Source organism: Cherax quadricarinatus, chromosome 9, assembly GCF_038502225.1.
Source record: "Cherax quadricarinatus isolate ZL_2023a chromosome 9, ASM3850222v1, whole genome shotgun sequence".
Lineage (NCBI taxonomy): Eukaryota > Metazoa > Arthropoda > Malacostraca > Decapoda > Parastacidae > Cherax > Cherax quadricarinatus.
The window spans coordinates 43,861,256-44,005,434 of record NC_091300.1 but is presented as its reverse complement, the minus strand read 5'-3'; the positions used below and the strand labels follow the sequence as shown (position 1 = coordinate 44,005,434).

The 144,179-nt window shown below is 42.4% G+C and overlaps 1 protein-coding gene across 1 annotated transcript; it reads right to left on the bottom strand.

Annotated features, from left to right (window-relative positions):
• Window positions 1-45,432: 45,432 nt before the first annotated feature.
• On the bottom strand, window positions 45,433-101,740 carry LOC128686063 (juvenile hormone esterase-like). The gene is made up of 12 exons (XM_053772708.2): window positions 101,485-101,740; window positions 101,157-101,327; window positions 95,604-95,748; window positions 93,987-94,172; window positions 86,209-86,402; window positions 81,112-81,262; window positions 74,155-74,336; window positions 61,282-61,435; window positions 60,995-61,154; window positions 60,520-60,631; window positions 46,835-46,944; window positions 45,433-45,574 (listed from the first exon to the last, which is right to left on the bottom strand). The coding sequence occupies exons 1-11, from the start codon at window positions 101,698-101,700 to the stop codon at window positions 46,855-46,857; spliced, it is 1,761 nt and encodes a 586-aa protein (XP_053628683.2). The 5' UTR covers window positions 101,701-101,740; the 3' UTR covers window positions 45,433-45,574; window positions 46,835-46,854.
• Between the last annotated feature and the right edge of the window lie 42,439 nt (window positions 101,741-144,179).

The following is a 144,179-nucleotide window of genomic DNA, read 5'->3' as shown; positions in this document are numbered from 1 at the left end:
GTCATGTTGATTGGAATTTCTTGACTGGGAATTTAGAATCATACGACTTCTTAGAAGTATTTCAGGATTGTTTTTTGAAGCAGTTTGTGACAGAACCTACAAGGGGAAATAACCTGCTTGACTTAGTTATGGCAAACAATGAATCCCTTGTTAATAATTTAGAAATTTCAGAGGAACTGGGTGCTAGCGACCACAAATCAATTACATTTAGCATTGAATGGAAGTACGATAGTAGCGATAACTCAGTAACAGTCCCAGATTTTCGCTTAGGAGATTACGATGGGCTTAGAGAACACTTATCATCTGTTGACTGGGGTAACGAAGAGAGCTATCAATATGACAGTTTTCTGAACACTATACATGCTGCTCAAAGAGCGTTTATCCCATATAAAGAAATTAGATCAAATAGAAATGACCCAAAATGGATGAATAATAGGCTCAAATATCTACTAGGGCATAAGAAAGGAATTTATAGGCGTATCAAAAGAGGTGAGGGTCATCTTATGAATCAGTATATTGACATTAAGAGGGACATTAAAAAGGGGATAAGAAAAGCTAAAAGGGACTATGAAATTAAAGTTGCTAGGGATTCTAAAACTAACCCAAAAAGTTTTTTCCAGGTCTATAGAACAAAAGTTAGAGATAAGATAGGTCCCCTTAAAAATAACTATGGGCACCTTACTGACAAAGAGAATGAAATGTGCTTGATTTTAAATAATTATTTTCTCTCAGTTTTTACACAGGAAGACACTAACAATATTCCAGTAATTATTTTTTACAGTGGGCTAGAAGAAGATAAATTATGTAACATCACAGTCACTAGTGAGATGGTTGTGAAGCAGATAGACAGACTGAAGCAAAATAAGTCACCGGGTCCTGATGAGGTTTTTTCAAGGGTTCTTAAGGAATGCAAAATGGAACTCTGAACCATTAACTAATATTTTTAATTTATCTCTTCAAACAGGTGTAGCGTCTGATATGTGGAAGATGGCTAAAGTAATTCCTATTTTTAAAACAGGGGACAAGTCGTTACCGTCAAATTACCGCCCAATAAGCCTGACCTCAATTGTAGGCAAATTACTAGTCAATTATAGCTCAAATTATAAGAAGCCATCTCGATAAGCATAGCTTGATTAATGATACTCAGCATGGATTCACAAGAGGCCGGTCTTGTCTAACTAATTTATTAACTTTCTTCAGTAAAGCTTTTGAGGCTGTTGACCACAATAAAGAATTTGATATTATTTACTTAGATTTTAGTAAGGCTTTTGATAGAGTTCCGCACCATAGACTGTTAAAGAAAGTGGCAGCTCATGGCATTGGGGGAAAAGTGCTCTCGTGGATCGAGTCATGGCTCACTGACAGGAAGCAGAGAGTGTCCATAAATGGGGTTAAATCCTAGTGGGGATCTGTAACAAGTGGCGTTCCACAGGGATCAGTCTTGGGCCCGTTGTTGTTTATAATATATATCAATGATCTTGATGAGGGAATTACTAGTGATATGAGCAAATTCGCCGATGACACAAAGATAGGATAATTGATTCAAACGTAGATGTTATGGAACTTCAGGAGGATTTAAACAAACTCTATTCTTGGTCATAAAAGTGGCAGATGCAGTTCAATGTAGATAAATGCAAGGTTCTGAAGCTTGAGAGTGCCCATAACCCTAGTACTTATAAGTTAAATGATGTAGAACTTAGCCATACAGATTGCGAAAAGGACTTGGGGGTTATGGTGAGCAGCAACTTTAAACCAAGACAGCAATACCTAAGCATACGTAATAAGGCAAATAGATTACTGGGATTTATATCAAGAAGTGTAAGCAACAGAAGTCCAGAGGTCATACTGCAGCTTTGTACATCATTAGTAAGGCCTCACCTAGATTATGCAGCTCAGTTCTGGTCTCCGTATTACAAAATGGACATAAATTCGTTAGAAAACATTCAGCGTAGGATGACTAAATTAATACATAGCATTAGAAATCTTCCTTATGAAGAAAGACTGAAGACTCTTAAGTTACATTCACTTGTTAGACGAAGAATGAGGGGAGACCTGATCGAAGTGTATAAGTGGAAGATAGGTATTAATAAAGGGGATATTAATAAGGTCTTGAGGATGTCTCTCCAAGAGAGAACCCGCAGTAATGGATTTAAATTAGATAAGTTTAGATTTAGAAAGGACATAGGAAAGTATTGGTTTGGAAATAGGGTAGTTGATGAGTGGAACAGTCTACCTAGTTGGGTTACTGAGGCTGGGACTTTGGGAAGTTTCAAATCTAGGTTGGATAAGTACATGAGTGGGAGGGGTTGGATTTGAGTGGGACTTTCACATCAGAGCTTATTTCTTGGGTGGCATTGAAAATTGGGTTGGGCAAATGTTTTGTTAGTGGGATGAATTGTAAAGGACCTGCCTAGTATGGGCCAGCAGGCCTGCTGCAGTGTTCCTCCTTTCTTATGTTCTTATGTTCTTATTGGAGAAATTCATGCACCAACATGTTAGGGATACAACCAGAAAGAGGGGAGAGGATGTTGTGGGAACACTGGATCTCATACACAAAAGACCCTTTGGTGCTAGTGATCATGATGTCCTGAGTTTTGAATGCTTTTTAGAGTTAACAGTGGAGAATGCAGCAGCATGAGGCAGAAGAGAGAAGCCAAACTTCAAGTAAGGGGACCACATAGGCATGAGAAGTTTCCTGCATGAAGTGCAGTGGGAAAGGGAACTAGAGGAAAAGACAGTAAATGAAATTATGGAACCAGTAACCACTAAGTGCAGGGAGGCAGAGGAGTTCATACCAAGGGTAACAGATAAATGGTAAAACTAGAGTGAACCTATGGTTTAACTGGAGATGTAAAGAGGACAAAGCCAAGTATGGTAGAGCATAGATAATGTATAGAAGGCAAAAGACTCAAGAAAACAAGGAGCTGAGCAGAAGAACCAGAAACGAATATGCTGGGATAAAGAGGGAGGCCCAGAGGCAGTACGAGAACGACATAGCATCAAAAAGCCAAATCTCAACCAAAGATGTTATACAGTCACATTAGGAGAAAAACAACAGCCGAGGACCAGGTAATCAGGCTGAGGAAAGAAGGAGGGGAGCTAACAAAGAGTGACTAGGACGTATGTGATGAACTTAACACAAGATTTAGAAAAGTATTCACAATAGAGACAGAAATGCTTTCTGAGAACCATGGATGCAGGTGCACCAGCAGGTGTTGGACACAATACACATAACCAAGGAGGAGGTGAAGAAGCTGCTAGGTAAACTAGATACCTCAAAGGCAGTGGGTCCAGATAACATTTCTCCATGAATCCTGAGAGAAGGAGCAGAGGAACTGTGTGTGCCGCTATCAGCATCTTCAGTAAATCTATCGAAACTGGGCAATTGCCTGAGGCGTGCAAGACAGCAGCTGTAGTTCCAAGTTTTAAGAAAGGAGACAGGCAACATTAAACTACAGACCAGTATCACTGACTTGTATAGTATGTAAAGTCATGGAAAAGATGATCAGAAGTGGTGGAGCACATTGAAAGGATTGGGCTCATACATGGCAATCAGTACAGCTTCAGAGATGGGAAATCCTGTATAACAAATCTACTTGAGTTCTACGATAAGGTAACAGAAGTAAGAAAGGAGAGAGGGATGGGTAGATTGTATCTTTGTGGACTGCAAGAAGGCTTTTGACACAGTACCACAAATGGGACTGGTACAAAAATAGAGGAGCAGGCAGGAATAGTAGGGGCGGTACTGCAATGAATCAGGGAATACCTGACAGGAAGGAAACGAGTGATGGTACGGGATGAAGTGTCAGACTGGGCGCATGTGTCGAGTGGGGTTCCACGAGGGTCAGTCCTAGGTCCGGTGGTGTTTCATGTATACGTGAATGCCGTGATGGAAGGAATAGATTCAGAAGTTTCGCTGATGATGTGAAACTGATGAGAATACAAGCGGGCGAGGATCAATTAAGATTACAAGGGGATCTGGACAGACTACAAGTCTAGTCCAGCAAATGGCTCCTGGAGTTTAACCCCCAGTAAGTGCAATGTCATGAAGATTAGGGAAGGACAAAGAATACCGCAGACGGAGTACAGGTTAGGGGATCAACGCTGCAAACATCACTTAGAGAATAGGATCTTGGGGTAAGCATTATAACGAACATATTCCCTGAGGCACATATCAGTCAAATAACTGCTGCAGCATATGGGCTCTTGGCAAACCTGAGAATAGCATTTCGACATCTGAGTAACGAATCATTCACTAAATTGTACACCGTGTACGTCAGGCCCATACTGGAGTATGCAGCACCAGAATGGAACCCACACCAAATTGAAGAAAGTGCAAAAGTTTGCTACCAGATTAGTCCCGGAACTGAAGGGTATGTCTAACGAGAAGAGATTAAGGGAACTCAACCTGATGACACTAGAGGATAGGAGGGATAGTGGGGACATGATAATGACGTATAAAATACAGAGAGGAATTAACAAGGTGGACAGGGCTCGAATGTTTCAGAGATTGGATACAGGAATAAAGGGCCACAGCTGGAAGTTGAAAACCCAGAGTCATTGGGATGTTAGGAAGTATTTCTTTAGCCTTAGAGTTGTCAGGAAGTGGAATAATCTGGAGAGTGAAGTAGTGGAGGCAAATTCCATATATAGCCTTAAGAAGAGGTATAATAAAGGTTATGGAGCAGGGAGAGTGTGACTTAGTATCGACCAGTGAAGAGGCGGGGCCAGGAGCTATGAATCGAACCCTGCAACCACATATAGGTGAGTACACACATACTGACATGACCCTAATGGTGGATTTCAACACTGTGTATGAATTATATTATGCCTTATGTAAAATAACAGGGAAACACAATTAGCTTTAATTCTCACTGTGTAACTGTTATACAGAACAGAGTAGAACACTGCAAATGTATCCAATTTTGCTAACTAAAATAAGAACGTAGACACATTTACACCCCTCAAACACACACCCCTCAAACACACACACACACACACACACACACACACACACACACACACACACACACACACACACACACATACATACATACATACACACACACACACATACATACACACACACACACACACACACACACACACACACACACACACACACACACACATACACACCTTCCCTCTACTACCTTCCCTCTATCTCTACCTCCCTCTACTACCTTCCCTCTCTCTCTACCTCCCTCTACTACCTTCCCTCTCTCTCTACCTCCCTCTACTACCTTCCCTCTCTCTCTACCTCCCTCTACTACCTTCCCTCTCTCTCTACCTACACATACACACTGGGGCCAGGAGCTGTGACTCGACCCCTGCAACCACAAATAGGTGAGTACACATACACACACACACACACACACACACACACACACACACACACACACACACACACACACACACACACACACACACACACACATACACACACACACATATACACACACACACACACACACACACACACACACACACACACACACACACACACACACACACACACACACAAACACACAGGTTTGTGATACAAGGCAAACCTTGTATAACAAACCTCCTGGAGTTTTATGACAAGGTAACAGAAGTAAGACACGAGAGAGAGGGGTGGGTTGATTGCGTTTTCCTAGACTGCAGGAAGGCCTTTGACACAGTTCCCCACAAGAGATTAGTGCAAAAGCTGGAGGATCAGGCGCATATAACAGGGAGGGCACTGCAGTGGATCAGGGAATACCTGACAGGGAGGCAGCAACGAGTCATGGTACGTGAAGAGGTATCACAGTGGGCGCCTGTGGCGGGCGGGGTCCCATAGGGGTCAGTTCTAGGACCAGTGCTATTTTTGATATATGCGAACGACATGATGGAAGGAATAGACTCTGAAGTGTCCCTATTCGCAGATGATGTGAAGTTGATGAGAAGAATTAAATCGGATGAGAATGAGGCAGGACTGCAAAGAGACCTGAACAGGCTGGACATGTGGTCCAGAAACTGGCTTCTCGAAATCAATCCTGCCAAATGCAAAGTCATGAAGATTGGGGAGGGGCAAAGAAGACCGCAGACAGTATAGGCTAGGTGGACAAAGACTACAGACCTCACTCAGGGAGAAATACCTTGGGGTGACCATAACACCGACCACGTCACCGGTGGCACACATCAACCAAATAACTGCTGCAGCATACAGGCGCCTGGCAAACCTGAGAATAGCGTTCCGATACCTAAATAAGGAATCGTTCAAGACACTGTACACTGTGTATGTTAGGCCCATACTGGAGTATGCAGCACCAGTCTGGAACCCACACCTGGTCAAGCACGTCAATAAGCTAGAGAAAGTAGAAAGGTTTGCAACAAGGCTAGTCCCAGAGCTCAGGGGAATGTCGTACGAGGAAAGGTTGAGGGAAATCGGACTGACGACACTGGAGGACAGAAGGATCATGGGAGACATGATAACGACATACAAGATACTGCGGGGAATAGATAAGGTGGACAGAGATAGGATGTTCCAGAGAGGGGACACAGGAACAAGGGGTCACAACTGGAAGCTGAAGACTCAGACGAGTCACAGAGACGTTAGGAAGTATTTCTTCAGTCACACAGTCGTCAGGAAGTGGAATAGCCTAGCAAGTGAAGTAGTGGAGGCAGGAACCATACATAGTTTTAAGAAGAGGTATGATAAAGCTCAGGAAGCAGAGAGAGAGAGGACCTAGTAGCAATCAGTGAAGAGGCGGGGCCAGGAGCTGAGTCTCGACCCCTGCAACCACAAATAGGTGAGTACAATTAGGTGAGTACACACACAGACACAGACACACAGACACACAGATACAGACACAAAGACACACACACACAGACACACACACACACACACACACTTTATCTAGGACTGAAATAATGAAACGTTGCATTCTGTTTATATGAAAATTTAAAAAAAAATCGTTTCCATACTTAAAAATATACTTACCAGTTTGTTCTGTTTTATATAAATTATCTGGCTTGTCAGTTGTCATGACTGTCAGTCTCGTTTATCACTACAAATAATGACACATTATCAGCTCAATTATTAATTAATTTTATACATAACTGAATGCTTGTTGCATATAAGTTTTCTTGAAAAATTATAAAGATATAAAAGTTTTACTTGAATTAACCTTAGACATTTATTTTTCACGTTTTCGTTTTTTGTTTTTAATACCTATCAAAATTTATTTCCTATAGGAATGAAAAACACTTAATATTTATCTGCAAGTCTCAAAAATGCATGCAGGTTCCCTGCTCTGATTGAACAATTACAGAATAAAAATAAAAAATAAATTTTACCTTCTGAAGTGAGAGGATTTCTCAACAGTTCACTAGTCGCAGCAGTTTTGTTGATGTTTTTATTCGAGTCAAGACTCAAGACTCCTACTAACCTCCAAGTTAACTTTGTAGGTCAGTAGAGTCTTCATTAGTGGATACGGAGAGTTGGGTTGGGGGGGGAGGGTGCTTGATTGACTAGGGTACTTTCAGGGTTGGTTTTGACGTTGGTATTAACTGGTAAGTGGGTTAAAAAAGTGAAAAAAAAATTATTAAATTAGCATGTTTTAGCAGTTGTTAGGCTGGTCCTGATGGTTGCAATGGGAATTTCTTCGTTCTGTTGGTTAGCCTGGGAACATACTAAAGTTGGTTTTATCAGCGTAATTGACCTAAAAATGGGGGGGGGTCACAGAGGCTTCACCCCCTCCCCACCTTTCCCCCCCCCCTCCCCCCCTGAAATATGCCTGGTTTAACTAATTCGTCAACAACTACTGAGGCAGCCCAATGTGCTTAAGAATGGTCTTCTAGACGAGAAATAGAGAAAACGACGATTTTAGTGGAGTGACGATGTATTCATAATGGAGAGTAAATTTAGCATAGCAAAAGTCTGGGGACGTTAATAATGGAGAGGAAAATTTGTTTTAGTAATTGGAATGCCTAAGGTTTTTTTTTGCGACTCTGATTTGGAAAAGGAAATTGTTGAATTTAGTTTAAAATTAGCTGAAGGTCCAAATTCTGGACTATTAACAGGTTGGCTTTTGGTGATTTTGTTGATTTTGTTGTATTTAGTAATTGAAATAAGCCGAAAATAGGCCCCAAAAAGAGTGTCTTTCGCCATATTACCTCAGCAGTTAATCCTCCAAGAAACGTAGACCTCTGCTAGCCTTCAATTTTACCTTAATAAATAGCCACTTATGCCGAAATCACAGCTGCAAGGTGACATAACTCATAATCACATCTGCAAGGTGAGATAACTCATAATCACATCTGCAAGGTGAGGTAACTCATAATCACAGCTGCCAGGTGAGATAACTCATAATCACAGCTGCAAGGTGAGATAACTCATAATCACATCTGCAAGGTGAGATAACTCATAATCACATCTGCAAGGTGAGATAACTCATAATCACATCTGCAAGGTGAGATAACTCATAATCACATCTGCAAGGTGAGATAACTCATAATCACATCTGCAAGGTGAGATAACTCATAATCACATCTGCAAGGTGAGATAACTCATAATCACAGCTGCCAGGTGACATAACTCATAATCACAGCTGCAAGGTGAGATAATTCATAATCACAGCTGCAAGGTGACATAGCTCATAATCACAGCTGCAAGGTGAGATAACTCATAATCACAGCTGCAAGGTGAGATAACTCATAAATCACAGCTGCAAGGTGAGATAACTCATAAATCACAGCTGCAAGGTGAGATAACTCATAATCACAGCTGCAAGGTGAGATAACTCATAATCACAGCTGCAAGGTGACATAACTCATAATCACATCTGCAAGGCGACATAACTCATAAATCACAGCTGCAAGGTGAGATAACTCATAAATCACAGCTGCAAGGTGAGATAACTCATAAATCACAGCTGCAAGGTGAGATAACTCATAAATCACAGCTGCAAGGTGAGATAACTCATAAATCACAGCTGCAAGGTGAGATAACTCATAAATCACAGCTGCAAGGTGAGATAACTCATAATCACAGCTGCAAGGTGAGATAACTCATAATCACAGCTGCAAGGTGACATAACTCATAATCACATCTGCAAGGCGACATAACTCATAAATCACAGCTGCAAGGTGAGATAACTCATAAATCACAGCTGCAAGGTGAGATAACTCATAAATCACAGCTGCAAGGTGAGATAACTCATAATCACAGCTGCAAGGTGAGATAACTCATAATCACAGCTGCAAGGTGAGATAACTCATAATCACAGCTGCAAGGTGAGATAACTCATAATCACAGCTGCAAGGTGAAATGACTCATACATCACAGCTGCAAGGTGAGATAACTCATACATCACAGCTGCAAGGTGAGATAACTCATACATCACAGCTGCAAGGTGAGATAGCTCATAATCACAGCTGGAAGGTGAGATAACTCATAATCACATCTGCAAGGTGAGATAACTCATAATCACATCTGCAAGGTGAGATAACTCATAATCACATCTGCAAGGTGAGATAACTCATAATCACATCTGCAAGGTGAGATAACTCATAATCACAGCTGCAAGGTGAGATAACTCATAATCACAACTGCCAGGTGAGATAGCTCATAATCACAGCTGCAAGGTGAGATAACTCATAATCACATCTGCAAGGTGAGATAACTCATAATCACAGCTGCAAGGTGAGATAACTCATAATCACATCTGCCAGGTGAGATAACTCATAATCACAGCTGCCAGGTGAGATAGCTCATAATCACAGCTGCAAGGTGAGATAACTCATAATCACAGCTGCAAGGTGAGATAACTCATAATCACAGCTGCAAGGTGAGATAACTTATAATCACAGCTGCAAGGTGACATAGCTCATAATCACATCTGCAAGGCGACATAACTCATAAATCACAGCTGCAAGGTGAGATAACTCATAAATCACAGCTGCAAGGTGAGATAACTCATAATCACAGCTGCAAGGTGAGATAACTCATAATCACAGCTGCAAGGTGACATAACTCATAATCACATCTGCAAGGCGACATAACTCATAAATCACAGCTGCAAGGTGAGATAACTCATAAATCACAGCTGCAAGGTGAGATAACTCATAAATCACAGCTGCAAGGTGAGATAACTCATAAATCACAGCTGCAAGGTGAGATAACTCATAAATCACAGCTGCAAGGTGAGATAACTCATAATCACAGCTGCAAGGTGAGATAACTCATAATCACAGCTGCAAGGTGAGATAACTCATAATCACAGCTGCAAGGTGAGATAACTCATAATCACAGCTGCAAGGTGAGATAACTCATAATCACAGCTGCAAGGTGAGATAACTCATAATCACAGCTGCAAGGTGAGATAACTCATAATCACAGCTGCCAGGTGAGATAACTCATAATCACAGCTGCAAGGTGAGATAACTCATAATCACAGCTGCAAGGTGAGATAACTCATAATCACAGCTGCAAGGTGAGATAACTCATAATCACAGCTGCAAGGTGATTGGTAACTATGAAGAATGTTGTTGTCGTTATGATATTTAACTACTTGACAGTACACCGCCCTCTCTGGAATTTTGGATATTTCACTGAGTATACTAAGAGGCCTATAGTTGCTGACATCACACCTACTATTTATCTTGAAGATAGGAGTAACTCTGGCCTCCTTGAACCCCTCTGGTACGGTATTAGTGATGGACAAATTTATTATGTGAGCAATGGGGATTGGCAATTCAGAGGCACCATCTTTTAGGAACTTAGGCGGGATGCTATCTGAGCCGGTGCTCTTAGTTGGGTTAACCTGCTTAGTTCTTTCTGCACAGTCATGAGATACTCTTGCTAGCTGACAACTGTTTAGTGTTACCCCATTATTGGCACAGCGTGTTTTAAACTTATCAGAGTCTGTGTTAAAGGTATTTGATGCAGCCGATAGTTTACTTACTAGTTGATGCGAAAGATGTGTAGTAGGAATTAAAACAATTTGCTACTTTAGTTGTTACGTGGCATACCTCCTCATTGATATTTAGTACTATGTTAGACCTATCTACTGATTTATGGCTATACCCCAACTGTTTTAGTTGTTGCCAGAACTTTCTAGGGTTATGCTTGTTCTCTTCGATTTTGAGCAATAGTGCCTTATCTTTGCTCCTGCACTCTGTTCCTCACCCTTTGGAATTCATTTAGCGCTGCAATATCCTGTTTACTTTAAATCTTTTCATTTTTAGCACCTGATCTCTGAATTTCATATTATCTAATATCTCAGTAGTAATCCAGGGTTCAGTTCTTCTTTTAATCCTAATCTCTAACTCGTGCAAAAATTATCAAGGATGATAGTGAACATTGTTTTGAATTTTTCCCAGGCATCTTTTACGTCCGTGCAACTTGTTATCACTGTTGTGGAAAATTACATTCACTTGTTAGATGAAGAATGAGGGAAGACCTGATCGAAGTGTATAAGTGGAAGATAGGTATTAATAAAGGGGATATTAATAAGGTCTTGAGGATGTCTCTCCAAGAGAGAACTCGCAGTAATGGATTTAAATTAGATAAGTTTAGATTTAGAAAGGACATAGGAAAGTATTGGTTTGGAAATAGGGTAGTTGATGAGTGGAACAGTCTACCTAGTTGGGTTATTGAGGCTGGGACTTTGGGTAGTTTCAAATTTAGGTTGGATAAGTACATGAGTGGGAGGGGTTGGATTTGAGTGGGACTTTCACATCAGAGCTTATTTCTTGGGTGGCATTGAAGATTGCGTTGGGCAAATGTTTTGTTAGTTGGATGAATTGTAAAGGACCTGCCTAGTATGGGCCAACAGGCCTCCTGCAGTGTTCCTCCTTTCTTATGTTCTTATGAATGTATCATTATATACATAACAGTAAATGAACAAAGATAATTATTATTTATCAGTTAGACAAGTAGGATTGAACATTAAAATGGTATAAAATACCGACAGGTTGTTAGGTAAGACACATATGCAACAGTTAGGTATCTTTATTATGAAACGTTTCGCCTACACAGTAGGCTTCTTCAGTCAAGTACAGAAAAGTTGATAGAAGCAGAAGATACTTGAAGACGATGTAATCAGTCCATCACCCTTAAAGTTTTGAGGTGGTCAGTCCCTCAGTCTGGAGAAGAGCATTGTTCCATAGTATGAAACAATATGGAGATGAAGTGACAGGATGGAGCTTTTTATAGCGCCAAGAGGTGAGACGTAGGCCACTAGGAGAGGTAAGAACTCAGATGCTGAGAGGTCAGGTCCCTCTCAAATCCAGCCGCTCTCACTAGTGGAAGTTGTCGAAGTTGATTGCAGGTCTGTACCAAGATACCCTTGTGTTGCAGTGTCTGACAGATTGAACATTAAAATGGTATAAAATACCGACAGGTTGTTAGGTAAGACACATATGCAACAGTTAGGTATCTTTATTATGAAACGTTTCGCCTACACAGTAGGCTTCTTCAGTCAAGTACAGAAAAGTTGATAGAAGCAGAAGATACTTGAAGACGATGTAATCAGTCCATCACCCTTAAAGTTTTGAGGTGGTCAGTCCCTCAGTCTGGAGAAGAGCATTGTTCCATAGTATGAAACAATATGGAGATGAAGTGACAGGATGGAGCTTTTTATAGCGCCAAGAGGTGAGACGTAGGCCACTAGGAGAGGTAAGAACTCAGATGCTGAGAGGTCAGGTCCCTCTCAAATCCAGCCGCTCTCACTAGTGGAAGTTGTCGAAGTTGATTGCAGGTCTGTACCAAGATACCCTTGTGTTGCAGTGTCTGACAGATTGAACATTAAAATGGTATAAAATACCGACAGGTTGTTAGGTAAGACACATATGCAACAGTTATGTATCTCACCACTAGTGAGAGCGGCTGGATTTGAGAGGGACCTGACCTCTCAGCATCTGAGTTCTTACCTCTCCTAGTGGCCTACGTCTCACCTCTTGGCGCTATAAAAAGCTCCATCCTGTCACTTCATCTCCATATTGTTTCATACTATGGAACAATGCTCTTCTCCAGACTGAGGGACTGACCACCTCAAAACTTTAAGGGTGATGGACTGATTACATCGTCTTCAAGTATCTTCTGCTTCTATCAACTTTTCTGTACTTGACTGAAGAAGCCTACTGTGTAGGCGAAACGTTTCATAATAAAGATACCTAACTGTTGCATATGTGTCTTACCTAACATAGACAAGTAGGAATTTGGGACACCTAGGTCGCAAAAATGTCCCCCCTTCGATACCTACCAATGTCATATCCACAAGTTGCTCTAGACCTATTAATTGCAATTGAAATATATTTCACCAGGAATTCTGGTAAATATATAAATTTGTGGACTGTATATTAAATTTAAAAAAGGATTATATATATATATATATATATATATATATATATATATATATATATATATATATATATATATATACACATTTACATAACAGAAGGAGAATATCTTAAAATCACTCACCAATTTGACTGGAGATTAATGTGTCATGTACAGGACCCCCCCTTTTTCCTACATTTATGAAAAATTTACTGGCCAGAATTTAAACATAAATTAGTCAGCTTATCTGAGGTTCCTGGAGTTGTCCTGTCCTGTCGCCTGATACTCAAGTTATGCAGGAATGCACATCCAACAATTTCGGCTCCTATTTGAGAGGTGTCAGCCCAATTTTACCTCTAGAGCACGAAAATTCTTCCCAATATTCACTAACAGTTGATACTGTCTCGTTCAAACATGGCGAGTGTCCCATGCGCATGCGCAGAGCCTCCCTGTCGGCTCCATTCTCTTCTTTTAAAAATACACTTTTAATCAAGTTTATTTACACAACATAATATTGGGAAATTATTTTCCACAACTGTCAAATCACAATTGTGTAGCCTATTTATCAGTGTTTCTTTACTGTGTTTTCTAGTTGATCTCATTTTATTGTCCTGTGTAAGCCTATCCGTTCCCTAGCAATTTTCCTGGTGTAGTAAATGATGAAATGATCACTAAGGCCTGTGGTAATGACACCTGACTGACTAATGTTCTCAGAGTGGTTACAATGTTGTCAATTAGAGTGGCTGAGCACTGTGTGATCCGGTTTGATTTATTAATTAGTTCAGTGTAACTATTTAAACCTAGAATTTGCTTATATTTAAGGGAATGTATAAATGGAAAACGGGAATAAATAAAGGGGATGTAAATAACGTGCTGAAAATTTTCGGCCAAGACAGGACTCGCAGCTATGGCTTCAAGTTGGAAAAATTCAGGTTCAGGAAGGATATAGGAAAGCACGGTTTTGGTAATAGAGTTGTGGATGAGTGGAACAAACTCCCGAGTACAGTTATAGAAGCTAAAATGTTGTGTAATTTTAAAAATAGGTTATATAAATACATGAGTGGGTGTGGGTGAGTGTGAGTTGGACCTGACTAGCCTGTGCTACTAGGTCTGATGCCGTGCTCCTTCCTTAAGTGGAAGTGACCTAACTAGGTGGGTCATTGGGCTTATCCGGGGGGGGAACATGGACCTGCTTCGCATGGGTCAGTAGGCCTGTTGCAGTGTTCCTTCTTTCTTATGTTCTTATAACACTGCAACACTCATATAGACTAAATTAGAACTGTGCACATTTATTCTACTATCTATTGTAAACAACTTACATTAGCCTTAGTGCAATTACAAGTGATAGTCTGGTGCTACTTTATTTTATAATTTTGTTAGTTTATTTCTAGTTAATATCTTAGTTCATTCTAGCTTAATACATAGTCAACACCAAATTCATTGTTTATTAGTTACTACACTCTATTTGACCAACATACATTAGCCATAAACTTGTCCAAACATCCCCCTATTACAGATATAAGTACTAGAACTCAACACACTATACATGATATAAGGAATTACCATTGAACCTAAATGATGAATGATCACATCGACCCGGTTCTAAACCTATATAATCTAACTCCTAACCAAAATTTATTGGAAACTGCCTCTATTACACAGCATCACAAGACAGCACTGTCCCAAATACTACTAAAAGTCTAGCAGTTCTTGACTACAACATCAGGTCCTTAAGCAAACACTGATGACCTCCTGTTACTCTTGATTCCCTAAAAACCAGGCTTAAGCAGGACACAATAGATATCTACTCACTGCCAGGATACAGAGCAATCCACAACTGCAGATCATACCAAGTTGGGGGTGGCATTGCAATCTATTACTCTAATGAAATACAGTGGTCCCTCGTTGTTCGTAATTAATCCGTTCCTTGAGCCGTTACTATAAACGAAATTTACGATTTACGAATCAATTTTCCCCATAAGAAATAATGTAAATACAATTAATCCGTTCCTGAAACCCAGAAGTATTAAAACAAAAAAATTTTTAACATGAAATATAGATGTAGTACATAAACAATACAATGGGAAATGATGAATGAAACATTAACAGCATAACACTTACCTTTATTGGAGATTCTTCTTAGTGTATGTTAGACTGGAGGAGGAGAGAGAGTGGATTGTTTATAGTTTGGAAGGGGAATCCCCTTCCATCAACACCTCAGGTACCATTTGCTTTTCTGGGGTTGCTTCTCTTCTCTGTTTCTTAATGCCACTAGGACCACCTTGAGAGTCACTGAGTTCTGTCTCACAAAATAACTGTGGAGAGAGCTCTGTTTCTGGCGTCTCTTTAACACTTCCCTAAAATGGGCCAAGACTTTGTCACTGTACATGTTGCCAACCTGGCTTGCAACAACCTTTTTAGGGTGATGTTTCTCCATAAAGCTTTCCATCTTACCCCACATAGTAAAAATCTCTTTAATTTCTGAAGAAGGCACCTTCTTCCATCTCTCTTCTCCCTCCTCTGCAGCAAGATTCTGAGCTGCGATGTGTTGCTCTTCCTGCTGAAGCTCTTGCAGTTCCTCAGTGGTGAGCTCTTCATTGTGGTCTTCCACCAATTCTTCCACATCCTCCAAACTCATATCCAACCCCATGGAACTCCCCAGTGCCACAATTGATTTTACAACAGACATAGGCTCATTAGGGTCAGTCCCAAATTCTTCAAAATCCCTCTTGTCGACACAATCTGGCCACAATTTTCTCCAGGCAGAGTTCAAAGTCCTGGTAGTCACTCCCTCCCAAGCCATACCTATAAGGGTTATGCAGTGGAGGATGCTGAAGTGTTCTCTCCAAAATTCCCTTAGAGTCAAGTGAGTGTCTGTGGTCACAGTCAAGCACCTGTGAAACATTGCTTTTGTGTAGAGTTTTTTAAAGTTTGCAATAACCTGCTGGTCCATGGGTTGGAAGAGAGGAGTGGTATTCGGGGGCAAGAACTTTACTGTGATGAACCCAAACTCATCGAAAATTAGGTCATCCAAGTTTGGAGGATGAGCAGGTGCATTGTCCATTACTAGCAGGCACTTGAGATCCAATTTCTTTTCCAGGAGATACTCCTTCACACTAGGGCCAAACACTTCATTGAACCACTCGACGAAAATTTCCCTTGTGATCCATGCCTTACTATTAGATTTCCAAAACACACACAATTTACTCTTCATAACATTGTTTTTCCTGAACACTCTGGGATTTTCAGAATGGTACACTAGTAATGGCTTCACTTTGAAATCCCCACTAGCATTAGCACAGAACATTAGCGTCAGCCTGTCTTTCATAGGCTTGTGTCCTGGCATTGCCTTTTCCTCTTGTGTAATGAAGGTCCTCTTTGGCATTTTCTTCCAAAAGAAGCCTGTTTCGTCACAATTGAACACTTGTTCAGGTTTCAGTCCTTCAGCCTCTATGTACTCCTGAAATTCATGCACATATTTTTCAGCCGCCTTGTGGTCTGAACTGGCAGCCTCACCATGCCTTACCACACTGTGTATGCCAGCCTTGGCTGGCCTTAAATTCACTCACTTCACCACTATTTGCAGGCAATTTCTTTACCAAATCTTCATGCAACTGCCTAGCCTTTTCACAAATAAACCAATAATAACTTCTCAACCTCTTCCAGTACTGGTGATCTCATTTTTGTCAGCATAGTTACTCCCTTTGCAACAACAGCATCCTTTATTTCATTTTTCTTGGCCACTATGGAACATAAGGTTGTGTAGGGTTTCTTATACATCCTGGACAGTTCGGCCACACTTGTACCACTTTCATATTGTTCAATGATGGTTTTCTTAAATTCAATCGTATTTCTCACCTTCTTTACCACAGGCTTGGCACTAGGAGCTTTCTTTGGAGCCATGGTAGCTTATTTAGTACTTGCAAGCACTAAAATGAATGGAATATTATGAGATATTTCGCTGGAGCATGTGAGGGGACCTTCGCTCACTGGTAAACAATGCCAGACTGGTTGCCGCGTTGGCTCACGCCGTGGGTACGCGTCCCGGACGAACTACGACTCGCGAGTCAACCTATGAAAAGCAAGTCCATGTTTATACGAAAATACCCCTATGATTGGCGAATTTTACGATTGCCGGGAACTACGAAAAGCGGGAGACCACTGTATCTTGTTTTAACACCACTTGCTATAATGATGGATATGGAGAATATATTTTTGCTGATTTTGCTGTAAAAAACCTTAAGACTCTTATAACAATCGGTGCCATTTATTGGATGCCTCATACAACCATCCCAAAATTCAGTGAGGAATTAAAGACAATAATAAACAACCAAATGAACAAGCACCACCTTCTCTTAGCTGGAGACTTCAACATCAACTTTGGCCTACCAGATGATCAGCCTGTAACTAATTTAACTAACAATGTGAACAACACACTTCTCATACCAACAATAACTAAACCAACCAGGCTGACTGAGACAAGTGCAACCATAATTGACCATATATGGACCAATGTACTAGCCTCCGTTAAATCAGGGATAATCACAGACAGCACTACTGACCACTACCCCACCTTCCTCTTAACAAACATTTAGTAAATCATAACTGGAATACAACAAAGTTTCATTTAGACTCCATGACGAGGCCTCAATAAGTAACTTCACAGCAGAGCTAGAGACGGTTGGCTGGCTTACAGAATTCTCCAAGGCCAATAGTATCGACGATTGGAGAGACATATTTGTTAATAAATTACTTAGACTATACAACAAACATTGTCCTATAAAAACGAAACAGATCGTGAATAAACGGCTAGGTTGCATATGGCTAACTAACAGCGTACTAAGATTCATTGATATGAAAAGCAATATAGACATGGCTTAATACACAAAGATATTAAATATTATTCATCACTTCTCACCAGATTAATAAAAGCCAAACAATTGTACTACTCCAGCAGATTCACTGAAACAAGAGGAGATGTGAAAAAGAGACCTGGAAAACACTCAGATTCTGGGCACCCACAAACTGAAAAATACTAGCCTTTTGATACAGTTAATAAGATTTGTAGATGAATGGTTCAGAGAACCGACATGTTGATAAATTAGACACATGTTCAACTCTTGGGTATCTTTATTGAGGAAACGTTTCGCCACACAGTGGCTTCATCAGTCCATACGTAGGAGAAAACTTGAAGAACAGGAGGAGAATGAGGTAATCAGTCCCTCAACCTTGAGTCGATGTGTTCAGTCCATCAATCTTGAATAGAATATTCAATAGGTATTCTATTCAAGATTGATGGACTGAACACATCGACTCAAGGTTGAGGGACTGATTACCTCATTCTCCTCCTGTTCTTCAAGTTTTCTCCTACGTATGGACTGATGAAGCCACTGTGTGGCGAAACGTTTCCTCAATAAAGATACCCAAGAGTTGCACATGTGTCTAATTTATCAGTTAATAAGATAAATGACTTCATCTCAACCATAGGATCAAATCTCTCTAGTAAAATCCCAGGTACCAACGCCCGAGCAAGTGATTACTTAGACTTGAATTTCCCAAACTCCTCCTAACTTGCACCTACTGAGCCCACTAAAGTCACCACGATTATCAAGTCACTTACAAATAAATCAGGGAATCTGTCTCAAGTCCCACCATTATTGTATAAGTGAGCGGCCCATGTCCTTTCGCATGCTATTTCATTACTTTTTAACAAGTCACTAGAAACTAGCACTTTCCCGACACTACTCAAGGCAGCAAGGGTTACACCAATACACAAAGGTGGTGACCCCCACAGATGTAAACAACTGTAGGCCAATATCAAACTTACCGTTGCTATCCAAAATCTTCGAGAAACTCGTGCACAAGAGATTATATTCGTTTATTACAGCAAAAAGCATACTCAACCCATGCCAGTTTCGCTTCAGAAAAAAAAAAAGCACAAAGGATGTAATTGTAAAAATGGTAGATCTGCTTTACTCAGCACTGAAAAATAGGAATATCCATTAGGACTTTTTATTGACCTAGAGAAAGCTTTCGACACAATAGATCATGGCATCCTACTCCACAAACTTGACCATTATGGAATAAGAGGCCATGCACTCGCATATTTAAAATCCTACCTTACTAACAGGTACGTCACCATTAAAGATACAACCTCGTCAACACGACCACTTGATACTGGAGTGCCGCAGGGAAGTGTCCTTGGTCCCCTGCTCTTCCTCTTATACATCAGTGATCTTCCCAACGTATCACAACACCTGAAACCCATTCTCTTTGCTGACGACACGACTTATGTCATCTCCTACCCAAATCTTGCCACACTCAACACCATTATTAACGAGGAGCTAATAAAAGTATTTACTTGGATGACAGCCAATAAACTTACACTTAACACTGATAAAACCGTCTATATTATGTTTGGTAACAGAGCAGGTGTTGCACAACTAAACATTAAGATCGACAACACTCTTATTGCCAAACATAATGAGGGCAAATTCCTGGGCCTACACCTCGACAGCAACCTGAAATTCAGCGCCCATATCCAACACATAACAAAAAAAAAAATATCCAAAATGGTTGGGATCCCCTCCAAGATACGTTACTACGTGCTACAATCAGCCCTTCTCACATTATATTATTCACTCTATCCCTGCCTCACCTATGCTATTTGTGCTGTATAGTCCTTGTGGCTTAGCGCTTCTTTTTTATTATAATAATAATAATCACCTATGCTATTTGTGCCTGGGGATTAGCAGCAACACATCTAAAGCCAATAATAACCCAACAAAAAGCCAGGGTACGAATAATCTTGCAACCCAATCCCAAGCAACAACACCCCGCCCCCCACACTTCAAAGATTTAAACTTACTGTACAGAACAGTCACACTTACTACTGTGCAATCTATATTTACAGAACTGTAAAATCCAATATTAACCCTGAACTAAAACACTTTCTTGATAGTGACAGGACCCACAGGCATAACACCAGGCACAAAAATCTCTATGACATTTCCCCATGTCCGGCTAAACCTATACAAAGATTCAATGTACATAAAAGGACCTAAAATCTGGAACACCCTGACAACCCCACCGTCAGCTGATTACATGAAAAACAATCACAGATGTTCTCGATATCTGTGATTCACTCTAATTTACACTTACACTCACCCAAATGACTGTAAACAAAAAATACATAATACAACTATTACATAATGACTCTTAAACTAGTCATAAGTTTTCCTGAGATACTCCAATATAGGAGCTTCGATAGAAACTATGTATCATGCCAAGACAAAACCATTCTCGTTGCTAATTTTACAAACTGTAATGCAGTTACCTAGTCTTAATATCAATATAGAGTTTGAATTATTATTAGTCTGCCCGAAATGCCTAGTCATAATAGTGGCCCTCTCTGTAATTAGTATTTTATAATATGTAAACCCCACTTTGTAATCTTTATAGAGAATAAACTTTTGATTTGATTTTATTATATATGTAGAAAGCCGCTTGTTATGCTCTCAGAGCAGTCCAGCCAAATTAGGTCAGTTTTGGCCCAGGATGCGACCCACACCAGTCGACTAACTCCCAGTTCCCCGTGTAAAGAAACACTCCCAATGTTTCTACCCTCGCTGGAAATTGAACCCAGACCCTCGCCGTGTGAAGCGAGAGCTTTAGCCATCAAGTCACTGGGAATCCCCATTGGACGTTGGTCATAGCCCACTTCCACTTAAGTCATGACATAAGCCAATACCCAAGTCATAACTTAAGTCCTGACTGAAGTCTCGATTTATGACTTAAGTCATTCAAATTCAATTCAAATTCAAATTCAAAGTTTATTCTCTATAAAGATTACAATGTTGAATTTACAGAATTTGGTTGTTGTGTGGTTTACATGTAGTTAAATAATGATTACAGAGTGTACCACTAGAACGCCTAGCATGGCTAGGCACTTCGGGCAGACTTAGTTTAATTCTTTATTTTAAAATATTACAAATTATGAGGTAAGTTGGTATTATAGCTAAGTGACTAAATACTAGTTTGTGAGTTTAGCAATGTGAATGCTTTTGTTTTGGCACAGTACATAGTTTCAGTATTGGAGTATCATAGGATTCATTATTTTAAGATTGAGATTAATATTTCTGTTTATGGTCAAATGGGTGAGTGAGTGTAAGTGTGAACCACCAGGTGGTATTCGTGTAGTTAGTTGATGGGGTTTATCAGGGAGATAAGATGTTTTCTAATGGTAGTTTTGAAGGTGATGAATGTGTCTGCAGTTCTAGAGTTCTCAGGTAGGGTGTTCCAGATTTTAGGGCCTTTGACATACATTGAATTTTTGTAAAGGTTTAGTCGGACATGGGGAATATCGTAGAGATGTTTGTGTCTGGTGTTATGCCTGTGGGTTCTGTCACAACTATCAAGAAAGCGTTTTAGGTCAAGGTTGATATTGGAGTTTAAGGTCCTGTAGATGTAGATTGCACAGTAGTAAGTGTGGATGTACTGAACAGGGAGTAAGTTTAGATCTATGAAGAGTGGGGGGGGGGGGGTGTTGCCAGGGATGGGATTTAGTGATTATTCTTACTGCAGCTTTTTGTTGGGTTATTATTGGCTTTAGGTGTGTTGCTGCAGTTGATCCCCAAGCACAAATAGCATAGGTGAGGTATGGATAAATGAGTGGTATAGTGTGAGAAGGGCATTTTGCGGCACGTAGTATCGTATCTTGGAGAGGATCCCAACTGTTTTGGATACTTTTTTGGTTATGTGTTGGATATGGGTGCTGAAATTCAGGTTGTTGTCAAGGTATAGGCCTAGGAATTTGCCCTCATTATGCCTGGTAATTAGAGTGTTGTCGATCTTAATGTTAATTTGTGCATCTCCTGCTCTGCTACCAAACATAATATAGTAGGTTTTGTCAGTGTTAAGAGTAAGTTTATTGGCTGTCATCCAAGTCGATATTTTGATCAGCTCCTCGTTAACAATGGTGTTGAGGGTGGCAAGATTAGGGTGAGAGATGACATAAGTCGTGTCGTCAGCAAAGAGAATGGGTTTCAGGTGTTGGGATACGTTTGGAAGATCATTGATGTATATGAGGAAGAGCAGGGGACCAAGGACACTTCCCTGTGGAACTCCAGTATCAAGTGGCCGTGTTGTTGATGCTGTGTCTTTAATGGTAACATACTGATACCTATTAGTAAGGTAAGATTTGAAATAAGCAAGCGCATGGCCTCTTATACCGTAATGGTCAAGTTTGTGGAGTAGGATGTCGTGGTCTACTGTGTCAAAAGCTTTTCTTAGGTCAATAAAAATTCCTAGTGGATATTCCTTATTTTCCAATGCTGTGTAAAGCAGATCTAGCACTTTTATGATTGCATCATTAGTGCTTTTATTTTTCCTAAATCCAAATTGGCAGGGGTTGAGTATGTTTTGTGCTGTTATAAATGAATATAGTCTCCTGTGCACAAGTTTCTCAAAGATTTTGGATAGCAATGGTAAGTTTGATATTGGCCTATAGTTGTTTAAGTCTGTAGGGTCACCACCTTTATGTATTGGTGTAACCCTTGCCATCTTGAGTAGTTTCGGGAAGGTGCTAGTTTCTAGTGACTTGTTAAAAAGTAATGAAATAGCATGCAAAAGGATATGGGCCGCTCCCTTGTACAGTAATGGTGGGACATTAGACAGATTCCCTGAGTTGTTTTTAAGTGACTTTATAATCTCGGTGACTTCCGAGGGCTCAGTTGGTGCAAGATAGAAGGAATTTGGGAAATTCCCATCTAGGTAGTCCCTGGCATGGACATTAGTATGTGGGATTTTATTGGCAAGATTAGATCCTATGGCTGAGAAGAAGTCGTTTATTTTGTTAGCTGTGTCAGTGGGATGTAGTGGTGTTTCATTAGGTTTAGTTAGGACAATATTCTTGTTTTTTTTCAGTTTGTGGGTCCCTAGAATCTGAGAGAGTGTTTTCCAGGTCTTTTTTATATCTCCTCTAGTGTCTATGAATCTACTGGAGTAGTATAGTTGTTTGGCTTTCTTTATTACTTTGGTGAGAGCTGATGAATAGTGTTTAAGAATATCTTTGTGTATTAAGCCCTGTCTATATTGCTTTGCATATTGGTGTTTCTTGTCAATGGATTTCAGAATGGTGCTGGTTAGCCATGGGCAACCAAGCCGTTTGTTTGTGATCTGTTTCGTTTTTATAGGACAATGTTTGTTGTATAGTCTAAGTAATTTGTTAAGAAAAATGTCTGTCCAGTCATCAATACCATTGGCCTTGGAGAATTCTGTAGGCCAGTCAACAATCTCTAGGTCAGTTGTGAACTTCCTTATTGAGGCCTCGTCATGGAGTCTAAATGAGACTTTGTTGTATTCAAGTGGTGGTTTATTAATGTTTGTCAGGAGGAAGGTAGGGTAGTGGTCTGTAGTGCTATCTGTGATTATCCCTGATTTAAGGGGGGCTAGTATATTGGTCCATATCTGGTCTATTATGGTTGCACTTGTCTCAGTGACCCTGGTTGGTTTAGTTATAGTTGGTATGAGAAGTGTGTTGTTCATATTGTTGATGAAATCAGTTACAGGCTGATCATCTAGTAAGCCAAGGTTGATGTTGAAGTCTCCAGCTAAGAGAAGGTGGTGCTTATTCATTTGTCTGTTTGTTATTAGTGACTTTAATTTCTCACTGAAATTTGGGATGTTTGTGTGAGGTATCCGGTAAATGGCACCGATTGTTATAGGTGTCTTAAGGTTTTTTACAGCAAAAATGTATTCCCCATATTCATCACTAAAGCAAGTGGTGCTAATACAAGATAATTGGTTAGAGTAATAGATTACAATACCACCCCCAACTTGGTTTGGTCTGCAGTTGTGAATTGCTGTGTATCCTGGTAGAGGGTAGATATCTATTGTGTCCTGCTTAAGCCAGGTCTCAGTAAGAGAAGGGTGTCTTTAGTGATTCAAGGAGTGCCAGGAGGTCATCATAGTGTTTGCTTAAGGATCTGATGTTGTAGTTAAGTACTGATAGACTTTTAGCATTGTTTAGGATAGTGCTGGCTTGTGATGCTGTGTAATAAAGGCAGTTACTTTCCAATAGGTTTTGATTGTGTGTCAGATTATGGAGGTTTAGATCAGGGTCAACGTGATCAATCATCTTCTAGGTTTAAATTATGGTTATTTATATCCTGAGTTATGTGTTGAGTTCTAGTACTGATATCTGTAGTGGTGGGAAGCTTGGATAAGTATATAGCTAGAGTATTTTGGTCATATAGAGTATAGTCACTACTACACATAATGAAGTTGATGTTGTCTGTGTTGTGCTGGAATGAACTAAAGTACAACTAGGTATAAACTAGTAATATAAAAATACAAATTTAAAATAGAACAAGACTCTCACTTGTAATTGCACTAAGGTCTAATATAATGACTTTTGTGGAGTCTATGTTTTGAGCTAGAATGATCTATAGTACAACTAGATTTAATCTAATAATATAAAAATACAAATTAAAAATAGCACCAGTCTCTCACTAGTAATTGCAATATGGTCTAATATAATGAATTTGGTATTGACTATAGTACAACTGAGTTTAATCTAATAATATAAAAAAGGCACAAGACTCTCAATTGTAATTGCACTAAGGTGTTATATAAGTTGTTTACAAGAATTAGAGTATAACTAGATTTAAATTGACAAGATAAAATATACAAGTTAAGGTAGCAAAAGAATAAAAAAAGTAGAAAAAAAAAAGATATATGAGGTAGTTGGTACTAGTTAGCAAAAGATAGTTAAGGGCCTTGAACAATAATATAATTGAAATATACACTAATTGCACACAAATCCCCATAAATGAAAAAAAATGGAGGGCTATTGTCAACATGTAATCCAGACCTTGCAAAATAATTCACTGTTCAATGTATTCTTCCGGCCCGGGCCTTTTCCAAGTGGTGGCCCGGCCTTGGCTCCCTGTCCTGGGAGTGACTGAGTCCAAAGTCTCCCATGGGGGGAGGCACTAGTACCCCCTCATCGTTGGGATCAACTGTCCCCAGGCCTAGCCACATTCCCCGCCCTCACGGGGCTCGTAGGGAGAAGTTAGGCCTCTCTGGTCTGCCATCCCCGCCCCAAAGAGGCTAATGGGAATGACAGTCCTGTGAACTGAAAGCTCTGGCTCAGGTACCTACCCTACCCTGGTGTCCATGTTATTTATTCATTTATCTTTTTTTTTGTGTGTGTGTGCGCGTGTGCGTGTGCGTGTACATGTGTGTGTGTGTGTACTCACCTATTTGTACTCACCTATTTGTGGTTGCAGGGGTCGAGTCCTAGCTCCTGGCCCCGCCTCTTCACCGGTTGCTACTGGGCCCTCTCTCTCCCCGCTCCATGAGCTTTATCAAACCTCGTCTTAAAACTGTGTATGGTTCCTGCCTCCACTACATCATTTTCTAGGCTATTCCACTGCCTGACAACTCTGTGACTGAAGAAATACTTCCTAATATCTCTCTGACTCATTTGTGTCTTCAACTTCCAATTGTGGCCTCTTGTTTCTGTGTCCCCTCCCTGGAACATCCTGTCTTTGTCCACCTTGTCTATTCCACGCAGTATTTTATATGTCGTTATCATGTCTCCCCTGACCCTCCTGTCCTCCAGTGTCGTCAGGCCGATTTCCCTTAATCTTTCTTCATAGGACATTCCCCTTAGCTCTGGAACTAACCTTGTCGCAAACCTTTGTACTTTCTCTAGTTTCTTGACGTGCTTTATCAAGTGCGGGTTCCAAACAGGTGCTGCATACTCCAGTATGGGCCTGACATACACGGTGTACAGTGTCTTGAACGATTCCTTACTAAGGTATCGAAATGCTGTTCTCAGGTTTGCCAGGTGCCCATATGCTGCAGCAGTTATCTGATTGATGTGTGCTTCCGGAGACATGCTCGGTGTTATACTCACCCCAAGATCTTTCTCCTTGAGTGAGGTTTGCAGTCTTTGGCCACCTAGCCTATACTCTGTCTGTGGTCTTCTGTGCCCTTCCCCTATCTTCATGACTTTGCATTTGGCAAAGTGTGTGTGTGTATGAAAATTAAGACTGATTCATTAATAATAGTTCAATTAAAGTGAATAGCTATTATTTTTTTCGAGATATCGCAGGTTTTACATTAAAGCGTATTATCTGGGTATAAATTTACAATTTTCTTTTTTGAGATGAAGTGACGGTATCTATGAGAGGAGTGTTTTGTAGAGTTATCCCTGACATTTCAGTAGACTTTCTCAGTTCTCTTCGTTATAATATGGTCCAGAAAGCATGGAATATTTAAGTACACTCCAGTACTTCGCCTCACCACGGGGGATCTACATAAGATAAGATAAGATAAGATTTCGTTCGGATTTTTAACCCCGGAGGGTTAGCCACCCAGGATAACCCAAGAAAGTCAGTGCGTCATCGAGGACTGTCTAACTTATTTCCATTGGGGTCCTTAATCTTGTCCCCCAGGATGCGACCCACACCAGTCGACTAACACCCAGGTACCTATTTGCTGCTAGGTGAACAGGACAATAGGTGTAAGGAAACGTGTCGGAATTTCCACCCGCCGGGAATCGAACCCGGGCCCTCCGTTCTTTTTTTTTTTAACATAAGAACATAAGAACATAAGAAAGGAGGAACACTGCAGCAGGCCTGTTGGCCCATACTAGGCAGGTCCTTTACTTTGGTAATCTGCATTACGTTTAAATGTTACTTACGGTTTATTATTATTATTGTTATTATTATTATTACAACCAAAACTAAGCTCTAAATCCACAAGATTCACACAGTGCTGCAGGGTAGCGAGGGTGAAGGGGAATGTCAGAGGCAGAGTAAGGGCGGTGAGGAGTACTGACGAGAACATAAGAACATAAGAAAGGAGGAACACTGCAGCAGGCCTGTTGGCCCATACTAGGCAGGTCCTTTACAATTCATCCCACTAACAAACATTTGACCAACCCAATTTTCAATGCTACCCAAGAAATAAGCTCTGATGTGCAAGTCCCACTCAAATCCAACCCCTCCCACTCATGTACTTATCCAACCTAAATTTGAAACTACCCAAAGTCCTAGCCTCAATAACCCAACTAGGTAGACTGTTCCACTCATCAACTACCCTATTTCCAAACCAATACTTTCCTATGTCCTTTCTAAATCTAAACTTATCTAATTTAAATCCATTACTGCGGGTTCTCTCTTGGAGAGATATCCTCAAGACCTTGTTAATATCCCCTTTATTAATACCTATCTTCCACTTATACACTTCGATCAGGTCTCCCCTCATTCTTCGTCTAACAAGTGAATGTAACTTAAGCGTCTTCAATCTTTCTTCATAAGGAAGATTTCTAATGCTATGTATTAATTTAGTCATCCTACGCTGAATGTTTTCTAACGAATTTATGTCCATTCTGTAATATGGAGACCAGAATTGAGCTGCATAATCTAGGTGAGGCCTTACTAATGATGTATAAAGCTGCAGTATGACCTCTGGACTTCTGTTGCTTACACTTCTTGATATAAATCCCAGTAATCTATTTGCCTTATTACGTACGCTTAGGCATTGCTGTCTTGGTTTAAGGTTGCTGCTTACCATAACCCCCAAGTCCTTTTCGCAATCTGTATGGCTAAGTTCTACATTATTTAACTTATAAGTGCTATGGTTATGGACACTTCCGAGCTTCAGACCCTTGCATTTATCTACATTGAACTGCATCTGCCACTTTTCTGACCAAGAGTAGAGTTTGTCTAAATCCTCCTGAAGTTCCCTAACATCTACGTTTGAATCAATTATCCTACCTATCTTCGTGTCATCGGCGAATTTGCTCATATCACTAGTAATTCCTTCATCAAGATCATTGATATATATTATAAACAACAACGGGCCCAAGACTGATCCCTGTGGAACGCCACTTGTTACTGATCCCCACTCGGATTTAACCCCATTTATGGACACTCTCTGCTTCCTGTCTGTGAGCCATGATTCGATCCACGAGAGCACTCTTCCCCCAATGCCATGAGCTGCTACTTTCTTCAACAGTCTTTGGTGTGGAACTCTCTCAAATGCCTTACTAAAATCTAAGTAAATAATATCAAATTCTTTATCGTGGTCAACAGCCTCAAAAGCTTTACTGAAAAAAGCTAATAAATTAGTTAGACAAGACCGGCCTCTTGTGAATCCATGCTGAGTATCATTAATCAAGCTATGCTTATCGAGATGGCTTCTTATAATTTGAGCTATAATTGACTCTAGTAATTTGCCTACAATTGAGGTCAGGCTTATTGGGCGGTAATTTGACGGTAACGACTTGTCCCCTGTTTTAAAAATAGGAATTACATTAGCCATCTTCCACATATCAGACACTACACCTGTTTGAAGAGATAAATTAAAAATATTAGTTAATGGTTCACAGACTTCCATTTTGCATTCCTTTAGAACCCTTGAAAAAACCTCATCAGGACCCGGTGACTTATTTTGCTTCAGTCGGTCTATCTGCTTCACAACCATTTCACTAGTGACTATGATGTTACATAATTTATCTTCTTCTGGCCCACTATAAAAATTAATTACCGGAACACTACTAGTGTCTTCCTGTGTAAAAACCGAGAGAAAATAATTATTTAAAATCGAGCACATTTCATTCTCTTTGTCAGTAAGATGCCCATAGTTATTTTTAAGGGGACCTATCTTATCTCTGACTTTTGTTCTATATACCTGGAAAAAACTTTTTGGGTTAGTTTTAGAATCCCTAGCAACTTTAATTTCATAGTCCCTTTTAGCTTTTCTTATCCCCTTTTTAATGTCCCTCTTAATGTCAATATACTGATTCATAAGATGACCCTCGCCTCTTTTGATACGCCTATAAATTCCTTTCTTATGCCCTAGTAGATATTTCAGCCTATTATTCATCCATTTTGGGTCATTTCTATTTGATCTAATTTCTTTATAAGGGATAAATGTTCTTTGAGCAGCATGTATTGTGTTCAGAAAACTGTCATATTGATAGCTCTCTTCGTTACCCCAGTCAACAGATGATAAGTGTTCTCTAAGCCCATCGTAATCTGCTAAGCGAAAATCTGGGACTGTTACTGAGTTATCCCTACTATCATACTTCCATTCAATTCTAAATGTAATTGATTTGTGGTCGCTAGCACCCAGTTCTTCTGAAACTTCTAAATTATTAACAAGGGATTCATTGTTTGCCAGAACTAAGTCAAGCAGGTTATTACCCCTTGTAGGTTCTGTCACAAACTGCTTCAGAAAACAATCCTGAACTACTTCTAAGAAGTCGTATGATTCTAAATTCCCAGTCAAGAAATTCCAATCAATATGACTAAAGTTAAAGTCTCCTAGAATTACTACATTATCGTGCCTTGTGGCCCTAACAATTTCCTCCCATAGTAGTCTTCCCTGGTCCCTATCTAAATTTGGGGGACGGTATATCACACCTAAAGTTAATTTTTCATGCCCCTCTGAAAATTCTATCCAAACAGACTCTGTATGTGTTACTTCAGACTTAATACCCGTTTTAATGCAACAGTTCAAGCGATCTCGGACATACAATGCCACCCCACCCCCCTTCCCGATACTTCTATCTACTTGGAACAATTTGAAACCCTGAATGTGACATTCTGCAGGCATGTCCCGACTTTTTGAATTAAACCACGTCTCAGTTAAGGCAAATACATCTATGTTACCTGCACTAGCAACTAGTCTCAACTCGTCCATCTTATTCCTAGCACTGCGACTATTTGTGTAATATATACTTAAGGACCCTCCTTTCTCTTTATCATTCCTGCTCCTTTCTGTTATTCCACTAAACCTATTACTGTCCTTGTCAATTAGTGCCACTGGCCTTCCGATATCCACCTCATTTTGCCTATTACTAGTTCTCCTAGTACTCATATTACTACCCCGAGACTTCACAGTTTTCCCGCAGAAACCCATACCACTAACTATTCCTAGTTTAAAGACCTAACAGCTCCCTCCACTGCGTTGGCCAGTGCTCCCACCCCACACCTAGACAAGTGAACCCCATCCCTGGCATACATGTCATTTCTGCCATAGAAGAGGTCCCAGTTGTCAATGAATGTTACCGCATTTTCCTTACAGTATTTGTCCAGCCAGCAATTGACACCAATTGCTCTGGACAACCATTCATTTCCAACTCCTCTCCTTGGCAAAATGCCACATATGACAGGTTTCCCACCCTTCTTCCTAATTATCTCTATTGCTGACCTATACCTGCTAATCAGGTCCTCACTCCTACGTCTGCCAACATCGTTGCCTCCAGCACTGAGACAGATAATAGGATTGCTCCCATTACCTCTCATGATGTCATCCAGACGGCTAACAATATCCTTCATCCCAGCCCCAGGAAAACACACTCTCTGCCTCCTACTCCTATCCTTCAAACAGAATGCCCTATCCATGTACCTAATCTGACTATCCCCAACAACAACAATGTTTTTACCTTCCTTGGCGTCGTCCGTAGTGATGCTCCGAGTAGTCGACTCAAATTCGCCAGGTAGCATTACACCACTTGTAGAATTCGTCATGACGTTCTCGATGGTCTTCGTTGGGGTTTCTAGGGATGTCTCACTCACGTCTGCCAATGCTTCCTTGGTGCTCGTTGTGGCATTCCCAGTAGAACACTCACATTCGTCAGGTAGCACCGAGAATGAGTTGGAAGTTTCCACGGCAGTCTTCTGGTTTCTCGTTGTTTCTGCCTCTCCAACCGTTTTCTTAATCTTCAGCTTGGTTCCATGTTGCCCGACCACTGACCAAGCTCCCCTCTTAACCTGGGGACTCACAACAGGAGGATTACTACGAATCCTCTTGTTCTCCTCCGTTAATCGCCGTATCTCCAGTTTAGCAACTCTGAGTTCTTCTCTCAGCTGCTGGCAAAGCTGCTCAAGAGAGGGCATCCTGGTTCAGATTCACAGAGAGCACACAAACAGGTCTTCACAGAGCTAAGTATAATCAGAGTCTGTCTAATAAAGCTGCCATTAGCAAAAAGTCAGATAGGGAGTCTGTATCAAAGGTGGGGTTGTCAGCGAGGAGGTCACCGTTTTTGTTATTTTTGCAAAACGTTTAATTATGGAATAATGAAAATTCTAAAAATGGCTTAAATATACGTCAATTTTAGCACTCCTACCGAGCAGTATTTCTCAACACGGCAACTGACTCAACAGTGAATTTATTTAGATACATATACATAACTAAAGTTATTATACATAGTTTAACATGTGAGAAAATTACCTAGGATGATCCAAAAAAGTCAAGATGACCTATTTCCTCTGGGGGTCCATATAATATCTTTTTATTTAAAGCCTAGCAGTAAGTTACAGTATTATAAGCTTAAAGCAGTGATGCAACTCATCTGTGTGAATCTGCACTCTCTAGAAAGGCGTAGAATTAGGGGGGATATGACTGAGGTGTATAAATGGAAAACAGGAATAAATAAAGGGGATGTAAATAGCGTGCTGAAAATATCCAGCCAAGACAGGACTCGCAGCAATGGTTTCAAGTTGGAAAAGTTCAGATTCAGGAAGGATATAGGAAAGCACTGGTTTGGTAATAGAGTTGTGGATGAGTGGAACAAACTCCCGAGTACCGTCATAGAAGCTAAGACGTTGTGCAGCTTTAAAAATAGGTTGGATAAATACATGAGTAGGTGTGGATGGGTGTGAGTTGGACCTGACTAGTTTGTGCTACCAGGTCTGGTACCGTGCTCCTTCGTTAAATGGTGGTGACCTGACTAGGTGGTCATTGTTCTAGGCCGGAGGGGTGGCATGGACCTGCTTCGCATGGGTCAGTAGGCCTGTTGCAGTGTTCCTTCTTTCTTATGTTCTTATTTACAATAAAGAGACAGTGTGACTTTGCCCTTTTCAAGGTGTAATGACAGTTTGTTGTCTACTAACCATTTGCTGTGGGACTCTAGTTCTAATGATAGTACATGAGCTATATCTTGTGGGTCTTAACCTGAGTCTAGCTGGCATTGTCTACTGCATATACTTGACACTGACGGGCATGTCATATGAAATAAAAATAATAAAGGCCCAGAATACTACCTTGGGGAACTCCAAATGCTATCGGCAGGGATTCTGATTCTGTGTTGTTGATCTTGATAATTTGTTCCTTGCTACTCAGGTAGAACTTAAACCAGTCTACAGAGCCTATGCTGATAATTGTAGTTTTTTACAAAATATGTTATGGTTAACCTTATCAAATGCATTTTGCAAGTCTAAGATCACCATACCTATGAGATTCCCTAACGATATTTGGAGTCTCAGATTAATTAGGAAAGTGCTGGCCGAATAAGATCTCCTGAAACCTGATTGATGATTAAGGATAATGTTTTTATCATTAAGTTACTTTACTTGACAATACATCGCATTCTCTAGCCCTTTGACTGTTTTGGTCGTATATGTAAGTCTTACGAGCCAGTGTTTTTTGACGAATTTATACTCAAAAATTCTAGCGGCTTCAAATCAAGCAGGAGAAAGCTGGTAGGCCCACATGTGAGAGAATGGGTCTGTGTGGTCAGTGTGTGCAGTATAAAAAAAATCCTGCAGCACACATTACATAATGAGGAAAAAAAAAACTCCGACCGTGTTTTTGAATTCAAACACCGAATTTGAGATGTATTTTCGTATAGTATTTATGTTTGTATTCTCGTTTTCTTGGTCTCGTTTGACAGAATGGAAGACATATTACAGAAATACAGATAATTTTGATTGGTTTCACTATGGAAAATACCTTGAAATTGAGCTCAAATTAGCAGAAATGTTCGATTTTTGCCGATGTTCAAGATGTCCAATTCTAATACGCAGTCACGAATGGGTTGACATTATTTATACAATTATTACAATAATACAGTAGTCTGCATAACGGTAAATCATCTATTTTTTGTGAATAAAAATTCAAAATAGAAAACGAGAGTAATATAAGAGGGGCCTGAAGGATACAGATACAGAGGAAGGAACGTACAGTTCATTCTACACCAGAGCACTGCTTACTCACGATGCATTACTCTAACAGAGTAAAGATCAAACCAGCGAGTGGCACAACCAATGAGTCGTCCAAACTAGCACTTGCAGCTGTCGTTAGCGGCAGGCTGCAAGTCAAATGTAATGCGATTTTATCGCTCAAAGAGGCCTTTGTTGTCGTCTGTACAGACGACACAGAGGCTGAGAAACTACTTACCACCACTGCTACTACCACTCTACGAGACCAGGGATTTCTTGTCTTGACTTCCCCAGCACTGAGGGCCAGGAGAACTGTGTTCCTCAAGCGACTCGACAACCTTATCACTGTACAGGCCACTGAAGAAATCAAGTCATCTATCGAAGCAAAGAACCCTTGGGCCAAGGTGGACTTCATTACTAAAATACCCAATGCTTCATCCATGCTGAAGGTCACCTTCAGTGACGTCAACATGGCAGCCAGAGCTCTCGCTGAGGGCCTGGCTATTCACTACTTCCACATCAACCCAGCCTTCATCGAAGCAGAGAAATTCCAACATATCTCACAGTGCTATAATTGTTACTCATACTTACACACCACAAATGATTGTCCTACCAAGGACAAGAAGTTCTGCTCCAACTGTGGCCGTGAGGGTCATGACTTCAAGAATTGCACTACTGCTTCACCACCTAAATGCTTGAACTGCAAGAATGACCACCATACTCTTGCTGCCAGGTGCCCTACCAGAAGAGACATACTCAAGAAACAACAACAACAACAAAAGAAACCCAACCCACAAGCAACCACATATTCTGCTATCGCCAAGCTTCAAGCAGACACTACCAAGATACTACATGCCACGCAAGCTGCTCCCACCACTTCCCTGCCAGCACCTACTGCCGACTCCACCAAGATTCTTTGTTGCATTATGTATGCTCATGTACAGAATGCAGCTGAGCCTGGTTCCTTCAACACCACCATCAATGAACTTTTCAAACTAAATAATATGCCTGGCCTCACATTCCCTGCATCACCACCTTCTACTGAGATCCTAAAATCTACTGCAAATATTACCAGCATCACCGCTGCTCCACCGCTGTCACAACCTCCACTAGACACAGAGATGGACCAATCAGAGACCTCTGAGACGTCGGCAAAACCCACCAATGAGAGTCCACTACCGCTTTCATCCACTGCTAGAGCAACTGACCAGTCGGAAATCTCGCCTTCACCAGTTCAGCCACCAGCCAAGAAAGCAAAAACACAAGACACTGCGGATGCACCTCACGGTGCCACTGTCACTGACACTGCTGCACCACAACGGGTCCGATATCTGAAGGGCGTATACTTCTACACAACCAAGGAGTATAAGAACACAATGCTGTCTTCAGAAATCCATCATCACCTCCAGGACGGAACAGTCAAGTATACCTACGACCAAACTGCTACATACACCACTGAAGACATGACCAGACTACTCACTGCCAACACCCAACACCTTGTGGAAGTCAAGTACACCTCAAAGAGGAAATTCAGGATGCTTCAGAATAGGGACCTTGAAGACGGTACCCTCGTCTAGCACGACTATCCATGACCATTCACCCAGCACTTTGCTGTCCGCTAAAGCTGGGGTGTGGCTCCAATCAACCCTGTAACTGCTGCCTCTGCGCAAGATAGAAGAAGACGACATCCTCCAACCGGAGGGCCAAGAAAGAAGAAAGATGATTATCGTCACCCCCCACCCGGGTGGCCACTGCCGGGTCACCATCTGGAGAAGACCTGGGCCAGAAGGACCTGCGAATCAACATGAATGAAAATGAACACCAACACACGACACTCCACACAGGAGAGCACAGCGCTAGCACGATCGACACCATGCATTGCCCTTCTAGGGCATGGTTGGTGCCAGAGCCCGAGTTTGTACCTTACAAGATGAGGGGGGTACTTGTGCCTCCTCCCATGGGAGACTTAGGTCTCAGACACTCCCTAGACAGGGAGCCAGTGCCGGGCCACCACTTGGAAGGGCCCGGGCCGGGAAAATACCGGCGAATCTTTAACAACAACAACAATACAGATACAGAGGTTCCAGCCCAGCCACCGTGGAGAGAAGACGTCGTCGTTCCCGCTCTTAAGCTGAGCAACTCTGAACACTGTTGCTCGAGAATTTACTTGGGTTATCCTGAGTAGTTCTCCACCAGAGCTGAGAGGAGACTTGCTTGCAGTCACTTCGAGCCCCATCCCATCAAGAGGGTAAGGCGGTGACTTGCTTGCTTGTTCACCCCTCTCATCCCCATCCTCCCCCCACCCATACATCAACACTGGCCCACACACTACATACATTGCTATCCTTCTGACTGTCCTATCTTCTTATTTTTCGGCAACTTCGCTTTGGCGAGTTAACACAAGGCATTTTGACCATCTGGTAGCCCGTGTGGTTTTTTAAAATCCAGCCGATCTTTGCCTTGGGCCCTTTCCCCTCACTACTCGAGGGTAGGCTATCTTAGGAGCTGACCTTCATAAGTCAGCTGAAATAGGATGTTAGGCTAACATTAAGGAAAGATACCTTTTTGTTAAGCAACTCCTCTGCCAGATGCTCCTTCCTAGGCATCATGGCGAGGATTCGTGTAAGATTACGCATTGATGGAAATCAAATGTCCATGAAAGACATTCTCAATTGTATTTGCTCTAACTCAACTGTTGCTCCAGTGGATGTTTTTAAAACCCACGCTGGAGCAGTACTTCTCCTCTCTTCGGAAGAAGAGTTACTTCAACTCCTAAAGCATGATGTCTTGGATAAACTGAGGACTTCTGGTGTTATCCCAATTGCACCTGACAGCTATCAAGCTCAGAGGACTGTGTTTGTGGCCAGAATCAACAGTTTTATGAAACACAGCACTGTTAATGAAATTGTTGATAACATTAATGCCGAGAATTCTGACCTTAGGGCTGTAGAAGCACACAAATTCTCGAATCACAACAACAATAAGGTAACTTTAAAATTAATACTGGAGACACCTGAGGAGGCCAAACTTGTGTGTCAAAATGGCTTCAAATGTTTCAGTACCAGATGCACATCTGACCAAATTTCTATGGAACGTTTTGTCAGTGTGACACAATGTTTCAAGTGTTATGCCTTTGGTCATAACAACAACAAATGCAGTACACAAGGGCAAATTTGTAGCATTTGCTCTGGCCAACATTCCTATCGTGATTGTACCAATAAAAATTCACCTAAATGTGTCCTCTGTAATGGAAAACATCATGCTGTTTCTGCTATTTGTCCAGAAAGAAAAAAGGAAATGCAGAAAATTCTTGACGCCAAGAAACTATCCACTTCTAAGAAGACCACTCCCCAGGCACCGCCAACCATGTCCCAAACTTCCTTCCCAGCTCTGCCTGGATCAAGTGGGACTCCTCAGGTCTCTACCAATGGTTCCAATGTTTGGAATTCTGCCCCTCTTGGAGCGCCCCAATCTAACCCTCACTTACAACAGACACAACAACAAGGTTCAGTCGCATCTCATGTGTCTCAGGTATCCACAGACGGGGATATAACGAGAGCACAACTAATGTACTTGGTGGCCAAAGACACAGCAGGTGGTGATATTCAACTCTGCTCTCGTGTTTTAAATGATCTGTTAATGGCTAATGGGATTACTCCCATCATTATCCCTGAAAATGTGAAGGCCATTATGACCCAGCCTTCTCATAACAAGAAGTATGTACCATACTCTACACCTAAAAAGAAGCCTAAGTCATCCCTGGCCCAGGGATCGTCCTCCTCGCAAACTCAGGTTGTCAACTCCTCTCAACCCGATAAGTCAACACCAGAACATAACAATGCCCCAGAAAGTGGTGCCTACTCTCTCGCTATTGTAGCTGAACCTGTTGAACAGGAACTTTCCCAAGGTAACTCACCTTGCCTATCTAATATTCACTTGGAGCCTACACAGTCTCCCATTAACTCTCACGAGCCTCTGCTTCCTGAAACTGAGAATAGCATACCTCAGTTTTATGATGATGACTCTAACGACTCTAACGATTCTAACGACTCTAACGATTCTAATGAGTCTGTTAATATTACTGCCTCTAGTGAAGATGATGGCATTTTTAATACACAAGCATCCACGCAAAAGTTCTCTCCTCCCCTTGACGAGTCCAGCAGGAATAGTGTAGATACAACACATGACATTACTTGCAGGCGTTCAGAACGCAGTGTACGATCGAAGAATAAGAAATAATGGGGATTACAATCTTCCAACTTAATGTTAAACATTTCTTTAATAACCGTTACCTTCTTGAGGTTGAACTACATAACTATAATCCCGATGTTATACTTTTGAACGAGACAGCTGCAAGAGTTGATCAACATATTAAATTACGTGGATACTGTACTGTTGAAAAATCGAGAGGACCGTTTAGTGGTGTAGCCATCTTGGTTAAATTAGGATATACATTTAAAAATATTCATGTGGATGAAGATAACATTCTTGCAATAGAACTAACAACGTCGCATGGAAAACTAGTAATAGGAACTGGATATTTTCCCCCGAGACAGCCATATATAGAGTCAATTCCTCTACATAGGATATTAAGCAGAAATATTCCAACAATACTAGCTGGAGATTTTAATGCTCATCACCCTGCCCTCTTTAACTGTGGAGCTGGTATTCCACTGGGTGACTTAAAAGGAAAACAACTCTTTAATATCATGACAGCTAGAAACTTGTCATTTCAAGGCCCATTCTTCAAATCGTACATCGGACCTCATCCAGGAACACCAGATATTGTACTGACAAACAGAGACTGTGACATCTTTCACTGTCGTATATCTCCTGGTGGAAATGTAGGATCTGACCATATCCCTGTTATAATACAACTACAAACTTCTCCATTTAGAATACCTGTAACTCCTAAACCCAATCTTAACACCCTAGGATTTGACCCCTTCAGGGCATATCTGGGTGAAGATGAAATTGTGTCTTTGGAAAATCTACCTTCCAGTGCAATTGATGATGCAATCAGGTCCCTGCACAATCGAATAATTGAAGCTACCAATGCAACTTGCCAATTAGCTTCCACAAAGATATACCAACAATACAAACCTACTAGAGAAATTAGAGACACTTTAAGAAATTATCAAGCAGAATGTCGAAGGCATCTTCAAACGCGACAACCACCAGCAGCTACACTGCACCGATTAAGGCATGAATTAATTAACATGATTAGTCAACACAAACGAGACATATGGAAATTTCTAGTTCTTCAAGCTAATCAATATAAACGTGAACCAGCAAAATTTTGGAGTAAGATCCGACAACTTTTAGGGGCAAAGCACAAGGCTCCTAACTACCTAGTTCATACCTTCACTGATGAGGATGATGAAGATGTTGAAATTAAACTTGACGATCCACAGGACCAGGCTAATTTGATGGGTGATGTATGGGAGAAAATTCTCTCTCACAATAACAGTCGTCAATTTAATAATAATCATTATCAGTTAGTAAATGAATGGAGAGATGAGAACTTTGATGATCTACAACCACTACCTACCATCGATACTTCAACTCTTGAAGATACACACCCGCTTACTAGACCTATTACATTACTAGAGATAAGTCAGGTTATTGGAAGAATGAGAAATAGAGCCCCTGGCCTCTCTGGAATAACAATGAAACAAATAAAGTACCTACCTAGAAATTGCAAACAGTCCTTGGTAAATATCTTTAATGCCATCTTGGCCTCAGGACATTTTCCAGTTGTTTTTAAGACTGCTAGAATGATCTTTCTTGCTAAGCCCAATAAAGATATCCACCAACCTGGGAACTATAGACCTATATCTTTACTTGAAGTCACTGGAAAAGTTCTTGAGAAAGTCATTTCCAACAGATTGAATTACTATATGGAGTTTAATCACTTGTTTACTGAAAAACAATTTGGCTTTAGAACACATAGAGGTACCAATCATGCAATAAATGTTATTTTTGACACTGTAGCAAGTCTAAAACAGCAGGGCAATCTTGCCTTAATTGCCACCAGAGATGTTCATAAAGCTTTTGATAGCTTATGGCATGATGGCCTTATATACAAACTCATTGACCTACCAGACCATAACTGGACTTTTCTCAGAGTAATTTATAATTTCTTAACTCAAAGAAAAATCATTCCCACCTTTCATGGCAAGTCGACAGAACCTTTTATACCGACGGCTGGTGTCCCACAAGGTTCTTGTCTCAGTCCACTTCTGTTTAACATTTATGTGAATGACCTTCCTCAACCAGAGTTTAATGACACAATTGTGACACAGTTTGCAGATGATGTTATTCATGTCGTCTCATCAACTCCAGTAACAGGAAAATACAAGTATGAGAGAGTCATAGAAAAAATGAATATTGAACTTCGTCGAACATCTAATTGGGAGAAGAAATGGAGAATTACGACTAATCCTGACAAGGTCCTTGTTAGCACGATAGGATGTTTTGCATCAACCATTGAAGATAAAGGGGGTATCTCCATCAGAGGTACACCTGTAGCCATTAGAAACCCTAACAAGATCTTGGGATATGAAATAGACAGGCTGCTCCACTCAACATCTCATGTAACTAAAAAGATCAACACAGCCAAAGCCGGTCTTAGCAAACTCTTTCGATTCAATCAAGCCCCTCAACATGTCAAAAAACATCTGTATAAAATGATAATAAGACCTATACTTGAATACCCTTGTGTCCCAATGTCATTAACAACAAAGACCAACATGCTACGGTTACAAAGGGTCCAGAATAGAGCTCTTCGATTTATTACCAATACCAGGAGGAGAGACAGAGTTAAAATGGCAGATTTACACACACAACAAGATATCACTGCCATAAATGTACGCCTTGACACCCTAAAAAAGAAACAACTTTATACAATGCAAGAACTATACATGCCAGATAGAGAACATCCTATACAAGTGATAAATACCACCGATTACACCATCAATACTCCACCTCACAGGACTCAAAGAATGACTCTCCCACAGAGGGTTCGTCGTTTTATTCATAAAGATGATTACCCTCGACCCATGATTTTGAGCAACTTACCTGACGAACAAGATTGGATACTACCAGAACCCTTCTATTTATACTGAAAAAATCATCGCCCCCAATTAGGGAGACATCTTAAATAACTTTCTAATGTAAAATTATGCTATTGACTATTGTTGGACACCACCATTAAGAAGCTATTGTCACGAGCTCATAAACTGGCCAGAAAATATTGCCTTTCCTGTCGTATAAATATCCGTTGTGCAATCGCGAGAAAAAAAAAAAAAAAAAAAAAAAAAAAAAAAAAAAAAAAATTGCAACTTGTATAATTACAACCAATTCAGAGTCATGTACTTATATACCTATTATATTTATGTGACTCTGATGGGTTAGTATTATACCTCTTAAAAAATAATCTTATCAATTCAAATACACTTTTTAAATTACACCAAAGTGGTTGGGCCACTTACCTTTTATATCCTACCTCTCCCCCCCCCCCTCCAACCCTCTTCCAATATTTCCATCCTTACCCATCCTTCTTCCTTCCCCATCTTACCAAAGCTCTGGTCATTAGAAGCGAAGGGCCTGAAGACGTGGTTGATGAACAGAGAAAATTTTATTTTAGTGCCTGGAATGTTTGCATTGTTCATTCTGGACCCTGTTTTGAAATTGGCATATATTTTTTATTTGCGTGAAATTGGTCAAATTGCCAATTTCTGACCACTTTACTGGGTAGTTGAAATCAGTAAATGGACGGTTTCTTATACTCAATCGATAGAACAAATGGAGTTCTAAAGACAGCTATGAGTTTGGTAGACTGGAATAATGGAATTGGCCGAAAATAGGGCTCAAAGTGGGCGAAATCGCCGATGCGTAAACATCGACGAGATCGCTGACTTCGCGAGAGCGTAATTCCGTAAGTTTTCCATCAAATTTCGTACGTTTGGTGTCATTAACATAAGGAAAAGATTATCATTTCATAAGATTTTTTTTTTTTTTTAATTTTGCGACACAGAGACACTAGGATTTGGGGTCGCGAAATTCAAAGGGCTAGACATCACACTGATTATACTAACATGCCTATAGTTGTTGACGTCAGATCTGCTGTTTTTCTTGAAGACAAGAGTAACTCTGTCCTAGTTGAACCCCATAGTGACGGTATTAGTGGCTATGGATATTTTATTAAGTGCGAAATGGGAACTGGTAATTCAGGGATACCATCTTTCAGTATGTGGCTGGGATGTTATCTGACCCGTTGCTCTTAGTTTCATACTTACTGGAGTCTATGATAAAGGTATTCAATGCTAGTGGGAGATTAGATAATAATGTTGATACAACGGTTGTGTAGTATGAATTGAAACAATTTACCACTTTAGTTATTTTATGGCATACCTTTTTATCGATATTTAGTACTGTTAGATTTAAGGTGTCCAGTAGCTCGATTGTTAGCACATCAGCTCACACACTGAGGTCCGGGGGTCAATCACCAGTACGGCTGGAAACCATTAGGACGTGTTTCCATAAGACACCTGCTGCCCCTGTTCACTCATCAGTCAAATGAGTTCCTGGGTGTTAGTCGACTGGTGAGGGTTTCATCCTGGGACAAAATTGACCTAATTTGCCCGAAACGCACAGCATAACAAGCAGCTTTCTATATAACAGTAGTGTATCATTGATGTCAGCTAGGCCTATATACCTTGTACATGTACCTGTAGAAATATATTATTACCTACGGGTTTATGACTGTAACCCAGCGCTTTTTAGTTGTTGCCAGAGCTTTCTGATTGTTCTTGGTATTCTTCGATTTTTGAGCAATAGTGTCTTGCTTTAGCTCCTTTTATAAGCCACTGCGTTCTCTTCTTTACCCTTTGAAATTCATTTAACACTGGAACATCCTGTCTGTTTGCCCTAAATATTTTTAGCAACTGATCACTTAATATTTATCTTCAGCATTCAATTTATATTGTTCTCCACTTACGTCCTCTTAGTCTACTAACTAGAGTACATGTTCAGAGAGCCCAGTATACCTGGAGAGGGTTTCGGGGGTCAACGCCCCCGCGGCCCGGTCTGTGACCAGGCCTCATGGGTCAGGGCCTGATCAACCAGGCTGTTACTGTTGGCCACACGCAACCCGACGTACGAACCACAGCCCGGTTGGTCAGGTACTGACTATAGGTGCCAGTTCAGCGCCTTGCTGAAGACAGCCAGGGGTCTATTGGTAATTCCCCTTATGTATGCTGGGAGGCAGTTGAACAGTCTTTGACCCCTCACACTTATTGTGTTGTCTCTTATCGTGGTAGTGGCACCTCTGCTCTTCACTGGGAAGGATGTTGCATCGTCTGTCAAGTCTTTTGCATTCACTGGGAGAGATTTTCGATTCTTTAAACAACTGCATTACTTTTTTCATTCTTCTGTACGTTTAAACTCATTTATGTTATACTGAGACGAGGATTGTGTTGTATAATGACAGACAGAAGTTGTCCTAGTGACACTCAGTGCCGGGGGGGGAACATTGGTGCCGGGGGGGGGGAACATTGGTGCCTGGCACAACTTGGCTCTTTACCTCGAGTTTACTTTATTTATTTAGAAAGTAGAATATGCATGCAATTTACTTCACACTCTAGGTCTGCCTAGCCAGACACCTGATGATGCCCAGGTCTGCCTAGCCAGACACCTGATGATGCCCAGGTCTGCCTAGCCAGACACCTGATGATGCCCAGGTCTGCCTAGCCAGACACCTGATGATGCCCAGGTCTGCCTAGCCAGACACCTGATGATGCCCAGGTCTGCCTAGCCAGACACCTGATGATGCCCAGGTCTGCCTAGCCAGACACCTGATGATGCCCAGGTCTGCCTAGCCAGACACCTGATGATGCCCAGGTCTGCCTAGCCAGACACCTGATGATGCCCAGGTCTGCCTAGCCAGACACCTGATGATGCCCAGGTCTGCCTAGCCAGACACCTGATGATGCCCAGGTCTGCCTAGCCAGACACCTGATGATGCCCAGGTCTGCCTAGCCAGACACCTGATGATGCCCAGGTCTGCCTAGCCAGACACCTGATGATGCCCAGGTCTGCCTAGCCAGACACCTGATGATGCCCAGGTCTGCCTAGCCAGACACCTGATGATGCCCAGGTCTGCCTAGCCAGACACCTGATGATGCCCAGGTCTGCCTAGCCAGACACCTGATGATGCCCAGGTCTGCCTAGCCAGACACCTGATGATGCCCAGGTCTGCCTAGCCAGACACCTGATGATGCCCAGGTCTGCCTAGCCAGACACCTGATGATGCCCAGGTCTGCCTAGCCAGACACCTGATGATGCCCAGGTCTGCCTAGCCAGACACCTGATGATGCCCAGGTCTGCCTAGCCAGACACCTGATGATGCCCAGGTCTGCCTAGCCAGACACCTGATGATGCCCAGGTCTGCCTAGCCAGACACCTGATGATGCCCAGGTCTGCCTAGCCAGACACCTGATGATGCCCAGGTCTGCCTAGCCAGACACCTGATGATGCCCAGGTCTGCCTAGCCAGACACCTGATGATGCCCAGGTCTGCCTAGCCAGACACCTGATGATGCCCAGGTCTGCCTAGCCAGACACCTGATGATGCCCAGGTCTGCCTAGCCAGACACCTGATGATGCCCAGGTCTGCCTAGCCAGACACCTGATGATGCCCAGGTCTGCCTAGCCAGACACCTGATGATGCCCAGGTCTGCCTAGCCAGACACCTGATGATGCCCAGGTCTGCCTAGCCAGACACCTGATGATGCCCAGGTCTGCCTAGCCAGACACCTGATGATGCCCAGGTCTGCCTAGCCAGACACCTGATGATGCCCAGGTCTGCCTAGCCAGACACCTGATGATGCCCAGGTCTGCCTAGCCAGACACCTGATGATGCCCAGGTCTGCCTAGCCAGACACCTGATGATGCCCAGGTCTGCCTAGCCAGACACCTGATGATGCCCAGGTCTGCCTAGCCAGACACCTGATGATGCCCAGGCCTGCCTAGCCAGACACCTGATGATGCCCAGGCCTGCCTAGCCAGACACCTGATGATGCCCAGGCCTGCCTAGCCAGACACCTGATGATGCCCAGGCCTGCCTAGCCAGACACCTGATGATGCCCAGGCCTGCCTAGCCAGACACCTGATGATGCCCAGGCCTGCCTAGCCAGACACCTGATGATGCCCAGGCCTGCCTAGCCAGACACCTGATGATGCCCAGGCCTGCCTAGCCAGACACCTGATGATGCCCAGGCCTGCCTAGCCAGACACCTGATGATGCCCAGGCCTGCCTAGCCAGACACCTGATGATGCCCAGGTCTGCCTAGCCAGACACCTGATGATGCCCAGGCCTGCCTAGCCAGACACCTGATGATGCCCAGGCCTGCCTAGCCAGACACCTGATGATGCCCAGGCCTGCCTAGCCAGACACCTGATGATGCCCAGGTCTGCCTAGCCAGACACCTGATGATGCCCAGGCCTGCCTAGCCAGACACCTGATGATGCCCAGGTCTGCCTAGCCAGACACCTGATGATGCCCAGGCCTGCCTAGCCAGACACCTGATGATGCCCAGGTCTGCCTACCCAGACACCTGATGATGCCCAGGTCTGCCTAGCCAGACACCTGATGATGCCCAGGCCTGCCTAGCCAGACACCTGATGATGCCCAGGTCTGCCTAGCCAGACACCTGATGATGCCCAGGCCTGCCTAGCCAGACACCTGATGATGCCCAGGCCTGCCTAGCCAGACACCTGATGATGCCCAGGCCTGCCTAGCCAGACACCTGATGATGCCCAGGCCTGCCTAGCCAGACACCTGATGATGCCCAGGCCTGCCTAGCCAGACACCTGATGATGCCCAGGCCTGCCTAGCCAGACACCTGATGATGCCCAGGTCTGCCTAGCCAGACACCTGATGATGCCCAGGCCTGCCTAGCCAGACACCTGATGATGCCCAGGTCTGCCTAGCCAGACACCTGATGATGCCCAGGCCTGCCTAGCCAGACACCTGATGATGCCCAGGTCTGCCTACCCAGACACCTGATGATGCCCAGGTCTGCCTAGCCAGACACCTGATGATGCCCAGGTATCTAGTGACTGCTAAGAGAACAGGAACTAAGATTTAAACAACTGTATTTATCGTACATTTAATTTTTGAAGAAATGAGAGGCTCAGTTTTCACCTGAAAAATTACCAGTGGACGAAGTTTTGTGTGGGTGTTGTCACGTCATCTGACCAGCATTATGTGGACTTGTGCTTGGGACTGTGGACTGATTTGTCTTCTGAAAGCAAAATGTATTATTGTATTTTTAGAAAAATGCTAGACAGTCACAGAAAAGAAGAAAATGACATGTAAATTACTGTAAATGTCTTCGGTTTACACTGGAATATTAATTTCAAAAACATTTTTGTAAATCGCTGCTTTTCCATCTATTTGTCGATTCTGTTAACCATTAATAAAGAGTATTTGTCCGACACAGCAACATCTTGGTACACAATTCTTCTACAAGTAACGCTGACCTAGGCATGACCTACTTCCACTAACGGGCTCATGTCTCAAGAAATCGTAATGACACGATTGCAAACAAACCATACCCCCGGCCGGGATTGAACCCGCGGTCATAGAGTCTCAAAACTCCAGCCCGTCGCGTTAGCCACTAGACCAGCTAGCCACAATAAGATTCATCCAACTAGGTATATTTCTACACCATAGGAAGGTTAGCACAGGCACCTCTGTGACCACAAATGCAAGTTTTTACAGACGAATCTCCAGCTAGCGTGGCCGTGTTGGATGAATCTTATTGTGGCTAGCTGGTCTAGTGGCTAACGCGACGGGCTGGAGTTTTGAGACTCTACGACCGCGGGTTCAATCCCGGCCGGGGGTATGGTTTGGTGGGCTCATGTCACCTGTGACGCCGCTGTTTCTAAACTGCTTCACCTCTAATGTCTTAAGTCCTCATCCTCGGGCATCCACACCTCTCAAGACTGAGACTGTCAGCCTCAAGCTTAATATTTTCTACCATCTCCGGTATTATTCTCTTTACTGGACTGACAAAGTCACTGATGTGCGAAACGTCTCTACAGTATAGATCCCCAAGTGTCTAGATACTACACATGGTTAGACATTAAATTTTATATGACCCCTTCATCCCTGTTATTCGTAAAAAGTGCTTAAACATATATGGGTGATTTAGCGCACTGCACAGAAACAGTAGAAGACCAGAAACCATAAGACACTTCATTCAAATCTGGCCGAATAACAAAGTTTTAGTCTTACAGACAATGAACGAGCAAATTATATATAGGCGTTTAAATGGGAAAGTGAGGTGAATAGTCAAATAATTTTATTTTCCAGGATAGTCAGAATCTGTTTAAATAAAAATAGTAAAACCCGCTAGTTTGTCAGTTGTTAACTGGAAAGTTATAGTAAGCAACCCATCTCACAGTAGATCTACGGTAATCCAAACTTGTTTATGGAAGACCCTGAACAAGTAACGAGAGAACTAAGAATTTAGGTGAGTTTCTTGCCTAGGTAAACTTACCCTTAGTTGTAGTCATAGTTCTACACTGCCTTGATGACGGTTGATGTCACTTTGTCTGGGAACAGGATGAAGTTCTGCAAAGTGGGCAGCGTCTTCAGGAAGTCACCAGACTGGGAAAAGATGAAAGTTATCAGAATTGTGGACCGCGTGCAACAACAATATTTACAGTAATAAAGCAAGGACAGGTGCTTAACAAATCAGGAGTTTCAGTTGCTGCACAATCCACTAGGGTATCCCCCTGTAACAACCTCTGTACCTCAACGGATATAAGAGGCCTAGAAGGTGTATCTAAAAAATACTCAAGTGTCACCTGTACGTAACACCCAGTTATAGCACCGTGAAAATTAAACATTATTTCCTCCGAAACTTATGTTGTCTATAGTTTACCATTGCTTGGGTCAACGTGAGAGCAAGAAGGGTTTTCATTACTAGTCTCTCTGCCATATCATGGAAACCATTAGACTCGTGATGAATTTGAATTTGACATGTGCAATATCTGGGTATCTTTACTTTGAAGACATTTCGCCATCCAGTGGCTTTATCAGTTAATGGATATAATCTGAAGACTGTAGAAATATATAGCGAAAACAGTGGAAGTGTAGGACATCAGTCCCTCAGCCTAGAAGCAGGTGATGAGCACCGTAGTCTTGAAGAATCTGAAGCTCAGGCAGGAAGATTAGCGCTTATATACTGGAGTCAGATGATGTGCAGCAGACGAAGGCATTCAAGGAGCATTCATATACTCCTAGAATGACGGACTGATTACATCGGCTCCCATTGTCTTCTGTATATATTTTTACAGTCTTCAGATTATGTCCACGTATTGATAAAGTCACTGGATGGCGAAAATTCTACAAAGTAAAGATTCACAGATGACTCACGAAATCGTAATAACACGAATGCAAACAAACAGCTTACTCGCCATGGATTCTAACCCCACCCGCTGTGAAGTTAATACACAGATGTTGCACATATGTATCTCATCATCTTGTCGGTATTGTATACCATTGATATCATTAGACTGATATTCGTGAAATTCTTATCCGATATACTAAAGCCATATGGAAGTGCTAGAGCATGACATTTTAAAATGTACTAGTTTATTTCGAGAGCCATTGTCTGAAACATTAGATTCAGCGTATATATTTTTTTCTCAGACAAAGATTTTAGTGTTTCACTATAAAATACACAAAAAATATAAATTTAATATTTAAATTACAAATTAAATAAGGCTTTTCACCGTCACTCAATCAGGGTAACGTATACCTGGAGAGAGTTCCGGGGGTCAACGCCCCCGCAGCCCGGTCTGTGACTAGGCCGTATGGATAAACAAAAGAAATATTTTTGTAACATTTGGGAATCTTTAATCCGGAAAAGTTTCGCCAGGCAGTGGCTTCTTCAGACCAATGAAGAAAAAGGTGGAAGATGAGTTTGAGGTAATCGGTCCCTCAATCCGGAGTCGATGTGATCAGCCTTTCAATCATGGCAAAAGTGCAGCATATTCACGGAGAAGGGGCTTATATACTGATGACAGAGGAGGTTGAGCAGTAGTAGGCGGAAAAAGACACTAGTAGAAATACAGTAGTGTGCATATTGTGACAATGATCAAATAAGACATTTACTTGGAAAGTTATTGTTCATTTGAAAAATACACGACAATGATATGGCAGATAATTGATTTAAGAGGAGATATGAGTACCCTTTTATAGGCATTTTTATACGCTTTGGCAAAGAATCAACGAAGTTCTTTGTCGTGGTACCAGGACTTAATATCAGCAATTAGCTTCTCAATAGATGAACAGTCTTGTTTCGCGATCCTGCGTTTGGTTATTGCCCATATATTCTCAGTTGGGTTGAGATCAGGAGAGTTTCCAGACCAGTTTAGGACGCTTAGCCTACTCTTTTCGAAGAATGTCAGCATTTTTCTGGAAGTATGGCATGGAGTAAGATCATGCTGGAAAATGCCATATCCATCACGAAAGTTTCTATCCACAATGGGAAGCAAATGGGTTGCCAGGATTGCCATGTATTTGCCACCGTTAATCGTTTCCTCATCAATAACAAGCCGTCCAGGACCTTTAGCAGTAAAACTACGCCAGAACATCATCTTAGGTGGGTGTGTTGGCGCTTGTTGAAAGTTGAATATGCTTGTTGAATGTGTCCATTGTCCCATGTATTTCAAAATGCACCTCATCTGAAAATACTTTAATCTGTTCATCTGTCATTCATCCCTTATGATCGAGTGCCCACTGCAGCCGTTTTTTCTTCATAGCAGCCGTTAGTAATTGTTTCTTTACTGGCTTTCTGGCAGTTCTGCCAACTTTAAGGAGCCTTTGTTGAACAACTGAAGAATCGACATTTACGCCAGGTGAAGCCAAATTTCTCTATAGATCTTTACTAGTTTCCTTAGGATCCTTCACACTATTTCTTTTGATAACCTTATTATAGAGGGGTGTTGGCTTGCGTTTTCTTTTACATCTTCCTCGACACAGCGCTCCACAGTCATCAGTGTCGTCAACTCTCTTCAGAATCCTACTAACTTGGCTTTGCTATGCTCAAATCAGCATGTTTTCTAAAAGCTACAATACTTGTACACTTCCTGGTGTAATATTCATCATAAATTTCAGCAGTAATCATGAATTGAAGAAAATCTGGCGACACCACATTCATTCACGGCACATGCTTGCAGGAACAGCCTTCAGAACAAACAGCTGTTGTAATACTGACGAGAGTTTCTGGGTAATACCACAGCTGGATGGATGCCAGAAGTCTGTAGCAAACTTATGAAAAGAACCAAAACAACATTAATTAAGCCGTCACGTGAGGTCACAGACCCTGAGCTGCTTTGGGGATAACATAAGAACATAAGAAAGGAGGAACACTGCAGGAGGCCTGCTGGCCCATACTAGGCAGGTCCTTTACAATTCATCCCACTAACAAAACATTTGCCCTACCCAATTTTCAATGCCACCCAAGAAATAAGCTCTGATGTGAAAGTCCCACTCAAATCCAACCCATCCCACTCATGTACTTATCCAACCTAGATTTGAAACTACCCAAAGTCCCAGCCTCAATAACCCAACTAGGTAGACTGTTCCACTCATCAACTACCCTATTTCCAAACCAATACTTTCCGATGTCCTTTCTAAATCTAAACTTATCTAATTTAAATCCATTACTGCGCGTTCTCTCTTGGAGAGACATCCTCAAGACCTTATTAATATCCCCTTTATTAATACCTATCTTCCACTTATACACTTCGATCAGGTCTCCTCTCATTCTTCGTCTAACAAGTGAATGTAACTTAAGAGTCTTCAATCTTTCTTCATAAGGAAGATTTCTGATGCTATGTATTAATTTAGTCATCCTACGCTGAATGTTTTCTAACGAATTTATGTCCATTTTGTAATACGGAGACCAGAACTGAGCTGCATAATCAAGGTGAGGCCTTACTAATGATGTATAAAGCTGCAGTATGACCTCTGGACTTCTGTTGCTTACACTTCTTGATATAAATCCCAGTAATCTATTTGCCTTATTACGTACGCTTAGGCATTGCTGTCTTGGTTTAAGGTTGCTGCTCACCATAACCCCCAAGTCCTTTTCGTAATCTGTATGGCTAAGTTCTACATCATTTAATTTATAAGTACTAGGGTTATGGGCACTCCCAAGCTTCAGAACCTTGCATTTATCTACATTGAACTGCATCTGCCACTTTTCTGACCAAGAATAGAGTTTGTTTAAATCCTCCTGAAGTTCCCTAACATCTACGTTTGAATCAATTATCCTACCTATCTTTGTGTCATCGGCGAATTTGCTCATATCACTAGTAATTCCCTCATCAAGATCATTGATATATATTATAAATAACAACGGGCCCAAGACTGATCCCTGTGGAACGCCACTTGTTACAGATCCCCACTCGGATTTAACCCCATTTATGGACACTCTCTGCTTCCTGTCAGTGAGCCATGACTCGATCCACGAGAGCACTTTTCCCCCAATGCCATGAGCTGCCACTTTCTTTAACAGTCTATGGTGCGGAACTCTATCAAAAGCCTTACTAAAATCTAAGTAAATAATATCAAATTCTTTATTGTGGTCAACAGCCTCAAAAGCTTTACTGAAGAAAGTTAATAAATTAGTTAGACAAGACCGGCCTCTTGTGAATCCATGCTGAGTATCATTAATCAAGCTATGCTTATCGAGATGGCTTCTTATAATCTCAGCTATAATTGACTCTAGTAATTTGCCTACAATTGAGGTCAGGCTTATTGGACGGTAATTTGACGGTAACGACTTGTCCCCTGTTTTAAAAATAGGAGTTACATTAGCCATCTTCCACATATCAAACACTACACCTGTTTGAAGAGATAAATTAAAAATATTAGTTAATGGTTCACAGAGTTCCATTTTGCATTCCTTAAGAACCCTTGAAAAAACCTCATCAGGACCCGGCGACTTATTTTGCTTCAGTCTGTCTATCTGCCTCACAACCATCTCACTAGTGACTGTGATGTTACATAATTTATCTTCTTCTAGCCCACTGTAAAAATTAATTACTGGAATATTGTTAGTGTCTTCCTGTGTAAAAACTGAGAGAAAATAATTATTTAAAATCAAGCACATTTCATTCTCATTGTCAGTAAGGTGCCCATAGTTATTTTTAAGGGGACCTATCTTATCTCTAACTTTTGTTCTATAGACCTGGAAAAAACTTTTTGGGTTAGTTTTAGAATCCCTAGCAACTTTAATTTCATAGTCCCTTTTAGCTTTTCTTATCCCCTTTTTAATGTCCCTCTTAATGTCAATATACTGATTCATAAGATGACCCTCACCTCTTTTGATACGCCTATAAATTCCTTTCTTATGCCCTAGTAGATATTTGAGCCTATTATTCATCCATTTTGGGTCATTTCTATTTGATCTAATTTCTTTATATGGGATAAACGCTCTTTGAGCAGCATGTATAGTGTTCAGAAAACTGTCATATTGATAGCTCTCTTCGTTACCCCAGTCAACAGATGATAAGTGTTCTCTAAGCCCATCGTAATCTGCTAAGCGAAAATCTGGGACTGTTACTGAGTTATCGCTACTATCGTACTTCCATTCAATGCTAAATGTAATTGACTTGTGGTCGCTAGCACCCAGTTCCTCTGAAATTTCTAAATTATTAACAAGGGATTCATTGTTTGCCATAACTAAGTCAAGCAGGTTATTTCCCCTTGTAGGTTCTGTCACAAACTGCTTCAAAAAACAATCCTGAAATACTTCTAAGAAGTCGTACGATTCTAAATTCCCAGTCAAGAAATTCCAATCAACATGACTAAAGTTAAAGTCTCCTAGAATTACTACATTATCGTGCCTTGTGGCCTTAACAATTTCCTCCCATAGTAGTTTCCCTTGGTCCCTATCTAAGTTAGGGGGACGGTATATCACTCCTAAAATCAGTTTTTCATGCCCCTCTGAAAATTCTATCCAAACAGACTCTGTATGTGTTACTTCAGACTTAATACCCGTTTTTATGCAACAGTTCAAGCGATCTCGGACATACAATGCCACCCCACCCCCCCTCCCAATACTTCTATCTTCTTGGAACAATTTAAAACCCTGAATATGACATTCCGCAGGCATGTCCCGACTTTTTGAATTAAACCACGTCTCAGTTAAGGCAAATACATCAATGTTACCTACATTAGCAACTAATCTCAACTCGTCCATCTTATTCCTAGCACTACGGCAATTAGCATAATAAACATTGAAAGACTCTCCTTTCTCTTTACCCTTCCTGCTCATTTCTATTTTCCTACTAAACCTATTACTGTCCTTATCACCCAAGGTCCCTGGCTTTTCAATATCTATCTCGTTCTTATTATTACTAGTTTCCCTAGAACTCGTAATATTACTACACTGGGACTTCACTGTTTTCCTGCCAAAACCCATACCACTAACTATTCCTAGTTTAAAGTCCTAACTGCTCCCTCCACTGCAGTTGCCAGTGCTCCCACCCCACACCTAGATAAGTGAACCCCATCCCTAGCATACATGTCATCTCTGCCATAGAAGAGGTCCCAGTTGTCAATGAATGTTACCGCATTTTCCTTACAGTATTTGTCCAGCCAGCAATTGACACCAATTGCCCTGGACAACCATTCACTTCCAACTCCCCTCCCTGGCAAAATACCACATATGAGAGGGTTCCCACCCTTACTTCTAATTATTTCTATTGCTGACCTATACCTGCTAATCAGGTCCTCACTCCTACGTCTGCCAACATCGTTGCCTCCAGCACTGAGACAGTTACAAAGCATGGCTTGCTTCTGCAGTGTTTTAAAAATTGAGGTTGGAGAGTTGAAGGAGGAGGTCTTGCTTCTCCAGGAGGAGATTAGGAGGCTGAAGGTCCACCTCAATGGGTCTGGGAGAGAGAGTGAGGTGGCTGGAGTTGTGGGGAATGAGGCTTCTAGCAGTGAGGTGCAGTCTGTCTCTCGCTGTGAGGAGGCTGTAGTTGGGGAGGTAGCAACGGCTACCAGCAGTGGTGCAGTCCAGCACCTGCTACAAGTGGCGAGTGGTTCACAGTAATGGGAGGTGCATCAGAGTAAGGAAAGTTAAGAGTGAAGATCTGAAGGTAGGAAATCGCTTCTCTGTTCTTCAGGATGAATGTACTTCAGTGGCCAGTGAAGGTAAGGGTACTACTGCCCCTGCTAATGGAGGTAAGCGCATTCTTGTGGTTGGTGACTCTCAGGTAAGATATATTGACCGTGCTTTTTGTAATAGGAATAAGAAGATGAGAGATAGAGTGTGCTTCCCTGGAGCTGGTGTTGGGGACATTGTCAACAGGCTGGATAATATCATGTCAGGTAATGGGAACAAGCCCATTATCTGTCTCAGTGCTGGTGGAAATGATATTGGGAAGGGTAGGAGAGAAGAGCTGCTAGATAAGTACAGGTCAGCTATAGATTTCATTAAGTCTAAGGGAGGGATCCCAATCATATGTAGCATCTTGCCTAGAAGGGGAGTAGGAAATGAATGGTTGTCTAGGGCAGTTGGTGTAAATTGCTGGCTAAACAGATACTGCAAGGAACTTGCAATCCCATTCATTGACAACTGGAACAACTTTTATGGCAAACATGATATGTATGCAAGGGATGGGGTACATCTCTCTGGGGCTGGGGTGGTAGCACTTGCAGACTCGATTGAGAAGGCCATTGGTGAAATGCCTATGATTTTAAACTGATGGAAGATAGAGGTATGGGTGTGTGTGGGAAACAAGCAGGTTGCAACACTTGGGTTGGAAACAGTAAATGTATAAAAGGCATTCAGCATGAAGTTATAAATAAAGACAATAGATCAGGTCAGCAAACAAAGGGGGACAGCAGAGGGCAGCAAGGGACTAGCTCCCTTAAGGTTTACTATACTTATAGCAGGAGTGTAAGAAATAAGATAGAAGAGCTAAGATTAATTGCAAGTGCAGGAAACATAGATATTATTGCTATAACAGAGACCTGGCTCAATCTGAAAGATAGAGAGATGCCCTCTGAATGTCACATACAAGGCTATAAATTATTCCACACTGACAGGGTCAACAGGAAAGGTGGTGGAGTAGCGATGTATGTCAGAGACAATTTAAATTGTTGTGTTAGACAAGATATTAAATTAGAAGCGTCAGCCACTGAATCTGTTTGGTTACAGCTTCTCGAGGGCCGAGAAAAACTAATTTTGGGTGTGATTTACAGGGCCCCAAATCTTGATAGGGAGTGCAGTAAACGTCTATGGGACGAAATTCGTAAGGCATCTACATACGAAAATGTTGTGCTAATGGGAGATTTCAACTATAGACAGATTGACTGGAGCAATTTGACAGGAAATTTAGAGTCAGGTGACTTTCTTGATACGATCCAGGATTGTTTTTTAAAACAGTTTGTGACAGAGCCAACTAGGGGAAATAACCTCCTTGACTTGGTTCTTGCCAGTAGGGAAACACTAATTAATAATCTTGAGGTTAATGATGAGCTTGGGGAAAGTGATCACAAATCACTCAGTTTTAATATATCATGGAATTCCCCTAATAATGGCAATCAAGTCTCCGTCCCTGACTTTCGCTTGGCTGATTTCATAGGACTGAAAAATTACTTAGGTGGGCTGAACTGGAATGACCTGACTAAGGGTCAGGTAGGTGGTGATGGTTGCCGATATGATGCTTTCCAGGGCATAGTTCTAGCTGCTCAGTCAAATTATGTTCCAAATAGGGAAATCAGATCAAACAAAAATGATCCTAAATGGATGAACAATAGATTAAAATATCTGATTATTCAAAAGAGAGGCATATATAGGCAAATCAAAAGAGGAGAGGGGCAATTAAGAAATCGATATATTCAGTTAAAGAGAGAAATAAAAAAGGGAATTAGAAAAGCAAAAAGAGATTATGAGGTTAAAGTTGGAAGAGAATCGAAGACTAACCCAAAAGGATTCTTTCAGGTATACAGAAGTAAGATCAGGGACAAGATAGGCCCACTCAAAAGTTCCTCGGGTCAGCTCACTGACAGTGATAAGGAAATGTGTAGAATTTTTAACACATACTTCCTCTCAGTTTTTACACAGGAGGATACCAGCGATATTCCAGTAATGATAAATTATGTAGAACAGGACGATAATAAACTGTGCACGATTAGGGTCACAAGTGACATGGTCCTTAGGCAAATAGATAAATTAAAACCTAACAGATCCCCAGGCCCTGATGAACTGTATGCAAGGGTTCTAAAGGAATGTAAAGAGGAGCTTAGCACACCTTTGGCTAATCTTTTCAACATATCACTACAAACTGGCATGGTGCCAGATAAGTGGAAAATGGCAAATGTGATAACTATTTTCAAAACAGGTGACAGGTCCTTAGCTTCGAACTATAGACCAATAAGCCTAACCTCCATAGTGGGAAAATTTATGGAATCAATAATTGCCGAGGCAGTTCGTAGCCACCTTGAAAAGCATAAATTAATCAACGAATCTCAGCATGGTTTTACAAAGGGGCGTTCCTGCCTTACGAATTTATTAACTTTTTTCACTAAGGTATTTGAGGAGGTAGATCATGGTAATGAATATGATATTGTGTATATGGACTTCAGTAAGGCTTTTGACAGGGTCCCACATCAGAGACTATTGAGGAAAATTAAAGCACATGAAATAGGAGGAGAAATTTTTTCCTGGATAGAGGCATGGTTGACAAATAGGCAGCAGAGAGTTTGCATAAATGGGGAGAAATCAGAGTGGGGAAGCGTCACGAGCGGTGTTCCACAGGGGTCGGTGTTGGGCCCCCTGCTGTTCACAATCTACATAAACGACATAGATGAGGGCATAAAGAGCGACATCGGCAAGTTTGCCGATGACACCAAAATAGGCAGTCGAATTCATTCTGACGAGGACATTCGAGCACTCCAGGAAGATTTGAATAGACTGATGCAGTGGTCGGAGAAGTGGCAGATGCAGTTTAATATAGACAAATGCAAAGTTCTAAATGTTGGACAGGACAATAACCATGCCACATAAACTAAATAATGTAGATCTTAATATTTCGGATTGCGAAAAAGATTTAGGAGTTCTGGTTAGCAGTAATCTGAAACCAAGACAACAGTGCATAAGTGTTCGCAATGAAGCTAATAGAATCCTTGGCTTCATATCAAGAAGCATAAATAATAGGAGTCCTCAGGTTGTTCTTCAACTCTATACATCCTTGGTTAGGCCTCATTTAGATTATGCTGCACAGTTTTGGTCACCGTATTACAGAATGGATATAAATTCTCTGGAAAATGTACAAAGGAGGATGACAAAGTTGATCCCATGTATCAGAAACCTTCCCTATGAGGATAGACTAAGGGCCCTGAAACTGCACTCTCTAGCAAGACGTAGAATTAGGGGGGATATGATTGAGGTGTATAAATGGAAGACAGGAATAAATAAAGGGGATGTAAATAGTGTGCTGAAAATATCTAGCCAAGACAGGACTCGCAGCAATGGTTTTAAGTTGGAAAAATTCAGATTCAGGAAGGATATAGGAAAGTACTGGTTTGGTAATAGAGTTGTGGATGAGTGGAACAAACTCCCAAGTACCGTTATAGAGGCCAGAACGTTGTGTAGCTTTAAAAATAGGTTGGATAAATACATGAGTAGATGTGGGTGGGTGTTAGACCTGATAGCTTGTGCTACCAGGTCGGTTGCCGTGTTCCTCCCTTAAGTCAATGTGACCTGACCTGACTAGGTTGGGTGCATTGGCTTAAGTCGGTAGAAGACTTGGACCTGCCTCGCATGGGCCAGTAGGCCTTCTGCAGTGTTCCTTTGTTCTTATGTTCTTATATGAGATAAGCACAAAATTTACTCCTGTCCCAATATTTTGCACACTACTTAGGTCATGTCTAAGGTTAAACAAGTTTTGAAGATATCCCTGCATGAAGCCACTGCCTGGTGAAACGTTTCCAGAATAAAGATACCTAAATGTTGAACAAGTGTCTCATTTATCAACTTGTTGGTTTTCCTAAACCATTTATCCACATCTTACCAGGCACAGAACCATCTTGGGGATCTTGATGCGGGGATTTCTTCAAAACTTGTCTAACCTATAAGCATGACTTACTTCCATAAGTGGCTTTGTCCACTGGTGACTCTGCCAACCACTGCTCAGCTTCATCCATATAAAAGCCCCATTTCAGCGAGTATGCTGTACTTTGTCAAGACTGGATTGACTGAACACATCTACTCTAGGCTGAGAGACTACCTCAAACTTCTCATCTTCCACCTTTCTCTTCATTGGTCTGAAGAGGCCACTGGCTGGCGAAACATTTCCAGTTTAAAGATACCCAAATGTTGCACAAGTATTTCATTTGTTAATCCATACGTTACCCTGACTGGGTGACAGTGAAGAGCTTTATTTAATTTGTAATTTAAATGGTAAATTAATATCTTGTGTATTTCATAGTGAAATAGTAGAATCTTTGTCTGACAAAATAATATACGCTGAAACTAATGTCTCAACAGCCCTTTCAGATGTATATATTTCCATCGTTCTTAGATCCTTCCCATGTCGGAGTTCACAACAGTTGAATGTTTAACTTGGTTTTATTTTTGGTACCTAAGGCAGCGAGGGTTGAGATACCTTTCTTTAAGCCTCACCTCGCTCGGGGCTCCACCTTAGTACTGGAATTTCGGTATTGAACCGAGCATGCTACGACAGCAGCATGGGATACTTTGCATTTTCTTGACTGAAAAGAATAATACCTAAGGTGTACTTGACAAATGGGTAAGAAGATAAGCCTAAATGGGATTAAGTCACTATTTGCTTACCTTGTGAAACTATATATTAGTTAGGTTTGACTGAAAGATCTCTGTTCCCTCAGAATCAGAAATTTAGAATATTTTTAAATATTTGTAGACTTTCCTGAAAAGTATTTTAGACGTCCTATTAAGGACCACCGTGTAATGAGAAGCAATTAGTAGACTGGAGTGACTCCCCAAATACTAATTTATGGACGATATATTATTAAATCGGTACAGACTGTCCCATGAGACAGTATAGGAGGATAAGTTAAGTAAACCTACCAGTTATGAGTGCGATACCAGTACCAATATACTTGAAATTTTATAACTCTAACAGTTATTCGGTACTAACTATACCACGCATAAAATTTATGAAATCGACTGGAAGAGACTCTCTCTCTCTCTCTCTCTCTCTCTCTCTATATATATATATATATATATATATATATATATATATATATATATATATATATATATATATATATTGTAGGTAGTAGGTTGGTAGACAGCAACCGCCCAGGGAGGTACTACCGTCCTGCCAAGTGAGTGTAAAACGTAAGTCTATAATTGTTTTACTCGATGGTAGGATTGCTGGTGTCTTTTTTTCTGCCTCATACACATGCAAGATTTCAGGTACATCTTGCTACTTCTACTTACACTTAGGTCACACTACACATACATGTACAAACATATATATACACACACCTCTGGGTTTTCTTCTATTTTCTTTCAGGTTCTTGTTCTTCTATTGTCTTTCAGGTTCTTCTCTTATCTCCATGGGGAAGTGGAACAGAATTCTTCCTCCGTAAGCCATGCGTGTTGTAAGAGGCGACTAAAATGCCTGAAGCAAGGGGCTAGTAACCTCTTCTCCTGTATATATTATTAAATGTAAAAGAAGAAACTTTTGTTTTTCCTTTTGGGCCACCCCGCCTCGGTGGGATACTGCCGGTGTGTTGAAAGATAAAGATTTATATAATATATATATATATATATATATATATATATATATATATATATATATATATATATATATATATATATATAATGTCGTGCCGAAAATGTAAAACTGGTCAATTAGCAAGAACTCATTTAAAATTAAGTCTTTCTTGGAATTTTCTTTTATACGTTTAAAGATATATTTTTTTCATTAATGTTAATGTAGAAAATTTTAATTTTGCTGCAAAAGAATCTTAGAAAACTTACCTAACCTTATTATAACAAGACCAATTTATTTTAGCTTAACCCAACTAGATATATTTTAGATTTGTTTACAATAATTTAATACTAAACAAACACAGAGAAATATATTTTTTTCGTTAGGTTCAGAATGATTTTGGCGAAATTATTGCATGCACAAATTTTCACTTGTCCTATATGGCAAGATGAGCGTTGCTATTTAAGCCAAGATGGCAAGTTCTGCCTATTCGGCACGATATATATATGTATATATATATATATATATATATATATATATATATATATATATATATATATATATATATATATATATATATATATGGTTTTTAATACTTGACGTGCTGTTGGAGTGTGAGCAAAGTAACATTTATGAAGGGATTCAGGGAAACCGGCAGGCCGGACTTGAGTCCTGGAGATGGGAAGTACAGTGCCTGCACTCTGAAGGAGGGGGGTTAATGTTGCAGTTTAAAAACTGTAGTGTAAAGCACCCTTCTGGCAAGACAGTGATGGAGTGAATGATGGTGAAAGTTTTTCTTTTTCGGGCCACCCTGCCTTGGTGGGAATCGGCCAGTGTGATAATAAAAAAAAATATATGTCGTGCCGAACAAGTAAAACTTGCGATTTTTGGCTTCATTGGCAACTCTATTTGAGCCAAAAAATAAACATGTGAAAGTGTCCAGCCATGACTTACTGAGGTAGGCTGGCTTCCCTGGGTGGCTGGATGCTGGCTAGTTAGTTAGTATCCTTTACGAAGATGAGTACATCAAATGCAGAAGAATCTTATTGGTACAACGTTTCGCCACAAATTGGCTATATCTTTTACATAAAACTGGTGAAATGTTCGCCGATAAGGATTTCACTAGTCTTACTACCCTCAGAGGAAGAACAGTATGACAGTGGAAACTGATGGAGTAATTTAGACGGTTGATGCTTCAAAACTTTCCTACTGGAGATCACCTAAAAAGGAGAGTACATGGCAGTACCTATCAATTGGACCTCACTTTAATCTCCTGTCCATTTTTATATTTATGCACACAATTATACATATAAAATGCGTACTGTTATACAAATATATGCAATTTCTATTTTGCGATTGAAAAAAGTTCTTAACAGACCGAGAAGCTGTCTCAGTAAATTTTCTTATTACAAAAATGTCTTAGGGAAACTTTATTACTTATTAACACTACCTTTTTGCGTTTGTTAGAAATCATTTTTGGCGTAGATGTGATGGCAAGATGGTGGAAGTTCTCAGAAACAGGTTCCCAGATAAATCCCAAAGAATTATCAGGTGTTGGATTCCTAGGGAAGAAAAAATTAGTTTGGTTTTAATATATAATTCTGTCAATAGTTTTTCTGGAGAGACTCGTGACTAACAGTTTAACATTTCTGTTCACCTCTCTCCAAGACAGCCCAGAGGCTGTCACCACCATCTCCAATGACCTTTGACAAGCTGATCCATTCGCCGTTAATTCTTACTTGTTTTTTCCAGGTAATCATTTGCTAACATTATCAGGGAAAAGTGCTAGGCTTGTAGGGATCAAGCAACACTTAGAAAATGGGAGGTATTTATGTTAGATCCGAGGAAGAGGAAAGTAGCTTTAATTCCTTTCATCACCAACTCGTCACCAGAATCATAGCATCATCATTCATGAGGAGATTTACCCGTAAGTAGCAAAGTTAGTCCACATGGTTGTGATGAAGTGCCTCACTCTGAGGTCAACCTCACGTTGTAAATCATAAGGGCGGCCTGGAATGCTCGGGACGGGCTGCAGGAAAGGTCCTCCTCTGAACAAGTAGTACAGGTCATCACCATGAGTCACATCTGTAAACCATACGTGAACAATTATGAACCACTAATTTTATACAATAATTCCATTTTTGTTTCGTGTATAGACACATTATATTTTCTAGCAATGTTTAAAAATAATTGATTGTTGGATAACACTCACAATGATTGCTTAGTAGCGGTACGAAGAAGTCACCTTGGGATAGTTGACCTCGATGTACAAGTTCGTAAGCAAAGACCTTTTTGGATGGGTCGTTATGGTAGTGTAGAACTTCTGTAAAATCTTGAGGAACTTGTAAATGATACTCTCCAAACATCTAGAAGCATAAGATTATAAGTGATGACAATGATTCACAGCCTAAAAATAAGGAACGAGAGTTTGTTCGTCCTCGACCATGATCAAAGCTCAAATGAGACTAATTGTCCAGAATGGATCAAAATTTATTTTACTTTTCTCTCTAAATTGTGGGATAGTTTTGATGTGTTCCGGCCACGATTTTGAGAGTAATGTCAATACTGAGAAAACTTGTTACTGTGCAAGAAAGGTATAAAATACCGACAATATGAAAGTTAAGACACATGTGCAACATCTGGATATCTTTATTGTAGACGTTTCGCCAACCAGTGGCTTTATCAATACAGATTCTAGGACATAATAGGAAGACAGTAGAACTATATACAAAAGATGAGGTAATCAGTCCCTCGGCCGAGGGACTGATTACCTCATCTTTTGTATATAGTTCTACTGTCTTCCTATTATGTCCTAGAATCTGTATTGATAAAGCCACTGGTTGGCGAAACGTCTACAATAAAGATATCCAGATGTTGCACATGTGTCTTAACTTTCAAACTTGTTACTGTTATATAATGTCATAGCAGAGACTGTGACCTCTTTCACTGTCGTATCTCTCCTGGTGGAAACGTAGGATCTGACCATATCCCTGTTATAATACAACTACAAACTTCTCCATTTAGAATACCTGTAACTCCTAAACCCAATCTTAACACCCTAGGATTTGACCCCTTCAGGGCATTTCTGGGTGACGATGAAATTGTGTCGTTGGAAAATCTACCTTCCAGTGCAATTGATGACGCGATCAGGTCCCTCCACAATCAAATAATTGAAGCTACTAATGCAACTTGCCAATTAGCTTCCACAAAGATCTATCAACAATATAAACCTACTAGGGAAATTAGAGACGCTTTAAGAAATTATCAAGCAGAATGTCGAAGGCATCTTCAAACGCGACAACCACCAGTAGCTACATTGCACAGATTGAGGCAAGAATTAATTAACATGATTAGTCATCACAAACGTGACTTATGGAAATTGCTAGTTCTCCAAGCTAATCAGTATAAACGTGTGCCAACAAAATTTTGGAGTAAGATCCGACAACTGTTAGGGCCAAAGCACAAGGCTCCTAACTACCTAATTCATACCTTCACTGATGAGGATGATGAAGATGTAGAGATTAAACTTGATGATCCACAGGACCAGGCTAATTTGATGGGTGATGTATGGGAGAAAATTATCTCCCACAATATCAGTCGTCGATTTAACAATAATCACTATCAGTTGGTAAATGAATGGAGAGATGAGAACTTAGATGATCTACAACCACTGCCTACTGGTAATTCCCCTTATGCATGAGGAGGCTGCTGAGCAATCTTGGGCCCTAGACACTTACGGTGTTTTCTCTTGGTGTACCAATGGCCCCTTTGCTTTTCATTAGGGGTACTTTGCACTGCCTGCCAAGTCTTTTACTGTCGTAGGGAGTGATTTCTGTGTGAAGACTTGGGACCATCCCTTCTAGGATTTTCCAAGTGTAGATTATGATATATCTCTCTCGCCTGCGTTCCAACGAGTATAAGTCAAGTGCTTCGAAGCGTTCCCAGTAGTTGAGGTGTTTGATAGAACTTATATGTGCCGTAAAGGTTCTCTGTACACCCTCTACATCTGCAATTTCACCTGCTTTGAACTGAGATGTTAATGTACAGCAATATTCCAGCCTAGAGTGAACAAGTGATTTGAAAGGGATCATAACTGGCTTGGCCTTTCTTGTTTTGAACATTCTCATTGTCCATCCTATTATTTTCTTTGCAGTTGTAATCGTGGCATTGTTGAGGTTCTTTAAAGTGAGATACTCAGACATTACCACTCCCAGATCCCTCACATTATTTTTCCGATGTATTGTATGATCAGAGTTTGTAGTATAGTCAGTTCTAGTTATTGTCTCCCCCAGTTTTCCATAACGGAGTAGTTGGAATTTGTCTTCATTGAACATCATATTGTTTTCCGATGCCCGTTGGAAAACTTGGTTTATATCTTCTTGGAGGTTAGCAGAGTCCTCAATAGATGACAGTCGGTGCTGTGGATTACATCTCTGTGTATGTCTGATATGAGGATGAGGAACAGGATGGGGGCGAGTACTGTGCCTTGTGGAACAGAGCTTTTTACTATGGCAGCTTCCGATTTAATTCTGTTGACCACTACTCTTTGTGTTCGATTGGTTAGAAAGTTGAAGATCCATCTTCCCACTTTGCCAGTTATTCCCTAAGCACGTATTTTGTGTGCTATTACACTTGTCAAAAGCTTTTGCAAAGTCATTGTGTATTACATTTGCATTGTTTTTCTTCCAGTGCATCTAAAACCATATCATAGTGATCCAGTAGTTGAGAGAGGCAGGTGCAACCTGATCTGAACCCATGTTGCCCCGGATTGTGCAGTTTCTGAGAATCCAAGTTGTATGCAGTCGTGCTTCTTAACACTCTTTCAAAAGATTTTTATAATGTGGGGCGTTAGAGCTATTGGTCTATAGTTCTAAGCTAATGCTTTGCTGCCACCTGTATGGAGTGGGGCTATATCCGTTGTTTTTAGTGACTGTGGAATTTCACCCATGTCTGAGCTCCTTCTCCATAGTATACATAGAGCACACACCTAGAAGATGATTGATCACGTTGACCCTGATCTAAACCTCCATAATTTGACACCCAATCAAAACCTATTGGAAAGTAACTGCCTTTATTACACAGCATCACAAGCCACCACTATCCTAAACAATGCTAAAAGTCTATCAGTACTTAACTACAACATCAGGTCCTTAAGCAAACACTATGATGACCTCCTAGCACTCCTTGAATCACTAAAGACACCCTTCTCCTGCATTATTCTTACTGAGACCTGGCTTAAGCAGGACACAATAGATATCTACCCTCTACCAGGATACACAGCAATTCACAACTGCAGAACAAACCAAGTTGGGGGTGGTATTGCAATCTATTACTCTAACCAATTATCTTGTCTTAGCACCACTTGCTTTAGTGATGAATATGGGGAATACATTTTTGCTAATTTTACTGTAAAAAATCTTAAGACGCCTATAACAATCGGTGCCATTTACCGGATACCTCACACAAACATCCCAAATTTCAGTGAGAAATTAAAGTCACTAATAACAAACAGACAAATGAATAAGCACCACCTTCTCTTAGCTGGAGACTTCAACATCAACCTTGGCTTACTAGATGATCAGCCTGTAACTGATTTCATCAACAATATGAACAACACACTTCTCATACCAACAATAACTAAACCAACCAGGCTCACTGAGACAAGTGCAACCATAATAGACCACATATGGACCAATATACTAGCCCCCATTAAATCAGGGATAATCACAGATAGCACTACAGACCACTACCCTACCTTCCTCCTGACAAACATTAGTAAACCACCACTTGAATACAACAAAGTCTCATTTAGACTCCATGACGAGGCCTCAGTAAGGAAGTTCACAGCTGACCTAGAGACTGTTGATTGGCCTACAGAATTCTCCAAGGCCAATGGTATTGATGACTGGACAGACATCTTTCTTAACAAATTACTTAGACTATACAACAAACATTGTCCTATAAAAACAAAACAGATCACAAACAAACGGCTTGGTTGCCCATGGCTAACCAGCACCATTCTGAAATCCATAGACAAGAAACACCAATATGAAAAGCAATATAGACATGGCTTAATACACAAAGATACTCTTAAACACTATTCATCAACGCTCACCAAAGCAATAAAAAAAGCCAAAAAACTATACTCCAGTAGATTCACAGACACTAGAGGAGATATAAAAAAGACCTGGAAAACACTCTCTCAGATTCTAGGGACCCACAAACTGAGAAAAACCAAGAATATTGTCCTAACTAAACCTAATGAAACACCACTACATCCCACTGACACAGCTAACAAGATAAACGACTTCTTCTCAAACATAGGATCTAAATCTCGCCAGTAAAATCCCACATACCAATGCCCATGCCGTTGACTACCTAGATGGTAATTTCCCTAATTCCTTCTATCTTGCACCAACTGAGCCCACGGAAGTCATTGGGATCATAAAGTCACTTAAAAATAACTCGGGGAATCTGTCTCATGTCCCACCATTACTGTACAAGCGAGCGGCCCATGTCCTTTCGCATGCTATTTCATTACTTTTTAACAAGTCAATAGAGACTAGCACCTTCCCGAAACTACTCAAGATGGCAAGGGTTACACCAATACATAAAGGTGGTGACCCTACAGACTTAAACAACTATAGGCCAATATCTAACTTACCATTGCTATCCAAAATCTTTGAGAAACTCGTGTACAAGAGACTGTATTCATTTATAACGGCTCAAAACATACTCAACCCCTGCCAGTTTGGATTCAGGAAAAATAAAAGCACTAATGATGCAATCATAAAAATGCTAGATCTGCTTTACACAGCATTGGAAAATAAGGAATATCCACTAGGAATTTTTATTGACCTAAGAAAAGCTTTTGACACAGTAAACCACCAAATCCTACTCCACAAACTTGACCACTACGGTATAAGAGGCCATGCGCTTGCTTATTTCAAATCTTACATTACTAATAGGTATCAGTACGTCACCATTAAAGACACAGCATCAGCAACACGGCCACTTGATACTGGAGTTCCGCAGGGAAGTGTCCTTGGTCCCCTGCTCTTCCTCATATACATCAATGACCTTCCAAACGTATCCCAACACCTGAAACCCATTCTCTTTGCTGATGACACGACTTATGTCATCTCTCACCCTAATCTTGCCACCCTCAACACCATTGTGAATGAGGAGCTGATTAAAATATCGACTTGGATGACAGCCAATAAACTTACGCTTAACACTGACAAAACTTACTATATTATGTTTGGTAGCAGAGCAGGAGATGCACAAATTAACATTAAGATTGACAACACTCTAATTACCAGAAATAATGGGGGAAAATTCCTAGGCTTATACCTTGACAACAACCTAAATTTCAGCACCCATATCCAGCATATAGCCAAAAAAGTATCCAAAACGGTTGGGATCCTCTCCAAGATACGATACTACGTGCCGCAAAATGCCCTTCTCACGCTATACCACTCACTTATTTATCCATACCTCACCTTTGCTATTTGTGCTTGGGGATCAACTGCAGCAACACACCTAAAGCCAATAATAACCCAACAAAAAGCTGCAGTAAGAATAATCACTAAATCCCATCCCTGGCAGCACACCCCCCCACTCTTCAAAGATCTAAACTTACTCCCAGTTCAGTACATCCACACTTACTACTGTGCAATCTATATCTACAGGGCCTTAAACTCTAATATCAACCTTGACCTAAAACGCTTTCTTGATAGTTGTGACAGAACCCACAGGCATAACACCAGACACAAACATCTCTACGACATTCCCCGTGTCCGACTAAACCTTTACAAAAATTCAATGTATGTCAAAGGCCCTAAAATCTGGAATACCCTACCTGAGAACTCTAGAACTGCAGACACATTCATCACCTTCAAAACTACCATTAGAAAACATCTTATCTCCCTGATACACCCCGTCAACTAACTACACGAATACCACCTGGTGGTTCACACTTACACTCGCTCACTCATTTGACCATTAACAGAAATATTAATCTCAGTCTTAAAATAATGAATCCTGTGATACTCCAATACTGAAACTATATACTGTGCCAAAACAAAAGCATTCACATTGCTAAACTCATAAACTAGTATTTAGTCACTTAGCCATAAGACCAACTTACCTCATAATTTGTAATATTTTACAATTAAGAATAAAACTAAGTATGCCCGAAATGCCTAGCCATGCTAAGCGTTCTAGTGGTACACTCTGTAATCACAATTTTACTACATGTAAACCAAACAATAACCAAATTTCTGTAAACTCAGCATTGTAATCCTTATAGAGAATAAACTTTGAATTGAATTGAATTGAATTTGAAAAGGGGTTTCTTGCAGTTCTTAATAAACACAGAGTTCCACAAGTCTAGGCCTGGGGCTGAGTGCATGGGCATGTTGTCAATGGCTTTCTCAACGTCTGTTGGAGTTAGGGTAATGTCGGAAATCTGGCATACATTGATGGAGTTTTGAGGCTCATTCATGAAAAAAAACATTTGGATTGTCTATCTTTAGACTGATTAGTGGCTAGCTAAACAGAGTCATATTGGGATTTCAGTTTCTCACTTATTTCTTTGTTATCATCTGTGTAAGTCCCATCTTGTCTGAGCAAGGGCCGATACTAAATGTGGTATTTGCCTTGTTTTTGGCATATGAAAAGAAATATTTCGAATTTCTTTCAATTTCACTAATCGCTTTTACCTCCTCCAGTCTCGCCTGGGTCCTGCAAGAATCCTTTCACTTAAGTTCGATACTTTCCACTTCCCTGGCCAGTGCTTCCTTCCGTGTATCAGATAATCTAGCGTTCTTGAAGAGCTCAGTTATTCTTCATCGTCTTCTGTAGAGGGAGCATCTTTCTCAAGTTTATTTCTTCTCTTCTTCTTTCTTAGGGGAATATGCCTTGAATATACTTCAGCTGCCAGAAAGTTGATCCTTTCAAGGCACTGGTTTGGATCCATGTTATTTAAGATACCTTCCCAACATGTTTCACTTATGATAGGACACATATGCCACAGTTAGGTATCTTTATTTCGAAACGTTTCGCCTACACAGTAGGCTTCCTCAGTCGAGTACAGAAAAGTTGATAGAAGCAGAAGAGACTTGAAGACGATGTAATCAGTCCATCACCCTTAAAGTTTTGAGGTGGTCAGTCCCTCAGTCTGGTGAAGAGCATTGTTCCGTTGTCTGAAACAATATGGAGATGAAGTGACAGGATGGAGCCTTATATAGCGCCAGGAGGTGAGACGTAGGTCACTAGTAGAAGTAAGAACGCAGATGTTGGGAGGTCAGGTCCTTCTCAAATCCAGCCGTTCTCTTCTGCTTCTATAAACTTTTCTGTACTCGACTGAGGAAGCCTACTGTGTAGGCGAAACGTTTCGAAATAAAGATACCTAACTGTGGCATATGTGTCTTACATAACAACCTGTCGGTATTTTATACCATTTTAATGTTCAATCTGTCAGACACTGCAACACAAGGGTATCTTGGTACAGACCTGCAATCAACTTCGACAACCTCTACTAGTGAGAACGGCTGGATTTGAGAGGGACCTGACCTCCCAACATCTGCGTTCTTACTTCTACTAGTGACCTACGTCTCACCTCCTGGCGCTATATAAGGCTCCATCCTGTCACTTCAACTCCATATTGTTTCAGACTAAGGAACAATGCTCTTCACCAGACTGAGGGACTGACCACCTCAAAACTTTAAGGGTGATGGACTGATTACATCGTCTTCAAGTCTCTTCTGCTTCTATCAACTTTTCTGTACTCGACTGAGGAAGCCTACTGTGTAGGCAAAACGTTTCGAAATAAAGATACCTAACTGTGGCATATGTGTCTTACCTAACAACCTGTCGGTATTTTATACCATTTTAATGTTCATGTTTCATTTAAGACATGGTTCACCTGGTCCCAGATGATATTCTTGTTGTTGAAGTTGTATTTGGTGAAGACACACTCACAGCTACGTGCACTTTGCTGATCAAGATCACTGTGCATATAAGTCTGAACTTTGATTAGATTGCGATCGGAATTAGTTGTTTTTGATATTGTTATGTCTCTTACCAAGTCCTCATTATTTGTGAAGATAAGGTCAAGTGTGTTTTCCAGTCTTGTTGGCTCCACTATGTGCTGACTAAGGGTGTGTTTATCGCAGAGATTTAGTAGCTCGTGTGTGTGACCTTTCTTCTGTGCTGCCTCTAGGGATTGTTTCTGCTATAACATTATTAGCTACATTCTTCCATTTCGCATGCCATAAGATGCCAGTAAGATGTTTGGTGATGGAGCTGGAAGGCTTTCCAGATAGTAATCAATCTTCAGTAGCTGTTTCTTGAAGTGTTGGGAGGTTGCATCTGGTGGCTTATATACAACCACCATGTCTAGGTTTTGGGTCTCGATCTTTATTGTTAGAACTTCAACTGCATCATTTATGGTGTTCAGCATCTCCGTGCAGATGAGCGACTCTTTGACATACAGGCCAACATTCCCTTGTTGCCTGTTCTTTCTGTTACATCTAAAAAGGTTGTAACCATTTATCCATATTTCTTTCTCAAAGGGATCTTATGTGTGGGTCTCTGTGAAGGCTTCAAACACCACATCTGACTCCTTTAGAAGTGCACTGATAAAATGTATTTTGTTGTTGGTGGATGGCTTAAGGCCCTGTATATTAACAAATATGAACGAGGTTGTATTTTGTGTTTGTTAGGAAAATTTTATTGGCATCAGTAGTTGTGGTTCTGGAGGGCCATGGGGGGGCCACAGGCTGTGCCTCCAGTCCAACAAGGCTCCAAGGTGGTGGACTATTTTTATTTCCTTCCATTGTCTTTTATCGTTTCTTGCCACTAAAAAATCACTTGGAGTGGGGTTGTCGTAACTACTATTGTTTGTCTTGTGAGGTCTGTACCTCCTGGTCCCTTTTAGATGGTAAGCAGGACAGCTGGTGTTGTAACACTGTTTTTGGAGGACCGACGAGTGGCACATTTGTGTGAAAGAATTTACAGGAAGGAGAACGACACACTCCTTTAGACAGGTCAAAACATTTTTTTCAGGATGCTCAAAGTTGCATGTCCCATTTGTTTTTTCCTGATATTCTATGCTTACAGAAGCCCCAAACAGAATTTGCACAATTTCGCTTTTGGTTGGATAGAATTTTTAGGTGTGTTATCAATTTGTGCAGTAACTGTACTGTAATCGTCAGTGTCCAAGCCAGGGCCACCCCCGTCTTGCTTCCAGGGAACTACTTTCCCCAGAAGAAGAAGCTCTTTCACTACATCTGTAATGTGAACCATGGTCTTGTGCGATGATGGTGGTATATTTAAGGTTTTATTGGTGACTGGTAGAGTCCCTAGCAGAGTCTGGACTGGCACTAAGGCTGGGGGCCGAGACTGAGTCAGCACTAGGGCTGGGGGCTGAGCCTGCACCAGCACCAGCACTGTGGGCAGTAGTGCTAGGACTTGGGGATGGGTCTGGGTTTGCACTATGTGGGGTGGGGGGGTTAACTGATGTTTTTCCTTCCTGTGTTTTTTCAGTGGGTGACTATATAGTTTCGAGTCATCTGTTGTGGTATTGGCATTCTGCAATTTATGGTTCACTCCTTCTGTCTCTTCCTCCCATGTTTTATATATCTTTGGTGGACTGTCCAAGAGTTCATCTTTATTTTCTTGTTTATTTTATTGTTTATTACTCTTCTTTGTACCTTTCTGATACCTGTCCATAGTTCTTTATCTATATTGCACAACCAGAAGCACCTTGCTAGTTTGATGTAATTTTTTGAGGCAATGTTTTTTCTTGCACAAGAGATGAGGCATGGAGAAGCACAGGTTGCATGTGATCCTGCATTTCCTTCCAAGGATTTGTTTACATGTCCCACAGGTATGCTGTACTGACATCCTGCCCGTATCCTACCTCACTCTGTATGCCATGAAGAAATAAACTGATTTTCACTTAACCTTTCTGCTCTTCACTGGTGACAGTAATATGCGAGATGTATTTATAGAAACCGAGGCTTGCAACATGTGGGTAGTGGGTGAATTTTGGGGGATAGGGGGTTACTACATTATTGAATTTAATTTTGTTTGTTCACTGTATAACTCTTTCCAGATTCATTCCTGACTGATTTTATTGAATTCCTCACACTGATGTTGATTGGGTTATTGTGGTATGGGGTATATGTTGTATGGTTGTATATGGTAGGCCTGTGTGGTTGCCTGGTGGCACTGCCAGAAGTATGGCTGTAACACGACACCCCAGGGTACATGGCACTTCTCACATGCGATGCCACATTTTAGTTTAAAACACTTTCATTACGTTTAATCACTATCCTTGAGTCGCTCCACTGACAATTTAGGTTCACTAGATCCTTCCACTATGTATCGGTATCCTAGTCAGATTATTATATGTGGTAACTGAAATATTTATGTGTACACTAAAACACAAGTCAACACCAGGACGAGTAGATTGTCCCACACTGCTACACTGCACTATTTTTAGTTTCTTTTTATTTTATCACTGGTATTTTTATCATTCTGCTGTCCACTGGTTATCACAAAGGATATACACCATATTTGTCCAAGATACACTTTTCACTGCATTATACTGGGATTGTTAGGTTAGGTTAGGTTAGGTTAGGTTAGGTTAGGTAAGGTTCGTCAGGAAACAGGACAAATGTTTCCTGACGCGGTTCTTAGTCAGATGATGACCCGCCTTTGGAGCTTTTGGTCATCTGACCGAGGCCTTCCGCTGGCTTACCGGTCCACCCCTTTAAAAATTATGGTCATTTATAACCAGTCTGTACTGGGATCGTTGTTTTATCACTCACACGGCCGCTAGGCCTACGCTAATTTTCCCCTTACACTTCCATTTAAATTGATTTCATGCCTATTTCTCAGTAGTGGTAGTTATTTTTTTTGTGATATTTTTTCTAGCCAGTCTACTCCCTTTACTACAGTTACCCATAATGGTAGTCCAAATTTTTCCATTTTCACTCAACAGTCATACGAGTTACTGCTTCCCTGTTTCCCACCAACACTAGGCTTAGTCTGGGTCCTTGGTACTTCCAATATTTTGTTTGATTTCCATTTAAAGAATGCATGGATCACGGCATTAATGTTTCTTTTCCAGAACTGGGACCAGCCCCTCGGGTATTTTCCATTTGGAACTTGTGATTTGTCTCTCTCCCTTTTTCCTACGTGATTTCGCCTACCTTAAAAAGGGCTGTTAGTATAAAGAAAATATTCCAATCTAGACAGCACAAGTGACAAGAATATTACTGGTGTTGGCATAGTTTTCAAAGGTGTCATCCTGCCTGTCATACAAATTGTAGTATTGTCTGCAAATTATGATAGTAACTATTGTTATTTATCCTTAATGAATATGAGTTATGGAGAGTAGTATTGTACCTTAAGAAGAGTTGTTTTTCCCTCACTGTAGCAACTCCTTATGTCACTTTTTGACACATTAAAAGTCCAGCTAAAAAAGAAGGCATCCATCTGCCCACAGGGGCGTAGACCCAGAAGATCCTCCACGTGTTCCAGACATAGTCTGAAGCTTTAATTAAGTTTGTATATTGCATCTACATTTTTTCGTCTAGTGCATTCAAGATCATGTAATAGCCCACCAATTGCAAATTTTGACAAATTTATTAAATGTAGGAGACGTCTCCCGTTTACTAGTCTCAGTTGACCTACTTCTAGTGTTTTCATTTCTCCCTACTTAAAATTTTCTCTAATATGCTTCACCATTAGCATATATTTGCTCGTACACACTCCTTACTCTTACCAGTCAGAATTTTGCAGTCATCTTTTCACAGCATTGTTATCACTTGTATTTAAAAAGATTTCTAAAATATTTTCACGCTTTCTACACAATAATACTGTCCATAAATTCGTAGTTAGGTTAGGTTATGTTAGGTTATGTTAGGTTAGGTAAGGTTAGGTTAGGTTAGGTTAGGTTAGGCTAGGTAAGAGTTGTCAGGAAACAGGACAAGTGTTTCATATGATGAAACATATGATCATCAGCCGCTGGAGATTTTGGTCCTCTGAAAGAGGCCTTCAGCTGGCTTACTGATCCACCTCTTTAAAAATTATGGTTATGATTATTACATTCTTAATAATACAAACATTTCCTCATGCAACCTTGTAGCAACATCTGTTATTGTCGTGTTACTGCTAACCAAGACTGACATTGCACCAGTCACTTTTCTTGACTCATTCTGTTAACTTCTCTTATGCTTTCATAATGTGTCTCGCACAGCCAGGTATTTCAACGTACCAATAAACGTCAGTATTTTTTTACAAAAAAAAAAAAAATCACCTGTAGCAATGTTCACATTCCTAGACAATTCAATTTAACTAAATGTAGGTTCACCTTATTCACAAAAAATTGAAATTTTTTTTAGTTACAAGATAAAAATTTTGGGGGTCTAACCTTTCCTCGTCAGATCAATTTCATTTTTAAATTATATGTTGCAGTTTTTAACTGTAGTGTAGACACACCTCTGGTAAGATAGTGATAGACTGAATTATGGTGAAAGTGTTTATCTTTTTTGGGGGGTCCCCCCCCGGTCCCCCCGGTCCCCCCCCCCCCCGGTCCCCCCGGTCCCCCCGGTCCCCCCCCCGGTCCCCCCGGTCCCCCCCCCGGTCCCCCCCCGGTCCCCCCCCGGTCCCCCCCGGTCCCCCCCTCCCGGTCCCCCCCGGTCCCCCCCTCCTGACTTGGTGGGAAACTGCTAATGTGTTATTAAAAAAAATTACCTTTTTATATACAATTAATTTTGTTCTTTTTATCTAAGGAAACTTGCAATGTGAGAATTTACCTAAAACATTTTCATTCTAATATCTTTAGTATAGAAACTTATGAAACCAAATTATTAAACTACGCTTAATCATTGGATAAACAATAGTTACTTTACAGTTTAGTTATTAAATCTTTTTATTTTTATTACTCTTAAGTTATTGAATATGTCAATAATCATTGTAGAAAAGAAATATTCTCGATATTTTAGCTGACTTTGAGACTGAAGAAGCTAACAGACACAGCAGAGAGAGAACAAGGAAGGAAAATACATACCTGAATTATCTGATCTTTCTGTGTCTCAAAACTGAAGTTCAGTCCTCCGAGATAATAGGTGTAAACTCTTTTGGTGATAGACAGAGGGTCGGAGGAACCTTCACAGCAGATCAGACTCAGAGGACCCACGTAGGAGAAATTATTTAGAAGTGACTCTTGAAGGTTCTTCTCAATATACAGAGCTGAAAATAGGAAAGAAATGGTATAAAATACAGTCACGAAGAATAAAAAGGAAATGAAATATAATCTTATAATGCTTTTGTCTTTATCCAGAGCTGAAAACAGTCGATATTAAACTACCGTAGACCGATGCTCTATTACAGGTGTAGCTGACAAGAAATTGCCAACTTAATCTTAATATACTAAGACGATATTATGAATTTTGAGACCAGTCAGACTTTAGTAGGAAGATTATTTATAATCAAAAGTAAGCACAAAATCCACCAGGGTTATGCAGGCTGGTTATATTTATACCTTGATTATTTAGTGTGTTGTTGATAGGGCAAGGAGAAAGCATGTCTAATTAATGGAATTACGAGAACATGCCCAATCATGGATTCACGGCTTATAGGAGCTTTAGATGTCATTTATAAGGATAAAATTAGAGTACAGTGCCTGCACTCTGAAGGAGGGGTGTTAATGTTGCAGTTTAAAAACTGTAGTGTAAAGCACCCTTCTGGCAAGACAGTGATGGAGTGAATGATGGTGAAAGTTTTTCTTTTTCGGGCCACCCTGCCTTGGTGGGAATCGGCCAGTGTGATAATAAAAAAAAATTAGAGTAGCTTCATTATCACTCCTTCAAAAATGTTATTCAGCACGTGGCTAATGACACCTTTGTGAATTAGATCTAGCGCAAAGTTACTCTGTTCACTGCTGGTATGAATCACAGTAGCCTGAGAAGATAAGAACAAATATTCACTCATCTCTGCAGTAAGCAGCACAGCCAAGTTAGTGAATTTAGTATTAAAATTTATAAATATAAGATATGTATGTGATAAATTATCTACGTGAACCTCACCATTATCTTCATACAAGTAATTTGATTAGAGGGCAACAATAATACATTATTTACATTGGTTGCACCTCTGAGGTATGTGGGAAACTTTTGAGATACTCCAGGTTACAAGGTAAATATCTCCCTTCGACAGTCAATACTCTCTATACATATCTAACCTGGATCAAAATATTTATATAATATATAAACACTAATAATTATGAATTAATAGTTAGATAGAAGTTGTGGACTGTATGATTAGACTAGACTGACCGAAGTAGAGGGGGAGGGGGGTTTACACCACTTACCTAATTTTTTCTGGTTATCGCTTGATGCAGCTGGGTCACCCACAAACTGCTTATCATATAGAATATGTTGGCCAACATGCAACTATACAATAGAACTGGTACTTAACTGTGGTGGACTGCATTCTCCATTTCTCCCTGCCTCAATCTCAAAGTCCTGCTAAGTTGATATGATTTCTTCTTCAGCAGGACGTTATTTCCGATTTGTTTTAATCCAATTTCGGAGGTGGAGCGCCATTTAAAACCTCCGTGGACGCTGAGTCAACATGTGGCCACACTGGAATTTCAATGTGATGAACTCCTCATTTCACCTAATATCACTTTGGTTGAGTGTGGTTTTCACTATTTTCTTCACAGTTCGCAGTGTATTACATTCCCGTATTATTTTCTGTTCATCGGAGGTAGATTCACAGTAATTTGTCCTCGATGAAGCTTGATCAAATTAGACGAGATTGTTGTCACCACCTCCACACTCTTCAAGTCGGCGTTCCTCACTATTTCTCATTCTCACCACCCTATTATGGTGGTTTCCTTGACGTATTGTCCCATATTCTACACCGGGAACAGTTACAACCCTTCTGACTATGAAGTGAGGCTTATATTACTCCTTAGGCCGCTGTGGATGCCAATTTCCTGGTCCTATTTTTGACCAGTTTCCTCACCCCATTCAAAACACTTTCGTGTCTCCCCACGCCTTCTCCCGTCGGGCAAGCGTAGAGCTTCTCTCAGTTTTCCTTTTCCACTTCCAATTAAAATTTAAACGAACAGCAATACACTAATTATGCACATTCACATTATAAAATATATATAATATAAATTTGGGAAAATTACATTAAAATTTTCATAATGTTTGTGTTGTGCGTTTTAGCTGCCATGACTGGCAAAGCCAAGGCAGGAGTCAGTCTCCAAGTTCCATGGAGAGGATCTCGTACTGGCAATTCCTAAGAAGCGTCATTTATACCCAGTTAATATAGTTTTCGAATGGGCTTTTAGTACAACATATAACGTAAAAATGCCACGGCGTGTGTTAAATCACGAATTACTGAAGCAGTAAAAAAAATATGATTAAAAATTGTAATAAAGTTTATTACGGTCAAACTGGAAAAAAAAACTAAGAAACTAAGATTGCAACAACATAAATAGAGCATTAAAACTGGACAGGAGGTTAATGCTTTGTTTATTCATGTGAGAGATTTTAACCAGGGAAGTGATGTTCACAAGGACCAGAAAGTTGCATCAGCAGATTTATGCTTCACACAAATATAAATGATTTAAACTTCATAAAAAAGAGTACCGATTTTTTTATGAATAATAATTTAGGGCTATATAAACTGTATTGTATAACAGGTCCTTGATATTACTATGACAAGTTCTTGATATTACTATGACTGACAAGTTCTTGATATCACTATGCTTGACAAGTTCTTGATATTACTATGACTGACAAATTCTTTATCACTATGACAAGTTCTTGATATTACTATGACTGACAAGTTCTTGATATCACTATGCTTGACAAGTTCTTGATATCACTATGCTTGACAAGTTCTTGATATTACAATGCTTGACAAGTTCTTGATATCACTATGCTTGACAAGTTCTTGATATTACTATGACTGACAAGTTCTTGATATTACTATGACTGACAAGTTCTTGATATTACTATGACTGACAAGTTCTTGATATTACTATGACTGACAAGTTCTTGATATCACTATGCTTGACAAGTTCTTGATATTACAATGCTTGACAAGTTCTTGATATCACTATGCTTGACAAGTTCTTGATATCACAATGACTGACAAGTTCTTGATATCTCTATGCTTGACAAGTTCTTCATATCACAATGCTTGACAAGTTTTTGATATCACCATGCTTGACAAGTTCTTGATATCACAATGCTTGACAGGTCCTTGATATCACAATGCGTTACAGGTTCTTGATATCACTATGCTTGACAAGTTCTTGATATCACTATGCTTGACAAGTTCTTGATATCACTATGACTGACAAGTTCTTGATATCACAATGCGTTACAGGTTCTTGATATTACAATGCTTGACAAGTTCTTGATATCACTATGACTGACAAGTTCTTGATATCACAATGCGTTACAGGTTCTTGATATCACAATGCTTGACAAGTTCTTGATATCACTATGCTTGACAAGTTCTTGATATCACTATGACAAGTTCTTGATATCACTATGCGTTACAGGTTCTTGATATCACTATGCTTGACAAGTTCTTGATATCACAATGACTGACAAGTTCTTGATATCACAATGACTGACAAGTTCTTGATATCACTATGCTTGACAAGTTCTTGATATCACAATGCGTGACAGGTCCTTGATATCACAATGCGTTACAGGTTCTTGATATCACTATGCTTGACAAGTTCTTGATATCACTATGCTTGACCAAGTAAAACTTGCTGTTTTGGCCTAAATAGCAACACACTTCTTGCCGAATAAGGCAAGCGAAAATTTGTGTATGCAATAATTTCGCAAAAATCATTCTGAACCTAACGAAAAAAATATATTTTATTGTGTTTGTTTATTATTAAATTACTGTAAACTTATCTAAAATATATTTAGTTGGATTAGGCTAAATTATATTGCGCTCTTTATAGTAAGGTTAGGTAAGTTTAAAAGGTTGCTTTGGTACAAAATTATTAATTTTTACATTAACATAAATGAAATAATGTATCTTTAAACGTACAGGAGAAAATTTTAGAATGGACTTAATTTTAAATGAGTTCTTGCTAATTGACCAATTTTACCTATTCGGCACGACATTATATAAATGCGACTAGCAGGGGATGGAATCCAGATATTTTAGCACACCTCTCGAGAAGCCCTCCAAGATTCAGAGATGCGTTAGTTCATTGGCCCATCAAAGCTTCAAACATCAGGTGCCTAGTACCACTGGACATATGTGGCTGTTTGAAGCACTGATGACCAGTGAACTAATTTTGGCGGGCTTCTCTGAAACCATGCTAAATTGTCGGGGGTTCGATGCCCAGGTAGTCGCAATATATTTATTTGCTTAAAGCCACACGTTCCTGGATGTATTAATATGTATTACTTGACTCACGAAATCGTAATGACACGATTGCAAACAAACCATACCACGGGCGGGGCTTGAACCCGGGGTAGAGAGTCGTTCAGTTCCAAACTAACGCGTTAACCACTGGGCGGGAGATTCATCTGTTAAAACTTGCATTTGTGGTCACAGTGGTGCCTGTGCTTACCTTCCAGCGGTGTGTAAATATACCTAGTTGGATGAATTTTATTATAGCCAGCTGGCCCAATGGCTAACGCGTCGGTCTGGAGTTTTACGACTCTCTACCCCGGGTTCAAGCCCCGCCCGTGGTATTTTTTTTTTTATGTATTCCTTATGAGATTGGTATTCCAAACGAGAGGAGAATGAAATTAGTCCTGAAGTTTCCAGAGCCACGTATGTGTTCGCATCAGAAGTGACATGTTCAGTGGCACTGGTCACCTGATGTTTGAAGCACTGATGGCCTAGTGGATCAAGGCATCTCGGGTGTGGTTACTCAAAAATCAGAAAACGAGGTTAATATTCAATTTTTGTGTGTTCCATCACACACTGAAATGTTCTGATAGAATTAATAAATTAACCTAAGCACCCTAAAGGAAAATGTAGAATACAGTGTATGTGTGTATTATTGGAATAATTTTAGAAAAGTAAATAAATTGATCTATTACTCACTATTATAACATGAACGTAGATAACATCTCTATGGAGCAAACTGTAATATGAACAATGGCTGTTGTAATAACCAGGCTTAGCAATGATTACAAATACTTCTGCATATAGTTTGTGAGTCACAATAAATGCTAAGTATGTAGTAGCCCTTATGATCAATTTCTAAACACTGCTTCATTGTTCACTTTGAGAAATATAGTGACAATATAATAACCCAAGTGATATTTTCATTAATAAAACTTCTTGATACAAGATAGCAGACATATTAAGCAAATATTCTACATCTGCTTGCAATAGACGAGACAAATGAACATATAAATGTAATTCGTTTCCTCTTAACCATTTTGGAGCCTTGTACTCGCTTATATGTACTCACTTATGTGTGATTGCAGGGGTCGATTCACAGCTCCTGGCCCCGCCTCTTCGATGGTCGCTATTAGATCCACTATCTCCTGCCTCTAAGAGCCTTATCGTACCTCTTCTTAAAACTATGTATGGATTCTGCGTCTACACTCTCTAGATTGTTCCATTTCGTGACAGTTCTAAGGCTGAAGAAATACTTTCTAATATCCCCATGACTAATCGAAGTTTTCAACTTCCATCTATGAAACATTCTGGCTCTGTTCATCTTGTCAATTCCTGTCAGTATTTTGTATGTCGTTATCACGTCCGCCTTATCCCTCCTGTCTTCCTGTGTCATCAGTCTGAGTTCCCTTAACTTCTCATGGGACATACACCTTTGTTCCTGTACTAGTTTTCTTAGAAACTTTTGTGTATCCATATGCTCTTGTGCGTGTACACTCGGTGGACGCTCTGTTAGGCACGCTTGTACACTTGTTCGTTAATGCAAATAGCTAATCAGCCAATCACGTGGCAGCACCTACGTGCCTAAGAACATGCAGACTTGGTCCAGAGTTTTTGTTGTTCAGACCCAACATCAGAATGTTGAAAAATGTGATCTAAGTGATTTTGACTGTAGATTGATTGTTGGTGCCAGACGGAGTGGTTTAAGAATTTCAGAAACTGCTGATCTGGGATTTTCACGCACAACAGTTTCTATAGTTTACAGAGAATGGTGTGAAAACCAAAACATCCAGTGAGCGGCAGTTCTTTGGGCAATAACGCGTTGTTAATGCGAGGTCAGAGGAGAATTGCCAGACTATTTCAAGCTGATAGGAAGGAGACATTAACTGAAATACCTAAGCTTTACAACATTGGTATTCAGAAGAACATCTCTGGCACAGCGAGTTCCAGTTGTCATACCTAGAAACGGGAAACTGAGGCTACAGCGAGCACAGTCTCACTAAAACTGGACATTTGAAGATTGGAAAAAACATCGTTTGACCTAAAGAATCGTGATCACTGCTGGGACATGCAGACTGTAGGGTCAGAATTTAGCGTAAGCCTTTAGGATGCGATGGAATGGAAGGTTCAAAGCAGGAATGTGCAGCCAACAAATCTACAGCAACTGTGTGCTGCTGTCAGGTCAACGTGGACCAGAATCTCTAAGGAATATTTCCCGCACTTTGTTGAATCCATGCCACGAAGAATTCAGGCTGTTCTGGGGGCAAAGAAACTAAGAAGAGTGTACCTAAAAGGTAGAAAGAGTAGAAACATGCAAAAATTTAAATTAAATTCTAAATTAATTAACCCTTAAACTGTCAAAACAAATTTACGTTTACATGTGTAGTGCTCCAAAAGTAGATCTTTTTTTTTACATATTTTCAAATATAACAAAAAAAAGTAGATCAAAGTTTTTTTTTACACGTTTTCAAATGTAAAAAAAAAGAAAAGAAGATCTACTTTTTTTACATACTTTCAAATGTTGAAAAAACGTAGATCTACGTTTGGACAGTTTAAGGGTTAAAGTTAATGTAAAATAAAATATCTTCAGTGAAGTAAAACGGTTGACCAGTAGACTTACGGTAGCCGACCAGGTAGCCTTCATTATGTGTGTTACCAGAGAGGATGTCCACGGCTTTGTACTGACGGTCTTTAAGAAGCTGCGCTGGCTGAGCCGGGATGAAGTCTCCGTCCACACGTGGTTTGAACGCAAGGGGAGAGATAAACCATTCCTAGAGAGGGGGGAGGGTCACTCCTTTATTATACACATTATCCTGCCCCTCCTCCAAATTCATCACTCTTAGTTTCAAAGATTTTCCCGCGATGCCTGACGTAAGCCAGATATTATTCCATTTTTGTTTGTTAATTATAATTTAACTTAGGTTAACATATCACACAGTTTTTTCACTGCACAAGATAAGACAAATCAACGAACTGTACTGAGTGTGAAATTGCCGTCCTATACAGAAGAGACTGCCATTAAGTCAAAGACTTTCAAAGAGTGCAAGGAACTCTTAAAAGATCAGGGAATAATTATGTCAGCGGACGTTTCTTTTAAAGACCATAACAAGATAAAGATCACGACAGCCAGGAAGATGACGGAGTGGGTACTGAGAACTTTCAAAACAAGGGAAATAATGCCGATGGTGACACTCTTCAAAACGCTAGTGCTCCCTTACTTAGAATATTGCTCAGTGCTGACGGCCCCGTTCAGGGCAGGAGAAATACCGGAGCTGGAACAAATAGAGATCGTTTACGGCTCACATTAAACCAGTAAAGCACCTAAACTACTGGGGACGCCTGCAATTCTTGAACATGTATTCATTGGAGCGGAGGAGAGAGAGAGAAACATGATAATATTTACCTGGAAAATACTCGAGGTCCTGGTCCCAAACCTGCACACAGCTATAACAACATACTGGAGTGAGAGATATGAAAGTGTAGAATAAACCCAGTGAGTAGGGGTGCGGTGGGAACAATAAGGGAACACTGTATCAACATCCTAGGTCCCAGACTTTTCAGCATCTTACCAGAAGATATCAGAAACACGGCTGGAGCAAGTGTAGAAGCCTTCAAGAGGAAACTAAACAAGTATCTTCACCAGGTGCCAGATCAACTAGTATGTGATGGATGTGTGGGGCAGCGGGCCTCCACCAGCAACAGCCTGGGTGACCAGGCAAGCACCAGACGAGCCTGGCCCGTGGCCAGGCTCAGAGAGTAAATTAACTCTCGAAACTCTTCAAAGGTAAAGGACTTTTTAAATTTCATATTCGTGTCTTAACCCGAACATTTGTCTTCCAAACACGCTGAGCGAATATTTATTTTTGCTGAAATTCCCAGAAAATAGGTTCCAGCAATAGTAATTAATACATTTCATAAATGTTTAATAATATCAAGTAAACTCAGGCTGACATATGTTGAGTAAAGTTAACAAGATTAAGTTAAGTTTCTAAGTCAGTATTAGTGCACAAACAAAATCTAGTACTACATTATTCACGTAAATATATCCATCCACATGTAAAAATTACAAGCTTGCTTGACAGCTATGTTATAAATCACAACGTCTTGAAGCTACAATCATTGTTTTGAAGCTACAATCATTGTTTTGAAGCTACAATCATTGTTTTGAAGCTACAATCATTGTTTTGAAGCTACAATCATTGTTTTAAATCTACAATCATTGTTTTGAAGCTACAATCATTGTTTTGAAGCTACAATCATTGTTTTGAAGCTACAATCATTGTTTTGAAGCTACAATCATTGTTTTAAAGCTACAATCATTGTTTTGAAGCTACAATCATTGTTTTGAAGCTACAATCATTGTTTTAAAGCTACAATCATTGTTTTGAAGCTACAATCATTGTTTTGAAGCTACAATCATTGTTTTGAAGCTACAATCATTGTTTTGAAGCTACAATCATTGTTTTGAAGCTACAATCATTGTTTTAAAGCTACAATCATTGATCACTGTTTTTCATATATATTCATATATATATATATATATATATATATATATATATATATATATATATATATATATATATATATATATATATATATATATATATATATATATATTATATAAAACAGTGATCAATGATTGTAGCTTTAAAACATTCAAATTATGGCAGAGATCAAGGAACTTCAGTAACGGGAGATAAAACTGTCCACTAAAGCGAGATATTTAAAGCATTATATTACCCCATTTTAAATCTTGCCACAACATTCAGAATGTATAATGTCTACCATATTCTTTACACAGTGTGAAGTGGAATCACTGAAAATTTAAAATAATGAAGTTAAAACTTCATGTCTAACTTCATCGGTGTCTTTTAAAAACATTGGTTAATTTCTACTTGTTAATCTTCAGAATAAAATTAGATTTTCTCACGTTAAAGTAACCTATTTATTCCTTTTCTATTGAAATTGTATTCAGTCATATACGGATCATATTCTTATTTCTGGTTAGGCCAGAAGTAATCATTTTCTCCACATTTATCAGGTAAAAATTGCTACTTTTTCAATCTTAATTATAAATGACATTAGTAGCCCATATTTTATATGTAAAGAAATATTCCAGAATTAATAATGTAACAGAAAAGTTTATTCGAATTTTTCATGTTAAACTTTTCTAATACTTGTATGAAAACTCGATTACTCTTAGAAATGCTTAATCGTTTCATTAATCTACTTAGAATATCATGGACCAAACTTTGAAATCTCAAGTTTTAAAACTCACGTGATAGAGGTGAGTTCAAACTCATTTTGATGGCAAAAACCTCACGCGGTTTTGTCAAGACTGACCCGCTGCACTTTCCTCAATCCTCATAACTGACTTTACCCTTGGCAAATTTGTGAATATGCACGCTGTCCATTTTTCACAGTGTATGACAAAATTATCACAGATAATATATTTGCTAAGAAGTCATTGCTTCGCTATTACGTAGTTTGTATCCAAATAATCCCCTTAACATAATTATTCTTGTTGTGCAATAAAAATATACAATACCGACAAGATGAAAGTTAAGACACATGTGCAACATCTGGGTATTTTTATTGTAGACGTTTCGCCATCCAGTGGCTTTATCAATACAAATTCTAGGACATAACTTGAAGACAGTAGAACTATATACAAAAGATGAGATAACAGTCCCTCAGCCTTGGAGTTGGTGTGGAGAGCACCGTAGTTGTAGAGATTCTGGAGCACAGGCATGTATGTATGTATGTATGTCCAGGGTCCTAGCACGGGTCTTAATCTTGTAATGACCTGTCTCTGGCATTCCCAGCATATGCTGCTCAAGGACTGTTCTGGACATTTCGTCTAGTGTGTCTCACAAGCGACTGTGATTTGGTACTGAGGTTACTCCATCTCAGTTGTTTCCTGAGCTGGAGACTGGGCTTTGTCCGCTCTGACAATCTGAAAATTCGTGGCATCCACCGTCTCCTCCTCGGTCAGTAAGCACACCTTCAGGAATGTGCTGACCATCTGCCGGAACATGCTCTGTTGTTCCGTGGAGTTGATTGTGTTGCAAATAATATCCGTAAATGCCTTGATGAGTGTTAAGAGATCCTCCCTGGTGAGGGCCTGCGTTGTCGATGGGTCTCAGGCAGTGGATAATATCCGGGCTGTTGTGATCTGTGGGGACTGCTGAGGGTTGTATTTCTTCATTGTGCGCACTGTGGCCTGTTGCTGTGTGCCAAGTTGGGTAGCCTGCATCTGCTGGTGAGGTAAAGGCATAGTCAGGGAAGCCTGCATGGTGGCTATGCCGGGCAAGGAGTGCCTGCGTTGCCATGTTATGGCCGGTGGGGGCTCATGTAGTGCCGTCTGCAGATTGTGTTGACCAGATATTTCTGGTTGGTGCCGTTTGTTCCTTATGTTTTTGATTCTCCGTTGAGGTAGAGAGGCAGGAGGTTCCTGTCCGTGACGCCTGATTGAGGCTTCGAGGGTCAGAAATTCCTCGGCATTGAGTTGGGTGGTCTGATGAGAGTTCTGCAATATGGTAGGACTCTGCACCCATTGTCGCTCTGCCGTAGCCTGCTACCTCGTTGTTGGCGTCTTCCAGGCCTCATGAATTCTAGCAAGCCTCTCGGGGCATCGAGGGATCCAGGCATAGTGTTTCTGCCTGCAGTTCGGGCATCGTGGAGTGGGTGGCGATGCATTTTTCAGCTTGGTGATGCAGTCCTCGGTAGGGTGGCGCTGGCTACAAACACCGCAGATTACTCTCTTTGGACAGAGCGCACCCAGGTGGCCGTAAACTGGCACTTGAAACAGCGAACTGGTTCTGCCGTGAAGGTCCTGACATCGTACCTGCCCCAAGAACCGAGGTCCAACCGGGATGGCAGCGGTCCTACATGTGAAAGAGGACCTGCCCGGTTGGTGCATTGTCTGCCGTCTTTGCCTTGAGACGTTGAGCTGACACCACACTGGGGTGAGCTGCTGCTGTCTCGATGGGCATCATCAGCGGGTACCGCATCACTACACCCTTGGTGATCTTCTGCCGAGAATCCAGTTCCTCCAGGGTGAAGGAGCGATCTGCCTCAGTGATTCTCTTCAAGGCGGTGTACATTTCCTAGCTGAGAGAGTCAGCATTGGTTCTCCCTTCAGGTTGAACCATATCCTGAACTTCAGTTTGTGCCTTGATTCCAGGTGTGTAACCACGCCATAGTGGGTTCTGTGCTCCCCATAAGACTTTACCTTGAATCTACCAGGTAGGTTGATCCATCCTTCCGTATTCGCTGGCTGCATGGTTGAAGCTGTCAGATCTGCAGACTCTTCCTCTGATGACACTGAGTGCTCTCGCAACTTCTTCGCTAGGATTGGGCCCCACATTTCCAAATCCGGGTCCTCCGTCGTGTCCCTGGAACATCGTGACCTCTTCCTTTTGGCAGAAGCCATGTATCTGTCTCATACCGTGTCTCCTGTGTACGACGTGTGCGGGGAGTGTGGAGCACAGGCAAGGAGACTGGCGCTTACATAGGCGTCAGTGAATAGGGACGGGTAGCAGACGAGGGCATAGTCACTGGTAGGGGGGATTTCCCATTAGGAAAATTATGAATGAATGAGGATTGGTTGAACCCAAGTTCAAGAGGTGCTGCATAGCAATGTTTGATAATGTATGCTAAACCTGTATGCATTAAAAATACAAATCAAATTTTATGGAGATTTTGAAAAACTTACGAAGAAATTTTGGAGAGTTGCTGACAGGTTACGTGCGTCAAGTGTCTGTAGACAGGCAAGGAGGTGAGAGCTTCCCAGACTTGTGTCACAGCCCATGGATACCCCCACCTGCTCAGCGACCTGCCGGTGACCCGTACCTACACCGAACGTAGAAATGGCTGTTCCGGATTGCATGATTGCACGATGAAACAGGCCTGTACATAAATATGTTGACATATATTCAAATATTTTGATGAGAGAATAAACAGCAAATTATTGATATTCATGAACGTACCCGATTCCATGTGGGTTATTTAGAGCTACATTTAAATATACGGAGAAAAGTTACATAGAAAGATGTGGCTTTTAACTGAAAAATAAAAAAAAAAAGATCTTTGAAAAGCGCTTTGACCTGGCAGATTACTCATAACTTTGGTTAATGAATTCAATAACACATAATAACAACCAAGGTAAAAAGCAAAAGCTACTGGAATAAATTAAACAGTCTAAAAATATCACGCAAAACTAAATGCATCAGTAAAAAACGAAAGTAAGGCAAAATATTTAACAAAATTCTGAGGTATCTACAGGAATCCCTGTAAATATACAAACTACGACATTGACAAAAAGACCCAAATCGCGAGTAAACATTTAATGTGTTCCACATTGGTTAACTGCATGTTGTGGGATGTGATGGTGAGGTGTAGTCTTCACCCTTAAATGCTTCCTTTGATGCATAATATATATATATCACTATAAAGGGTCTATAGAATTCTTGAACCTTGGTGAACAGTTTTGAAGCAGTCTTCCTGGCCCTCATGTATTCGATAGGTTTTAAACCCTATTAATCAACTAACCTGTAAACAAGTAGCTATGGGTGACGAGTGTGTCCAATCTACATTTGGCAGAGAATGTCCTCAAAATGACAAATCTTATTGATGATCTGCCAAAAATCCACGGTCTACTGAACCCTGTGTATTTTTTTAGTATATATATGGGCCCATTGGGCCCGCCAGTACCCAAGGATATCTAATGAACTTGTAATGAGTCGATGGACTGATTACATCGTCTTGTAATGAGTCACTGAATCATAAGTCTGCCGAAGAGGAAGCTCAAAATGTGTGAAGATCGGGTAATTACTCTTGGATCTTTTATACCACGTGGACAGAAGCATACACGGCAAGAACAAACAGTACATTAAGAATTGAGGCGTGAGCCGAGATCCACCATAATTAACCATTTATCAGGGCGACAGCAGCGAAGGTTGCGTTTGGTTGTGTGCGTGATAGAGGCAACCTTTACTAAGTCAACACCACCCTTGTTGATTGCTCCATCAGGTAAGACCTTCATCATTTAATTACCTGGAGTTTACCTGGAGAGAGTTCCGGGGGTCAACGCCCCCGCGGCCCGGTCTGTGACCAGCCCTCCTGGTGGATCAGAGCCTAATCAACCAGGCTGTTACTGCTGGCTGCACGCAATCCAACTTACGAGCCACAGCCCGGCTGGTCAGGTACCGACTTTAGGTGCTTGCCCAGTGCCTGCTTGAAGACAACCAGGGGTCTATTGGTAATCCCCCTTATTTATGCTGGGAGGCAGTTGAACAGACTCGGACCCCTGACACTTATTGTATTGTCTCTTAAAGTGCTAGTGACACCCATGTTTTTCATTGGGGGGATGTTGCATCGTCTGCTGAGTCTTTTGCTTTCGTTGTGAGTGATTTTCGTGTGTAAGTTTGGTACTAGTCTCTCTAGGATTTTCCAGGTGTATATCATGTATCTTTCCCGCCTGCGTTCCAGGGAGTACAGGTTCAGGAACTTCAAGCACTCCCGTAATTGAGGTGTTTTATCTCCGTTATGCACGCCGTGAAGGTTCTCTGTACATTCTCTAGGTCAGCAATTTCACCTGCCTTGAAAGGTGTTGTTAATGTGCAGCAATATTCCAGCCTAGATAGAACAAGCGACCTGAAGAGTGTCATCATGGACTTTGCATCCCTAGTTTTGAAGGTTCTCATTATCCATCCTGTCATTTTTCTAGCAGATGCGATTGATACAATGTTATGGTCCTTGAAGGTGAGATCCTCCGACATGATCACTTCCAGGTCTTTGATATTGGTTTTTCGCTCTATTTTGTGGCCGGAATTTTTGTACTCCGATGAAGTTTTAATTTCCTCATGTTTACCATATCGGAGTAATTGAAATTTCTCATAGTTGAGCTTCATATTGTTTTCTGTAGCCCATTGAAAGATTTGGTTGATGTCCGCCTGGAGCCTTGCAGTGTCTGCAATGGAAGACACTGTCATGCAGATTCGGGTGTCATCTGCAAAGGAAGACACGGTGCTGTGGCTGACATCCTTGTCTATGTCAAATATGAGGATGAGAAACAAGATGGGAGCGAGTACTGTGCCTTGTGGAACAGAGCTTTTAGCCGTAGCCGCCTCAGACTTTACTCTGTTGACTACTACTCTTTGTGTTCTGTTTGTGAGGAAATTATAGATCCATCTACCAACTTTTCCTGTTATTCCTTTAGCACGCACTGTGTGCGCTATTACGCCATGGTCACACTTGTCGAAGGCTTTTGCAAAGTCTGTATATATTACATCTGCATTCTTTTTGTCTTCTAGTGCATCTAGGACCTTGTCGCAGTGATCTAGTAGTTGGGACAGACAGGAGCGACCTGCTCTAAACCCATGTTGTCCTGGGTTGTGAAATTGATGGGTATCTAGATGGGTGGCGATCTTGCTTCTTATGACCCTTTCAAAGATTTTTATGATATGGAATGTTAGTGCTATCGTTCTGTAGTTCTTTGCTATTGCTTTACTGCCCCCTTTGTGGAGTGGGGCTATGTCTGTTGTTTTTAGTAACTGTGGGACGACCCCCGTGTCCATGCTCCCTCTCCATAGGATGGTAAAAGCACGTGTTAGGGGCTTCTTGCAGTTCTTGACGAACAAGGAGTTCCATGAGTCTTGCCCGGGGGCAGAGTGCATGGGCATGTCATTTATCGCCTGTTCGAAGTCATTTGGCGTCAGGATAACATCAGAAAGGCTTGTGTTTACCAAATTCTGTGGCTCTCTCATAAAAAAAACTCATTTAGATCTTTGACTCTGTCTGGTTAGCGGCTTGCCAAAAACTGAGTCATATTGGGACTTGAGTAGCTTACTCATTTCCTTGCTGTCATCTGTGTAGGATCCATCTTGTTTAAGTAAGGGCCGAATACTGGATGCTGTTCTCGACTTTGATTTGGCATAAGAAAAGAAATACTTTGGGTTTCTTTCGATTTCATTTATGGCTTTTAGTTCTTCCCATGATTCCTGACTCCTATAAGATTCCTTAAGCTTAAGTTCGATGCTTGCTATTTCTCTTACCAGTCGTCCCTACGCATTTCAGATATACTGACCTCTTTTAGCCGCTCTGTTATTCTTTTCCGTCGCCTGTAAAGGGAGCGCCTGTCTCTTTCTGTTTTACATCTACTCCTAATTTTTCTTAAAGGAATAAGCCTTGAGCATACATCGAGTGCTACAGAGTTAATCTGTTCTAGGCATAAGTTGGGATCTGTGTTGCTTAGTCTATCTGCCCAGCTTATATCGTTTAGGACTTGGTTTACTTGGTCCCACTTTATGTTCTTGTTATTGAAGTTGAATTTGGTGAAGGCTCCCTCGTGACTAATCTCATTTTGTCGGTCTTGGGCTCCGCGCATACATGTCTGAACCTCGATTATGTAGTGATCTCAGTATATTGTTTTTGATATGGTGACATTTCATATCAGATCATCATTATTAGTGAAGATGAGGTCTAGTGTATTCTCCAGTCTAGTAGGCTCTATTATTTGCTGGTTTAAGTTGAATTTTGTGCAGAGATTTAAAAGCTCGTGTGTGTATGAGTTCTCGTCAGAGCTGCCTCCTGGTGTTATCACTGTAACAACATTAATTGCTATATTCCTCCATTTTAGGTGCCTCAAGTTGAAATTCCCCAGGAGGAAGATGTTGGGGGCAGGAGCTGGAAGATTTTCCAGACAGTGGTCAATTTTTAACAGCTGTTCCTGGAATTGCTGGGACGTTGCATCCGGAGGCTTGTAGACTACCACAATGACTAGGTTTTGGTTCTCGATCTTTACTGCTAAAACTTCCACTACATCATCGGACTGGTGGTACTGGGGACGACTTTTTTTTCCGGCACTAATATCTGTATCTGTTGGTTTGGAGTGGAGGCCATCGACTGTGGTTCCAGTCCAGAAATAACTGGATTTGGCGTACGATTTCTGCCATTTCCTGCCAGCTTTTTTTTCTTCCTGGCACTAAAAAACCTCTCCCTCTTGAGTGGCTGTAGCTACCCAGGTTTTCCCTTGGCCTGGATGTTTTGTATCTTTTTGTCCCCTTTAGATGGTGTGCCTGGCAATTTAAGTTATATCACAGTCTTTCCTGAACTGAAGAGGGACACATTTCAGGGTGAAAAGCTTACAGGAAGGGAGTTTGCATTTTCCTGTTGTCATATGGGCACAGCATTTTCTACGGTGGTCAAAGTTGCACGTCCCATCTGTTTTTCCAGATTTCCCATGTCTGCAGATACCAAGTGCATAGTATGTGCACAGGCTTGGTTTCCGTTTGCCTTGGGTTTTTGTGACTGTGTTCCCTGTTGGTGCATGTTTACCTGTCTCATTCCTATCCTCACTAGTACTAACAATGGAGCTCTTACCATGGGGACTCCACTATTGCTAGTGGAATCCCCATGTTTGCTATCTCCTGTGGTATTACTAGTTTGTAATATTGGTTTCATCCTGTCTTTGACTACACTTGTTTCCCCACTACAGCTCCTGTCTCCATCGAGGCCATTTATATGCATTCCCTCATGCGTACATTTACTGTCTACCTGAACAGCACCTCCAGCCTCGCCATTACTGTCTACCAGGACAGCACTTCCAGTCCCACAGTTACTGTCTACCAGGACAGCACCTCCAGCCTCGCCATTACTGTCTACCAGGACAGCACTTCCAGTCCCACAGTTACTGTCTACCAGGACAGCACCTCCACCTTCACCATTACTGTCTACCAGGACAGCACTTCCAGCCCCACATTTACTGTCTACCAGGGCAGCACCTCCAGCCTTTCAGTTTCTAACTACATGGCCAGCACCAAGGGCGATACCATCCAGCCCAGACTTTTTATTTTCCCATCTGTTATAGAATGCTTCCAGATTTTCTATGAAGGCTGCTTTGATGTTTTCCTCTTTTAATTCCAATGTGATTTTGGTCCATAGATTGATCTCATTTGGGCATACCCAAAAGCACTTTCCTGATTTAACACTGCTTGTAGATAATTCTTGGATATCTGCACAAGGGGCGTGACACCAATTTTCACAAAAATGGCATGTAATCCATGTGGAAGCCCGTTTGTTTGATTTACTGCAGACTACACAGAATTTGATAATGTGATTTCAATGGTTGATTTCTGTAATTCTACTAGTTACCCCTTGAATATTCTACTAATAACCTGAACAAACACGTACTCCAAATATATATATATATATATATATATATATATATATATATATATATATATATATATATATATATATATATATATATATATATGTGTGTGTGTATATCACCGAAATTAGGCAGTTTGGGGCTCCAGTTCACTACGTACACTACACTACCTACAACAGTGCTCTCTGTTATCATGTTGAGAGACTATAGTCGTCCAGCGAGCCAAATTATCCCTCTTTAGCCTTCACAGATGTAGTCTTATCTAATATTCTCATATACACTGTTCTGACATTGACCTTAACTATCCTAACTCTTTGCCCCGCTATTACTGGCTGTCTTACCTTTTTCACATCATGGTCCACGACGGACCAAAGCACATTAATTACTCTCAGATTCGTGGGTAAATTGGCACGCGTTCCAGGCACGGTTTTGACTTCAAAGAATTATTTCAGCTGATTTCTCAGTTGAAGATTGAGACACTTATGCAACATATAGGAATCTTTATTGAGGAAACGTTTCGCCAAACAGTGGCTTCATCAGTCCAGTACAAAGCAGAAAGGTGTAAGGAGAGGAAGAGTTTGAGGTAATCAGTCCCTCAGCCTGGAGTCGATATGTTTAGTCCATCAGTCTTGTAGAATGTACAGCATAGCGCCGTAGACGTGTCTTATATACTGTAGACAGGTGAGGCGAAGCAGGAGGAGGCGGGATCATAGTGGAACCAACCACTAGTCGAAGCAGGTCTTCACGCAAAGGTTGGACAAGTTTTGAAGAATTCTTTATATCAAGATCCCATGATGATGTAGTGTCTGACAGTTGTGATGAATGGTTTTGAAAACCGACTAGTCGAAGATTGAGAAATTTTGCAACATATGGGAATCTTTATTAGAAGTAAATACACACAAATCTAAATGGATTGTGAAAACGTGCAATTGCATTAAGTTTTATAACCTGCGTGAACTGTATCACTGTAGACAACAAGAGCATTTCACCCCTCCATGGAAGATGTGTTCATTTAATATCACATACCTGCAAGTCCCTCCCAAGAAGCTCATTGCTAGTAATCCCTTCCTTAAATCACTTGTTAGAGCAACTGCTCAAGAAGAAATTTCTCACCTAGCTGGTAGTAATAAGTTATCACAAGTTATATACACTGATGGATCTAAACAGGAGTCTTCTGGTAGGGCTGCATCTGCTCTTGTTGCCACCTCCCTAGGTAAGAACGATAATAAATTTGTTGAGTTAGGCATAAGAATTAACAACTGGGCGTCTACACTGCAAACTGAATTGTTTGCAATCCTAATGGCGCTGAAGCTAACCTATGACACTGAGCTTGACTCTGTCATCATTACTGATTCTGTCATCATTGAAGGCTCTTGACTCATATAATGACTCCAACAACATGCTCATTGGAGAAGCCAGGTATAGATACTCAAAAATTAGGGACAAAGGAATTAATGTACAATTGCTATGGATCCCATCACACACTGGATTACTCCTTCATGATAAAGTTGATATGTTAGCCAAGAAGAATACCCAGAAGGAGAATGTAGAATATAACTTTGGTATAACTGTGTCTAGCATTAGGATTAATATTAGGAGAGAAGTAAATAATGAAAATGATTGTTATAGGAATGCAGTTAGAAGCCTGAGTAGATCTGTAACCCACTATGATAACATGAACGTAGATAAGTATGTTTATGGAGCAACGTGCAATATGAACAGACTGACTGATGTTGTAGTGGCCAGGCTTAGGCTTGGTTACAAGTACTTCTGGCAGCTTGGGAGACACACAGATGATGATCAAACTAAATGTAAATTATGTGATCAGGCATATGGTCACTCTCTTGAACACTATGTGCTTAATTGTCCACTTATTGAGGAATACAGAGACAGACAGTATAATAACCTATGTGACATGTCAAGATATCTTATTAATGAAAATAAGATACCAGATATACTAAGCAAATTTCCTAAATTTGCTTGTAACAGATAAGTGAACTATAGATATGTAGATATAAATCCATATGTATTCCTGTTAACCCTTTGGGGCCTAGTTCCTAGGCCTTTTGTGTATCCATATGCTCTCGCGCTACCGTCCACAGGATGGATATGGGGTGCACAATAAACTAGCCACTTCGGTGGCAAAATCTAATCCATTGAGGAAACGTTTCCTCAATAAAGATTCCCATATGTTGCATCATTGTCTCAATCTTCAACTTGTCGGTTTTCAAAACCATTCATCACAAAATTTCTCAGTAGTCATCCTTAAACTCCACATTCCTCCTAGCTTCCCTGCAACAAAACACGTTGTACGAACTAACCTTGTGATTTAGGACTCAAAATATGATGGTGCACCGATGCCCCTCCAGCACTCTCTCCGAAGATAGTAACAGAGTTAGGATCTCCACCGAAATTGTGTATATTGTTCTGCACCCAGCGGAACGCCATCGTCTGATCCTTCAGTCCAAAGTTTCCAGGAATAACAGAGTCCTCCGTCGACAAGAATCCTGGATAATAAAAATATTTTGACAACTAAGAATAGTAATTGTAGAGTTCCTTCTTTTGCAATAGTAATTCTTTTTATAATAATAATTTGCACATGTATGAGCTTGACCGAGTTTATGATTTGGCATAAACTAGTAACTTACATCATTATTATTGTTATTATTATTAAAGATTCGCCGGTATTCTCCCGGCCCGGGCCTCTTCCAAGTGGTGGCCCGGCCTTGACTCCCTGTTTTGGGAGTGTCTGAGACCTAAGTCTCCCATGGGAGGAGGCACAAGTACCTCCTCATCTTTGGGACCAACTGTCCCCAGGCCTAGTCACAGTCCCCGCCCTCACGGGGCTCGCAGGGAGAAGCTAGGCCTCTGGTCTGCCATCTGCCCCGAACTTACATTTTTGTTTAAAGTATATATCAGATTGCTGGAGGAATAAAAAAGTCAGTTTGGTATTTGTATTGTATACTATTTAGTAGGTTATCCTTTTTAAATCCGTAAAGAAACAGAAGAAAAACTGTTTATTTGTACCAAAAACCTGTATTTTAATAAATGTCCTAAAACGTCCTCATTCTCTCCAGGTTGATTTAAGTACGTCCATTAGCGGTGATATATTTTAATTATATGTACACAGCACAAATATTTGAGTAATTTTCCTGTGTTCAGAAAGAGCACAAAATGTGTATTTTTAAATTCATTAAAACGAGCAAATTATTCCGTAAATTAGTCCAAAGTTTAGGTTTTATATCATGAAATTAATATAGGGAAACAACTAATCAGATTTTAATGTAGGTTTAAGTGTAACTGCAGAAAGTGTGTGGTATTGCCCTGTGCTGTGAAAATTTACATCACTATGGTTGTGAATTTTATTTGTCACCTTGATGACGCACGCCAAAACTATCCTCAGAACGCTAGCATAAATATAAAAGGAACACAGCAGATAATTTGCTTGATTTACAAAAATATTGTTGGTTCTACCATAAACAGTAGACATTATCACCTATTTGTATTTAAAAAAATTGCTACTCTCTCTACTAATTTGCCTTGATGCCACAAATTATTGTAAAACAAGTAAAACAATTCATATCCCACAAGCCATGTCCACAATTCATTTAAGTCATTGACTATAACAACAAATTTTCACAAAAGGGAAAATATTCCTATTACAGTGGAAAAAAAAACATGACAAGCAAACCCTCAGTCGGAAGACTGGTACACTTCCAGTGGAAGGCCCATAAATCTATGAGTATTACAACACCGCATTACTGTCACTCAACGTGGGTATAAGACGCATGTAATATATCCAGAAACCATGCCCTGTTGCTAAGGACTTATAAGTAATAGATAAAATAATAGTTATATGAAGGATGTTGATTTAATACACAAAAGATGCCCAGTTTGTACTTTAGAACCAACACCGAACATATTGATAATGTACTCACCCATGACTCCAACCCTGTACTGGAGGACGACCAGAACAATGTCATGGTCGAGGAGGACGTGTGGCTCGTACTCAACAGAACCTCCGGCCAAGAATCCTCCTCCATGTATGTACACCATTACCGGCAACTGCTTAAACGACGCCACCTGCCACAAAGTGATCGCAACCAGACCATTAACACGAGGGCGCCTCTTACATTTAGTTAAGAACACTTAATAACAATATATATTACATGGCATTTTGTAAATAACTTTCCTGGTTGAGAATAAGTTAGTGTCTTCTAAGATAACAGAAGCGAAGAACTACGAACTTATTCAATTCTAAAGGGTGTTTTGATGCAGGTGAAGGGCTCTTCATCCAAGGTATTAGAACTATATTACTCTTCATGGACTCAAACCTCATAACTTCACTTTATTATGACATGGTATTTACCCCTGCGTGTTTAGTGCTTCTCTATGACTGTATTTACACCTGCGTGTTTAGTGCTTCTCTATGACTGTATTTACACCTGCGTGTTTAGTGCTTCTCTATGACTGTATTTACACCTGCGTGTTTAGTGCTTCTCTATGACTGTATTTACCCCTGCGTGTTTAGTGCTTCTGTGTGGCTCACCATCCTCCGTCGTGCTCCGTCGTTTTAGTGGAATATTTCCAGCTCTGGGAACTAATCAAGCAATTAATAGTACACACTGAGCCCCTAAAATTATAAAAAGTGAGCAATAACATATCAGAGCCAAACTGCTGGAGGGGAACTATAGGCCTAGGCGTGCCGTGTGCAAAAAAAAAGAAAAAAAAAAACTTAGAGCATATTTGTAAAAGCCAGTGGTACCGTGGTATGTAGATAAGATACCATAAATGCTATGGTGAGAATTAAGACGGAAGTGATAATGTCCAAACAGATAGATAATTCGTGTAAACAGTTGCCAGCAGTCGCCAGGATACTACCACGCAGGTCAGCTTGTATTAATAATCTTCATAAACATGAGCCAGAGTAGGCTGTGATACAGTACATGAGCCAGAGTAGGCTGTGACACAGTACATGACCCAGAGTAGGCTGTGACACAGTACATGACCCAGAGTAGGCCGTGACACAATACATGAGCCAGAGTAGGCTGTGACACAGTACATGAGCCAGAGTAGACTGTGACACAATACATGAGCCAGAGTAGGCTGTGACACAGTACATGAGCCAGAGTAGGCTGTGACACAGTACATGACCCAGAGTAGGCTGTGACACAATACATGAGCCAGAGTAGGCTGTGACACAGTACATGAGCCAGAGTAGGCTGTGACACAGTACATGAGCCAGAGTAGGCTGTGACACAGTACATGAGCCAGAGTAGGCTGTGACACAGTACATGACCCAGAGTAGGCTGTGACAGAATACATGAGCCAGAGTAGGCTGTGACACAATACATGAGCCAGAGTAGGCTGTGACACAATACATGAGCCAGAGTAGGCTGTGACACAGTACATGAGCCAGAGTAGGCTGTGACACAATACATGAGCCAGAGTAGGCTGTGACACAGTACATGAGCCAGAGTAGGCTGTGACACAGTACATGACCCAGAGTAGGCTGTGACACAATACATGAGCCAGAGTAGGCTGTGACACAGTACATGAGCCAGAGTAGGCTGTGACACAGTACATGAGCCAGAGTAGGCTGTGACACAGTACATGACCCAGAGTAGGCTGTGACACAATACATGAGCCAGAGTAGGCTGTGACACAATACATGAGCCAGAGTAGGCTGTGACACAATACATGAGCCAGAGTAGGCTGTGACACAGTACATGAGCCAGAGTAGGCTGTGACACAATACATGAGCCAGAGTAGGCTGTGACACAGTACATGAGCCAGAGTAGGCTGTGACACAATACGTGAGCCAGAGTAGGCTGTGACACAGTATATGAGCCAGAGTAGGCTGTGACACAATACATGAGCCAGAGTAGGCTGTGACACAGTACATGAGCCAGAGTAGGCTGTGACACAGTACATGAGCCAGAGTAGGCTGTGACACAGTACATGAGCCAGAGTAGGCTGTGACACAGTACATGAGCCAGAGTAGACTGTGACACAATACATGAGCCAGAGTAGGCTGTGACACAGTACATGACCCAGAGTAGGCTGTGACACAATACATGACCCAGAGTAGGCTGTGACACAATACATGAGCCAGAGTAGGCTGTGACACAGTAAATGAGCCAGAGTAGGCTGTGACACAATACATGAGCCAGAGTAGGCTGTGACACAGTACATGAGTTAGAGTAGGCTGTGACACAGTACATGAGCCAGAGTAGGCTTTGACACAATACATGAGCCAGAGTAGGCTGTGACACAGTATATGAGCCAGAGTAGGCTGTGACACAATACATGAGCCAGAGTAGGCTGTGACACAGTACATGAGCCAGACTAGGCTGTGACACAGTACATGAGCCAGAGTAGGCTGTGACATAGTACATGAGCCAGAATAGGCTGTGACACAGTACATGAGCCAGAGTAGGCTGTGACACAGTACATGAGCCAGAGTAGGCTGTGACACAGTACATGAGCCAGAGTAGACTGTGACACAATACATGAGCCAGAGTAGGCTGTGACACAGTACATGAGCCAGAGTAGGCTGTGACACAGTACATGACCCAGAGTAGGCTGTGACACAATACATGAGCCAGAGTAGGCTGTGACAATACATGAGCCAGAGTAGGCTGTGACACACTAAATGAGCCAGAGTAGGCTGTGACACAATACATGAGCCAGAGTAGGCTGTGACACAGTACATGAGCCAGAGTAGGCTGTGACATAGTACATGAGCCAGAATAGGCTGTGACACAGTACATGAGCCAGAGTAGGCTGTGACACAGTACATGAGCCAGAGTAGGCTGTGACACAGTACATGAGCCAGAGTAGACTGTGACACAATACATGAGCCAGAGTAGGCTGTGACACAGTACATGAGCCAGAGTAGGCTGTGACACAGTACATGACCCAGAGTAGGCTGTGACACAATACATGAGCCAGAGTAGGCTGTGACAATACATGAGCCAGAGTAGGCTGTGACACACTAAATGAGCCAGAGTAGGCTGTGACACAATACATGAGCCAGAGTAGGCTGTGACACAGTACATGAGTTAGAGTAGGCTGTGACACAGTACATGAGCCAGAGTAGGCTTTGACACAATACATGAGCCAGAGTAGGCTGTGACACAATACATGAGCCAGAGTAGGCTGTGACACAATACGTGAGCCAGAGTAGGCTGTGACACAGTATATGAGCCAGAGTAGGCTGTGACACAATACATGAGCCAGAGTAGGCTGTGACACAGTACATGAGCCAGAGTAGGCTGTGACACAATACATGAGCCAGAGTAGGCTGTGACACAGTACATGAGCCAGAGTAGGCTGTGACACAATACATGAGCCAGAGTAGGCTGACACACAGTACATGAGCCAGAGTAGGCTGTGACATAGTACATGAGCCTACACCTGACGTTGCCATATTTCCTCTACCAGCTCTTAATTATATGAATAATTTAGTACTAAAGCTTCTATTAGCTAATATACCACCTCTTTTAAGTACTTAAGTTAAAGTTAGATGTAGAGCAGAGGTTCCCATCCTGGGGTGCACTCACCCCGGCGAGGTGCACTCACCCCAGGGAGGTGCACTCACCCCGGCGAGGTGCACTCACCCCAGGGAGGTGCACTCACCCCGGCGAGGTGCGAGATGGCATTTCAGGGGATGCGACAACCAGTCCTAATGAAAATCACAATTCCTTATATTTTACCAAAAAATTTTCAAATTGCTCAATTCATATTTGCATTTTATGCATTGAATTAAAAGCTTATTTTTTGAGTTCTATTTGTTTACCCGCAGTATTGTATTTGGTTCAATTTGTGATTCAAAAATTAGAAATTTGTCTTCGTCTTCAAATGTGATTTTAATTTTGTAGGATATGCAACATTAGTCAAACATTTCCTAGAGGTTCGGGGCATAAAAAAGGTTGGGAACCCCTGATGTAGAGAAGTGAAGCTTAGTATCTACGATTACTTTTATCCCAGCCCATACAATTGACGGTGGCCCATGGCCTGGTGGCAAAAGCTCTCGGTTCACACGCTGAGGGTCCAGGTTCGATTCCTGGCAATGGTGAAAACATTGGGTGTGTTTCTTTACACCAGTTGTCTATGTTCACCCAAACAACAGACATAGCCCCACTCCACAAAGGGGGCAGTAAAGCAACAGCAAAGAACTACAGACCAATAGCACTAACATCCCATATCATAAAATCTTTGAAAGGGTCCTAAGAAGCAAGATCACCACCCATCTAGAAACCCATCAGTTACACAACCCAGGGCAACATGGGTTTAGAACAGGTCGCTCCTGTCTGTCTCAACTATTGGATCACTACGACAAGGTCCTAAATGCACTAGAAGACAAAAAGAATGCAGATGTAATATATACAGACTTTGCAAAAGCCTTCGACAAGTGTGACCATGGCGTAATAGCGCACAAAATGCGTGCTAAAGGAATAACAGGAAAAGTCGGTCGATGGATCTATAATTTCCTCACTAACAGAACACAGAGAGTAGTCGTCAACAGAGTAAAGTCCGAGGCAGCTACGGTGAAAAGCTCTGTTCCACAAGGCACAGTACTCGCTCCCACCTTGTTCCTCATCCTCATATCCGACATAGACAAGGATGTCAGCCACAGCACCGTGTCTTCCTTTGCAGATGACACCCGAATCTGCATGACAGTGTCTTCCATTGCAGACACTGCAAGGCTCCAGGCGGACATCAACCAAATCTTTCAGTGGGCTGCAGAAAACAATATGAAGTTCAACGATGAGAAATTTCAATTACTCAGATATGGTAAACATGAGGAAATTAAATCTTCATCAGAGTACAAAACAAATTCTGGCCACAAAATAGAGCGAAACACCAACGTCAAAGACCTGGGAGTGATCATGTCGGAAGATCTCACCTTCAAGGACCATAACATTGTATCAATCGCATCTGCTAGAAAAATGACAGGATGGATAATGAGAACTCACACACACATACACACACACACACACACACACGCACACACATACAGACCTAACACACACACACACACACACACACACACACACACACACACACACACACACACACACACACACACACACACTCACACACACACACACGCGCACACACACACACGCGCGCACACACACACACGCGCGCACACACACACACGCGCGCGCACACACACACACGCGCGCGCACACACACACACACACACACACACACACACACACACACACACACACACACACCTCTATTCTACACAAGGCCACCAACATATCAGGAAAGAGAGGACCATCAACATACAATGAGTGCAAAGATCACCATTATACGATGGGTGCGAAGATCACCAATAAAATGTGGGCGCGAAGATCATAAACATATTGTAGGCATGAAGACCACCAACATACCATGGCCACGAAGACCACCAATATACCATAGGTGTGAAGACCACCAACATCAATATACCGTGGGAGGGAAGACTACCAACATACCGTGGGCCTGAATACGTTCAGGTAGAGGCAGTCCTCGGTGCCCACCAGCTGTTGTGGTTTCAACTTGATTCCTTCAACAGCCACACGGAAGGGCACCTGCAGACAAGGCTGGGACTCGAACTCCACAGACCCGTTCCTTATTCCACTCCAGGGTTCTGCAGGCAGCGGGTCCTGAGCCACAACATACATTGGTATTAAATTCAAAATTCAGTTTTAATTTATCATTTTTTTAATCTTTTTATGAAGAGAAAAATGGAGAAGTATGTGAATACGTAACTTTTACACACCTATGTACATATACGCGTTCAAAAAAAAAGGAAATAATTACCCTGAGCCTGAGCTGGCCAAGAGGAGGTTTAGCGTAGGGTATTCCGTAGTAAGACCAGAAAATCTTGCCACTGACAGACTTCTCCAATATGCCGGATACCTTCCCTTGAGAAGTAGAGACCACCTTAGGGCTTTGATCAGCACAAGTGCCGGCCGTGAGAGACTCGCACCCCGCCACCATCACCACCATCCACACACATAACTCTAAATGCTGCATCCTGTGTAGGGATTATTATATTAGTAAACTCCAGTCCATATTACACATACGTTCAGGGGAGGCATTGCCTTCTTTTGGTGAGATTCATAGCATCTAATAGCCTACACGTGTGGAAGAGGGGGAGGGTTAGGGGAAGAGAGGGGCTCCTGTGTTCTTACTTGCTTTGGAGGGGCTTATTATTACCTGTCCTTTCAAGCATATAATGTGGGGGAAGGAGGAGTTATATCCTGTTCTTGTCATAGCATGGGAAGGATAATGTCTGTTCTTCCAAAGCGTAAGGAAAAGGTTGCTGTGGAAAAGCACGCGCGCGCATGCACACACACACAGACACACACACAGACACACACACAGACACACACACAGACACACACACACAGACACACACACACAGACACACACACAGACACACACACAGACACACACACAGACACACACACAGACACACACACAGACACACACACAGACACACACACACAGACACACACACACAGACACACACACACAGACACACACACACAGACACACACACACAGACACACACACACAGACACACACACACACACACACACACACACACACACACACACACACACACACACACACACACACACACACACACACACACACACACACTAGTCCCAGAGCTAAGAGGTATGTCCTACGAGGAGAGGTTAAGGGAAATCAACCTGACGACACTGGAGGACAGGAGAGATAGGGGGGACATGATAACGACATACAAAATACTGAGAGGAATTGACAAGGTGGACAAAGACAGGATGTTCCAGAGATTGGACACAGTAACAAGGGGACACAGTTGGAAGTTGAAGACACAGATGAATCACAGGGATGTTAGGAAGTATTTCTTCAGCCACAGAGTAGTCAGTAAGTGGAATAGTTTGGGAAGCGATGTAGTGAAGGCAGGATCCATACATAGCTTTAAGCAGAGGTATGATAAAGCTCACGGCTCAGGGAGAGTGACCTAGTAGCGATCAGTGAAGAGGCGGGGCCAGGAGCTCGGACTCGACCCCCACAACCTCAACTAGGTGAGTCAACTAGGTGAGTACATGGGTGCAGACGTGGGTACACAAGGCTCCGAGAACCTTCGTGTTTTTGAGGCATGCAATAACCGCTAGCAGTAATCAGTGGTAGTGACAAAGTCAGTGAACAAACCTACGAGTGATAACTATAGTTATTAGTTGAAAAAATTCGAGAGGAAACCTGAATTCAGTATTTTTTTTTTAAAGTGCCAAGCCGTTGTGGATCTACTAGGCACTGTTGCCACACAGAAACAAACATAAAAAGATCAAAGTGAGTGTGGAAACGGGTGATCAAGAATTACCAGCGTTTGGTTAATAAGTGAAATGTGGGGCACCGTAATTTGAGAGTGAAAAAGTTAATAAGCAAAAGGAGAAAGAAAAAATAAAATATACAACAAGGGAAGGTGGCAGTAGGCCTACTGAAGCAGTGACGTCACAGCAGTTTGTATGCCATTATACATATAAAGTGTAACACCGAATGTGAAGTGTATTCTGTAATAAGTGAAAAGTGAAATCACTTGAGGAACGCGGGATGCATGAGCATATATGGTTATAAACATCACGAGTGAAGGAGTTACAAAATAATGATAGAAGGCCTATGTACGACGACTACGTCATCAGCATCTGGCAACTTGTCATCACATCGCTGTCAGCGCAAGTATTTTACCTGTTGAGGTTGCATTTTGCAAGATTGAGTTCTGGTCCTGCATCACTGTTAGATACTGGTCACTCACTCCTGCAAGCCATTACCAGAATTAGAGTAGAAATAGCATAGACGAGAGTGCAAGGAGTAAAGCGGTAGTGAGGGATAACGTCAGACACTTAAGCTGAGACAAGCTAAAATTTACAGCCTAGCTACTTTCTGAATTTTAGAAGTAGAATCGATAAGTGTTACAAGTATTGGTAAGCTTAGAATTACTGGTATCTACCGGTATTTATTAGCAGTATGAATACTTAGAAGTGGGGTGTGGAAATTTATTTGGTCCCTAAAGTTCCACAGGACAGATCCAGCATGGCCGTATGGGACGGCTGAGCTGGATGGCCCTTATACCCCACCCAAACATGAAAGCATTCTCTCTGGTCGGCAATGGATTCTTGGTAGGCATGTATTTAATTTATAGATTTATTCTTCAGGGAAGGAGTAGGTAATTTTACTGTTAGTATATTAATATTAGGTTACTAAGGCAACTGTAGATAATAATGTAGACCTAAGACCTTAACATAGGTAGTAATAGGCCGATAATGTAGGCAAACACTAGGATAAGTTAGCTAGGGAGAACTGGCAGCCCTAGCTTGAATGACGAGGTGCGGGTCTAAAAGACAATAGCGTCCTTCTTAAGACAGACACCTGGACAACACGTGCCGTGATCAGCAGACGGCGCCCCCCACGTGTCTTCACATCTGAGACCTGGGGAAATCTGGTAGAGGCACCTCGATGTACCGTAGATGGCCTCTGTCAGGCCCATACAGTAAGACAAAACCTCCACTGTTTCTCGTAGATTACTGGCCAGTGTCTGGGGAGATTGTGAGTGAGTTGATCTGTGGGCCCGGTTGCAACAGGTTGAGCATGCCCAGTAAGTACCATTGTCACAGAGCAGTCTGGAAGCTAATGTCTGAGTCTGCATAGTTATACTAGGGGATACATACCCTCTTGGATATAGGAATTTCTGAGGTGCAGGCAGGACACTAATTACGATTGAATATTGCAGGAATTAAGGCTCCCGGTTGCACGTGGTTTCTGAGAGGAAGTCCAAAGGGGCTAAGGCTAAGCTTAGGGAAGTGAAGATCAGGATATATGCTGCAACACCAAGTAAGTTAGTCCTTTATACGTGCATGCAGGCGAGTTTTCTTGTAACACCAATCATTTGTGAAAATCTGTCCTATAAGCCACTTGTGAGGCTGAGGTACCCACCTCAGAGCTCGGTGTCAACAGAGTTTGCCAGGGTAGGCGACTCACTTGGAGGCAGTCCACACAAATTTTCACAAAAGTGGTCCTTCGAAAACCGTGATGTGGAATAGCTAGGTTAAGCTATCATAGCTAGGCCACAGTTAGGAACCAGTTTAACAGAGTTAGGTTAAGCTATCTTAGCTAGGCCACAGTTAGGAACCAGTTTAAAAAAGTTAGGTTAAGTTAGCACTCTAGGCCCAGAGTTACAGAGGCTAGGCCAAGCTGACAATACACAGAAGTTGCTATTTGCAGTAATTTACAGGCAGGCCAGGTAGGCTAGAGAAGCTTGTGAATTTAATTATTTACAGTGATTAAAAGTAATCCAGAGTAGGAGACTTGTGTGTTAATTACTTACAGTGGATTTGCAAGGTAGCCACAGTTAGGCTAGGCTTGTGCAATATTTACAAAAGTTATAGTAGCTAGGACATATTTAACCTAGTTATTATTTACAGGGAGTTATAAAGCCAGGTTTAAGTTATAGCACACTAGTTTGGTTAGGATTTACCTTATCCAACCATCCACGCTAGACAGAGTAAGCTGGGCACAATTAGGCCAAGCTGTTTACATACATTATTTACTGTTTCACAAGTTGAATTGTTGAATTTACTTGTGTTAACCAAGTGATTTTAATTTGTATACTGCACTTTTATTGTGTGATTTTCATTGTCTTTGATTCATGTTAATGTGGGATTTGTGAATCATACCTGAGACTAGGTTAAGTCCTGTAATTATTTGCTGGCATTGTACAGTTAAGTGCTAGGTTAAGCTTTCACACCGATACACATTTTGATTGGGATTTGAAAGCTAACAGTGTACATTTTTGATTCAGAGTAGAGTCAATATAATAAAGGGATTTGTTAAGCTTCTTGAGAAGCCTTGAGACTTGTTCATTCTCACCTAATACCGTTCGTGCTGTGGGGTGGGCTAATTGAAGTACAAATTAGTACCATGATCTTAACTAAACCGCAACTATGGTAGGTGAAGATGCAGTACCAGCTGTCCCAGCTCTAAGTCAGTTAAAGCGGTCTATGGGAGCCTATAAGGGGCGCCTGAGCAAAGCATGTGAGGAGTGTCGTACGGTCAGGCAAGATCCAGATGTAGACTGGGAGGAACTAGAGAGTTGCCTGAAACCTTTGGAGCAAAGACTGGAGGCCTTTGAGAGATCATTTATCCTTTATGAGACAGAGGCCTATACTACAGGTGAGTCTGAATATACAGTCGAAGTAGCACGGACGGACTATGATGAACGAAGGGCAGAGTGTAAAGCAGAGATGAGACTCTGCAGGCAGTTAATAAAAACTTTGAAGGCCGGTACAGCAGGGGGAGCAAATGTTTCAAGGAACACGAACAACAGCACGCCTGTTAATGTGTTGCCCAGATTGCCCCAGTTGAATTTACCAACGTTCGACGGAACCTTAACAGAGTACATTGCTTTCTGGGATCAGTTTAAAGCCCAGATAGATGACAGAGACGATTTGTCAGATGCCGTCAAATTACAATATTTACGTTCACAGCTCAAGGGTAAAGCCTTGGACTTGGTCCGGCATTACCAAACCACCGACACCAATTACCAACATGCCAAAGACCAATTAAAGGACACGTTTGGCAACACTGAGGAGATAAAGGTAGCTATATTTTATCGGTTGTTGGATCTAGAGGCTTGTCGCCATGACCGTCAGAGCCTAGAGAAGTTCCGAATCGAAGTTATGAGTTTGACAAATAGTCTTAAAGATTTACATGATTGGGGTAAGTCGGAATGGTTCATCAGTCAGGTGATTCAGAGGAAACTGGCTGGCACCACAGTGCACGAGCTGCACTTAAAATATCGGACGAACCGGTTCACAATACAACAGATCGTTGAGGGGTTGGGAGATCTCGTGTCTCACCTGAGCATAGGTCGGGGGGAGAAATTGCCGACCAAGGTGGAATCGATCAACCCCTCCAGATACTCGAGAGATAAAGCTAAACCACCTCCTACTAGGGTTGGCTCATATGCCCAGGACAAGTCCTCCACCCCCAGAGCCAAGGGAGAAGTCATTCAAGCGGCCAGTAAGAGACGGTGCACGTTTTGTGAAGAAGAACATGCTAGTTCAGGGTGTTCAAGCTTCACCACCTATAACCAAAGGGTTCAACGACTAAGGGAGTTGAGACTTTGTTTCAAGTGTTGTGGAGAACATTTTGCCAGGGACTGTAATGCCCAACTCAGGGAGTGTCGGGGCTGCTGGAAGGGTAAGCACCACAGTGCACTGTGTCCTAATGACGCCAGATTAGCACAAGTTAAGGAGAGCAAACCGCGAGAAAGGGCGGGGAGCAAGAAGAAGTCTGAAGTAGTGATGAGTGTGGCGAGTACGGCACCGAGAATTTGTTCTGGTGAGCAGTTTCAAGGTTCGGTGGCCTTGCCCACCAGAATGGCGGTGGTTGCGAACGGGAAGAATTCTGAAATGACCCGTTTGTTCTTCGACAGTGGGGCACAGAGATCCTTCATAGTGGAGAGTCTAGCAACTAGATTGAAGCTGGAGACAGTTGGTAAAGTTGACATGAAGGTGGAAGGGTTTGGTGGGGAAGTCCCACGCAGGTCTTATCCAGTAGTCAATGTGACGGTCAGGTTAGCCGGGCATCGACGGGAAATTTCAGCCTTGATAGTGAAGAGGCTGCCCAATATCATTACCACTAAGGGACTGGCTGCAGCAGTCAAACGTTTGAGGGAGTTGGGTGTGAAGCTAGCAGAACCAGACATTGCTACAGACAACGTTAGTAATGTAGGAATCTTGGTAGGAGGGGATTACATAGACGAGTTCGTGTCTACGAGAAGGGTTATCAAGGAGGGGGTTGGCCTGTACAGGACTCCAGCGGGGTACATCGTAGGAGGCAGAGTACCAGCTCACTTCCCTGCGACCCCGGGAAAGGAGGGCTCTGGTATTACAGCGACTGAGGCTGTACTGGTGATGCGGATTGGTGTGCACGAAGGTCTGTCAGAGACACAAGTTGGCATATCCGACAGTGAGCCGGTCCATAAACTATGGGACCTGGATGTAGTAGGGATTAAAGGTGACCAGCAGCCCCCCGAACACGAAGAGACATATCGAGTTTACTTGAACCATGTGCAGTTCAGGGACGGGCAGTACTGGGTGCGACTCCCATGGAAACCGAGACACCCAATGCTGCCCACTAATTTCAAGAAGGCACGGGGTCAGTTGAATTCATTGGTGAACAGCCTGACCAAGAAGGGTCTGGTGGAGAAATATGATGATATTATTAAGGAACAGCTGGCCCTTGGGTTCATTGAGAAAGTGCCCAGTGCCAGCCCTGGGGAAAACACCCATTATCTTCCACACATGGCAGTCACCAAGGAGTCGGTAACCACTCCCATCAGAGTAGTCTTCAACTGCAGCTCGCAGGCGAGTCCCCGAGAGCCATCGTTGAACGACTGTCTGCTCACAGGGCCCTCCCTGACGCAGAAATTAGCAGATGTGTTGTTGAGATTCAGGATAGAACAGTACGCCTATGCGGCAGACATTAGCAAAGCCTTCCTATGTATTGGGTTGCAGCCACAAGACAGGGACTACACAAGGTTCTTGTGGTTGGCTAACAGGGAGGTGCCCAAGCGAGGGTATGATACCTACAGATTCAGGGCAGTGTTGTTTGGAGCCAATAGTTCACCATTCTTATTACAGGCTACCATAGACTACCACCTTGTGAACTGTAACAGCCCGCTTAAAGAATTACTGAAGACCCTATTTTATGTAGACAACATGCAAGGTACCACCTCAGATGAAAGGCTGTTGATGGACATTTACCGAGAGTCTATTCAGGAGATGATCTCGGCTAACATGCCATTGAGAGAATGGGTGACAAACAATCCAACGTTGCAGGGCACGGTGGAACGTGACTATGCTGGCTACTCAGTACCTGAGGTAACATCGGTGTTGGGACTGGAGTGGGAAATCGAGGAAGACAGACTTAGGCTAAAGAGGAAACCTGATGGGGAAGGGAAGCTGACCAGGAGGTCTTTGCTGAGCAAAGTACAGACTGCCTTCGATCCTTTGGGCTTGTTGACACCCATCACCATTCGAGGGAGGATGCTAGTGCAACAGACCTGGGAGCTGAACCTAGGTTGGGACGACCCACTGCCAGAAACAGTCTGCCAGGAGTGGGATCTGGTTAGCAAAGACCTAGCGGAATTGCATGAGTTCACATTCCCCAGGTCCATCGGGTGTACCGGGCGGGATTATGACTTGCACGTCTTCTGTGATGCCTCCTCCAGGGCCTATGGGGCAGTAGCGTATTTGGTGGCCGGGGACCAAGTCAATCTGGTCACCAGTCGTGCGCGGGTGACACCCCTGAAGGATTGCTCGATCCCAAAGCTAGAGCTCACGGCGATGTTGCTGGGAGCAAGACTGGGTAAGTACGTAGAGGAGGTGTTGAGTAATCTGAGGGTGACACACACCTATGTATGGACAGACTCGGAGGTGGCCTTGCAGTGGGTCCAGAACGACAGGTCTAAGCTCCCCTATGTCAGGAATCGGGTAAAGGAGATACGTGAACTACAGTCAACATCAACAATTCTGTATGTGCCTACAGATCAAAACCCAGCCGACCTGATAAGCCGAGGGGTGACACACAAAAAGCTGAGTAAAAGCGAGATTTGGTTCAAAGGCCCAGACTGGTTACCGGCAAGGGATTGCTGGCCGGAGCAGAAATTCGTGGAGACAACCAGCAGCATAGTACACTTTGCGGGGGAACCCGACACTGAATTATTTGACCCCAGGCGCTACTCCTCATGGAGGAAATTTATAGGAGTAACGGAAATGGTATTTCGATTTGTGAGGAAGCTGCATGACAAGGTAAGCCAAGGTCGACAGTTGTCTCTCGTGGGTCCCAGAGAATATTGGATAAGGCAGTACCAAAGGAAGAGGTTTCCAGGAGTGCTGGAAGTACTTGCGACCAGGCAGCAGGTTATGGCGTCAGGACACGTGTCCAACAACGACGACTCAGGGAACAGCAAATTGGTTCACTCATTGGGATTGTTCCTAGATCATGCAGGGCTAATAAGATGCAGGGGAAGAATACAAAACTCTGAGCTCAGCTATGGGGCCAAACATCCCGTGCTACTGGGAAAGGAGGGATGGGCGACTGAGCTATTGATACAAGATGCCCATCAGAGGACCTTACATGGGGGGTTTGGAGATACCCTCACCTGCCTACGTCAGAATTACTGGGTACTGAAGGGTCGAGCTGCCGTCAAAAGGGTGCTAAAGAGTTGCACGGTCTGCCGGCGGTATGATGGGAGGACCCTACCATACCCAGGTCCACCACCGCTGCCTCAGGAGTGGGTACATAGTGACAGGCCCTTTGAGACTGTGGGAATAGACTATACTGGGGCTATCACATTGAAGAACCCAGGAGACGATAGGGTGGGCCCTCAGAAGGTATATGTCTGCCTGTTTACTTGTGCCACTACTCAAGCGGTGCATTTAGAGTTGGCAGAAGATATGTCAACAGAGACTTTCGTGAAGCTGTTCAGGAGGTTTACAGCCAGATTCTCGTGCCTGCGATTGATTATCTCGGACAATGGCACAAGCTTTAGGGCGGCCAATAAAGTTTTCAGGAATCTTAGGGACTACGGAGAAGTATGAGAACACCTGAAGAGAATAGAGTGCGAGTGGAGGTTCATAGCTCCCAGGGCGCCTTGGCAAGAGGGATTCTATGAACACATGGTGGGCACAGTCAAAAGGTGCATTCGGAAGGTCTTGCACGGCAGGAGAGCGTGCTTTGATGAACTGAGGACAGTGTTAGTTGAGATAGAGGCAAGAGTCAATAACAGGCCTCGGACCTACGTACAAAATGGGATTGATGAGCAGGAAGCTCTCACCCCCAATCACATGCTGTTTGGAAGGAGGATTGAGCCCTTCCCTGCAATTTTGAGTCAGTCTTCCAAGGAGCTGGATTATTATGGGCCAGATGGTCCCCCCATCAATGAAGAACTGCACAGGAGTCACAACAGACTGGTGAACATCCTGGACAAATGGAACCAGGTGTGGCGCAGGGATTACTTGACAACCTTGCGGGAACATTTCTATGGTGCCGACCCCGAGGCAAATAAGATGATGCTAAGTGAAGGGGACCTGGTGCTAGTAGAATCCGAGGCGCCCCGGGCATACTGGCCTCTTGGCCTGGTAGTGCCAACCCACCCAGACAAGGCTGGGCGGTTGAGAATGGTGAAGGTGAGAATGAATGATGTCGAGACTATAAGACCCATCAACAGACTTTTACCTCTCGAGGTCCACACGGTGGGACCGGGACATGAGAAATTAGACCAGAGGCTGACCGAGCTGAGCGGCTGGACGACCCGTTGAACGGTGCTCAAGTCCAGGGCCCACTGGGAGGGCCTGCGGGAGGCAGACTTGATCTAGACTTAGCACCTACTTTCGCCGGCGGGAGGATGTGGAAATTTATTTGGTCCCTAAAGTTCCACAGGACAGATCCAGCATGGCCGTACGGGACGGCTGAGCTGGATGGCCCTTATACCCCACCCAAACATGAAAGCATTCTCTCTGGTTGGCGATGGATTCTTGGTAGGCATGTATTTAATTTATAGATTTATTCTTCAGGGAAGGAGTAGGTAGTTTTACTGTTAGTATATTAATATTAGGTTACTAAGGCAACTGTAGATAATAATAATGTAGACCTAAGACCTTAACATAGGTAGTAATAGGCCGATAATGTAGGCAAACACTAGGATAAGTTAGCTAGGGAGAACTGGCAGCCCTAGCTTGAATGACGAGGCGCGGGTCTAAAAGACAATAGCGTCCTTCTTAAGACAGACACCATCTGGACAACACGTGCCATGATCAGCAGACGGCGCCCCCCACGTGTCTTCACATCTGAGACCTGGGGAAATCTGGTAGAGGCACCTCGATGTACCATAGATGGCCTCCTCCGTCAGGCCCATACAGTAAGACAAAACCTCCACTGTTTCTCGTAGATTACTGCCCAGTGTCTGGGGAGATTGTGAGTGAGTTGATCTGTGGGCCCAGTTGCAACAGGTTGAGCATGCCCAGTAAGTACCAGTGTCACAGAGCAGTCTGGAAGCTAGTGTCTGAGTCTGCATAGTTGTACTAGGGGATACATACCCTCTTGGATATAGGAATTTCTGAGGTGCAGGCAGGACATTAATTACGATTGAATATTGCAGGAATTAAGGCTCCCGGTTGCACGTGGTTTCTGAGAGGAAGTCCAAAGGGACTAAGGCTAAACTTAGGGAAGTGAAGATCAGGATATATGCTGCAACACCAAGTAAGTTAGTCCTTTATATGTGCATGCAGGCGAGTTTTCTTGTAACACCAATCATTTGTGAAAATCTGTCCTATAAGCCACTTGTGAGGCTGAGGTACCCACCTCAGAGCTCGGTGTCAACAGAGTTTGCCAGGGTAGGCAACTCACTTGGAGGCAGTCCACACAAATTTTCACATGGGGGCACACTCACACACACACACACACACACACACACACACACACACACACACACACAGGAACAAGCACTTGTAAGCTGTAGTAAACACGCAAACACACACATACACAGGATTTCACTCCATCCTGTGAACTGACCATCTGAACCTCGCTCCTTCTCTCTCTCTCCCTCTCTTCCTATCCTTCCCTCTAACACCTCCCCCCCTCTAACATCTCTCCCCTCCCATTATCTCTCCCCTCTCCCTTTTCCCATCTCTCTCCCCTCCTCCCCTCTCTCTCCCCCTAGCCTCTCTCTCCCCCTAGCCTCTCTCTCCCCTCTCGCTCTTCCATCTCCCCCCTCTTTCCCCCTCTCTCCCCCTCTCTTTGCCTTCTCTCTCCCTCTCTCTCTCTCTCTCTCTCTCCCTATCTCTCTCTCTCTCCCTCTCCCTCTCTCTCTCTCTCTCTCTCTCTCTCTCTCTCTCTCTCTCTCTCTCTCTCTCTCTCTCTCTCTCTCTCTCTCTCTCTCTCTCTCTCTCTTGCTCTCTCTCTTCCCCATTTTCCCTTCTCAATCTCCCCCTCTCCTACCCTTCCCTTCACTCTCCCTCTCTCTCTCTCACTCTCACTCTCTCTTCCCCTTTTTCCTTCTCACTATCCCCCTCTCTCTTTCTATCTTCCCTTCTCTCTCTCTCTCTCTCTCTCTCTCTCTCTCTCTCTCTCTCTCTCTCTCTCCATCTCTTCCCCATTTTTCCCTTCTCACTCTCCCCCCCTCCTTCCCTTCCCTTCTCTCTCTTTCCCCCTCTCACACTCTCCCCCTTTCCCTTCTCACTCTTCCCCTCTCTCCTTCTACCTTTCCCTTCTCTCTTCTCTCACAAAAAAAAAAAATGGTGGGGACTCGCAGGAACCAAGGATCAGATGAGAATGGTTCTGGTAGGGAGGAGTGGATGGAGGAGCAGTGGAAAGGGATGGAACAAGAGTGGGAGAGAAAATTAGAGGAGTTTTCTGAAAAAATGGAGAAAGAGCTCTCTGTGAAATTGGAAAAGAGGTTGGAGAAGGAGACAAAGAATTGGGAGGCACAAGTCGAAACTGCAGTAGCCAAGATAAGGGTCCTAGAAGTTGAGATAAATAGGCTGAAGCGAGTTACAGGGGCAGTGACCAGAGAAGACACAGCATATGAAGCTGTGAGGCCGAACAGGAAGGAAGGAATTATGAATTATGCTAAGGTCATATCAACCTGCCAAAAAAAGCCAAGGAGTGAAAGGGAAGAACAGCTGGTTGCAGATGGAGAGGGTGATAGGTCGAACGCTGAGGCACAACCATGCTATCAAGACCCACTGGAGAAATCAAGGGAGAAACTGACCACATACAGGCAGGATCCAGAGTCACAGAGGGTGAGGCAATGGGAGGAGGAAAGGGCAAAATCAGTGTTTATCCATGGGCTTCGGGAGAGAGAGGAAAGGACACACACTGAAAGGCAGCAGGAAGAAAGTAAGGAGATTGTGAAAATCATCATGGAAATAGGTGAAGAGATGGACGAGATTGTAAATTTTCAGAGAACAGGGGGGTACTCGAAGGGGAGAAACCGACCAATCAAGCTGATTCTCAGGACGGAAACAGTTCGGAACAGGATCCTCCAAGAGAAACCACGATTGAAATACTCAGAAGAGTACAAGAGGGTGTTCCTAGACAGAGACAGAACACAATCAGAACGACAGCAGCTGAGGGAGAGGACAAAAAAGCGAAAGGAGCTAGGAAAAGAGACAAGGATGGAACCAGCAGAGGTCAGTCAGCAGAACAGAACAGCAAGTGCAAGCACACACACAACTATTCTCAGAACCATACAACCTATCACACCATCCCAACACACACTACAATCCATACCCACAGCCTCCACCCAACACCGAGCTATAGAATCCCACAGTATGCCACCAGGTCTCCCACCCTCACAGGCCCCACAAACCACAGTGATGGAAAGGAAACTGAAGGTATGGTATACAAACGCTGATGGTATAACAAATAAGTGGGAGGAGTGGCATGAAAGAGTCAAAGAAGCATCACCTGACATCATAGCTCTCACAGAAACCAAGCTTACAGGTATGATAACAGATGCCATCTTTCCAACAGGATACCAAATCCTGAGGAAAGACAGAGGGAACAGGGGGGGTGGAGGAGTGGCATTGCTGATCAAAAATCGCTGGAATTTTGATGAGCTGGAGAGAGGAGACAGCGGAGAAGAAAGTGATTACATAGCGGGAACGCTTCACTCTGGAGGTCCCAAGGTGGTAATAGCAGTGATGTATAACCCACCACAGAACAGCAGGAGGCCAAGGCAAGAGTATGATGAGAGCAATAGAGCGATGGTTGACACACTGGCTAGAGTGGCCAGAAGAGCTCATGCATGCAGGGCAAAGCTCCTGATAATGGGTGACTTTAACCACAAGGAGATCGATTGGGAGAACTTGGACCCGCATGGGGGCCAAGATACATGGAGGGCTAAGATGATGGAGGTGGTACTGGAAAACTTCATGTACCAACACGTAGGGGACACTACAAGAGAGAGAGGAGAGGATGAACCAGCAAGGCTAGACTTAGTATTCACCTTGAGTAGTGCAGATATCGAGGACATCACATATGAAAGACCCCTTGGGGCCAGTGACCATGTGGTTTTAAGCTTCGAATACACAGTAGAGCTACAAGTGGAGGGAGAAGCAGGAAGGCCAGGACGAATGAAGCCAAACTACAAGAAAGGGGACTACACAAGAATGAGGAACTTCCTGAACGGGTTCAGTGGGACAGAGAACTGGCAGGGAAGCCAGTTAATGAGATGATGGAATATGTAGCAACAAAATGCAAGGAGGCTGAGGAGAGGTTTGTACCCAAGGGTAACACGAATAATGAAAAGCCAGGATGAGCCCATGGTTTACCCAAATGTGCAGGGAGGCAAAAACCAAGTGTTCTAGGGAATGGAAGAAATATAGAAGGCAAAGGACCCAGGAGAATAAGGAGAGCAGTCGTAGAGCCAGAAACGAATATGCACAGATAAGAAGGGAGGCCCAAAGACAATATGAAAATGACATAGCAGCGAAAGCCAAATCTGACCCGAAACTGTTGTACAGCCACATCAGGAGGAAAACAACAGTCAAGGACCAGGTAATCAGGCTAATGAAGGAAGGAGTGACAACAAGAAATGACCGTGAAGTATGTGAGGAACTCAACAAGAGATTCAAAGAAGTGTTCACAGAGGAGACAGAAGGGGCTCCAGAAAGACGGAGAGGTAGGGCACACCACCATGTGCTGGACACAGTGCACACAACCGAGGAAGAAGTGAAGAGGCTTCTGAGTGAGCTAGATACCTCAAAGGCAATGGGGCCAGATAACATCTCCCCATGGGTATTGAGAGAGGGAGCAGAGGCGCTATGTGTACCCCTAACAATATTCAATACAGGGAGATTGCCTGAGGCATGGAAGACAGCAAATGTAGTCCCAATCTTTAAAAAAGGAGACAGACATGAAGCATTAAACTACAGACCAGTGTCACTGACATGTATAGTATGCAAATTCATGGAGAAGATTATCAGGAGAAGAGTGGTGGAACACCTAGAAAGGAATGATCTCATCAACAGCAGCCAACATGGTTTCAGGGATGGGAAATCCTGTGTCACAAACCTACTGGAGTTCTATGACATGGTGACAGCAGTAAGACAAGAGAGAGAGGGGTGCGTGGATTGCATATTCTTGGACTGCAAGAAGGCGTTTGACACAGTTCCACACAAGAGATTGGTGCAAAAACTGGAGGACCAAGCAGGGATAACAGGGAAGGCACTACAATGGATCAGGGAATACTTGTCAGGAAGACAGCAGCGAGTCATGGTACGTGGCGAGGTGTCAGAGTGGGCACCTGTGACCAGCGGGGTCCCACAGGGGTCAGTCCTAGGATCAGTGCTGTTTCTGGTATTTGTGAACGACATGACGGAAGGAATAGACTCTGAGGTGTCCCTGTCTGCAGATGACGTGAAGTTGATGAGAAGAATTCACTCGATCGAAGACCAGGCAGAACTACAAAGGGATCTGGACAGGCTGCAGACCTGGTCCAGCAATTGGCTCCTGGAGTTCAATCCCACCAAGTGCAAAGTCATGAAGATTGGGGAAGGGCAAAGAAGACTGCAGACGGAGTACAGTCTAGGGGGCCAGAGACTACAAACCTCACTCAAGGAAAAAGATCTTGGGGTGAGTATAACACCAGGCACATCTCCTGAAGCGCACATCAATCAGATAACTGCTGCAGCATATGGGCGCCTAGCAAACCTCAGAACAGCATTCCGACATCTTAATAAGGAATCGTTCAGGACCCTGTACACCGTGTACGTTAGGCCCATATTGGAGTATGCGGCACCAGTTTGGAACCCACACCTAGCCAAGCACGTAAAGAAACTAGAGAAAGTGCAAAGGTTTGCAACAAGACTAGTCCCAGAGCTAAGAGGTATGTCCTACGAGGAGAGGTTAAGGGAAATCAACCTGACGACACTGGAGGACAGGAGAGATAGGGGGGACATGATAACGACATACAAAATACTGAGAGGAATTGACAAGGTGGACAAAGACAGGATGTTCCAGAGATTGGACACAGTAACAAGGGGACACAGTTGGAAGTTGAAGACACAGATGAATCACTGGGACGTTAGGAAGTATTTCTTCAGCCACAGAGTAGTCAGTAAGTGGAATTGTTTGGGAAGCGATGTAGTGGAGGCAGGATCCATACATAGCTTTAAGCAGAGGTATGATAAAGCTCACGGTTCAGGGAGAGTGACCTAGTAACGATCAGTGAAGAGGCGGGGCCAGGAGCTCGGACTCGACCCCCGCAACCTCAACTAGGTGAGTACAACTAGGTGAGTACACACACACACACACACACACAGGGCCAGGAGCTAGGACTCGACCCTTGCAACCTCAACTAGGTGAGTACACACACGACATGACGGAAGGAATAGACTCCAAAGCGTCCATATTTGCAGATGACGTGAAGTTGATGAGAAGAATTCATTCGGTCGAAGACCAGACAGAACTACAAAGAGATCTGGACAGGCTGCAGACCTATTCCAGCAATTGGCTCCTGGAGTTCAACCTCACCAAGTGCAAAGTCATGAAGATTAGGGGAGGACAAAGAAGACAGCAGACGGAGTACAGTCTATTGGGCCAGAGACTGCAACCCTCACTCAAGGAAAAAGATCTTGGGGTGAGTATAACACCAGGCACATCTGAGACACACCAACCAAATAACTGATGCAGCATATGGGCGCCTAGCAAACCTCAGAACAGCATTCCGACATCTTAATAAGGAATCGTTCAGGTCCCTGTACACTGTGTATGTTAGGCCCATATTGGAGTATTCGGCACCAGTTTGGAACCTAGCCAAGCACGTAAAGAAACTAGAGAAAGGTTTGCAACAAGACTTGTCCCAGAGCTAAGGGGCATGTCCTACGAGGAGAGGTTAAGGGAAACTGACCTAACGACACTGGAGGACAGGAGGAATAGGGGGGACATGATAACGACATACAAAATACTGAGAGGAATTGACAAGGTGGACAAAGACAGGATGTTCCAGAGATGGGACACAGCAACAAGGGGACACAGTTGGAAGTTGAAGACAGATGAATCACAGGGATGTTAGGAAGTATTTTTTCAGCCACAAAGTAGTCAGGAAGTGGAATAGTTTGGGAAGCGATGTTAAGTTGAGGCAGGATCCATACATAGCTTTAAGCAGAGGTATGATAAAGCTCACGGTTCAGGGAGAGTGACCTAGTAGCGACCAGTGAAGAGGTGGGACTCGACCCCTGCAACCTCAACTAGGTGAGTACAGCTAGGTGAGTACACACACACACACACACAAGTACGTCAAGAAATTAGAGAAAGTGCAAAAGTTTGCACAAGACTAGTCCCAGAGCTAAGGGGATTGTCCTACGAAGAAAGGTTAAGGGAAATCGGCCTGACGACACTGAAGGAAAGGAGGGTCAGGGGAGACATGATAACGACATATAAAATACTGCGCAGAATAGACAAGGTGGACAAAGACGGGATGTTTCAGAGATGGGACACATAAACAAGAGGTTATCATTGGAAGTTGAAGACTCAGATGAATCAAAGGGATGTTAGGAAGTATTTCTTCAGTCATAGAGTAGTCAGGCAGTGGAATAGCCTAGAAAGTGATGTAGTAGAGGCAGAAACCATATATAGTTTTAAGACTAGGTTTGATAAAGCTCATGGAGCATGGAGAAAGAGGACCTAGTAGCAATCAGTGAAGAGGCGGGGCCAGGAGCTATGACTCGACCCCTGCAACCACAAATAGGTGAGTACAAATAGGCGAGTACACACATGAACAGTTGAGGGACGCATCGTGCACGAGTCACGCCTTCCGTGCTCCACAAATATAAATGTTTCTGAGGGCTATCCAAGTGTACTGCAAGGGTCACTAAGTGTGTCAGGTTAGTGAACAATCCTTGAAGCAATTTGCAATTTGCCTGAGCCACTTAAGTGTGGGGAGAGCAACAATTTTATAAGTGAGCTAGAAAGGGATATTTGGAGGCGCATTCAGAGTCGACAGGCCTAGTGTGTGTGCTCAGGTGACGTTGCCACATGTCACCCAAGAAGGATAATAAAGTGAAACAGATATGTGACCAGTGAAAGAAATACAGTGAATAGGGTACATTATATATCGAGAAGCAACAGAGGCGGATCTATGCCAGAACATCACATCGAGCTGGACAATCTACAGGCTGCTACAGGTTGTTCACAAGTATTCACCTATGCGTGGTTGTTTGGGTGTGTGTTTTGGGTTCCAATTAACTGCCAAGCTGATTGTGAACGGTCCAACTCTCCTAGTGTAATAAAGAATAGGCTATCAAGTACTCAATAATGAATAGCAATTGGTAATTTATAGAACAAGGCGAGACAGGATTCTGTAAGACTAGGTAGAAGTAAAGGCAGTATAACAGGTAGGTGTGAGTCAGGACACAGGAGGGTGGGGCCAGGTAAGCCAGGTAAGGGACCACTGAACTCCACATTCACTCTCATACACCACAATACACAATTCCACTTAATAAACCCTCATTCAGCTACACACACACATTTACAACCACACTCTCCCCCTCACCCTCCCCTACCAATCCCCCACTCTTTCCCCTGATCCACCTCTCCCTCTCTCCCCCTCTCCATCTCCCATTCTCCCCCTTTGCTTCTCCCTCCTACTCCCCATATTCCCCCCTCATTCCCCCTCCCCACCCCTCACATTTAGCCTCTGTCTACAGCTTCCTCCTCTACCTCCCTCCCCCCACACTCGGACAAACACACCACAAAACGAACACACAGAATTACATAAGTTTTTCATTCTGTGGCTATCAAAACAAAAAACGGGTTACCAGAGGGCAGGAAGGAAAACCAAGGGACTGGAGGATGAATCTGCAAAGGAAGATTGGGCAGCACAGCTCATGAAAAAGGAAATTGAATGGGGAAAGAAGCTAGAAGAACTTAGCATGAGAATGGAAGAGAGGTTAGATGCAGAAAGCAAGAAGTGGGAGATGCAAGTCACAGCAACAGAGGCTAGGATACAGAGATTAGAAGAGGAACTGAAAAATGTGAAACAGCCTAAAAAACTAAAGAACAATTGAATGACATCAGAGACTGTTGTCTCAGTCACAAACAAGGGGACTTTAGGGAACGAAGGGGTGAAACTGCATGCAGAAGCCTTATCAGACCATTGTGGAGCCCGAGGAAAAGAGAGAAACACATCAGGAGCAATTGAGGGGACTGTAGAAAATGAAAGAACTAAGCTATATGTGGAGGCCCTAACAAACCACAGCAAAGCCCAGGGAAAGCTGAGAAGGGAAAATGACAGGCCACTGAGCCCAAAGACAATAGATAGTGAAGAAACTAAAGAAAAGAAAGCTGCAATGGAGGAAACTAAACCAAATCAGGGAACACATAGGGATATACAGTGGGAGAATGAAAGGGAGAGGTCAGTCTTTGTTTATGGGCTCCAGGAAGTTGAAGGGGAAACTTACGAAGCAAGAAGACAAGGGGAGAAAGATGGGTTTGAAAGCATCATAAAGGCAATAGGAGAAGATTACATAAGACAGTTGGTAATTTTTTGGAGAATAGGGAGGTTTGCAAGGAGAGCCCGGCCAGTGAAAGTGACTTTCAAGACCGAATCAACTCGGAACAGGATCGTGCAGGAGAAAGCAAGACTAAGGAACATGCCGTACCAGAAGGTGTATCTTGATCATGACAGAACACAAGAGGAAAGGCAGAAACTAAGAGAGATTGTACAAAGACGAAAGGAGGAAAGAGAGGTGAGGATGGAGATGGACAGGAGAACCCAGAATCAGGAGAAAGATCAAATACAGCCTCCCTCACAACCACCTACAGAAGCCCCCCAACCAGGACTACCCCAATGCAATCAAACATTCTAAACCAAAACACACATCCCATATCCAATGCCCCCACCCACCTCATTACAAACTCCACCCTCACAGCAACCACTCATAGTTCCTTATCAGGTCTCCCACTTCCTCAACCCCAATGTACCCCCCAAAAGTTGAAGGTGTGGTATACAAATGCAGATGGGATAAATAAGTGTGAGTGGCATGAAAGAATCATAGTTCCTTCTGAGAGTTTACCCTCAGGGAATGAATTAGGCGTGATGTCTTTCCCTGGGTCCTTGTCCATGTTGGTATCATGTCGTTAACCTGTTTTTAGCGTCTTAAATTATTCCACATTTTAAGTTTGCAATAGTAACTCTGAAGGAGAGGTGTTAATGTTGCAGTTTTATAACTGTAGAGAAAATGAGCCTCTGGCAAGGCAGTGATAGAGTGAATGATGATGAAAGTTATTCTTTTTCAGGCCACCCTGCCTTGGTGGGAGACGGCCGATGTGTTAATAATATAACATAGCAACTTGGGTTATTTTTCCCAGCTTGTCCTTGTACAGTTTCATATTATTCTCCGTAACAGGTTTTGCGATTCTATGTTGATATAACAATGAGGTCGGTGAGGTGGTGTGAGCGCCTGGTTGGCTAAATAGAATTAGTAACGACACAGTGTCCAGCAAGTCACCTAACACGTCAACCTACATAAAAAATCAAATGTGAAGCTAAACTTCCAGACATTACAACTCTTCATGTGGATATTTCATTGATCGAAGCCAACTGGAAGTATTACTAAGATATGTGAAAATAATTATCTCTAAAAGAACTTCAGAAGTCTTTTATTACATTACATCCATATATATATATATATATATATATATATATATATATATATATATATATATATATATATATATATATATATATATATATATATATATATAATCACGATATGTTCATTCACCATCAGTGAATGAACAGAAGAATGGTCGGGGATTCAAACCGAGGTCCACTGTGCGACAGGCCCTAAGCTGCATCAATCAACCAATACACTTGTTCGTGGAGCTCGTAAGAGTAGCAACTTCTACGTGGCGAGTTCTGGTTGTGTTGGGTGGCTGTAGGTAGATCAGTTATGTAAAATAGGAGAAAGAGAGAGCTGCTCGCAGATTATAGTGTTTATACGTGTACATTATATACAGTACTCGGGAACAAATGAGTGTGAATCTCATTCCACAGGCGCTATAAAGGTTTAGCGCTTCCACGTGATGATTCACTAATGTTACAGGTAGTACCAGTCACCACTGTCTGTACCTTTTCTATCATCTCCTACACTACAACTTTCTTGGTACATTTATTCCCAAAGTCAGATAACGGCATTGAGGGGTTCGAAAATTAATGTAACACCAAAATGGAGGTGATTGGGGAGGGAACACCAGCGTCACAGTGGCAGCTGGTACCGCAGTATTTAACATACAAGTGTACAGGTGTTAGCACCATAATAACTTACGTGGCTGAAATGTGTACGAAAGAGTTTCCACGCATCCTCACTTCCAATCACTATCTTTTGTTTACACACATACACACACACACACACACACACACACACACACACACACACACACACACACACACACACACACACACACACACACACACACACACACCTAGAAAGGAATGATCTCATCAACAGCAGCCAACTTGGTTTCAGGGACGGGAAATCCTGTGTCACAAACCTACTGGAGTTCTATGACATGGTGACAGCAGTAAGACAAGAGAGAGAGAGAGGGGTGGGTGGATTGCATTTTCTTGGACTACAAGAAGGCGTTTGACACAGTTCCACACAAGAGGTTAGCTCAAAAACTGGAAGACCAAGTAGGGATAACAGGGAAGGCACTACAATGGATCAGGGAATACTTTGTCAGGAAGACAGCAGCGAGTCATGATACGTGGCGAGGTGTCAGAGTAGGCACCTGTGACCAGCGTGGTCCCACAGGGGTCAGTCTTAGGACCAGTGCTGTTTCTGGTATTTGTGAACGACTTGACGGAAGGAATAGACTCTGAAGTGTCCCTGTTTGCAGATGACGTAAAGTTGATGAGAAGAATTCATTCGATCGAAGACCAGGCAGAACTACAAAGGGATCTGGACAGGCTGCAGACCTGGTTCAGCAATTGGCTCCTGGAGTTCAACCCCACCAAATGCAAAGTCATGAAGATTGGGGAAGGGCAAAGAAGACCGCAGACGGAATACAGTCTAGAGGGCTAGAGACTACAAGCTCACTCAAGGAAAAAGATCTTGGGGTGAGTATAACACCAGGCACATCTCCTGAAGCGCACATCAATCAAATAACTGCTGCAGCATATGGGCGCCTAGCAAACCTCAGAACAGCATTCCGACATCTTAATAAGGAATCGTTCAGGACCCTGTACACCGTGTACGTTAGGCCCATATTGGAGTATGCGGCACCATACGTAAAGAAACTAGAGAAAGTGCAAAGGGTTGCAACAAGACTAGTCCCAGAGCTAAGAGGTATGTCCTACGAGGAGAGGTTAAGGGAAATCAACCTGACGACACTGGAGGACAGGAGAGATAGGAGGGACATGATAACGACATACAAAATACTGAGAGGAATTGACAAGGTGGACAAAGACAGGATGTTCCAGAGATGGGACACAGCAACAAGGGGACATAGTTGGAAGTTGAAGACACAGATGAATCACAGGGATGTTAGGAAGTATTTCTTCAGCCACAGAGTAGCCAGGAAGTGGAATAGTTTGGAAAGCAATGTTGTGGAGGCAGGATCCATACATAGCTTTAAGCAGAGGTATGATAAAGCTCACGGTTCAGGGAGAGTGACCTAGTAGCGACCAGTGAAGAGGCAGGGCCAGGAGCTTGGACTCGACCCCTGCAACCTCAACTAGGTGAGTACAACTAGGTGAGTACACACACACACACACACACACACACACACACACACACACACACACCCACACCCACCCACCCACCTCTCTCCATGAGTCCTGAGAGAGGGAGCAGAGGTACTGTGTGTGCCTCTGACAACAATCTGCAACACATCTATCGTAACAGGGCAACTACCTGAGGTGTGGAAGACAGCAAATATTGTCCCAGTTTTAAAGAAAGGAGACAGACAAGCAGTATTAAAGTACAGACTAGTGTAACTGACATGTATAGTATGCAAAGTCATGGAAAAGATTATCAGGAGAAGAAACCGTGCTAAAACCAGCACGGTTTCAGAGAGGTGAAATCCTGTGTCACAAAGCTACTAGAGTTTCACGATAAGGTAACAGAAGACAGGAGAGAGAGGGGTGAGTAGACTTCATTTTCTTGGACTGTAAGAAGGCTTTCAACACAGTTCCACACAAGAGAGTAGTGCAAAACCTGGAGGAGCAGGCAGGAATAGCAAGAAAGGCTCTGCAATAGGTCAGGGAATATCTGAAAGGTAATGTGGAGAGTTCAGGTGGATGAGGATTAGGTAGGACTACAAAGGGATCTGGACAGGCTACAAACCTGGTCCAACAAATGGCTCCAAAAGTTTAACCCAACAAAGTGTAAAATTAAGAGGATTGGGGAAAAATCAAAGAAGCCCGCAGATGGAGTACATACAAGGGGAGGCCAAAGGATGTGAATCTCACTCAAGGAAAATTATCTTGGGTGAGTATCATACCGAGCATATCTCCTGAGGCACGCATTAACTAAATAACTGCTGCAGCTTATGAGCGCTGGCAAACCTTTGGAGAATAGCGTCTCGACACCTAGGTAAGATGTCTTTCAAGACACTCTACACTGTGTACGTCAGGCTCATATTGGAGTATGCGGCACCATTATGGAACACACATCTGGTCAAGCACGTCAAGAAATTATAGAAAGTGCAACAGTTTGCAGCATGACTAGTCCGGGAGCTAAAGGGTATGTCCGATGAGGAGAGGTTAAGGGAAATCAACCTCACGACACTGGAGGAAAGGAGGATTAGGGGAGCTATAACGACATAAAATCATAAAATACAGAGAGGAATTGGCAAGTTGGGCAGGGACAGACTGTTTCGGAGATGGGATACAGTAATAAGGGGTCACTAAAGGAAGTTAAAAACTCAGATGAGTCATAGGGATGTTAGGAAATATTTCTTCAGTGACATAGTTGTCAGGAAGAACAATCTGGAGAGTGATGTAGTGGAGGCAGTTCCACACAAGAGATTAGTGCAGAAGCTGGAGGACCAAGCAGGTATAACAAGGAAGGCACTGCAATGGATCAGAGAATACCTGATACGTGATGAGGTGTCAAGAGTGGGCTCCTGTGATGAGCGGGGTTCCAAATTAGTCAGTTCTAAGACCGGCACTGTTTCTGGTATTTGTGAGCGACATGACGGAAGGAATAGACTCAAAAATGTCACTGTTTGCAGATGATGTGAAGTTGATGAGAAGAATTCAAACTGACGAGGACCAGGCAGAACTACAATGGGATCTGAACAGGCTGCAGGCCTGATCCAGCAACTGGCTCCTGGAGTTCAACCCCACCAGATGCAAAGACATGATTGGGAATGGCAAAGATCTCAAACGGAGTACAGTCTAGGAGGGCCAGAGACTACAAATCTCACTCAAGGAAAGGGATCGTGGGGTGAGTATAACACAGGGCACATCTCCTGAGGCGCACATCAACTAAATAACTGCTGCAGCATATGGGCGCCTGGCAACCCTAAGAACAGCATTCCAACATCTTAATAAGGAATCGTTCAGGACCTACGAGGAGAGGTTAAGGAAAATCGACCTGACGACACTGGAGGCCAGGAGAGATAAGGGGGATATGATAACGACATACAAAATGCTGAGAGGAATCTACACGGTGGACAGAGACAGGATGTTCCAGAGATGGGACAAAGCAACAAGGGGTCACAGTTGGAAGCTGAAGATTCGGATGAATCACAGGGATGTTAAGAAGTATTCAGTCATAGAGTTGTCAGGCAGTGGAATAGTCTGGGAAATGTAGTGGAGGCAGGATCCATCTCTGCAACCACAGCTAGTGAGTACAACTAGGCGAGTACACGCACACGTGCGCACACACACATACCCACACACAGCTGAATCTCGACCCCTGCAACCACAATTAGGTGAATATTCACAGACACAGACACACAGACACAGACACACACACACACACACACACACAATGAAGGTATGCTATATGCAAAGACTCTAACAGCCAACTGCAGTAGCAAGGAACAGCTGATCATGAAAGACAGTTCCCTGAGAATAGAAGTTTCAGATAGGACAGGGACTGAAGGCAAGAACGTTTCAATAGAAGGAAACAAAACACCTCAGAGGATACAAATGTAGACTCAGTGGGAGGAGGAAAGGGAGAGGTCAGTTTTTATCTACGGGCTCCAAGAAGCCAAGGGGGACAACTTGGAAGAAATAAAACAGGAGGAAAAACGATTGAAGGCATCATTAAAACAATAGGTGAGGACGATATGACCCAGGTGACAAATTTTAGGAGAATTGGGTGGTTTGTGAGTGAAAGGATACGGCCTGTCAGAGTAATTTTCAAGGAAGGATCAGTTTGAACTAGGATTCTGCAAGAGAAAACACGACTGAGGGTCAAACAGGGGTACGAGAGTATACCTCGATCGCGACAAAACACAAGAAGAAAGGACTACACTGAAAGAGAGGGTACAGAGATGCAAGGAGGAATGAGGGGCAATGACGAAGATGAGCAGGACCCAGACACAGGAGGAAGGGCAAACACACCCCACAGAATCTCCCACCGAAAGACTCAAACCGCGACAATCCCAACGCAACTGAGCAACCCAAACCACAACCCACACACTGTTCCCTCTTCCAGCAACAAACACCCACATCACAAACCTCATCTCAACAGCTGTCCTTTATGGGCACTCTGACTCCACCCCCATCATCACAAACCCCACCAACACCACAGCCCCCCCATAGGCCCCACCAAGGCTCCTGCTCCCCCAACCCCAATATTCTTGCAGGACCACATTGATAGAAAAGAAGTTGAAAGTTTGGTGCACAAACGCGGACAGAATAACGAATAAACATGAGGAGTGGCACGAAAGAATCAGTGAGAAATCCCCAGACATCCTAGCAGTCACAGAAACAAAACTCGCTGAGACAACAGACGCAATCTTCCCACCGGGATATCAGATCCTGAGAAAAGATAGGAGTAGAGGGGGAGGAGGAGTTGCACTGCTCATAAAAAACCGATGGGGATTTGAGGAAATGGAAGGCATGGACGTGATTGGAGAAAGAGACTACATAGTAGGTACAGTTCAGTCTGGAGAACATAAAGTAGTCATTGGAGTGATGTATAACCCACCACAGAACTGCAGGAGGCCAAGAGAGGAGTACGAAGAAAACAACAGGGCGATGGTGGACGCACTGGCTGAGGTGGCAAGAAGAGCTCACTCGAGCAGAGCAAAGTTACTGGTAATGGGCGATTTCAACCACAGGGAGATCGACTGGGAAAACCTGGAGCCACATGGGGGTCCCGAAACATGGAGAGCCAAGATGATGGATGTGGTACTTGAAAACCTCATGCATCAAAATGTCAGGGACACAACCAGAGAGAGAGGGGAGGATGAGACAGAAAGACTGGATCTTGTGTTCACCCTGAGCAGTTCGGACATTGAGGACATCACTTACGAGAGGCCCCTTGGAGCTAGCAATCACGTGGTTCTGAGTTTTGATTATATAGTAGAGTTACAAGTGGAGAAGGTAACAGGAACTGAATGGGAAAAGCCAAACTACAAAAGGGGGGACTACACAGGTATGAGGAACTTCCTGCAGGAGGTTCAGTGGGACAGAGACCTGGTAGGAAAATCAGTAAACGAGATGATGGAATATGTAGCAACAAAGTGCAAGGAGGCAGAGGAAAGGTTTGTTCCCAAGGGAAACAGAAATAATAGGAAGACCAAAGCAAGTCCTTGGTTTACCCGAAGGTGTAGGGAGGCAAAAACTAAGTGCACCAGAGAATGGAAAAGGTACAGAAGGCAAAGGACCCAGGAAAATAAGAAGATTAGTAGAAGAGCCAGAAACGAGTATGCACAGATAAGGAGGGAGGCCCAGCGACAGTACGAAAACGACATAGCATCGAAAGTCAAGTCTGACCCGAAACTGCTGTATAGCCACATTAGGAGGAAGACAACAGTCAAAGACCAGGTGATAAGGCTGAGGAAAGAAGGTGGAGAACTCTCAAGAAGCGATCAAGAGGTATGTGAGGGGCTCAACATGAGATTTAAGGAAGTATTTACAGTGGAGACAGGGAAGCCTCTCGAGGGACAGACCAGATGGGGACACCAGCAAGGAATATACCAACAAGTGTTGGATGACATACATACAGATAAGGAGGAGGGAAGAAACTGCTAAGGGACATCGATACCTCAAAGGCAATGGGATCGGACATCTCCCCGTGGGTCCTTAGAGAGGGATGGAGAAGATTATCAGGAGGAGAGTGGTGGAGCACCTGGAACGGAACAACAGCATAAACGCCAACCAGCATGGATTCATGGAAGGAAAATCCTGTGTCACAAACGTTCTGAAGTTTCATGATAAAGTAACAGAAGTAAGACACGAGTGAGAGGAGTGGGTTGATTGCATCTTCTTGGACTGCAAGAACGCCTTTGACACAGTTCCTCACAAGAGATTAGTGCAGAAGCTAGAGGATCAGTCTCATAAAACAGGAAGGGCAATGCAATGGATCAGAGAATACCTGACAGGGAGGCAACAACGAGTCATGGTACGTAATGATGTATCACAATGGGCACCTGTGACGAGCGGGGTCGCACAGGGGTCGGTCCTAGGACCAATGCTATTTTTGGTATATGTGAACGACATGATGGAAGGGTTAGACTCGAAAGTGCCCCTGTTCGCAGACGATGTGAAGTTAATTAGGAGAATTAAATCAGATGAGGACCGGGCAGGACTTCAAAGAGACCTGGACAGACTGGACACCTGGTCCAGCAACTGGTTTCTCGAATTTAATCCCGCCAAATGCAAAGTCATGAAGATAGGGGAAGGGCGAAGAAGACCGCAAACAGAGTATAGGCTAGGTGGCCAAAGACTGCAAACCTCGCTCACGGAGAAAGATCTTGGAGTGAGTATAACACCGAGCATGTCTCCGGAAGCACACATCAACCAGGTAACTGCTGTAGCATATGGGCGCCTGGCAAACCTGAGAACAGCGTTCCGATACCTTAATAAGGAATCCTTCAAGACACTGTACACCGTGTACGTCAGGCCCGTACTGGAGTATGCAGCACCTGTTTGGAACCCGCACTTGATAAAGCACGTCAAGAAACTAGAGAAAGTGCAAAGGTTTGAAGAAAGGTTAAGGAAAATCGGCCTCACGACACTAGAGGACAGGAGGGTCAGGGGAGACATGATAACGACATATAAAATACTACGCGGAATAGACAAGGTGGACAAAGACAGGATGTTCCAGAGAGGGGACACAGAAACAAGAGGTCACAGTTGGAAGTTGAAGACACAGATGAGTCAGAGAGATATTAGGAAGTATTTCTTCAGTCATAGTTGTCAGGCAATGGATTAGCCTAGAAAGTATTGTAGTGGAGGCAGGAACCATACATAGTTTTTAAGACGAGGTATGATAAAGCTCATGGAGCGGGGAGAGAGAGGACCCAGTAGCAACCGGTGAAGAGGCGGGGCCAGGAACTAAAACTCGACCCCTGCAACCACAAATAGGTGAGTACACACACACACACACACACACACACATACATGATGTGAAGTTAATGAGAAGAATCAAATCGGATGAGGATCAGGCAGGACTACAAAGAGACCTGGACAGGCTACAAGCCTGGTCCAGCAACTGGCTCCTTGAGTTTAACCCTGCCAAATGCAAAGTCATGAAGATTGGGGAAGGGCAAAGAAGACCGCAGACACAATATAGTTTAGATGGCCAAAGACTGCAAACCTCACTCAAGGAAAAAGATCTGGGGGTGAGTATAACACCGAGCATATCACCTGAGGCGCACATCAATCAGATAACTGCTGCAGCATACGGGCGCCTGGCAAACCTACGGATAGCGTTCCGACGCCTCAGTAAGGATTCGTTCAAGACTCTGTATACATTTACGTCAGGCCCATACTGGAGTATGTAGCACCAGTTTGGAATCCACACCTAGTCAAGCACGTCAAGAAACTAGAGAAAGTGCAAAGGTTTGCTACAAGACTAGTCCCAGAGCTACGGGGATTGACCTACGAAGAAAGGTTGAGGGAAATCGGCCTGACGACACTGGAGGACAGGAGGGTCAGGGAAGACATGATAACGACATATAAAATACTGCACGGAATAGACAAGGTGGACAAAGACGGGATGTTCCAGAGACGGGACACAGACACAAGAGGTCACAATTGGAAGTTGAAGACTCAGATGAATCAAAGAGATGTTAGGAAGTATTTCATCAGTCATAGAGTAGTCAGGCCGTGGAATAACCTAGAAAGTGACGTAGTGGAGGCGGGAGCCATACATAGTTTTAAGGCGAGGTATGATAAAGCTCATGGGGCAGGGAGAGAGAGGACCCAGTAGCAATCAGCGAAGAGGCGGGGGCCAGGAGCTATGAATCGACCCCTGCAACCACAAATAGGTGAGGACACACACACACACACACACACACACACACACACACACACACAGAAGAGTTCATTCGATCGAAGACCAGGCAGAAATACAAAGGGATCTGGACAGGCTGCAGACCTGGTCCAGCAACTGGCTCCTGGAGTTCAATCCCACCAAGTGCAAAGTCATGAGGATTGGGGAAGGGCAAAGAAGACCGCAGATGGAGTACAGTCTAGGGGGTCAGAGACTACAAACATCACTCAAGGAAAAAGATCTTGGGGTGAGTATAACACCAGGCACATCTCCTGAAGCGCACATCAACCAAATAACTGCTGCAGCATATGGGCGCCTGGCAAACCTCAGAACAGCATTCCGACATCTTAATAAGGAATCGTTCAGGACCCTGTACACCGTGTACGTTAGGCCCATATTGGAGTATGCGGCACCAGTTTGGAACCCACACCTAGCCAAGCATGTAAAGAAACTAGAGAAAGTGCAAAGGTTTGCAACAAGACTAGTCCCAGAGCTAAGAGGTATGTCCTATGAGGAGAGGTTAAGGGAAATCAACCTGACGACACTGGAGGACAGGAGAGATAGGGGGGACATGATAACGACTTACAAAATACTGAGAGGAATTGACAAGGTGGACAAAGACAGGATGTTCCAGAGACTGGACACAGTAACAAGGGGACACAGTTGGAAGTTGAAGACACAGATGAATCAAAGGGATGTTAGGAAGTATTTCTTCAGCCACAGAGTAGTCAGGAAGTGGAATAGTTTGGGAAGCGATGTAGTGGAGTCAGGATCCATACATAGCTTTAAGCAGAGGTACGATAAAGCTCATGGTTCAGGGAGAGTGACCTAGTAGCGACCAGTGAAGAGGCAGGGCCAGGAGCTTGGACTCGACCCCTGCAACCTCAACTAGGTGAGTACAACTAGGTGAGTACACACACACACACACACACACAAGGTAACAGAAGTAAGACACACACAAGGTAACAGTAGTAAGACACGAGGGAGAGGGGTGGGTTAATTGCGTTTTCCTAGACTGCAGGAAGGCCTTTGACACAGTTCCACACAAGAGATTAGTGCAGAAGCTGAAGGATCAGGCGCATGTAACAGGGAGGGCACTGCAATGGATCAGGGAATACCTGACAGGGAGGCAGCAACGAGTCATGGTATGTGAAGAGGTATCACAGTGGGCGCCTGTGACGAGCGGGGTCCCACAGGGGTCAGTTCTAGGACCTGTGCTATTTTTGATTTATGCGAACGACATGATGGAAGGAATAGACTCTGAAGTGTCCCTATTCGCAGATGATGTGAAGTTGATGAGAAGAATTAAATCGGATGAGGATGAAGCAGAACTGCAAAGAGACCTGGACAGGCTGGACATGTGGTCCAGAAACTGGCTTCTCGAATTCAATCCTGCCAAGTGCAAAGTAATGAAGATTGGGGAGGGGCAAAGAAGACCGCAGACAGAGTATAGGCTAGGTGGACAAAGACTACAGACCTCACTCAGGGAGAAAGACCTCGGGGTGACCATAACACCGAGCACGTCACCGGAGGCACACATCAACTAAATAACTGCTGCAGTATACGGGTGCCTGGCAAATCTGAGAATAGCGTTCCGATAACTTAATAAGGAATCGTTCAAGACACTGTACACTGTGTATGTTAGGCCCATACTGGAGTATGCAGCACCAGTCTGGAACCCACACCTGGTCAAGCACGTCAAGAAGTTAGAGAAAGTACAAAGGTTTGCAACAAGGCTAGTCCCAGAGCTCAGGGGAATGTCGCACGAGGAAAGGTTGAGGGAAATCGGACTGACGACACTGGAGGACAGAAGGGTCAGGGGAGACATGATAACGACATACAAGATACTGCGGGGAATAGACAAGGTGGACAGAGATAGGATGTTCCAGAGAGGGGACACAGGAACAAGGGGTCACAACTGGAAGCTGAAGACTCAGACGAGTCACAGGGACATTAGGAAGTATTTCTTCAGTCATAGTCGTCAGGAAGTGGTATAGCCTAGCAAGTGAAGTAGTGGAGGCAGGAACCATACATAGTTTTAAGAAGAGGTATGATAAAGCTCAGGAAGCATAGAGAGAGAGGACCTAGTAGCAATCAGTGAAGAGGCGGGGCCAGGAGCTGAGTCTCGGCCCCTGCAACCACAATTAGGTGAGTACAATTAGGTGAGTACATACACACACACACACACACGCACACACACACATACACACACACACACACACGCACACTCACACATGCACACACTTATATACAACAGGCCAAGTGTCTAATCGACATGTGCCTAGGACAGAATGGTAACTAACACACACACACACACACACACACACACACACACACACACACACACACACACACACACACACACACACACACACACACACACACACACACACACACACACACAGAAACACACACAACACCCATAGAGTCTCCCAAAAAATGCAAACACACACACACACACACACACACACACACACACACACACACACACACACACACACACACACACACACACACACACGCACACTCACACATGCACACACTTATATACAACAGGCCAAGTGTCTAATCGACATGTGCCTGGGACAGAATGGTAACTAACACACACACACACACACACACACACACACACACACACACACACACACACACACACACACACACACACACACACACACACACACACACACACACACACACACACACAGCTACACACACAACAGGCATAGTGTCTAGGACAAAATGGTAACTAACACACACACACACACACGCACACTCACACATGCACACACTTATATACAACAGGCCAAGTGTCTAATCGACATGTGCCTAGGACAGAATGGTAACTAACTAACACACACACTCACACACATTATATATATATATATATATATATATATATATATATATATATATATATATATATATATATATATATATATTATATTGTTACGCCTAGTTAACTTATGCATTACTTCGAGCCAATATCACTTAATATCATATTGTGAACTTGTTAGTAGCTAAAATGAAGAAGTCCGGCTGTATAACAGTATCTGTGGCTTCATATAAACTTACCACATGGAATCATGTAAATTTAAAAACCTAAATAATTTTACTATGTAAAGTGTAAGAGTACAATATGTGAAGCACTTGGTAACAGTTTCTGGTTAACACGCTGACCCTCTAAGCTTATGTCACGTGACCTACCTTATGTCAGGTCACCCTTTCCCCACTAGTCAGTAGCAGCCGTATTCCCTTACATCATACTTAAGGTACTCGTGGGTGACTTATCTCTATATGACATCCCATATCAACTATCTTATATATTCACCGGTGATCTGAAAACCTCCGGGTAATAACTATTAACTTTATTCATGTGATTGGAAATTAAACCTTAAGGTCATATACATAGTTATTGTAAATATAATTGCACACTTATAAGATACGAGAGAAAAGCTTAATGTTTGTTATTGATATATTCTAAGGAACAATATATTAAAGGCCATAAATTTGCACTTGTGATTTTTTGACTCCTTATGAAAAATAGTTAGAAATTAATCAACTTATTGTACCTCGACATCCTGTGAAGTGTAAAAAGAGGATAAGAGGGCAATATATATATATATATATATATATATATATATATATATATATATATATATATATATATATATATATATATATATATATATATATAATGTGTGTGTGCGCGCAAAAAAAAAAATGTAGATATACACCATTTCCTTGGCAAATTAAATAGCTTAGCCCATTCTATAAACTTTACTGTTAAGTTTCTAATATATAAGCTTCTAACAGTACACCAAAAATGAACGTAATCGGTTGAAAAATAAAGACGTCGATATGTTACACCTGACCGCTCCCTTAAGGGTAATAATGAATTCAAATTTAAAATTTACAGAAAACCTACCAATAACTGTTCCTATGTCCACTATTATTCTTCACATCAAGATAGAGTTAAACTGTGTGTCTTCTCATCAATGTTTTTGAGAGCTTTACGAATTTGTAGTCCAGAGTTCATAGATGAGGATATATCCAAAATTTATGAAATAGCTAAAGATTTGAAATACCCAAGAAACGTAATTGATAAATCTTTTAAAATTGCTAGAAATATTTTTTACAATCCAAAAAGGGACAACCAACCTTATTCAACTAAAAATATGTTGGTTCTCCCTTACCATGAAAACTTGGTTGATATGCCTTCTCTTCTTAAGACTTTTAATATCAAAGTTGTATTTAAAAATCTTGATATAGTAAAAAAAAACTTTTGATAAAGAATTCCCCTCAAAATGCTGACGGATGTGTCTATAAGATTCCTTGTAAAATTTGCGATAAAGTTTATTACGGTCAAACTGGTAAAAGTCTCGAACTAAGATTAAAACAACATAAATATAGCATTAGAACTGGACAAGATTCCAATGCTCTATTTATTCAAGTGAGAGATTTTAACCATCCAATTGATTTTCAAAAAGTTGAGAAAGTAGTATCAAGCAAGTCCATGGTCGACAGGAATATAATTGAATCTTGTTTCATAAAAAGCAGTTTTGACAATAATATGAATATTTCCTTTGGTTTATATAAATTAGATCCATTTATAATTAACAGAATTTGGGAAGAATAATAAATTTTAAAATTCTTAGTTCTTGGGTAGAATAGTTTGTTCGTGGGTTGTGTGAAGGACCTGTCTAGTTGGGCCGGCTGGCCTGCTGCAGTGTTCCCTTTCTTATGAGTCGCACATCAGGTGTTGCTTTGTTTTGGGATGTGATAGTGAGGTGTGGTCTAGACCCTTTATATGCCTTCCTCTGATGCATTACTTTTATTGTTCCTTGATAATGTGAGTAGTCACGAAAGCGCTTGGAATTTCTCTTTTCTTTCAAGGTGGTTGTTTTACATATTCCGAAATAACCTGTTTACTGTGATTTTATTGCATATATATATATATATATATATATATATATATATATATATATATATATATATATATATATATATTTTTTTTTTTTTTTTATTATCACACCGGCCGATTCCCACCAAGGCAGGGTGGCCCGAAAAAGAAAAACTTTCACCATCATTCACTCCATCACTGTCTTGCCAGAAGGGTGCTTTACACTACAGTTTTTAAACTGCAACATTAACACCCCTCCTTCAGAGTGCAGGCACTGTACTTCCCATCTCCAGGACTCAAGTCCGGCCTGCCGGTTTCCCTGAATCCCTTCATAAATGTTACTTTGCTCACACTCCAACAGCACGTCAAGTATTAAAAACCATTTGTCTCCATTCACTCCTATCAAACACGCTCACGCATGCCTGCTGGAAGTCCAAGCCCCTCGCACACAAAACCTCCTTTACCCCCTCCCTCCAACCCTTCCTAGGCCGACCCCTACCCCGCCTTCCTTCCACTACAGACTGATACACTCTTGAAGTCATTCTGTTTCGCTCCATTCTCTCTACATGTCCGAACCACCTCAACAACCCTTCCTCAGCCCTCTGAACAACAGTTTTGGTAATCCCGCACCTCCTCCTAACTTCCAAACTACGAATTCTCTGCATTATATTCACACCACACATTGCCCTCAGACATGACATCTCCACTGCCTCCAGCCTTCTCCTCGCTGCAACATTCATCACCCACGCTTCACACCCATATAAGAGCGTTGGTAAAACTATACTCTCATACATTCCCCTCTTTGCCTCCGAGGACAAAGTTCTTTGTCTCCACAGACTCCTAAGTGCACCACTCACTCTTTTTCCCTCATCAATTCTATGATTCACCTCATCTTTCATAGACCCATCCGCTGACACGTCCACTCCCAAATATCTGAATACGTTCACCTCCTCCATACTCTCTCCCTCCAATCTGATATTCAATCTTTCATCACCTAATCTTTTTGTTATCCTCATAACCTTACTCTTTCCTGTATTCACCTTTAATTTTCTTCTTTTGCACACCCTACCAAATTCATCCACCAATCTCTGCAACTTCTCTTCAGAATCTCCCAAGAGCACAGTGTCATCAGCAAAGAGCAGCTGTGACAACTCCCACTTTGTGTGTGATTCTTTATCTTTTAATACTAAACAAACACAGTGAAATATATTTTTTTCGTTAGGTTCAGAATGATTTTGGAGAAATTATTGCATACACAAATTTTCACTTGTCTTATATGGCAAGATGAGCATTGCTATTTAAGCCAAGATCGCAAGTTCTGCCAATTAGGCACGACATATATATATATATATATATATATATATATATATATATATATATATATATATATATATATATATATATATATATATATATATATGTCGTGCCTAATAGGCAGAACTTGCGATCTTGGCTTAAATAGCAATGCTCATCTTGCCATATAAGACAAGTGAAAATTTGTGTATGCAATAATTTCTCCAAAATCATTCTGAACCTAACGAAAAAAATATATTTCACTGTGTTTGTTTAGTATTAAATTACTGTAAACAATTCTAAAATATATTTAGTTGAGTTAGGCTAAAATAAATTGTTCTTGCTATAATAAGTTTAGGTAAGTTTTCTAGGATTCATTTTGAGCAAAATTAATAATTTTTGCATTAACATTAATGAAAAAATATATTTTTAAACGTATAAGAGAAAATTTTAGAAAGGACTTAATTTTAAATGAGTTCGTGCTAATTGACCAGTTTTACATATTCGGCACGACATATATATATATATATATATATATATATATATATATATATATATATATATATATATATATATATATATATATATATATATATATATATAATGTCGTTCCGAATAGGTAAAACTTGCTATTTTGGCTTAAGTAGTGACGCTCTTCTTGCCGAGTAAGGCAAGCAAAAATTTGTGTATGCGATAATTTCCAAAAATCATTCTGAACCTAACAAAAAAAATATATTTCATTGTATTTATTTATTATTAAATTATTGTAAATTTATCTAAAATATATTTAGTTGGATTAGGCTAAAATAAATTACGCTTTTTATAATAAGGATAGGTAAGTTTTCTAAGGTTCTTTTGGTACAAAATTATTAAATTTTACATTAACATAAATAAAAAATATATGTATTTAAGCATAGAAAATTTTAGAAAGGACATAATTTTTAACGAGTTCTTGCTAGTTGACCAGTTTTGCCTATTCGGCACGACATTTTATATATATATATATATATATATATATATATATATATATATATATATATATATATATATATATATATATATATATATATATATATATATATATATCATATATTATATTTCTTTCAACAAACCGACCGTATCCCACCGAGGCAGGGTGGCCCAAAAAGAAAAACAAGTTTCTCCTTTTAAATTTAGTAATATATACAGAAGAAGGGGTAACTATCCCCTTCTTCCGGCATTTTAGTCGCCTTTTACGAAACACATCGCTTACGGATGAAGAATTCTGTTCAACTTTCCCATGGAGGTAAGCAGAAATAAAGAAGAACCAGTAAGAAGATAGAAAACACAGAGTGGTGTGTATATATATGCTTGTACATGCATGTGTAGTGTGACCTAAGTGTAAGTAGAAGTAGCAAGACGTGACTGAAATCCTGCATGTTTATGAGACAGAAAAAGACACCAGCAATCCTACCATAATGTGAAACAATTACAGACTTCCGCTTCACACTCAACGGACAGCTCGAGTAACTATGAAAATAGTATACAATACAGACAGGTTGGTAGTTAAGACACAGTAGATTTCTTGAGTTGAGTCGAGGCAGGAACAGTAGAGATGTGAAGATGATGTAATCAGTCCATCACCCTTGATTTGATGTTGTCAATCCCTCAGCCTGAAGAAGAGTTCTGTTCCATAGTATGAAACAATATGAAGATCAAGCGACAGTGTGGTGACTTATATAATGTCGGCAGGAGAGGTGCAGAGGAGAAGGAGGAGGAATGAAATCACTGAGAGGTCACCTCCCTCCCTGATCCAACCATTCTCTCTTGGTGTTTTCTCTTCTGTACCAAGATGCCATTGTGTTGCTGTGTCTGGCATCTTGGTACAGAAGAGAAAACACCTTGGACAACTTTTTTAAGAGAGAATGTTTGGATCTGAGAGGGATGTGACATCTGAATGATTACATTCTTTCTTCTCTGCAACTCTCCTGCCGACATTATAAAAGTCACCACACTGTCGCTTGATCTTCACATTGTTTCAGACTATGGATCAGAACTCTTCTCCAGGCTGAGGGACTGACAACCTCAAATCAAGGGTTATCGACTGATTACATCGTTTTCACATCTCTACTGCTCCTGCCTACTTTCCGTACTCGACTGAAGAAGCCTACTGAGTAGGCGAAACGTTTCGGAATAAAGTTACCTAACTGTTGCCTGTGTCTTACCTACCAGCACGAGTAACAAAGAGAGTGAGCCACATAAACCTTACCTGCACACCGCTGCGGTGAGACTGAAGCTTGTTTGGTTCCATTAGTCCAAGTGATCATCCAAGCTATGTTGCCACAAGTGAATTTACTGTTAAGGGTTATATTATATTTGAGTGAGTGTGTTCTGTGGATGCATTAATATATTTATACACACACACACACACACACTATATGGGCAGGGCAAAGCTACTAGTTGTGGGTGACTTCAATCACTAAGAAATCTACCAGGAAAACCTGGAGCCACATGGGGTCCCATAAACGTGGAGGGCTAAGATGTTGGAGGTAGTACTGGAAAACCTCATGCATCAACACGTTAGGGGAGTGGATGAACCAGCAAGACTGGACCTAATATTCACCTTTAGTAGTGCAGTTATTGAGGACATTACATATGAAAGGCCTCTCGGAGCTAGTGATCACGTGGTTCTAAGCTTCGGATACATAGTAAAGTTAAAAGTGGAGAGGGAAGCATGAAGGGCAGGATGAATGAAACCAAACTATAAGGAAGGGAATACACAGGCATGAGGAATTTCCTGCACAAGCTTCAGTGGGGCACAACTAGCAGGGAAATCAGTAAATGAGATGATGGAATAAATGACAACAATATGCAAGGAAGCGGAGGAGAGGTTTGTACCCAAGGGCTACAGACGTAATAAGAAAGCCGGGACGAGCCCTTGGTTCACCCAAAGGTGTAGAGAGGCTAAAATCAAATGTGCTAGGCAATGGAAGAAGTATAGAAGGCAAAGGACCCAGAAGAATAAGGAGAGTAGTCGAAAAGCAAGAAATGAATGTGCACAAGTAAGGAGGGAGGCCCATCGACAATATGAAAATGACATAGCAGCGAAAGCCAAGTCTAACCCGAAGCTGTTATACAGTCACATCAGGAAGAAAACATTCAGAGACCAGGTTATCAGACTGAGGAAGGAGTTTACAAGAAACAACCTTGAAGTATGTGAGGAGCTCAACATGAGATTCATAGAAGGGGTCACAGTGGAGACAGAAAGGGTTCCAGATAGACGGAGAGGTGGAACACACCAATAAGTGCTGGACACGATACATACAACCAAGGAGGAGGTGTAGAGGCTAAGCGAACTAGATCTCTGAAGGGTGATGGGGCCGGATAACATCTCTCCATGGGTCCTGAGAGAGGAAGTAAAGTCGCTCTGTGTACCACTGACAACAATCTTCAAAACATCTATCAAAACAGGGCGACTACCTGAGGTATGGAAGACAAATGTAGTCCCAATTTTTAAAAAAGAGACAGACCCAAAGCATTAAACCACAGAATGCAAAGTCATGGAAGAGATTATCAAGAGAAGAGTGGTGGACCACCTAGAAACGAATAAGCTTATAAACGACAGCCACTACGGATTCAGAGATGGGAAATCCTGTCACAAACCTACTAGAGTTCTATGACAAGGTGACAGCAGTAAGACAGAGAATGGTGAGTAGACTGCGTTTTCTTAGACTGTAAGAAGGCTTTTGATACAGTTCCACACAAGAGATTAGTGCAAAAGCTGGAGGACCAGGCAGGTATAACAAGAAGGCACTGCAATGGATCAGAGAATACCTGATACCTAATGAGGTGTCAAAGTGGGCTCCTGTGATGAGCGGGGTTCCACATTGGTCAGTCCTAGGATCGGTTCTGTTTTTGGTATATGTGAATGAGATGACAGAAGGAATAGACTCAGAAGTGTCCTTGTTTGCAGACGATGTGAAGATACTGAGGGGAATTCAGTCGGAGGAGGATAAGGCAGGACTATAGAGGGATCTGGACAGGTTGTAGGCCCGGTCCAGCAACTGGCTCCTAGAGTTTAACTCTAGGAGCCAGTGCAAGGTCATGAGGATTGTATAAGGGCAAAGGAAACTGCAGACAGAGTACAGTCTAGGGAGCCGAAGACTACAAACCGCACTCGAAGAAGGATCTTGAAGTATGTAAAATACCGAGCACATCTCTTGAGGTGTGCATCAGCCAAATAACTGCTGTAGCATATGGACGACTAGCAAACCAAAGATGTGCATTCCGATATCTCAGCAAGGAGTCTTTCTGGGCCCTGTACACCATGTACGTCGGGCCTATGTTGATATGCAGCTCCAGTTTGGAACCCACACCTGGCCAAGCATGTCAGGAATCTAGAGAAAGTGCAGAGGTTTGCAGCGAGACTAGTCCCTGAGCTTAGGGGCATCTCCTATGAGGAGAGGTTAAGGGAACTCGACCAGACGACACTGGAGGGCAGGAGGGACAGGGATTATATGAAATAGACATGAAATACTGTATTCTGGAGTATTCTGGAGAGAGTTCCGGGGGTCAACGCCCGCGGCCCGGTCTGTGACCAGGCCTCCTGGTGGATCAGAGCCTGATCAACCAGGCTGTTACTGCTGGCTGCACGCAAACCAACGTACGAGCCACAGCCCGGCTGGTCAGGTACCGACTTTAGGTGCTTGTCCAGTGCCAGCTTGAAGACTGCCAGGGGTCTGTTGGTAATCCCCCTTATGTATGCTGGGAGGCAGTTGAACAGTCTCGGGCCCCTGACACTTATTGTATGGTCTCTTAACGTGCTAGTGACACCCCTGCTTTTCATTGGGGGGATGTTGCATCGTCTGCCAAGTCTTTTGCTTTCGTAGTGAGTGATTTTCGTGTGCAGGTTCGGTACTAGTCCCTCTAGGATTTTCCAGGTGTATATGTATGAGAGGAATCGAGAAAGTGGACAAAGACTTGTAGATGAATGGTTCACAGAACCGACACGTTGATATTACCTCATTCTCCTCCTGTTCTTCAAGTTTCTCTTGTGTATGGACTGATGAAGCCACTGTGTGGCGAAACGTTTCCTTAATAAAGATACCCAAGAGTTGCACATGTGTCTAATTTATCAACGTGTCGGTTCTGTGAACCATTCATCTACAATCCTGTCAGACACTGCAACTTCTTGGGATCTTAATACTTGGGAATTCTTCGCTTGCCTAACCCTTGGGCGCGACTTACTTCCACATTGGACAAATGTGACACCACCTACGACTGCTGCACCTCTCCTGCCTACAGTTTATAAGCTGCTTCTCTGCTCATATGCTGTATTCTATTCAAGATTGATGAACTGACCACATCGACTCAAGGTTGAGGGACTGATTACTTCATTCTCCTTCTGTTCTTGAAGTTTCTCCTGTGTATGGACTGATGAAGCCACTGTGTGGCGAAACTTTTCCTTAATAAAGATACCCAAGTGTTGCACATGTGTCTAATTTATCAACGTGGACAAAGACTGGATGTCCCTGAGATTGAACACAGAGACAAGGGGACACAATTAGAAGCTGAATACTCAGATGAGTCACAGGGATATTATAAAAAAAAGATTATTTGGCGTTCTGGTAGCGGGTGGATAAATGATAAACTTCTTCGGAGGCTTCTTTGTTTATTGAAAGGTCGTAGTGGGTGCACAGGCTTGTGTGTTTGTGCCCATGGCCCGGGCAGGGCTATGGCCATGGCATACTGAAGTGGCAAGGCCTCTAGGTGGCAGCACCAGCATGGTGCAAAATATGAACTAAGCTGGCAGACAGCATGGGCTGTCTGTGCAGACAATACAGGCTGTCTACATACGCTTGGCCACCTACCGCACGTCGTCCCGACGCGACAATACTGGTGGTAAAAGAAACTCGGTCTCTCTTTCGTAGGAACAGGGCACAGAACACAAAATAAAAACATGTATATACATATGGACATGGAAAAAAAAACTTCCTACAGGGAGGGAAGAAAAAAACATGTGGGGTGTGCTAAACATCGTGGTCAAAGGCAGTGAGCGTCGAAGGGCATCACTGCACGCCTTCCTGCGTCTGGACAGATACTGCAACACGGGAGACATTGCTGCGGCTGAGCTGTGACGTAACAGGGTACGGTCTCCTCTGGAACGGTGAAGCAGTCATCGTAGGAGTCGCTGCAGGTTTTCACTCAACCTGGGGCACGACATGCTGGTGCCCTCGAGTGAGGCGTCGACAAAACTCGGCAACTGGGCAGGACTTCTGGCAAGCGACTCAGGGGGACTCTTCTCGACTGGTACTGTCGCTGGGCTGTCACTGCCGGCGAGCGTGGAGCGAGTTGTGGAGCGAGTCGTGGCAGAGACGACTGGGCGAAACATCTGGGAGTCGTAACATCATACACCAGACTGCAGTGAGAGAGCTAGCAGTCAAAGTGACATCATCTTTGTGCAGGCTGCTCACTGAAGCTTGTGACACGAGGCTGACACAGCGCCTGCCGACAGGCCTAACTGCGGCTTGCCGAGTATCATTCGGCAGTTGGAGTTATAGCAGAGATTAGTCTAAGCGTCCCCAGACTTGTTTCTCTACATATAACTGCACTCTGACGGTCTGGAGGTGAAGTGAAACAAATCTCGATGGGAATCGTAGCAGGTACGATTCTGCAGAACATCACGAGCGACGAGCATAAAAGCTTTCTGTACAAGAGGGCTCATACGCTCAGGGCTGAGTAATCAGCTGTCAAACACACTGGTCACACGGGTGACTTAGCACAGTGGTGCTACTCAGGTCTGGCTCAGACCTCACTGGACACACGGAAAACTTTAAAAACACACCACGGTACAACATGGCTTAAACTAGCAAATGATGCTTTTCTGTGCATAAACTGACTCTAAGACATACTAAAATGTGAGAACACTGACTGAGAGGAATTAATTAACACATGACATATATTTTCTCTCAATCTTCTCGACAATACTGAAACAATTACTGAACACTCGATGGTGACATCATGTGATGTCAGGCGTGATGTCGCGAGGTGACGTCAGCAGACATCTCGAGGTGACGTCAGGCAGACATCGTGAGGTGACATCAGCAGACTTCGTGACGTCATGAAGTCGGGCAGTATCGTGGGTGACGTCGATGTGATGTGGGCAGCAGACCACAGCATGAGGCCTGGGACATCTGGTAACTCACGTAGCTTGTAGATCCACGTGACATCGCCCACACCCACGTGGCGTCGTGATCCACGTGGCGTCTACGTGGCATGCTGGTCCACGTAGCTTCGAGTGGCCTCGGGCACTCGGATACACAGCAATGGCAATGAATTCACACGAAAAACAGCAGAAAACACAGCAGAGGGAGTGGGCAGTGGTGAGTGGTGTATGGTAGTGTGGTGGCGAGGAGCGTGGGTGAGTGTATGGCAGGGCGAGCATCTGGCGGTCTCTCCTCCTCCCACCCACAAACACAGGGAAACACACTGGACGCAGAAATCACCACAAGACTCATCTCTGGCTCGCTGAAACAGCTGTGCTGAGCTGAACAACAACAACAGCAACATACAAGTGACGCTGAACACGTGACTTGAGAAACAGCGTGGGACACTGTAGCGTGGAGTCACTGGGACGCCACTCACAATTCTCGGAGAATTTCGGCAATTTTCGGCCTGGATCCTGCTTGTACCTGTGTTTGGATGCTCAAACGTGCAGACACGACATCAGGATAACTCGTTGAGAGACGGATGCTTCTTGCATGGGATGATGAAGTGAAGATGACTTCATCCCTCTTCCTTCCTCGCTTTGGGCAAAC

Bases quoted from the DNA above. Each gene is read 5' to 3' on its own strand.
- LOC128686063 (XM_053772708.2), bottom strand. From the start codon at position 101,700: ATGCAGCATTTAGAGTTATGTGTGTGGATGGTGGTGATGGTGGCGGGG. The intron at 94,173-95,603 runs GTGAGTACATTA...TTTATTATCCAG, and splicing joins GTACAGGGTTGGAGTCATGG to GATTCTTGTCGACGGAGGAC. The intron at 81,263-86,208 runs GTAAGTTTTTCA...CCCCCTCTCTAG, and splicing joins CAACTCTCCAAAATTTCTTC to GAATGGTTTATCTCTCCCCT.